Source organism: Pararge aegeria, chromosome 17 (assembly GCF_905163445.1).
Source record: "Pararge aegeria chromosome 17, ilParAegt1.1, whole genome shotgun sequence".
In the NCBI taxonomy this organism is placed as follows: Eukaryota; Metazoa; Arthropoda; class Insecta; order Lepidoptera; family Nymphalidae; genus Pararge; species Pararge aegeria.
In genome coordinates, this window is record NC_053196.1 from 9,245,648 (window position 1) to 9,389,826 (window position 144,179).

Here is a 144,179-nt window from a genome sequence, read left to right on the forward strand (position 1 = left end):
AACGAACAGAAGATAGAAATACCATACTCGAGGCCGGTTATGCACTTCGGGAGCCGTTCAATAGATATGGCGAGCTCACGAACTAGTTCCTCGCCTTATTAATGAATTACCCACTGATTTACGAGACGATATTAATTCTCGTAATATTAAGAAAAAATTGAAATCCTTCTTTTTAAGTCACTTATGATCATTTTTATACACAACATGATAAACTGGCAATTATGTTCTGTAGTTAACGTACCTAGACTTAATTCTCTGTTAGCATATATTACAAACCTGTGTGGTTTTCTAATGCTATAAGTATTTTTATGTAAACTTTTATGTAAATAAATAAATAATAATAAAATCATATATTTATTATAGTTATTCCGAATATATAAGACATACATAGCTTTGGCTTCGGACATATTCTATTAGAATATTATCACTCACATTGCACACTCTACTTTTAGGCGAATTAATTTATGCATCACATAATCGTCATAAAGAAAAAAATAAGGAACAAATAATAATGATACAGTCTAAGATAGCAACCGGCTAACCTGATAGAGGTACGGTAGTTATATTAAACCTATACCTACTCCTAATCGATTACTAAGCGACATCGTACCGGAACGCCAAATCGCTTAGCGGCAAGTTTTTGCCAGCATAGTGGTAAACACGGCCGATGCCTTCCACCTGACCAGACCAGATAAAATTCAGCAATTATAAATCAAATTCAAATTAAAATTCAAAAATGTTTTATTCAAGTAGACCTTATCACATGCACACATGAAGCGTTTATACATTTAACATGTTACACTAATGTTAGTGTTGGTGATAACTGCATTCGTTAACTTAAAACTAAAGCTAGGAGGGTTCCAAACGCGCCCTGGTCTAAGAAGAGCCCACAACAAACTTATCCAGGTTTTTTTTTGTTATCACTATCTCACAGTCTAGTTAATGTTAAGCCTTGAAGTTAGAGCTATTCATACCCAAGCTTTTTTATCATACATGTTATCCTTAATATTATAATAGGATTTCCCAAATCGCTCCTGTCGTGACGAGTTTGGAACGCCCCACTGGAATCCACAGTGCTAACCAGGGAGTTCGTCAAAAATTCGTCGTCTTTGTGGTGAACTTCACTTAAATTTCATGCTAAATAGTGACAGTCCATGCAGTAAACTGCTTTCTAAAAGCGGGCTTAAGCTGAGCTTAACTGAGCACAGATTATAAATTGGGAGCTCTGGTTTTTGATCGAAAACTGTGATAGGACCTGAAGCCTAGATTAACAACTTATATGACGTGATGTTTGAGTCTCTTGAAAGTAGTTTGAAAAAATGCTCCATTTAATTTACTTTATGTTATAAAATCAGCTTTTTAAAGCATTATTAGTTAACAATAATTAATTTTTGGTAGCAACAACACCGTAGTGAGAACGACTAGAATATTAAAATTTTGCATTAAAATTAATGGTGGGATTAAATTGAACGATTATATCAATTAATATTATTAATTGAATTTTGTCATATAATTAAACTACAAGGTGTTTATTACCGTATTCTGCAACAGTATTATTTTAAATGATAGTTTTATAAAACATACCTTGACGTCCCTATTAATGGTATTATAACTCAGATTAAGGTTTCTGACGACCTCTTTAGCGCAGCGGTGAACGCTGTTGCTTTATGTTGGAGGTCTCTGATCTGCTCCGGTAGTAGGATCAAAATTAAAAAAATTAAAAATTCATTTATTTCAAGTAGGCCCAACACAAGCACTTTTGAAACGTCAAGTCTGTTCGTTTGTAGTGACTCTACCACCGGTTCGGAAGGCAGATTCTACCGAGAAGAAGCCGGCAAGAAACTCATCAGTTGCTCTTTTCCAACATCAACAATTTACATTTTACATTTTAACATTTATTTTTCTATCTTGTGAGAGCTGAAAGTGGAGCCGGATGCTTCCAAGCAACCTTGTCATTAATCAATCAAATCATAAACAATCGTCTTACTAGAAACGGGCATAAATTAGTGTTTTGCTGACAAGACATGCTTAAAAGATACAATATCCATAGCAGAAGGCCTAATTAGTTTTCAAAGTAAATTACCACTTTATTTTGGCTCATGTCGGCTCCATAGAAATAATAGCTTTAAAACTGGTTGGTGAGTTCAAGGATTTAAGCAAAAGGGGTTGAGTTTGGGAGGTATAATTAAAAAAGTTTGACTTAAGCGGAAATTATTGCACCAACACGATAAGGGAGTGTGGTCGGTTTGGAATAAGTGGAGTTGATTGTGAATTCAAACTTTTTTGAGGACAACCTTTATGGACCTTTTTAACCTTTAGTCATTTGTATCGTATTGCATGTATTATGAACGTGCTCTTACATTAATATTTATAATAACTGCCTCGTTAGTCTAGGGATTAGCATGCTCGACTCATGCATTATCTATAATAACCAGGTACTGGGTTCTATCCCTGAATCGGGCCAATTAATAATACCTACTGGGTTCTTCTATCGAGTAATTCTTAGTTTAGAAGCTTTTGGAAATTGGCGGTGGTTCCCTGTGCCTCAGAGAGCACGTTAAGGTGTCGGTCTTGCACCAGATCACTTTCTGGACCTGTCAGAGCTGCCGTCCTTTCCCATTTGAACGCACAAGTGGCAGAGTTATTTCTTCTTATGAATAAAACATTCCCAAGGATGAAGGTGGCGGTAATCAAAAATATGCAAATGAAAAAACTTTATTAACGAGAATTGAATAGAATAGAATAGAATATGTTTATATACCATATATGTTTATAATACATCACAAACAGAATTACATACGGAGTAACTTATAATTTAAAACTTAATTATTAATAGATTAAGTCTATGATGTGTCGTGCCATTAACAAGATTCTGACTCAGCTTAATGCTCCGGATACTAATAACCCACAACGCTGGTATTCTGTCAGTACCTACCGAGTTGAGTATGAGATATGTGATTAGTACAGGACTTCTTCCTGTAAAAAATCACATATTAGAAAAGAAAAAAGAAAGTCAACAGTCAAAATTATTTTTTATTGGAGATGAAGGCAGCACGAAGAAGGGACGAACCTTGTAAAGAGAGTAAGAGAGATAGCTGTGACGTTCTAATCACGATGCAAGAGTATATCTATTTATTTATTTTGTTGTTTTATTTGTTATATATGCAAGAACTAAATTTGACACAGAGATAGTTTGTAAATTGGTTACAAATTTGACCGCAGGCTTAGTAAAAAATAGCAGAAGAAACGCAAGCAATGTCGAGAGTAACAGTAAGTGGTTTGTCCTGCTAAAGTTCTCTAGTGCCTTCTCAACACAAACCGTACCGGAAGCTGTTTGCCCGTGTCTAAGAAACAGATAAAAATAGAGATTTAGAAAATTTATACTCCAGTCTATGGTCAGCTATTAAAATACTTTTACCCTAAATACTACAAGTATTTAGGCATGTTTGTGGCAATAATCTGGAAACAAGGGTAAACGCATTCTCTGAGGCACGGGAGAGAACACTAATTATTTTCCAACTGAGAATTTTTTGACAGAAAAAACCCAACACCACACAATTACTAACCCAACCTGGGGATTGGAAACCAGAAACTTGCGATGTTTAGTGGAACATGCCAACTGCAAGACCAACGAGGTAACGAAAATAGTAACAGAATTTCCGCCGAACCGAGGTCTAGTTTTAAACATTCGGTCCCTTGTAAGTCGAAAAGACACTTTTCACGTGAAAAAGCACCTGAATATACGGTGGTTCGAAAATTTTGCACAGATTTAGTTATTAATTTTCGAACTCCGGGCTGATACAGAGATTTTTTGTCGAATCGAACCTGGAACGCGATCGTTAATTTAACATGAACAACCAACATTTCATAACCAACGATGTTGTAAACGTACCCCAAAAGACAATAACCTTCGTTCACGATAAAACAAATAATTCGGGGTCCCTACCTGTAACACTGTTGCACGAAGCATGCAATTCGCTCTTGGACAGCAATGCTCAATGGGATCTATACCATGACGGGTGGACAGCATTGTTCCGTGAATTGTTTTGATACATTGAGAATATTGAATGACCTTTATTTCAATGTTCGCAGAGTATAATTATAGTACACTATATTAATATCATGTATTTTATAATGTTTGATGTCATCTTTCATTCATTTCTATTAGTTATCCATAAATTATTTAGTTCTATCTAGTTAGTGTAATTGGCCCTGCCGTACTAACAAGATGTAAAATAAATAAATGATTACTACTAGAACAATTAAGCAACGATAATAGGAGAAGGGCGAGTACTTAGTACTTGCCGGTGAACCGTGATCGAGTTTTAAACATTTGCTGCCGTTTAAGTCGAAAAGACGCTATTCGCACGAAAAAGCACCTGAATACGCGGTGGTTTGAACATTTCGCACAGGGTTAAGTTAGCTATCTGACAAGGACGTGGAAAGCGGGGCGCTTGCCCGGGGCAGCCGGGCAGCGGTCTAGTACCGCGCCAGCCACCATAGAGTGAACATCGTGGTTACGATCTACGTGCTCATGAAAATTTTCCCGCTCAGTACAACGTCGCGTTTAAACGATCGCACCGCAATATTGGATATTTCTTACTTCCTTGTGCTGTGCTTGTGTTTATAAACTTTAAAGAATTATATTAAACGAATAATATAGGGTAAGTGTTTTTATTATTTATGTTTTTTTAAAATTAAAAACTTATGTATATTTACAATTGAATTACTCTGAATAAAAGTCGTTGATAGTTTAGTAACTAATTAAAAAAAGATAATTAGCAGCAAAGTTTCTGCGTTTAGGACCGTTTTGTTTTCCTTAAACTAATGTTCTGAATATAAACTTAGAATTTTACTTTAAGTGCATATACAAAATGTCTAACATGATTTTGTTTTAAATATTCTCGGACGATAATTATAATTTCTTTATAAAAGTTATAATAATAAGGCGGGAACGAGGGTTTTATATAAATTTCTACTACTATATTATTAAATACTAGTTATAAATAATTAACACGTTAGTGTTATATTTATATAAAAAATACAAACGAATTGAGAACGTCCTCCATTTTTTAAAGTGTTTTATAAATAAATAAGCATATTATGATATAAAATTCAGCGTTGTTCGGAACACGACTTTTCAACTATTATTTGGACGATTACGTTGCGAAAAACTCGCTGGACCAAGTCAGCCAGTTTAGTTTAAGAAGTTGTTTAAATTGTCTAACATTTTTCTATAGTTCACTAGACGTTTTCCTGAGTATGCCTAATTTCATTTGAATAAACGTTTTGTCTGTTTTATTTTTAAAAACGACTCTTCTCGAAAGCATTACTTTTTCTTCGGATATTCTTTCGTAGGTATTTTTAATATGATGAATGGGCGTGTTTCCGTAGTTCTTTTGTCTTTCCAAATTAATGATATTTAATGGAATATTTTAAGGAGTTCTTTATATGCAATTAACATCTCTTTATGGTGAGATACCTTGATGGTTTTGACCTTTATGTTATTTCTGTGTCTTTACTAATTTATAAAGCTGAAAACCTTTTTTGTAAGCTCTTATATCTGGAGTTTCAGTCGGATTTGAATAATCTTTTTAGCGTTTGAAATTGTGTCCTAAAAACAAGTTTGTTCAGTTGTCGCGTATAATACGTCACAGTGGGTTTAGCTATTAGATGAAATATCTATTTTCTCTTTTAAATCTATTTAAATATTTGTCCTAAGTGACTGACAGACAACCTACAGCCAAAAATGCTGAACGTAGCAATTTTAAATTTCGAAAGAAAATTCTTTGAGTAACTTAGAGCTGTACCTACTAACAAAGGATCTTATTAAATTCTAGACAGAAAAGTATAGTTTGTATGAAATTCTGTATTTTGGTTTTAGGATAAAAATTATGAAGTAAAATTTCAACCACGAACCTTTAAAGTAAATACCCCAAAAAAGTTATACCCATTTCGGTATTTTGAGTTCAATTTGCTTTGAGCTATTCCAGTAGCATTAATTCTGTAGATGCAGGGCATGGGAACCGCGGGAAAATTTCTCAATGTTGTGGAATAATAAAAAATGTATGCAAAAGAAATTACTAGTATCCACTAGTTGGCTGGGTAAGTGTACATTTATTGAGGCCATTTAATGCAGTTTGGTGAGGGCTGATAGGAAAATAGTTGTCATCACCCCTCCTCTTCCCGCGGTTATAGTACGATGCGACTAAGGGAATATAACGATGGGTCGATGATCACCGTAGCTACCGTCTACGGTGATCATCGACCCATCAGCCCAACGCGACGTGGTGATTATGTGCCAACCCTCCCGTTGGGGGGAGGCATTTAGTCCAGCATTGGACTGTCTTAATGTAAGTCGCATTTATCATTATCAACCCAATACTGGACCAATCCGATCTCTTCTTAGAATGAAATAGGCAGGCCGTTATAATAATAATAATATTTCTTTATTACGTAACTATGACCCATCTGCAATATTATAAAATAGAATAATTATAAACTAAACTAAATTAAAAAAAACTTACATGAGATAAAAAATATTAAATATACAATAAGTTACAAATTACAATTTGGGCCTCCAGGCAGCCCTACATGGAGTTTAATAGATAATTTGAGAATCGTATCTATTTATTAATGCTTTCAGAATGCCGTTACTGCTTACCCTCATTCTTTTCGTCCAGGATGCTATACGTTTTCTTCTGATGGCGAAAAAGTCATCACTATGAGCCCTCGCGAAAAATTCAGGAATTCTGCACGAGTTTTCCTCAAGGTGTTTTCCTTCACCGTTAATGCATTTATATATTTAAATGCTTGAAGTGAACGTATCTTCGAAAAGTTACAGGTGGGGTATCGACTTCGGCTCGGGGGGAGTCGAAGGGTAGCCGAAGTCCTAACCACGGTATGCTATCACCAATTCCACTTACAGTATTAAATGAATGTTAATAAGGGATTCAGAAGCACTTAAAAGCTAATTGAAGCGCGGATCAGAGTGAATAAATCCCAACTTTAATTGCTTAGCACTTAAAAGCTGTGCGAGCTGTTAAGTGTTAAAGCAACTTTATTACCCGACATATGTTATCGTAAACATAACCGCGTTATACCAGGCTTGACTTGACTGCTGGTTTTGTGGCAAGGTTTCAGCTGTTTTTGGACCGTGCAGAGGTTGGTTCGATAAATTATTTCATTATGTATAAACTATGTATTACTGACTCATTGATTCAGTAAATTATTTCATTATTTCATTCAAACAGTTTATTTTAGCGTCAGTAAACATCCCTGATGTTCTCTAAAAAATTAAAGCCGTGGTCAAAATATAATTTGTATTATTCGTAGGTCCAGTTTGTGCTACATTATTGACCATTATTTATTTATAAATATCGTCTGTCCCACTTTAGATTACACCTACATCCGCCGTAAGCAATAATCTCATTATTTTATTGTATCTACCTACAACGTTTGTGTCATCACTGTCATTTTCGCATTTCGCACTACGAGGTCGAGGTCAAATCTATGCGAACGCGAATAAATTATTTTTATGTCCTATTTCAACTATATTTATAAACGCTGATTTTTATTTTCGTCTGATAAAATTGAACCAGTTAGTTGGTCTAATAGTGATTAGACCAACTAACTGGTTCAATTTTATTGGTAAAAATAAATTAAATGCATACTTTGCTGGTACTATTCATTGGTAAAAATAAATTAAATGCATACTTTGGTTTATAAGAAATATCCTACATTGGGTGTGAGCGGCGCGGTACTGCGTTCACGGATTGTAGCAAATTAAGCTTAATCTTTAACCATGGAGGCTTATTATTTGTGACACAATGGACCAGAGCATTTTTTTTTTATGCCTAGGACAAGGCCATCTCTTCCTTTATTGAACGTTTGGACGTTAATCTTGAAACTACCAAGACACGTCCGCGGAGGATGGTAGGAAATAAACCATTCTTAGATCAGAAATAAACAAGGGTCTGTGAGTTCTTCGATTAGTTGTTTCCAAATTCTTAAATGCGGTAATTTATGCTTTTAATTTTTTTATCAGTGGTGTACACATTATTCAAAATAATTGAAGTTTACTAACTTGAATATTGCTTATAGTTACCGTGCTTATAGATACGGAGATGGATACGGATAATGGAGCCTTCTTTTGAGACTCATAATAAGCGCCTACTTTTTTTCTAGTATACAATAACACGATGACCCACCAGCAGGGCTAGCACGATAAAAATTATATCACCCGATTATATCCCCCGACAAGTGATATAATTAACGTCCCCATCTGCTAAATTACTGGCACATGGAATAGGAGAAGTTTACCCACGTTTATTAAGACACATATATTATTTGGATATTAATTCCTGGTGTGCGCCAGTGCTCTGAGAGTTGATAAAGCTATGTGAGAAGATACATTTGTATTCTTTCCCCAGGGATATAATTGTCTCTTGCTAGCCGTGGTGAAGTGGAAAACAATAGCCTAAACGGGGAAACACTTTACAAGGTGCAAAGAACATGTCCTGCAACGTGCCGCCCTGTGTTCACCAACCTAAGCCGTAGGTGATAAGTAGGTGTTAGTCATAACTACACCGGCACCCACGCCTTTCAGACGATTTCAGACCAGCAGTCGAAAGTCGTCAGAAATAAGCATGGCGATAGTATATTCCCCGGACGAAAAACGGTCTGTCACAAAAAATACTACTTACTTCACTTTACTTTTAGAATCTAAAGTTAGCACTGGTAACACGCACTGATAATTAGGTATATCAACGAGTATAGACTAAAATAAAATTTAGATTTAACAGATGATAAATTGTTATGTTAGTCCAGTCTGCAGATGAAAGGTTATCCAATAATAACGCCACACCATGAATCATCTGCGATGTAATTGCCTTTGTTTTAGTCTAGTGGTCAGTGTGTGATTTTGGATCGCGAGGTCCTAGATTCGATACTCGATGCCTATAATTATGCCTCGATAAATAGGATAATTAAGTAATAATAACAATAATAGGCTTTAGCTTAGTGCCGCAACATATAAACAATTATAAAAAGATGAGAAAAAAAAACAAATAAAGAATTAAAATGAACGTTGTGTCCTTGTGGTCAATGGGACACATCCTCAGCTCTATGTGCTGTTTACCTAATTCTATACTAATTAATACCTTAAGAGTTAAGTTGGATAAGCTACATTTGTTACAAAAGTGTGATGATCCATTTTAAAACTTAAAGGGCCCCTAAATTACATCAGCTTGAAGGCTAAATTTCAATTTCTTTATTTCACTACATACTAGCCCTTCTCTGCAACCTGGTTACCTGCTGGTAAGTTATGATGGAGTCTAAGATGGTAACGGCCTAACCTGTTACGGTTCCCGTTACGGTCCCTAATCGGTTTTTACACGACATCGTGCCGGAACGCTAAATCGCTCACGGCGAAAACCTCCCAGAGAAAATTCATAAATTATAAACTCTTAAATTACCTCTGGGGATATATAACGTCGAAAGGTCGAAGGTCGTCAAAAATATAATGTTTTGGTTGTCACTGCGTATTTTTTAAGAATATTTATACAGTTCTCTAATATTGGTATCAGGTTTTAAACGGTGTAACAGCTCTCGGTTTACTACCCTGGTTCCAAGAAGTCTGGCATAAATCTTAAACATCATGAATTAATTAACAGCTACGAGCTTACGAGCGTATTCTATGCAATCTTAAACTCTACGAACGAGGGTTGTTATAACAACAGAGTTGTTTAAAGGATATAACTTTGACTGCTATATGACTGTTTATTGTGTTGTCATCGTAGCGCATTAAAATAGACCGATTTGAATTCAGCTGCAAAGACATGGTTTAACACCTGATATTTATAAATATTTCAAACCATAGATTCATATATGTATATATATAAAAATATATACATATATATTTGTTACAACATATATGTATATATTTTTGATCATGAATTATGACTCCGAATCGTAGTCGCTAACTATGGGCCAAACCAAAGAAGAAGAATTATGCGCCCCTTATGAGACCCATAGCTGGAGAGAGTCATGCTCGTAGTATATCTACAAGATCAAATCAGAAGAAGATCCGTAGAAGAAGCAGACTGACCGAATAAGCTCAATGAGTCGCGAAGATAAAATAGCAATGAGTGGAGCATGTAGATCAAAGAACCAATGGACGTTGGGATCCCAAGGTGCTGGAATAACGACCCTGTAACGGTAAACGTAGCGTTGGTGGACCCACGACGATGTGGATAGATGGCATCAAACGAGTCGCAGGGAAACGCTGCATTTTCCGCCCAAGGCCGTACCATTTGGAACTTCCTACAAAACACCAACAGTCGACGTCAATTGATTGACATTATGATGATAATAATGATGAAATATTTTTCAAAATTAGGCTTATATTTTAAAACAATGAGGAAAGCTAATATCCATTTAAAAGTCAGGGAAAAAATCCCTAATGAATACGATAGATATAACAGACGGTTGACAAATAAACACCATGCCAACTACAGACCACACCGAATCGTACCGTTGCGATCATATTTTTATTACCACGTTAACATTCTACTTCATATTGCCGATTCTTTTCATTACACAATTATTATCTCATTATTTACACAATTATTTTGCTAAGCGTTGCGGTACGACGTCCGGTGTTAATGTACATGCCATACCCCTGACAGGTTAGCCCGTTACCGTCTTCACTTAATATTGTATGATATTGCATCAAGGGCTAACTTGTAGTGGAATAATTAAAAAAATATGTGTAAACCATTCGCTAATTTTTTTTTTTAGTACATCGTGGCGGAACGATCGAACGGCACGATTTTCCCTTCAGAATGAGAAGGGTTTTAGGCCACGGCGATGGCCCAGTGCAGATTGGTAGACTTTACAAGCCTTTAAGAACGTTATCAAGAACTCTGGCATGCAGGTTTCCTCACAATGTATTACGTTAAACCAAATAATATGCTTATTGCATACATTGAAAATCTTCATGCCTTAATTATTTAAGTTCATAAAACATTTGAATTTTTTCGTTCGTCGTTACACTGTGGATTCCAAATTTTTTATATGTTCACAGTTTGAAAAAAATTGTACCCTACCGGTAGGTACAGAACCCTAAAAACTCTCGATCCGACACGCTTTGACCGGTATTTTATTTACCTTTTAATTTTATTCAACTTTACATTACATTACACCACACTCAAATTATGTTACGTTTCATTAAAAACGTCCAAACAAGTGAAAAGTCCACAGCGAAAAATACCACGCGCGCCTGTAACTTTTCCCCGAGAGAAATAATAAATTACATTTACCCCTCAACCCATATAATTTCACATTTACGTGTCGCATCTATATCCCACTGTGTGCACAGCTGTTATACTTTTATCTGAATATACAATATTTTATGTATTAATATCTTAACCTTTTCGACTTACCCTGTATCAACGACATGCTGATATCAAATCAAATATTCTTCATTGAAATAGACTCACCAATCGTTTGAACATAGTATAAATAATTAGTTTGATAAATACATTCATTTAATTAAAACTAAAGCCAAGCGGGTTCCGAACGCGCTCTGTTTAAAAGATTCAAACGTTCAAAATTCAAAATTCATTTAATTCAAGAAGGCCTAATTTATAAGCACTTTTGAAACGTCAAGTCAGTTTGTTTGGTGTTACTCTACCACCGGTTCGGAAGGGAGATTCCACTGAAAACAGCCGGCAAGAAACTCAGCAGATTGCTCTTTTCCAACATAATTTTATAGTTTAACAATCTTTAGAATTTTTCTGTTTTGTGAGAGATGAGAGCGGAGTGGCCTGCTTCCAAGCAGCCTTGTCGTTAAGGAGTTCATCAATCGTGTAGTAACCGCGATTTGTTAAATGTGTTTTAATATATTGTTTAAACTTAGGTAAAGGTAGATCTGATATTACCTTCGGTATCATGTATGGTAGTAAGTCGACTGACTTTTTGACTTTTTTGAAAAGAAGAAATATACGATCTAAATAAATATTTCCTACTAACTTTCATTTTAAATTTTGCCTAGCTTGCCTTGAAACCGATTAATTAATAGCTACTCGCTTGAATTAATAGGTTTAAAATTTCAATCATTTCAATTCCCATATTTAAAAAGTAACTTTAAAAAGATCTATAATAAACTTTAATGCCAAGTTTCATTTTCTTTAATTAAGTCCTGTTCTATTAGAAGCATGATTTTTAAATAGAAAAGTCTTTGCATTCCGCTCTCGGTTTCAAGCCATAAGTATTTTTAGGGTTGCCAATATTTTGTTGCTCACTTTTACTACACAAATAGGTACCATGTTCCGTGTTTTCTTCCATTACAAGCTTTTAAAATTAAAATTTAACTTCCAACCTGTGGTAGTTAAAATATTATAATTATTAAAACATCTTTTTACACATTGTTTCGTGAAATGTTTCGTAAAATGGGTTTCTTTTTTTGGAAATTTGTGTTGCGATGGCGTCGTCCTTTAAAGATGTTCCATTGTTGAAGCGAGACTTGCGTAAAGTATGTGTTATATTTACCATACAGAGCAAATTAATTTTACGTCAGTATACCTATAAAGTGATTCATGGACTTCCGCAAAGCACCTGCTTCTATATATTTTAAACAATATAAGTTACTTGTTGAATACCACAGGAGTCTAATCTATAACTACTATAATATGTAGGTATACCACCTACATATTATAGTAGTTTAGGAGAGATTCATTATTTAACAATAGAACTAGATTGTAGTTTCTACTAGATAACTTGCTTCGCGGTCGAGTTTAGCGATTGTGTTATTGCACATTCGGATACGAGCTAACGACCATGTGCTATCCCGCCATAACCGCAATGAATTGAAGAGCATCGTAGTCCAAACGCCATGTGATATTGGCCATAAAAATAATTTGCCTTGAGTAAGCGAAACGAAATGAATCAAGTGTACACTCGTTACATCGAATAGTGTATTTATATTAACAGTTTGTTTTTTTCTTAAATATTAATTTTTGAAAGGTTTTATTGTTTGTTTACATATATAAAAATAGTTTAAAATTTTTATGATATATTTTAGTTTTACTATACGCTGCTAACCTCTACCTTCTTTAATAATTTTCCGCAAGGTTTAGTTTGTTAGGATTTCCTTACAATAAAAAATATCTACATATATATATCGCATACTTACAAAGCAAAAATGTTTGTTATTTAATGAAAATTTGACCCTACTAGCGCCCATAATTACATCAAAGCTTTTTTGCGGTTCAATAAAAAATAACAACATAGTGGAAAAAGAGAGACTCACACCCCTTAAATATAGCAAGAGTACGTATAAATGTAGTTCTCATTTTACCCTTTTTAAGCCGTCAGCTCATTATGTTCATACCAGTGGTTTATTTAATGAATAAGTTGGTGCATGGTTGATGCCTTTTAGCTTTCAACAATTACATATAAATCCGAGACGTACCTACTCGAGAATATTAAGGTTGCGCTTTCTAGGCGTTTATCAATACGCAATACTTTTAAGTCTGCTCTATTTACTGACCTAAATTCTAAGATAAATTTCACAGTGTTTATTCGCCCATATTTTATCATTCATCATTTTTGGCGCAGAGGTGATCGCTGTGGTTTCAAGTTAGAGGTACCGGTTTTGATTCCCAATTTGCAGTGGCAATTTGGGAATTTATAATTTGTGGGGCCACCCGCCTTCCAACTTTAATGGTCAAACTAGCGTCACTACTGCAACGCACCAACATCCAAAGCACGAGTATCCTCAGGAGACATTGTGAGACCGTAGTGCATGAGGACACATGTTACACTACACATACGGATATTTTGATAGCATAGATCATAATTGTTTTATTTATTTATTATTCCACTACATGTAAGGCCTTGTCTACAATCTACTGACGGCCCATTGGCGCAGTTTGCAGCGACCCTGCTTTCTGAGTCAAAGGCCGTGGGTTCGATTCCCACGACTGGAAAATGTTTGTGTGATGAACATGAATGTTTTTCAGTGTCAGGGTGTTTATCTATATATTATAAGTATTTTATGTATATTATTCATAAAAATATTCATCAGTCATCGTAATACCCATAACACAAGCTACGCTTAATTTGGGGCTAGATGGCGATGTGTGTATTGTCGTAGTATATTTATTTATTTATTTACAATGTCTGGTAAGATGATACAGTCTAAGGTGGTATCAGACTAACCTGTTAGTTTAGCAGTGAAACTAACCCCTAATCGATTCCTAAGCATCGTACTGGAACGCTAAATCGCTTGGCGGCACATCTTTTTCACGGCCAATGCCTCCCACCAGATTAGATCACTACCACTACGCCAGGTTGGCATCTCATTTGTCAATTGAAAATTAAGCTTAGCAGAAGTTATTTCAAGCTAAGCTTAAAATTTATTTAATTTGTTTAGAATTTCATAGAATTAATAATATAATAATCAAACTATTTTACTGTTATTTACATTATACTGTTGTACCAGAATTTGCTTTTCTTTCACACCGAGCGTCGCACTGGTATATTCCGTCTGAATAAAACGGAATGTTTTTATATAATTCCCAGTAATATAAGCTATCGGCCAGTGTACTCTTAAGTATCAGCCAGCGAGCTTTCATTGTGGGTAGAGATGAGTAACAAAACCGTCTTTTACAAAACATGAGTATTATAGTTTCACAAGGCGGATTTAAATAGAGGCTCTATTTAAATCTATCTCAATTTATTTTTAGAATTTTATTAAATATCGTGAACCCAAATTGAATCGATTTTAAACCTTTTTGGCGATCGCATCATCATCGTCATCATGGCACACTACAGAGCACGGGTCTCCTCCGACAATCTCCCCCTCCCGGTTTAGGCCGTAGTCCACCACGCTAGCCCAGTGCGGGTGGACTTCACACACCTCTGAGAACATTATGTAGAACTCCCAGGCATTTAGGTTTTCTCACGATGTTTTCCTTCACCGTATTAGTAAGTGATATTTTAATTACTCACATAACTTGAAAAGTTAGAGGTGCGAGGTGCGATTTGAACTCGGCCCCCCAAAAGTGAAGTCGTTCTCTTTCCCAATGCGTTATCACCGCTTCATTTTTCATTAGGGATTGCATAGTCACATTAATTTATACATCATACTAGTACACTACATCATAGTAGTATACTCGTATATAAACTTGCTATCTAACTGTTGTGTACTGAATACTGGTAGGGTTGTGATTGCAACTTAAATAATAAAAAAAAAAAAAAAAATTAAATCATTAATCTATACCTCGTCACATAAACTCTGGGTGGTTTGAGACGAGGTGAGTGACCTAGTTGTCGTAAATTGTTTTACTCTTATGTTGACCAATAAAAATAAAAATAAAATAAAAATATAGCTGAAGCGGTAATAATGGTTAGAGCTACGGCCTCCGATATATGACGGTGAAGGAAACAAGTTAGGAAACATATATGCCTGCGAGTATATAACGTTGTCAAAGGCGTGTGAAGTCAACCAAACCGCACTGGACCAGAATGGAGTACGGCCTTTAACCTTAAATTCTGAGAGGAGACCCTTGAACTGCAGGGCTGGCACAGGCAGGAGACCAAAATTATATCCCTTGAAAAGGGATATAATTAACGTGGCCACTTGCTAAAGCATGGGAACATGGAAGTTTACCCCCGTTTATTTTTTAAATTTATAATAAAACTGTAACTGTAAGATTTCTGTACATTTAAAATATTTTGACAATTTTGATCGGGGGATGCCTTATAATCGACAATGAGTCCAAAAAAAATTTTATCTAATTTTTATCTGTCTGTCTGTTTGTCTGTCTGTCCGTCTGTCTGTCCGGGCATCACGTGAAAACCAATCCGTGATTTCCGCAAAGTAACGCCTGCTTCTATCCAATATATAAATTATTTGGATATTTTTTCCACTTGTGCACCAGTGCTCTGAGAGAGAAGAACAATTTTTATCCTTTGCCCTGGGAGATAATTCCTGCTTATGCTAGCCGTGCTGTAATGGGTCGATAATCAGGGATTGATAATGATAATGACGACTATACTATTAGAAATACGTGCCCGTTAGCTTATTTTACTTTCACGCAGAGCGGAGCAACTAACCGACATGATTATGTATAAAATATTTGCATAGAGATTTGCATAGTTAAGAAGTTGGAAAATTACATATAATAAATAGAAACGGATTCTAAGCGCTCGAAGTAGCAGACTAGTATTTTATAGACTTGCGTGACTTGGAAATATAAGGTATGTTGTTTATTAGGTAAATAAAGGTGCATAATATTCCAATATCAGCCCTTCACATTCAATAGACTTCAGATGCTATCGTTTCGACAAACTTTCTTTATTTTATGTGGGTATTATGACTATGTGGAATCTTACTGTGGAAGCTTATGACGTATTATATAAGAATCTGGGTTTTCTGAGTTCTGGGCATCAAACTTGCCAGTTCGTGCATTTTAATGTGTTCTAATACCTATTTCAAATGAAAGGCTTGACTAGTAGAGTAATGCATATTATATAGAAAGTCGGGGTGTTTTTTTTTTTTTGAATCCGCCTTAAAACCGATGTAAAGTCTAAAGATGTCGAACCCTTGTCGAACGTCCTGTGCACACCACTGCACATAATATAATGAAAATTGGTGTCAAAAATTGGTTTGAAGTTTTGACAGATTGTACTGAGCGCATTCTGCTTGTCACAGATCTGATAAAACTGACAGAATACCGAATAGCTCCGGATGACACTGATACAGATAAGTTCGAACGAGTACGTACATATTTATTTATTTATTTATTTATTTATTAGTAATCCAACAGCGTTACAAACAATTTTTGTTAAGGGTTTATCTTATTAGTAAAATAAGGCCAAATACATACACACAACAGCATGAATGAGTGTGAGTGGGTGTGAGTGTGCATATAAAACTAGTTTAACAAAGTTTTTTTTTCACGGACGGGTCGAGGAACCTGATACGTCTGGATATGTTTTTTAGGACCTACCTGAGTAGTGGGAGGTCCCGGGTTCGATCCCCGGCGGGCGCAATGTGGGATTTCCTATATTTTCTCCGGCATGGTCTGGTGGGAGGCTCTTAGAAAGTGGCTAAGTACCACCCTAGCGATAAAGACGTGCCGTCAAGAGATTTACCGTTCCGTTACTAGATACCGTAGAAACCGAACACAGGAATGGCTTATAATTGAAGCGGTGATAGCGCAATGAATGGGTAGGAGCTCGACTCAACTTTTAGGGGGCTGAGTTCGAATTCTATCACGAACCTCTAACTTTTCTAAGTTATGTGCGTTTTAAGTAATCTAAATATCACTTGCTTCAACGGTGAAGGAAAACATCTTGAGGAAACTAGCATGCCTGAGAGTTATACATATTGTTCTGAAACGTGCGTGGAGTCCACAAATCTGCACTGGGCCAGCGTGTTGGACTAAGGCCTTAACCCCTTGTTATTGTGGGAGGAGACCCGTGCTCTATAGGTGGCCGGTAATGAGTTGATGTGATGATGATGATGATAAATTTATAGTGAAATAAAAAATTAAATATTAAGATAGCCGTTGCGGCTCAAATACGAAGATTTTTAATTAAAATTGCATGATAACAAGAAAAAGGTGGATGGCCTTATAGTTTTTAAAGTATATTGGCAAAGTTACAAAACCCCTTGTCATGTGAACTTAAATGCTAGGCGGCCTTTCGACCTATATTGGGAAACTTGGCATATAAAATTACTTGACCCATGAATCTGTTACGTGTAAGTACATTAACTGGTATTTCTACGGCCAACGCAGCTTCTTCATTTTAAAACATTTAAGCCTTATAATTTTGTAAGTCGTTAATAAAACATTTCACACAGGACTGAGTGAGGTAGATTGATATTGCTAAAATATTTTATGATAAATATAAATATGTATATACTTTTATACGGGTGAAACACGGTTTCAAAATTTCACGATATTTTTTTATGTAGCGCAAAGTTTAAATGTAGCTTCCAGGTACAGCCGATCCTCGTTCAAATCACGGACGCCACACAATGTAGCATAAACTGCTTCGTATAAAATATTTGTAGATAATATTTAGGGTACATGTCTCGACTGTATCTCGTACGCACAGCTCGCTCCCGCTACGGTGTAGCTCTTATATCATACTTAAATATAACTTTACTCCGATGCAATGTAAAGGGAAAATTTGGGCTTTGAAATCTACCATCTATCCAGTCACCGACTTGAGTCGTAGTCAACAAAACAGCGCTGTTGAAATGCAGTGTCAAAACTGCATTGCTGTTAAAAAGTGAAGTAGATTATTTGTTTGGATAAGTGAGCCTTTTGGATTAATCTCTGTATCTTCCATCGCTTTTTGTCCCTTTTTTATCTTCTGCTCTCATGTTTATTATGGCCAATCTCACCTGCAGGGCTAGCTCAAGCAGGAGACAAAAATTATATCCACAGGCAAGGGATGAAATTATGTGTCCACCTACTAAAGCACGGGAAGATAGAATAGGATAAGTTTACACCAGTTTATTACACATATATTATTTGGATATTATTTCCACTTGTGCGCCAGTAGGTACTCTGAGAGTTGATAAAGCGGTAGGAGAAGATACAATTCAAATAAAATGTTAAAATTCAAACATTGACATCTTCTGTAGAATTATTAAAAAAGCTTTCCAAGCTAATTTAAATAATCGTATTAATACCGAGTACTTAATCAATATTTATTAATAATTTTCTCTGATTAGTCATTTAGTCTTCTGAGTTAAATGTGTGTTCTCATTATTTCTTTTCTTTATATCAATCAATCAATTAGTTTTTCTATTCCTTTGTTTTTTTTTGTTTTTTTTCTTTTTTAGTAGCACTTTTTTGCATCAACTTGCTATGTCAGCTAATTTTAATTTTTGATTAGGTACTTCAGGTACCTACAGTTAATATTATCCGTCATAGTAAGTGTTGTATCTACATCGTATCGCCCTATTGCTCCTTACAATATTATGTGGATAGTGTTGTGGCTTACATATTAACCCCATTTTATTTCTTTATGTTAAATTTAAGAGCTTTTGTTGTAATATTAATTGTGTTCTATACCAAATAATAATGCGGTGGTTTCGAGGACGTTTTAGATTTTATTTAGTTTTTAAATAGTTTATTTTAGGTTATACTTATGTATTAATAAAAATTGTATTACCGAAATAAAATTAATTATATTAAACAATAAATAAAATAAAATAAAATTAAATTTTAACCTTTCCCCAGGGAAATAGTTTTCTCCTGCCCATGCTATCCTTGCCACCTGCAAGGATAGCATGGGCAGGAGAAATGATGATGCAGTCTAAGATTAACGGCTTTACGCCTTATATAGATAACTTATTAGGGATATGGCAGCACACCCCGTACATTAGCCACGGCCGAAAACTCCCACCATACCGAACAAAGAAAATTCTGAAATTATAAAACCCGGGATAAGACTACGGCAAACGCTTTTGCGCCGGACGGGTCGTCAAAAATAATCTCGAAAACACTCACTCCAGTTTGCGTACTTATTGTAGCTTTTATGTTAGAGGTACAGGCTGCTGGTCGAGGATAGGTCACTCTTACACGGTCAATTGGCTTCTAGCCAACTCACCGCATTCACAGAGACTCTGCGTCCTCATTACAAGCCCTTCAGGTAGGGACATCGATAATACCCATCTTAGATAACAAGACCTATTTTCAATAATGACATAGTTATCGTGATCTTGTAAATAACATACTTTTCATAGACCAGCAAGGAAACTTTGTTTTTTAATCCTACAACGAGTTATCTCATGACTGCAATCTTGGCGGGTCGTAAGTCATAATATAGTCTTAAGATAATAGCTGGATTAGAACAATAAGTACAACTGATCCATCTCAGTACCTGAACGCTAAATCGCTTGATCGTGAGGGTTTAGGGTAGGGTATTACTATACCCTACCGATAAGAGAAAATTCAGAAATTATAAGGCTCATTCTGCCTTAGCCGGAAATCGAGGTAACTAGCCGCGGTCGAAGACTCCCACCAGACCAGACCAAAGAAAATTCAGAAATTATAAGTTCTCATTTGCCTTAGCCGGAAACCGAATCCGGCTCTTCCCGCTTTAGATCGCGCTTATCTTGTATACAAATCACTATAAACGCATCCCGGAAACTAAATTACCAAGAGACCTTATTCTTTTCCTTAGGAAATTAGGATACATATATAATACTGTGGTTATGATATAAAAAAACAGTCTCTAGCCGGAGTCAAAATCGCAAACCGGGCTTCTACCACGGTAGGATAAATTTATTTTACCGGTTAAAAAAGTAAATTTCAAACATCTTTACGTGGACTTTATTATATTCTGAATAATTAACGATACTATGAACTATATACCGTATTATTACGGTATGTATTACTCGTAACGTTTCCTCGCAAAAAAATATAATGATACAAATGTATGAAATACAGACAGACGTATGGATAGTCCGAACGCTCAAGCCAAAATTTTAAAGGTTTCGATAATTCCCCTAAAAATATCAGCCTATTTTGTTAACTTTTAATACTGAAAGGTAGCTATAGTCACAAATTCAATAGGTTCAACAATTATGTTGGGGCGGCTGAATTCAATTTACGTAGTCAAGTGTGAACGGGAGATAAGGGTAAACCTTGTTGCATTCTTTATTTTCAACAAACCTGGTACCTGTAGTTTTCTTTATATTTATACTCACGTGATATATAGGTAAGTAAGTGAATTGTGGTCTGTTATTAAGGATATCTTTCTCGCCGTAATTGAACAATTTAGCGCTAGCGTAACGATGTAAACTACTTTAAACTAGAAAATGATTAGAGTTCCGTATACGAAGGGTGCCAATGGAGGCCGGAATTCCCCCAGGACCAATTCTCATATATATATTAATCAAACATGCTTATCCCTAGACCCTAACACTAACTAATCTTTCTCATTGTGGGAGGAGACTCGTACCCTGTGGTGGGCCGGTAATGGGTTGATATGATGATGAATCGTTCGATAACTATATCATTATTGAAATATTATCGTTCCCTGGCGCAACGGCGAGCGCTGTGAATTTAAGTAGGAGATCCCGGGTTCGTTTCATGGCCCGCCAAGAAATTTGGAAATTTATAAATTCAGAATTTTATCTGGTCTGGTCTGGTGGGAGGCTTTGGCCGTGGCTAGTAACCACCCTACCGACAAAGAGGTGCCACTAAGCGATTTTGTGTTCCGATGCGATGTCGCGTGGAAACCGATTAGTGGTATGACTACCGTACTCCCTGACAGGTAAGCCCAATACCATCTTAGATTGCATCACAAGGTGAAATTGCAGTCAAGGGCTAACTTGTAGTAAAATAAAAAAAAATACAGACTACAGAACTCATCATCATCATCACCACATCGACCCATTACTGGCCCAATACAGAGCACGGGTCTCCACAAACAATGAGAAGGGGTTAAGGGGTTCACCACGCTGGTGAAGAGCGGATTGGTGGACTTCACACACCTTTGAGAACATTGATGATGACATCGTGTTTTCCTTCACCGTTGAAGCAAGTGATATTTAATTTACTTAAAGCGCACATAACTTGGAAAAGTTAGAGTTGCGGGCTGGGATTCCAACTCGGGCCCCCGAAAGAACCGCAGAACTATATTTTCTTAATTCTGTGCAGCAGACAAACGAGGCAGTTCGGCATTAATAAGTACGTAGGAAACACTGACGCCAAAGACGAGTGTCCTACAACTTCAAGAATGTTGACAACTTTAAAAGTTATCAAATGAAGAAGCTTTCATAGTAATGTAAATGAAAAATATTTTATTTATAAAGATAAGAGATAGTAATATATCTAGGTATGTGTATGTTTACCTAAAAAGGTTTGATATATAGGGGTCTTTCCTTTAGGGGTAATATCATATGACTGACCTAACTCAGTCAGAAAGCGAATACCCCGGAAGCCGTTACCTACTGAAACTGGATACATATTTGATATTTACGATACTCCTAGCTTCTTTGGGTTCTATGCATATGTATTTTCTAAAGGTTTTTTTTAAATAACTGTACAATAACTGGCGGACCAAGATTATGGCCCACGCCCTTTAAAACGGAACACATCAATGTTGTTTGGTGACAGAAATAAGAATGGCGGGCGTAGGTACTTCGCTGGACGATGTCCGTCAACAAAATTCCTACTATTTCAAGCAATTGTGTGCAACAAGATGTGTGTATTGTCGTAGTATATTTATTTAATCCGCGTGGTGGCAGAAAAAAGCACAGTGGAAGTAAGTCTCCGGATGAGCTCTGTCACAAAAAACTCTACTTCTACTAGTAATGCTTTTTGGCGGCAGAAAGTATACACAGTGGAAGTACTAAAATGAGAGAGTCAAACGTAAAAATGAAAAATTTAGGATACAGGAGGCTGTATAAATCAGTAAGGCATAGAAATGGAAATAAATCATAAGAAGTGTCCGCGATAAACATTACCCTTTTATTGCCCCTCATTTTATATTCACTTCTTACGATCGAGACCCGACAGTTGAAATCAGACACACGTTGTGGATCACGTAGTGCCACGTCATAAATATTATCCGTTTGATGTAAAAAAAATTGATATGCAGAAGGGTCGGTATGTAAAACTTACAAGTACGAACAGTTCAGAATGAAATATATAAGGGTACTTCCCGAACCTGATAAATACGGAGGAATAAATATTTTAGGTTGAGTAAATATTTGAAAACCCTCTCAACTATCGCAAACGACACTTTTTTCCAGTCTGATATTAATTCCTATTCCCGTGGGAATGTTGGTGGCAACACTGTGAGTTTTTGTATATGGAAGCTGAATTTTTATTTATAAATATCATAAACAGATATCTTTGAATTTAAAAAAAACTCCCCTACTCCTCCTTTAACTCCTTAAGTATATTATCTGTATCTTTATTCAAGCTAGAAACCTCATATAAGATTAAGATACTCTAGTAGAAATACGTCCATTTTCTGCTTGTGACACTTTATCGTAGAATTAAACCAGCTTTTGTATTGCGACCTGAATCGTTCGTAGATTACAATATATTGTATTCACTCGTAGCTATTAATACTCGTGTATGAAATGGATTATTCAGCATTTAGTAGCGTATATCTGAGAATTAGAATATCCGATCCATGCTTAGTAAGTGTATTATCAAAGTCATATAGTACTCAGTTATATCCAGCTTACGTTTATTTGCTCAAACTGTTCGTTCCAAATATCGTCTGTAATTATTAAGATAATAATTACCTACTAAAATAACATTCGCGCTTTAGTAAGCGAGAGATACATTCTAACTATGGAGAGATAATTATTTGTGGTTACGTTTATGATAATTGTTTCTAAATTTGCTTAAGTTTAAGTTTTTAAGATAGTATATAATTGAAGGTAATACGAAATGTGTAAAGTTTATGCCTTCTTGCGACATTTTTAGTTGAAACTTCCTATTTAGGATTTCAACCGTTCTCCTTGTTATGTTTTAGGAATAATTAAAATCAAAAATTTAACTCATAGAATGTTTAACCACCTAGTAAATGTTATTGATGTAAAGTTAATTCTTTCTATCCTTTTATTACCCCGTTTAATTATAATCTATATATATAAAATTTAAAGTCCTGATTGACAGCTGTCAACTGTATCATTTCTGAACCTATGATAGTAACCTTTTTTTATTGGATATGGGTGAAATTGAATCATCAGTTTAGCTCGAATTTGATGAAGATCTGCGGAATGTCATTAAATACAGAGAACAGAACTCCTCAGCAAACAGCAGCACCCCACTGAGTTAAGACTCCACATTGCTTGGGCGTGACCGCTAACACTTGTAGGAATTTTCTTTGGTACCATTTCGCATAAAAATCAACTAAGATTTGAGAAGTATGATTTTGACTTCTAATCAAAGGATTACTATTCGTCTTTTGTTAAGAAGTTAGAATAAGCGTACGCTAAATTCTCCTTCAAACTCCCAAACTTCACCTCCCATACATTTACAAACTTAAGTTAACATTGCTTAGCGTCAGCTTTTTGGTGCTGCTTAGTTTTTTTAAGTTACCCATCTCTCGATCATTAGCAGAAAATTATGTAAGGAGGTGAAACGTAAACCCAACAGGTAACATGAAACCGTAATAGGAAACGTTGATTGCGAAAGTTTGTCCGTCTGTTTGTTTACTATCTCCGTTTGTGTCAAACTTCGCCGATCTAAAGAAATTGGGTACAAAGATAGGATAAGGGAATAGTATACTTTGTATCCTTAAAATGCACTGAGGTACAGTTTCCGGACAATTCCAGTTAATAAAGTGATATTTTTAAACTTCTTTGCATGAAAACGGATCTTGAGAACCTTTACGTAGATATAGCATCCTGGAGATAGACATTGCATAATTTTAAGCCCGGTTAAATCAACTGTTCCTTCGCGTTTCTGAAAAAACTTCAACAAACGCAGATGAAGGCGCGGGATAAATCTATTCTCGTATAGAATGATAGGATTATCGTTTCTTATTGATACCATTTGCAAGATGTTCATGAATATAGGACCTTACGAGAATAGTCCTTTTCATCAGCACGATCGTCACTTCAACCGATTGTCTACTGCTGGACATAGGTCTTTTGCAGGGAGTTCTAAAATCCATGATTAAATACCAGACGAATGTAAGTAATAAAAATCGGGCTTCAAGATATCAGTAAAGCACGAAGACAACATAACATTTGGTGTACTCGTATATTGTACAAACCAAACTCGTATAAGGCCACCAATCTGCACTTGGCCAGCGTGGTGGACTACGGCCTAAACCCTTCTCACTGCGGCAAGAGATCCGTTCGTGTAGTGGGCTCGTACTGGTGATATGATGATGATGATAATGATGCAAACAGTGGCGTGCACTTCATACATGTACAAAAGCACTGCATACCCAAATTATTTCATAAAACGCGTATTGGAGGGGAATTTTATGCATACCCTGTGCATGCCACTGTGTACAAACCAACTCACATGGATAGCTCATAAATAGGTATAGTGTGTTTGGGGTGTTTATGAGTTCTACTTTAGATTAAATGATCACGTTTATGCTTCATGCAGGATTGATTTCTTCTCAGCAGTTTTAGCTTATTGTCAATGATTTAGACTAACGAACTACGATACTAAACTTATAAACCTCCGCAACCTAATAACGTCCCGCTGTCGGGCACAGGCCTCGCCTCTCATTCGAGAGACCGTCACAAAGCATTGACCCACCAATCTGCTCCAATGCGGGTTGTTGGGCTATTACTAAACTATTTAAGAACGCACCACGACTTTAACCAAATAAACCTCTATACCTTTAAGTATGAAACAAAAATTATTTTGATTTCCAATATAATTTATGTTCTTTACAGAAGCTACACGCTTTAATTCGTTATTTCGAAACCTCTACTAACTAAACAATAACCTCATAAAAAACTCAGTTACATTACGGCACTAAAATTTTATGGCATCTCGAAATTGGAAAATAAAGACAAATTGAATGGGAGCACAGTTCCAGGACAGTTGGATACTTTTCCGATACTGTTAACATAAATCGTTCTTTTATTTCTTCTTGAAATCATTATGAGTACTTTGCACTTATTTTTAATCTCTTTTAGAAATATCATTATTGGACTCTACAGATATTTATTTATTAAAACCTCTTCATTGTATATGAATTGAAAAACTAAGAATACTCATAAAATATTACAGGCCAAAGACCAGATTTTCACCAAAAGTGATCTCTTCCAGGTTACCTAAACAAAAGAAATTTACATGAAAGGCGGGACATCGCAATTAGAACAAAATAATACATAAACTTACACTCTCAAGTACATTATATTATTAATAAATATTGAGAGGAAAAATATATACACTATCTAGATATCTTATTTTTAACCGACTTACAAAAACGGAGAAGGTTAGGTTCCTCTTTAGATGAATGTTTTAAAAAAAAAACAAAACAAAAAGATCTTTGTATATGTGAAAGTGAATGTGTGTGTGTGTGTGTGTATGTATGAGTATGATTGAATATTTAGGGTATATGTGTAAAACAAAATAAAAATATTTATATGAAGAACTAAAACATCGAAGCTTTAATGTTATACCAAAACTTCCAAAATTTTTACCGTGTTTACGTAAGATAAGGTTTACAACCAATTTGTTCCACTGGTTTTACATTTATCGCTAGTAAGCGAATATACAACGTATAACTGAATTACGAAATAATGTTATAGGTATTTCATAAAGAATCACTCAAATATTAAATCAAAAGAAGCATATTTATTTTTCCATACAAACGAATTCAAAACATTCTAAGTGTTTACTTATGACAACCCTATTGAAGATGAAAGAGCGACACGCGCATAGTTCCTACGCTACTACTACGCTACGCGACGCGTACTTAATAAAGTGACAGGAGACACATGATTTTAATTTAGCATGTGATGTTAGGGGTGTATGTTTTCTTTCATTAAAAACTATCGCAGTGGTTAATTCAAAAACTATTAGGTTTTCGGTTTTAAAGATAAGTCTCAGGGACAGTACATAATATACCTCTGAAGCATGCGAAGTATTATTTCGGTGTACATTGTGTACTTGTTGAGTTTAATTACTTTTTCAGTGAAATCAATCAATACATGCCAAATTAATAGGTTATTTTAAAATAAATACTGTGGAATATTTATTGTATATCATTAGAACAGTATTTTACGTACTGCAGTTCAAGTGCTTCCAGTTAAGCGTTCGCATTATAACATTTTCATTCTGTAAATCTCAACACTGCGACTATAAAAAATACGTCACTAGCCGCTGTGAGACATCTTTTCTCTTATTCAGTGCGCCATACATCTCATTCCATTGTGTATTATCTGGGGATGCCAACTATTTGTACTAACAGGATTAAAAAATATATTCACTGTCTCTTAAGGTAAGAAAAGAATACTGTAACTTTTAACCTACTGTTCATGCTAAACTTTTGCATTGATAATGGGTGCGGTGATGGCATAGTTGTTAGGATTAAGATATCTTTCGGGGGGAACGAGTTCAGTCCCAGGCATGCACCTCGAACTTTTTGGAGTGTTTTCAAAATGAATCGTCATCGACATCGCGAGGAAATCTGCGTTACTGGAGTCTTCAAGCAATGCAATTTCCACCAATTTGCATTTGGTGTGTACAAGCGTGGTGGGCATAGGCCTCAACCCTTCTCATTCACAGGCCAGTCAAAGGTTGATAATGATATGATTAACCGAGTTTATCATATAGTTTAAAATATATTTAACTATCATAGTTGCCAGACTGTGGGTCTTTTTAGAAAGCTCAGAGTCACACAGCGGGCGATGGAGAGAGCTATGTTAGGAGTATCTCTACGTGATCAAATCTGGAATGAGAAGATCCGTATGGAAACCAACGTTACGGCCATAGCTCAACGAGTCGCGAAGCTGAAGCTGAAGCAATGGGCTCGGCGTTTGGCTCGGAGAACCGAAGGACGTTGGGATCCCAAGCTGCTAGAAAAGCGACTTAGCGCCGCAGTGTTGGTAAACCCGAGATTGTGGATTCAAGCGGTACAAGATCATGGTATTTGGTATTTATAACTCCCTACAAAGGACCTATGTCCAGGGACGTCGAATGGTTGATATGTTGATGATCACAGTTAAATCGCATTAGCAGATTTTGTGTTCTAAAATTATATTAGATCGCTGGTAGAAACCACACGTCCCCCTAATAAACTATTCCTACGGGATGCTTCAAAAACATAAACAAACGCGGACGATATTAAGGGAAACAGCTAGTTATTACAATAGAAACGATAAAAAAGATCTCTCAAAAATAAAAGTTACGACACACCGGCCCTAAAATATTTTAAACTTACGTTAAAATTCTACCTAAAATAATATTTTATATGCGTAGAGCCTTGATTCAGAATGACAAACAGTTACGAAGTATTTAATTTAATGGCTACGACTGTTGTTGGAATGAGCCCATAAAAATATCTCAAAGAATAATAAAATGGACGTCTTTACTTAATGTCGCTAATCTGTTTAAATTTAATTTGTCGTAGCAGTTATCATCATCCCATCAACCCACTACCGGCCCACTACAGGTGAGGTTTCCAACCTAAATATAATGCATATTAAAATGTGAAACGTTGTCTGTTTCCTTATTTGTTTGTTTGTAAATTGTTCAAACACTTTTTCGATCTTTATGATATTCGGCACAAATATGGCTTGGAGATAGAGGAGGAGAAGACAGTTATCCCGGAATAGCAAAAGGGTGAGGTTTCCGAGGGATTGAAAAAAAAAACCTTGTCACCGTTACATCTAAACCAATTTTGATGGAATTTATCCCAGAGAGACAAACGATGGCTACACGATTTTTAAAAAATGTATACATAATCGCATGCAAGAGCAATATCATGAGTGGATAATCAATCGGATAAGAAAAATAAGATTCTTCTTTTTTTATCATTTTACTAGATCGACCAGCTAGTCGGTAATACAATTATTTACACTCGCAATTTTAAACTAGACATTAAAAGATAAGCTGGTTAGAACAGACCATAGAGTTGGAGAGCTCTACGTTCACGATAGCTTGAGTAGCCGCTTAAGGAAATGTTTCCCTGAACAGCCGTATGGAGAGCGCATTGAATGATCAGAGCTGGAACTCAAACCAATCACTTAAGCGGTCGTATCACACGTTAGGTTCTATGTAAAGTAGAAACTACGTAATACCCATCAACTGAAATGTGAGTCTAGAATAAAAAATATACATAAACTGACATTTATGTTTAATTGACGGCCGACTGGCGTAGTGAGCAGCGACCCTGATTTCCAGTCCAAAGCCGTGGGTTCGATTCCCACAACTGGAAAATGTTTGTGTGGTGATCATGAATGTTTTTCAGTGTGTTTATCTGTATATTATGAGTATTTATGTATTTTATTCATAAAAATATTCATCAGTCATCTTAGTGCCCATAACACAAGCTACGCTTAATTTGTGGTATCAACGCAGATCGACTCTATGCACTTAAACTAGGTATTAAGTCAACAGTATTGTTCTCAAAAATCAAACTATGAAGCGCAGTAAATAGACTACCTAGTTCATAACTTTGTTTTATTCAAACTTGCATTTAGTTCGATATTACATAACGCATTTCACTATAGTATTTACTTACTCAGTGAGTACGCTCGTCGCGCGTCATGAAACAAACTGGAGGGGCATGATACACGATATTACAATTTAATCGCTAATTACAGAACTCTACAATTCTTGTAAAACATAAACGTTGATAGAAAACTCAGCACAGCCTTGTACATGTTGCTGGTAACAAAGCCTTAGGAAGTAATAAAAATGCAGAGAGCTTTGTACTTGGTTATTGCCTGAAGCTTTTTCTATGTCTTGTTTTATTCAGCCATACCACACCCACACGCTTGAGTTTAATTGATTTTCTAACATATTATACATCTTAGAAGTAGACGTATTGCCTACTAAATCAATTTTATATATTTTTTTACTATTAGCTAATAACAGATAAAAAAATATATCCTAAAAGTATCTCAATCGAATTAAAACTGTCGTAACGTATAGTAGATATATTTATTATATTATGCTGCTGTGAAGGATCAATATTATTTTAATATGGATATTTTTAGCGCCAAGAAACACTTACTGGCACAAAATTAAAAAAAATAATATATATATATATATATATATATATATATATATATATTACCGGTAACGTAAATAAGTGCATTATTGCAGCCATCGATATCAATAATTATTCATTGTAATACAAACATAATATACACAAAACTGCAGCATGAAATGCTCATATATACCTAATGATTTCCTAACCATATTCGTAAAAACGTGATACGCGGTTATTTCATTTAAATAATGTTACAAAGAAAAATAAAGAAACTATAAAAGTAGAAATAATTATGATACAAAACCACTATTATTAGACAAAAATAATAAAATCTCTAAGAACATTAAAGCCACGAAAAATAAGACATCAGGACCACAAAGAAGGCGTCAAGCATTTTCTTTATTATTCTACGTGGTGAACTTTAATCGTAAATCACCATCTTATGCGTTATAAGTGTTTGTCATTGTGGCTCAAGGCTCAGCAATAAATAACATCCTTCTGCGAAACTTTGTTGATAATATATTTGATCGGCCGCTATGAATCCGTTATCTTTACGGGAAATGGGATTGCTGGCCTAGATAATACAGGCGGGGGCGTGGACAAGCTACATTATAATACGTTTTGCTCAGATACTAAATAAAATAAGGGAACCTACTCTAGATAGATTTCCTTGAAGGCGGCCGATACGACAGAAGCACGAATGTCGCTTTGGGTACTGAGGGCTCAGTAGGCAGTGTTATCATAAAATGACAATATATTTGAAGTTCCTTTTCTATCTAAATATAAGGGTTATAATTCGTCAATAATATTTAAAGAAATACTGCTTAATACGATGATAGTACGTTCTACTGATGCAAAATTTTTTATATTATGTTAAAATGAAAACTCTCAGTTTTCAAATAGACATATGATAGGCACATACTAGGCATACTCTATCGTAGGGCTATTTGAATACGGAGGGTTATTATTTTGACGCAATATAATATTGTGTCAAAATAAATGGTAGTAATTTCTTTTAACTATATTAAAACCCACGAGGATCTGACAACGTTTTCTGTGATGTAGCCCACACCAATATTAGCCGTTTTGTTTAGTTTGGTGGTTTAGTTATATATATATATATATATATATATATACTTATAGTCATTCTAAATAAGTGGGTACGTAGTGGTAATCGTGGGAAGGCAAAATTCATAAGAATGAATCGTCCCCGCAAGCGTCTGTCGCAGGGAATCTGGTAGCGTAGTGCGTACCCACATTTTTATACTTCGAGTTCAATAATTTCGCGACAGTCGCATTGCGTCAGTCGCTTGCGTCTGTAATACCGGCTGTTACCTAAAAAGTCTCACTTATGGACGGTTGTCATCGAGGTACTATAAAATTGCGATCATATCGTGGCTAAGATTGGATTTGTGCCAGACGCGGACATACTGTACCGCTGATACAAACATATATGCTATTATTAAACTGAAACCATTAAATATTATAAATACAATGATAGTTTGCTAAATTCAAGGTTATTAATATCTAAGTCGTGGTCTTATTAATGTCTCACTGCTGGGTACAGGAGCCTTCTCGTTTATTTATCTTCTTTTTATTTGTGAGAAAGTAATTGAAAATTTAGATGAAATTCCGTCTGCTGTGAATACAATCTAATCCTAATTCTTCAGATGGCTGACTGAGTTTAGTAGTGCTAATTTATCTTCGGAATAGAGTAGGAAAAGGACAGCATTACTTAATTCAATTTGCCATCTAAAGATTTTGGATTAGATTAATATTAAAGATGGAACACTGGCTCCTTAAGCATATGAAATGGAGAAAACCACCAATGACCCGATGAAAAGACGAAATTGAGTTGTACGGAGGAAAACTATGGTCATGCGCAGCTCATAACAAAAAAGAAGGGGAAGGCTTTTGCACAGTAGTGGGATGATATATAAAATTAATAGATGAGTAAACAAAAAAATAAAAATAATATTCTTGAATAAATAAAAAATATAATTAATTGTTTCGGGCTTTTAGCTCTAATAGAGCTTACATACACGCTTATCCAATATTTGTTGATTTTTACTATCCGAGATGGCAGGGGTGAAGGACACTGATTTCTAGAAATGGCTTCCTTGACAGTAAACCCCGGGAATTAAACACAGAACCGCGTAATCCTCACTCCAACATACTAACCATGAGACCAATGAGGAAGTTCAGTAGAATATTGATATAAATCAAGGTAAAGTTTGAAATCTTAATTAACATAATAAAGAAGTTTTACGCCAACCAAGTCGCGGGTAACCGTTAGGAATAACTAATGTTTGGTTACTTAAATCCTATTGTATCATGTAATTTCACACATGAGTTTCTCTAAAAAGCAAACACAAGCTGGAGGATAAATGAAGCATAAAGTGGCTATACCGGGGATCGTCAAGTTTGGGACCTAAATGTTGTAGTTTACGTAGCTAAAGGTGATTGCTTGATCAACAATATATTTTACGCGTTGTTTGCTCCAACCCTATCAGCTTTTTGCTTATGTGTATAAGCATATAACGAAAATGGGTAGTCCGTACGTTCTAGTTTACCTTTATCAAAATATAATGACAGCAGTTTGAATCGATTTCGTTTAACATTTATTGCAGAAAGTACTTTAAAATGTGAGACATGTTCGAGAACTTTTGCATTCACACGTATAATCAATGTTTAATATTACAAATAGGTTAAGTTTGTGAGGTTGTAGGGGGTAATATCTGTATCTACTGAACCGATTTGGAAATTAAACTACATTATATATGAGTGTCATAAGCTATATATTAATCCGAAACATTAAAAGACTTTTTCTTGGTAGTCGGATTTGCAAAGTCGGAAAAAAACGGGTGAACGACAACTCAACTCAGCGAGAGCATATCTAACTTCTAATATTAAGTCCCAAAAAGTAGTGTTTTTTATGAAAAAACAAAGATTATTAAGGGCTTAAACAACTATTTTCAATTAAAACATTAACAATTTATTCATGAGTTTTTATTTTCTCTTGTATTCGTTCACAGGCGAATTAAGAGCATAATTGTGTTACAAATGAACAAAAACTTCCGTGCAACACTCTGCTTTCATCTTGAGAGGAATTTCGAGAGAGTCAGCTTTTTACTTTTTATGTTTTTATGAGTCTTAACTTTGTTTCATTATTACTGAACTTAATTTTTCTTATTAAAAAAAATTGTAGTTATTTTTTACCGCACAAATGAGCTCCAAGTTTTTAATGGTTTTACCTTTCCCTTATTGCCACCTGGTTTTTGAAAACATATTTTTCTGTTACGAATGTTTTCATGTGAGAACTTCATGTCAATCCATCGAAATTTTTTCAGATTTTCGGACACAAACATAGGATATTCTAAAATATATATATTTATGTATATAAACATCGTGCCACCCGATATCCACAACATAAGAATGTTGTGCAAATGAGAAAAAAAGTCATTTAAGCTGTCATCTATACTTATAATAAAACTGTAACTGGAAGAATACTGTACATTTAATATATTTTGAAAATTTTGACCGGGGGATGCTTTATAATCGATACTGAGTCCAAAGCAGATTTTTAAAGAATTTTTGTCTGTTTGTCTGTCTGTCTGTCTGTCCGGGCATCACGTGAAAACTACTGATCGGATTGAAATAAAATTTGGTATAGTGATAGCTGATATCCCGGGTCAACATATAGGCTACTTTTTATCCCGATAAACAATAAGTTTATTTTTGTTGTGTCCATTGTTCTTTTTTACTATTTGTGGTGTACAAATAAAGTTTATAGATAAAAATTAAATAAAGTTTCCTCCGGGAAAATTTTTATCAATTTTACTTCATATCTCCGTTAAATTTGCACCGATTTTAATAATTCTTTTTTTATTTGATAGTGTGTACTACCAAGCATGTATTGTCTAATTTTAATGAAAATCTGAAGAATATTGTTGGAGATCAAGGACATAATTCTTCACAGATAACAGCAAGTCGCAAGGCATATGGGACAACGATGCATGCGTACCATCCTACTAATATGATTATTATGATACTAATACTATAAATGCGAAAGATTGTGAGGATAGATGCATGGATGGATGGATCTATGTATGGATATTTGTTACGCTTTAACGCCACAACGATTGAACCGATTTGGTTGAAATTGGGCAGTATAGTCCTAAAATATAGTCTGGAATAGCTCATAGGCTTCTTTTTATCCCCGAAAAGCAAAAAGCTTCTACAGGATAGCATCGCTGTTTTTTCCGCATTTGTCTTTCAAAATCCGTGCAACGGAGTTTTAGATTGACGTGGTTTTTCGGTATTATTTTTTTTTGGATTCGTAGTAATAATAATGGCTATATAACATCACGCTACGACCAATGGCTACTATCATTAATGAGAAATGTTGCAAAAACTGCAAAAAATATCCTTTTTGAGAGACTGATGCGTTTGCTAAAAAAATATAGAAAATGGAAGGCCAAGGTATTCAGATATTCACTTCAATACCCACAATGTTCAGGATGGCACTTAGATCTTTCATTAATTAACGGTATTATTGAAGCTAAATACCTAGTTTCTTATATTAAAGTATTCATTTTATAAAAGACATCATTAAAGCCCACCAACCTGCTTTAGAGCAGTGTTGTGGGTCTGTACTCTATAAACCTGACTTCCCAAGGAGTGAAATAAAACAACTGGACTGACTCTAATACTGTATATTAAGCTTCTCTATAATTCATATTACTTGTTACCTTCAAATGACTCTACTACCAGTTCGGAATGCTGTCTTCGGCAGAGAAGACCACTGGCAAGAAACTCTACCGTTGCTCTTTTATTCAATCAATTAAAACAACTTATAAACACAATTACAACATCATCATTACAACGTCATATGTAATAACGCTAGGCCCTTTGATACAAGACATATTTTAAGACAGGTCAAACATAACTACTATTATCACTTATAACATCAGGACTTTTGGAACAAGCCGCTTGTATAGAGCAACCTCTGCTACATAAACTGTCGGTATAAAGTTGATCTAGGGCTCCATATATGATACCTAAATAAACCAAGGGATGAGATATACTTATCTGATGCAACATCAGGTACAACCATAGTACCAACAACTTTTAACGACTCCATCTCCAGTACATACGACTTGTTTCGCCACAACAATATTTCGTTAAGTGTATCGTTTCCATTATAAATCATCTCAACCCAATTTGTAACGTTCTATCCACAATACTTTACTTCATCTCCTTCTTTCAATTCATTACTTTAAATCCGTCCTAACTTTTTCTTTCCCGCCAATCTAACTTGTCAAACTCGCGTCTCCCGCCATAGATCCTATACTTTTATTTGACAGTCTACTAAAGTCCATTATTCTATTTTCAATACATTATCAATGAGTATACAAACTATTATTTGTTGATATATTTAATATAATCATCGGGTTTATCATAGATAAAGTGCTGTAATTCCTTATTTCCTAACACGTTCGATGCGTGATTGTTACGCCAAACGGCGGACGTATGTAGTAAGTATATCGGAGTTAGCGAAATTGCTGTTTGTTTAAAGTTCTATAAAACAGTCCGCGACAACATACGACTATTTTTCTAAGTCGACTCATTCGCGGACGAAGTCGCGCGGGTCCGCTAGTTTATAAATATATTCTTTAATGGTTCGGGTTATACAAGTACAAAGATTTGCCGTTGGGTTATACGAAGACTATTGCCGTATACTAGGCTAAAAAAAATTGTATATTATTTTATAACAAATTACCAAATGAAATATTTAAGATGTCTGTCAACAATTCACAGTTTATATAAAACGTTAGCTTATAGAAAACCGTATTATAATATTAAGGATTACGTAAACGATAAAAAAGCTTGGGTGTGAATGGCTTTAACTTCATAGCTAAATATTTATTGACTGTGAGATGGTAATACAAAAAAAAATACCCTAACTAACTAACGGCTAACTTTTTTGTGGGCTCTTCTTAGACCAGGGCGCGTTGTAAATCTACGACGGTTCACAACGCGTCCTGGTTGTCTATGGCGCCTATAGTTTATGTCGTCGAACGAAATTATCACCATTGCACAATTATTATATTAACATATATGTAAGAACGCTTTATAAGTGCCTACTTGAACAAAGAACTATTATTATCTGGAACTATAAATCATATAGTTTATTGAATCTCTTCAACTTTGATTGAGGTAGCGTGGTGGTGTAAGCTTTATGTCATATCTCCCCTAAAGATTAGACAAACGGCGTACGGAGGTCTATATCCTGTTATAAAGCCTGTGAGAAGAAATAAAAAAGAAGCTGCTCTTAGTTTTATAGACCGTAGCGTATTTCGGATATTTCAAACGCGCCTAGGTTTTCTCTTAAGCATGGCAAACGCGTTTCGTCGTGACGTCCCCCCGTACCTCGGAGCGTGCGTGCGTTTGGTAATTATTACTAACTTGTGATAATAGTCGTTATAGCCCGCCAACCCACTTTGGAGCAGCGTGGTGGATGAATACTTCCAGCAATGGGACGCTAATAGGCTGGGTGTGTGAACTCTAAATTATTGGAGCGGTTACTTACACAAGGTGTGTTGCATTGAATAGCTACCGTATATTATGTTTAAGATAGGAAGACGTAATCTTAGAAATCCATGAAGAAGTTTTGAGATATAGATACTTATAAAATCTAGATTAATAAAAAGCGTTATAAATGTTTGTATCCAAAAACATTTATTACAAGAAAAAACATGTAGCAGGTTTATTTTCCTTTAATTTACTTCAATATGTTTTGATAACGTCTCGCTTATTTGGTATTCTAACGGTGCAAACTCATGTATGGATAGTACCAAAGGTATTCAAGTTACTAAACTAGTTACTGCAACTGACATATTTCACGTGCTGTCCATACCCGTAACAATAATAAAGTAACGAAATACAAATTGCAACACATTTTTGAATATACGTCGAGTACCCGAATACTTAACTTACTCATGGAAAGAAAAGTAGTTTAAAAATGTTTCGAGTTGTTTGCGAAAGTTGTTGATAAAGTCTTTATTGTGTTCGCACGGAATTTCATTTCCTACCATCTACTTGTTTGTAACCGTTGTTTGCCGAAATTGCTCTATAATCGTCGGAGAACTTAGCCGCGGGTTAGAATAAGATCCCTGTTAAGAGTGCCATCAAATGTAATGGACACTTACAACTTTAATTAGACTACTTCTGGGTTTCTAAGTGGTATTTGCAGAAAATATCATTAATTTATGTACTTTAGCACTGAAGCTGTGATAGCCTAGTGGTTAAAACATCGGATGCACTTTCGGGGGGCCGAGTTCAAATCCACCTCTAACTTTTTGAAGTTGTATATGTACGTTTCAAGCAATTAAAATATCACATACTAGAACGGTGAAGGAAAACATCGTGAGGAAACCTGTGTGAGTTCTCCGTAATGTTCTGAAAGGTCTCATACCCCTAACAGGAGGTTTTCTTTTAATTTTTATATTATAAATACTTATAGTGTCTAGCATAACCTAACCTAACATTTTAGCCCGATACAATCTTATAACTAACTACAAGTTCGCTACCAGTTAGTCAAGGACTAACTTGTAGCGAAATTTAAAAAAGAAGTAAGTCGCAAATAATCCATTTTCTTTAAGATTTCAGACCAACGTGGAAAAGCGTCGTGGTGGGGTGGTATAGATGTGAGAGCTACGTAATATTGGAAGCTAGCCGCAGCGTCATGGTTCTAATGTCAAAGTGACTTAAAAGTTTTAGATAAGCTTTACAGACTTTTTTGCTCAGGAGGTTTTATTTTTATATTTTAAATACATATTGTGCCGTGCGTCCGTGTCTTAATTGTCACCATTAATTATTTTAACAAACTATTGTCAACTGTATATCGTCTGTGAAGGTATAGAAATCTATTGTGGAATTGAGTAGATATATGTTTTTATAACATAATTACTAAGATTAATTTGGATGTACGCTTCATTTTAAACAATTTACATTGTTTACAGCCAGGTTAGCAGTTAGGTTAGGGTAGCTTGAAAGAACTTCGCTCCATTTTCATCTCTTGCAAGACAAAATAATAATTGTAAAAATGCTGATATTGAAATAGAGTAACTACTGAGTTTCTTGCTAGCCTCTTCTCGGTAGAATCTGCCTTCCGAACCGCTGGTAAAGTCACTACAAACAAATAGTTTCTAAAGTCTATTAGAAATTCATTAATTTTGAATTTAAATATATTTAAAAACTTAAATCTCACCCGGTGCTTTTTCGGGGATACTAAGTATCTTATGTCCCCGGGACGCAAGCTTTCGCGGTGCTAACTTCGAAGAACGTTAGTAGTGGGTAGAGATTGGCCAAACATTCGTAACAAACGATCACACCTTATCATACTTTGTAACATGAGCATGAATAGGAATGGATTGAACTCAAATAAAAAAAATCCTGTACATAATTTTCCACAAATATTAGTTTAATCAAACTACACTTTGTGGAAACTGTATCCGCAATGCGTATCCGCTGCGGACGTACGAGACATATCAATTCTGAGTATCAGGATTTCATTTCGTATATCTTGGATAGTGTGACTATAAAGAAACCACCCTTATGTAAAATAGGACACTTTTTATCACCGTTATTGGCTTTTAAGGCATCACCGAGAAAATCCTGTCATCGGATTTACTAAAAGCGCTTTTTGTGTAACCTTATTTTGATTTTTTTTCTGATGTACTTGTGTATTACGTTGGCTTTATCACGGGCTTTAGAAAGGAAAATTGGGGTTCGCGTCAACCTAAGGATTATTTAGCTAATATTATAAATGCGAAAGACTGTCTGTTTGTGTATTTGTTTGTTTTTGACCTGTATTCGGCTCAATTACGGCACTGATCTTGATGAAATTTGGCGCATATCGTGCATAATATGCCTGAATATGGACAAACAAGTTTTCCCGGGAAATTACTAGGATAACGTTCCTGAGGGTTTAAAAAAATCTTCCATACCCATACTTCACAGCTAAAATGATATTGCCAAACGGAGATTGGGCGTTTTTGTATGGTACTTTTAGACAAACTTAACATTTTTGTACATTGACCAAATTAACATAAGGATATTGTATATTTATAGTATCTACTTTAAAAAAACAACGCTTCACGAGAACCCTTGATTCTATATGAATAAAAAAAATTAACTTGAATTTGAATATCAATTTCTGAGCAAAGTGAATTAATTTTAAAAAGCAACATTTTATTGATGTTTTCGCACTGGAGTCTTGGCATGCAGATATTTATTAACTTAGGTATCTGATTTCTTTCAGAAAAACTATGGCAATGGTATATACTCAAAAACTATTAGCGTTTCGGTTTCACAGATAAGTCTCAGAGATTGTAAATAATGTAACTCTAAAGCCTCTGAAGTATTATTTCGGATTTAACTTACACTTTGTACATTAAAAAATAAAGTCTAATTACGTTACAGCTGTGGTAGTAAAATGCGTCTCCGGAACATAATAAATATAATAAAATAATTTACTTAAAAAAAAAAAACTACATTTTCTCTTCTTTTTTTATGAAATAATACGACTTAATAATTTCGTAGCACGCGTCTTTGCCCTTCTGGAGACTCACATAGAATATTTTTTTCTTGGGATTACGTACTGTATATGATGATTTTTTGGGAAACCGTAAAAAACTTGCTTATAATATTAGCTAGATGAATAAAAAAAATGAAGACTTCCTTCTTTGTACGTCACGTGTCGTGTCATTGGCTTTATTAGCTTTAGGGGCTCTTAAATGTAAGCGTGCTCTATTTTAACGTAGGTACTACCGAAAAGACCCGATCTCGACTTAGACCGTTCCTTTTCGGTTGTCGTAACTATTACCGTCGGTCTTATCGGCTTTGGAGACATAATTTGGGTACGCTGAAATTGAAGTTTGCTTTTGTACTACGAGTGCTCCCAACAAAACTGGTTTCCGTCTTAGTCGGAGGATATTTCCAAATGGATGTATTAGACAGAACGAGCCAATTACTTGCAGACCTTTGCCTAAAGTGCGTAACTAAAATTTGAATAGGGAAAATTGGCTTTTGTTCAATCGCAATTATCTATGTCAAGACGACAACGAAGTTAAATAGAGTTAAAAGCTTAAAAGTTAAATTAGAGGCTTCTACGTAAGCCTCTAATTTATTTAACTAAGTTACCCACCAACCACCAAAGGGCACGGGTCTCCCCCACAATGAGAAGGGTATAGGCCGTGGTCACCACGCTGACAAAATGCAGATTAGTGGACTCCACACGACTTTTAGAACATTTTTGAGAACTCTCAGGCATTTAGGTTTCCTCACGATGTTTTGACCGGCGAAGAAAGTGATCATTTTAATTTAAAACTCACATAACTTAAAAAAAACAGAGGTGCGTGCTGGGCGTGCTGGGATTCGAACTGGGCCCTATGAAAGAGACCCAAATCGAAATCCTAAGCTATTTTTAATATGTATTTTTTCCCCCAACAAGATAGCTCTTAACAAGGCTCACTTATGAGTCTTTGTGATAAGGCTCATAAGTGAGCCTTGATGCAGTCTAAGATGGTAACGAGCTTATCTGTTTGGGACATGGATATTATAAGCAATACTCCTTTCTAATCAACAACATACCGGAACGCTAAATCGCTTGATGTAGCAGTTCTGGGAGCTAGCCACGGCCTAAGAGCACCCACCAGACCAGATCAGAGAATATTCAGAAATTATTAATTCCCAAATCGCACTTGTGACGAATTCGGGACCTCACCACAGCGCCTGGGAGATCTTCAAAGTTTACTCAAAAAGATGCGAAACGCTGCGTAGACAAGTTTTTACTTTATTAAAACTCAGTGATCTTGCCAATAAGCTATGCCTCCAAGTACCCGAGTGTTTACCTTCATGCTTTGACTACTAATCCTGCAAATCGATATTTCATATTACTGGCGGTCCCACACATATACACCACGGTGTTTGTTTACACGGGCTTACATACCGTATAATTTATGTTTTCATGTCAATTTGATCAATCAAAATAATGTTAACAGGCCGCAGGCGTATTACTTGCCTTTGGTAACACAAGTATGATATTAAAATAAATATGAGTTTAAAATTATTTTGTTTGAGCGAAGGTTCTTTTATGTTATGGATTACTGGCTGTTGCCCGCGACTTTGTCCGCGTTTTTTATTGTTTTTAAAGCATCCCGTAGGAAAAGCTTATTTGTGAGATGTGTGGCATTCGATTAAGATGCAAGAACTGTTTTGTTTAGGTGTACTCCTTAAATTTCTTACTTTCATACTTCTAAATGAAATGTCCCATTTTAATGAGTATTTTACTGCTGTATAAATACTCTAGATGATAATACTATTTACCCTTGTTACATTTACTTTTGATAACCGCGTGTGTTGTGAATAGGAATTATTAGACTTTAATGAGAAACTAGCTGACCCGTGCAACTTCGTCTGCACCAAATCGATTGTTACCGGAAAACACGAATAAAATGACATTTTCTAAAAATGAATCCTAGCTAGATCGATTTATCGCCCCCGAAACCCCGTGCATACTTAATTTCATGAAAATCCTTGGAGCCAATTCCGAGATTCCAATTATATCTATATATATAAAAATGTTATGTTGGTTTGTGTACTCTTTAAAAACTCAAAAGTTTTGCCCCGATCGAGCTTAAATTTTAGCATAATATATAATACGCATCGAGGATTGTTTTTATTTATTTTTCTTAACCATTCAATCACAATGTGCCACAGCGAAGCGTGGCAGGGTACAGCTACTTACTATATATGTATTCTCTGGTAGTATATATATATATATATATATATATACAGGAATTGCTCGTTTAAAGATATAAAATTACAGTGAACGAAGCTCTAATGCGACCCACTTTTATTAACTATGGTTTTGCATACATTTAATGCACCTCCAGTGTTCTCGACATTTCCTCAAGATGCAACCCGAGGCCACTTTAACATTGAGGTCACAGCACTTATCTGTCTAATCGTCTTATCGCTATGCACTGATAATGGGGCTATTTAGTTAATTATTGATTGACAAATAACAGTAGCCACTCGTCTAGCTGCGTCGTGATGGAACTAAGTTCTACATACCTTTCTCCTAAGACACGGGAGGTCGATGCCCAGCTTGCCAAAGGACCCTAACTTTAAATCCTATGATTATACAAGTACTTAGAAATAAAACACGACTGCGTAAAATTTTACAAGTTTTTACAATTGAAAATGGCGCCACAAACTGAAATAAGAACATACAGAACCCTGATTCAGCCATTGTTGCGTGCATTGTGTCCAAAAATGGCGAAATCGCCTCGCGCACGTCTCGCTTCACACCCACGGAATGTTGCTAGCTGATAAAATTTTCTCATTTTCCTTATCTTATGGTAAACGTTTATAAAATTAGAGGTAAAATGATTATTGGTAACTGCTAAATGGAGTGAAGTTCCTAACCTGTTCGAGAAACATTACCAAAGTGGAGATGTTTTTGATGCTTAGTATTATATATAATATTAGTCGTGTACACGGTTTCTGTACGTTCTTAATTCTGTGCTTCCAACCTTATTAAATTTTTCTTTGAAGCCCGTGTCACTCCTGAATTGGTGTGAGTTCTAACGCTGCATGCATTCGAATTCGGGCATTTCTGGCAGTGTAAGAAAATCATTGTATAATAATCACGAATTGTCTTTCGAAATACGATCCACGATGGTTTACAGATAATTACATAGCCTACAACAAATGGAATGTTAGAAAGAAACCAATGACACACGTCACAAAAATCGAGAAACTATTAACATAATATATTACCCTCCCGTAGTGCGATAGAAATGAAACGATTCAGTAAATAGGCTATACATTCGGCTCCATTTTCCACCCAATCAATCTCAATCCATGACGTACTTAATCGATTTCTACCAACTGAGGCGAAAAATCTCGTAAAGAAATTAATTTCTTCATATTCAGCTTTTTTAATTCTAATCTGACTGCTGGTATTGCGCTCTCTTATGAGGGAGAGGTTAAGATCGTAGCCCACTTCGTGTTTCAATGGGAGTTAGCAAGTTTAACGTTTTTAACACAAGTTAGGCATGATAAAAAATAACTGACGACTAAGAGTGGCGTATGGGTGCATAGCGCCAATCCCCTTACAGGCATATGCCTCACAGTTATTGACCTGATTCGAAAATCAAACTTCTGATCGAACATTCTAATCTTGCTGACAATTTCTTCATAACAATAAACAATTCTCGAAATAACCTGTCCAGACATATGAGTGAGTTTTAAGTATGAACTAGACCTTCTTTTATCCGTATGGTATGATCTCATTCACAGCAAGCCTTCTCACGGGCAAGAAGACCTTCAATGTTCCGGGCACTCAGGCGGATGCACACTATTTCAACACCTACTATTTTTGACGCCGGACAACGCTTTGTACGAACTTTCAAATCACACAGATACTAATTTCCCTTATATATTCGACTAACTTGATGCTCCCTATTGATTTTACTAGAAGTATGCAATACAAAAATCACTGCCTGAAGACATATTTTATCATGTTATAATCGGGCTAATATTTACTATTAGTAACACCTTATATAATGTTTTCTGATCTAAAAAGTAACTTTCTTTGATTAATACTTTAAACTATTAAGCAAAGGAAGTTAGAGTGTTTTGGTCATATTATGAGAAGCAATAAATATGAACCACCATGCCGAAGAAGAACAAAAAGTCCAAAGTCCAGATAGCCTTAACTTTCTTTGCTTAATATTTAAAACGATTAAGCAAAGAAAGTAAGAGTGTATTGGTCATATTATGAGAAACAATAAATATGAACTACCTGGCCGAAGAAGAACAAAAAGTCCAAAGTCCAGATAGCCTTAATGGTTGCCAACCTCCGATAGGAGTCGGCACTGCAAGAAGAAGAAGATCTGAAATCTCCTGAAGATGCTATGGTATTTTTGCATAACGCCTGAATGGGCGTATTCTTTCGTTAAATTACCTACTACTACAAATTTGGTCTGATTGTCTCGAATTATAGGAAATTAAGTTAAATTTTATTGTACCATCTAAGAAACTATCTAGTAAGCAGACTAATGAGTAGGTAACTCATTAGTCAATGGCTGAGGCGTGCTGCTGAGAATCATATCCCTCTATTTTAGAAGTCCGTCTTTTTAGAAGAGTCAAAGGTGTGCACGGTTGTATTATCCTTTTCTCTAATGCCTACCCTTATCAAAAATCCTGTGTACGCCACTGGTGCTCTCAGTTCCTTCGTCTGGAAATTCGCTACTTTAGTTACATATAGAGATAAAACATATTCTTTGTAAAATTATATGAGTCATGTAAGGTGTGAAATGGGTTCATTCATTTAGATTACATTCACTGAATTTTAGCCGCAGTGCTCCGTTAAACGCGGAAACTTGTGCATATAATAATATAATGGTCGGTCAGAGGAAGTTTGTGTCTAAAATTTACTGTTCAATGTGACATGTTATTGCCGTTAGAGACTAGAGTTTAATGTTGAGTTCTGCAAAAACGATTTAATTTGCTGAAAAACGGATAGGCAAAGAAGCAGCCCTGAATCTCAAGACCTGGAATTATGAGGGATCATGGAATGAAAAAAGGTGTTAGAGGTTTTACATCTGTCAATCTATAGGTCCACTGAGGCTTTAAATTCTAAATTAATATAATTATTAAAGCAAATTCACAAATATTATTGTAATCTGCGGTCCTTTACCGCAAAAATAAACTGCATAATCCTGTGAATATTAAAAAATAAAAATGTAAATATACACTGTAAGATTTTAAGATTTACTCGTAAGTAAACTTAATGCCTGAGAGTTCGCCATAATGTTCTCAAAGGCGTGTGAAGTCTACATATCCGCACTTGGCCAGTTTAGTGAACAACGGCTTTAAACAAATTGTTATTCTGAGAGTAGACCTGTACACTGTCGTAGGTCGATAACGCTGATGAAATATCATTAAATCGCTTTTTTTAAGTATCATATATGGGTTTGATTCCTCCAGAAGAAATTACATTTCACAGCATTATCAATGGAAAAGTTGTTTTATACATACCAATATAGTTTAAAGGCATACCGGTTACAAACATTTTTCTAAACAATAGGAGATATTTGATCGATGTTTCTATTTAAATTGATTGCCGAGGACATAAAACATAAAATAGACGTACCTCCGATGGACGTTCGTTTTATTATTTTATACACGAAGTTGTCAGGGAATCATAGGGATGTGTTAATGCTACCTTTAAATTGTGTTGATGCTACGTGCAGCGTTAAAATTTAAAAGTTACCATTTATAGAGTAGTGCGTATTATCCTCTATATATCATGTATAAGTAAAATGACAAAAAACACTGTAAACAATGGCATCTTATCTTATCGGGGTATCTAATGCTAAGGCGTTGTAATGCATGATTTAATAATACATAGAAATAAATTTTTCATACTATTTAAACGAGCGAATATATCCCATCAACCAAACATACCTATTAATTGAATATGTATTGTTTTGTATTGTATGGTTTATGGGAAATACTATGAGGCGTAAATACCTATTAATGATCCATGGCTGGTCGTCACAGGTCCTCCAAAACCTGTGTTTTAAGTGTTGTAGAGCATAGACCCAACACGCTGCACCGATGCAGATCGACGGGCTGTAATACTTACTATCACATGTTAGGAATTCTAACCGGAAGTGATAGTTTGTCATGCTCTCCGAGTTATTGAGAATCGGACTGAGATTTCTTTTTCAACAGAAAACCTGGCTACATATATACCTGACCCGGGAATTGAAACTGAGAATACATGATCCGTGGATCAATATGCTTATAACCAACCAACGAACTGTATTTTAAAACCGATAACAGCTCGAATACAAATGATAGATTGGTAGATAAACTTTCAGAAACATTGTTGGACCGGCTATCAAATATTACTGAATTATCTATGCCATCAAACTGCCAATTCGCCAATCGAATCGTAGTTCAACGTTAATAATTGCTGATAAATTTCCGTTTAAAGTCATACCATATTGCACTAATTTCAAAACAGTGCTGCCAACCTAAATATTGCAACGGTGGGTACAACGTGGCACTTTAATCAATGCTGACAACTTCAAATAAAAAAATATGGTGCTTCATCTTTAATTATAGTGGTGCAATGACTTAAAAACCTAACATGAACTAGATCGCACACGAACATAATTATTTTTAAATAATTTTTCGACCTGTTATTGGCGAATTCGCTCTACCACTGCATTCGAAGAACAAACCTATGTAGGTACAATATTATATTAATAGAACTATTAAGAAAGTTTTGCTTTATCAAAGTGAAATATTTATCAAATCAAGTATTTAATCTCGAAAAAAAGAGTTTTGAATCCGAGACTTTCTTGGTAGACGGTTGCATCATTTCACCAGAAAGGCAACCAATACATCATCAGTATCTAAAGGCTTCAAATATAAACAGCACCCCTTTGTTTCGTTACGACATAAAATCCATGAATCTTTATCGCTTTTTATGTACATCACTATTCACGCACGATATTTTATTCAAAACCATTCAGGTGTTGCCTCCAGCTTAATTGAGTTGAAAATAAATGAAAGCCTGTACCCACGCCAATGTTTGTTTTTATGGTGAATGTATCATAATGTTAACGAAAATTCCATGTTATGAATAAATCATTTACTTGAAAAATCTTAACAACATCGACATAATGTACCGTCAAAGATATTAATTAATATTTGGTTTATCTCACTCACGATGATATTTAATGAGGTACCTAAGTAATTCATACTTTCGTATTTTGAACTATAGCTTAATGCTAGTAAGGATGCAAGTCCTGAATTTCCTGATTAGTTTGTCTAGATGTAATGAAAACGATAAATATGTATTATTTTTATTTTAGGCTATTTAAAAACAGATTAAAAATATTTCTCATATTATTTATAACCCTAACCCTGTATGGTATTTAGCCATACAGTAATGATCGATACTAATCATTATTACTTAACTAAAACTAAATATCAACCCTAACTCGAACTTCACAAGGTATGTTTTAAAACACACTCCTCTATATCGCCTAAGCAATAGTTTATTGTAATTTCGCAATTATTGGGTGGGCGGTCCCTTTTAGACAATATTTATATTGCCCATAATTGAGTGAAATTAAAAGTGATGTTTCAAGTCATTACGTATAATGATCGCCTCTGGTTTTTCATTAACTTAGATTTGAGTTCGAATGAAATTAGTTTTTATAAGTTCGGGTTAGAACGCCAAAACCCTGGCTGACCCTACTTACATAATAATTTTCTGAGAAAGTCGTCGAATCATCTGCTAAATTGAAGATTACAAAGCTTTACACCACCTTATCTGTTGACAATCATTGATATTTGATATTTTGACATCAGTGGAGCAAATTCTCAATTAATAGAAAATGCCAAAGTCTGCCTAAATCTTAAACGCGTGTCTCGAATATAGAAAAATATACATAGTCTTTCCCACTATCTCTAGTGGCAGCCTTGAAGCAGTAAAATGATAAGAAGGAAACATCCAAATTATTCATTATTAATAAAAAAATAAGTTCATGAAAACACAAGAAAAAATGTTATGCCATGTTATGCTATAAAAACTAGCAGAGGTTTACGACTAAGTAGCTTATATGGTCTCGTACCTTAGCCTTATAATAATAATATAATATAATATAATATAATTTATTTGTTTCATATATAAAAACAACCTTACCTGGGGGCAAATCTAAAAACAACAAAAATATTTGACTAATCCCGACTGCTATGTACAATGTACATCGTAATGCTTACTGGATACTTCAGGGCTGATTTATATGACGCATAAATGTGAATCATGGGTTATACGAGTTAAGCCCTTGAATGATAATTAATTACTTCTCTGGGGGAAAAGTCGCAGACATGAGTACCATTAATTTCAAAACTGGACCTTTGGGCCCTTGTTTCATTTCACTTTGAGGAAAAGGGTCTTTCCAGTATCTACACCATAAATAATTTTAAATTTATGTGACTCAATTGCTTGGCAATGTGAGTAATAAATAACTCATTCTAATTATATAAGTCTAAAACATATTTTATTTTCATAGCAATATAACTATAAAACTTACCTACTTAAAAATTCTTCTTCGTTTTTTTAATTTCTATGGTTGTTTGATACTCGAAGTTTTTCAAATTGATTTCTTAATAATGAATCCTACTATCCTTATTATATACAGAAGTGTGTTGTAAAATGTTAAAGTGTGGATGTTTGGATTTGCAAAAATGGCTGAACGGATTTGGATGATATTTGGCGCACATGTAGCCTTTGACATAGAACATAACATAGCCTGCCTTTTATCCCGATTCCTTAAAAAGAGGGAAAATTGAAAATAGTATACGAGCTAAGCCGCAGGCAAACAGCTTTGAAATTTGGTATGCATGTCACCTTTGCCATGGACTTTCTATATTGATCTTTGAAATAGTTCCCGTGTTAGGATTAAAAATGGTTAACGAGCGAAGCTTTAGACCCAATTCTGAAGTCCAAGCAGACGCAGTCGCGGGCAGAAGCTAGTAATACATTTTATTAATACGTGAACCTTGTTAAGTGTACCTATGTAAAAAAATCGTAACACTTGTCACATAATTCTGTCCAATTTAATAATGTTGTCTGTTCCAAATTTATTCAAAAAGCACTACCTTTATTTAAACATTTCTGGATTCATATCGATTGCGTACTGTTGCGGGAACTGTCCACTATCAGTTTCCCTGATCCTTAAGGGAGGATGGATCACTCAGAATAAGCTGATGTTATCTTGGTCTAACGAGTGCCGAATTTCCTCTTGCTGCGAAAAAAGGTAATCTTGTGAGCCATTAAACGCAGTCAGGCCAGACAGCGAGATAGAAAAACTGTGTCATTAGTAAAAGTAATTCTGTTTTTTGTAACGTTATTTATCATATTTTAAGGGGTTAAATAGTATTATCAGTTACGATTTAATTCCCTTCTAATAGCACAAATTCCGTCAGCAGTCATATTTCTATCTATCTACTTATTTCTGAAAGCGGTGATAAATAGCGATAATAAAAGCTTCGCGGGTAGGATTTCGACCTCACTTTCGGGGGGGCAAGCGTGTCTCCCAACACGCACCCCTAACGTTTCCCAGTTATGTGCGTTTTAAGGTAATTAAATATCACTTGCTTCAACGGTGACGGAAAACATCATGGGGGAAACCTGCACGCGTGAGTTCTCCATAATGTTCTTAAAGGTGTGTGGAGTCCCACAAACCACACTGGGCCAGCGTTATATACTACGGTCTTAACCTCTTCTCATGGTGGGAGGAGACCCGTGCCCTGTAGTTGGCCGTAATGGGTTAATATTATGTTGATGATGGTTAATTTCTTGCCATTTAGTTGGCATTCGCTACAAAAGTCAGATCTATTACTTTTTTTTTAAATTGATCCTCAATGCACCAATCTAAACACATAATATGTCGTTTTCAAATTGGGTCGGTTTTCTTCTTTAATACGATTATTTCTAAGGTTAAGTAAACGGTTATCCTAGTACCATGATATTAAAACCAATCAGCAAATTCCTACCATTTTTAGTACGTTTCAATAACATTCGTTGAGTTGTCAGAGTTAATGTTACAACCGAACAAAATTCGCATAAGTAGAAGTACTGAGAAAAAAACAGAGCAATATATAATGAAAATTAAGCTTAGTTTGCTATACTCCGCGAACAGCAGGAGAATCTGTATGGTGTAAGTTATAATTTCTTCGATACTTATACTCCACACCAAACACATCTTCGGCAATGTACCCTCTACGCGCGTTTTGCTCCGAAACCGGAGCATCTTCAGGAGATGTTGACTTTACAATGAATAATTGTTCAATTACAATACTTAAAGCATTATATGTTTTTTTTTAAGTTATCATTAAAACTATTTCATTTTTACGCGAAGAAGACGGAGGAGTGCCTGTCTCTAGAAAGTTTAGAGTTTAGATTTTCCACGCTTGTTTTTTGTTTGTTGATCACATTTAACCCGATCTGGATATCGAACTTAGGACTGCCTGATCTATATTAGAGCTCTTGACTACTCAATCAGATCAGATACATTTACTCTTGCATGACCAGTGGCTTGCACATGATAAATGCGGTTTAAGAAATGAAATAAAATGAAAACATGAAAACTTAAATCTATGAATGTTCAAAGCATTGCCTATCCGTCAACTTTTGTATGTTAGTTTTACTAGTAGTAGAGCTATTTGTGACAAAGCTCATCCGGGGAAATACTACCACAATGCTTATTTCTACCGCTAAGCAGCATTGTTGCAAAACTGTGTTCTGGTCTGAAGGACTTGGGTGCTGGTGTAATTAAAGGCACATAAGGCTAGGTAACACCTACGCCTCAGGTTGATGCATCCTCTGTTCTGTTGATAATTAATGGTATTCCAGATTTTAAACAAGATTTTCGGAGTTATCAACATTTCTTATATACAGTTCAAAGGGTACATACCACGATAATATGTTTGGATTTTTGTTTTTTGGTCACGACGGGACTGACCGTAGTGTCCTGTCCACGATCCATGCAACTGGGTCGAAAAATCGACAAATCCAAAAATATTATTGTGTATGTACCCGTTCAACTATATTTAAGAGATGGGACTCCTGCGCTGGTACGGACACGTTATCAGACGACCCGCAGACCAAATGGTACGAATAGCCCTGGACATACCGACGACGAAGCGTGGGTGAAGCGTGGCGAAGACCCCCCGCCACCTGGTTAACGACGGTCCAAAATTACCTGAAGCTAAATAACATTAACGCGGAAACCGCTAAAAACCGCCTTGAATGGAGGAAACGGACAAGGAGAGCCGACCACAGATGATGGAATGCAGACAGATGATGATCATTCAACTTAGCATCGGAGGCCATCTGCTAGGTCCGTCACTTATTATCTATTAAAAAAAAGGAGGATTTTCTCATTTTAAGCCATCTTTCTGTTTTATGCCACCCTGGTCAAAGACTCTGTGCACGCCATTGCTTGTATCTCAAGTGTCACTATATGTTTGATCATTGGCACTGATCCATATCCATCTAACTAAGCAACGTATGGTTGATTTTTGGCATGATGTACCTTTTAGCCTTTTTATTACACTACTAGAAAGCCCTTGAATGCAATCTCACCAGTTATGATGCAGTCTTAGATCGTAGAGGGCTAACCGGTTAGGGAGTGTGGCAAATATATTTAATCGGTTTTTAAGCTTTGTTGACAAGGTCGTAACTAGCCTTAGCCGAAGCCTCACCAGACCAGACCAGAAAAATTCTCCCTGCCGGAAATCAAACCCGGGACCACCCGCGGGTGGTACAGGAACTTTCGTAATTTTTTTCGTAATTCGTTTGACGGCCTAGTGGCGCAGTGCGTAGCGACCCTGCTTTCTGAGTCCAAGGTCGTGGGTTCGATTCCCACAACTGTAAAATGTTTGTGTGATGAACATGAATGTTTTTCAGTGTCTGGGTGTTTATCTGTATATTATAAGTATTTATGTGTATTTCATTCATAAAAAAAAAATATTCATCAGCTATCTTAGTACCCATTACACAAGCTACGCTTACTTTGGGGCTAGATGGCGTTGTGTGTATTGTCGTAGTATATTTATTTATTTATTTAATTTAACACCAAATAATGTCCTTTCTAAACCTCCAAGCAACGCAACCAAATGACTTGTTCATCGCGGGTGACACCGCGGGGCGCAGCTAGTATTCAACAAACCAACAAATCGTTAAAATAATAAGAAGAGAAGCCACGCTTTCAAGTATTTTTTTTTATACTTCAAAGAAAATTTAGCAACATTTTTCGTCACAAAATACGCGCTGAAATCATTTGAAGAGTTGTTGTAGGTTCCCATTATTGTTTTTCAATGAAGGAGATTTTTCATCCAATTATTATGATAAGTATCGAGTTCTTACGGTTCCCTGCTTCCCCGTAGAATATCTGATAAGCATACTTTTCAGAAGCGGTGATAGCCTAGTGGGTAAGGGTTAGAGAGAGACGGAGAGACTGAGTCGAGCCCCGGCACGCACCACTAACTTTTCAGAGTTATGTGCGTTTTTATTTTAAGAGATTTAAATATAAATCGAAAATCGAAAACATCGTGAGGAAACTGCATGCCTGAGAGTTCTTCATAAAGTTCTCAAGGGCGTGTGAAGTCTAATTGACCAGCTTGCTAGAACTACGGCCTAAACCTGAGAGAGGAGAGAGCCTCGTTCCCTGTTGTGATGATGATGATATTTTTGACTTTGAATAGGCGGTACACATAGCTCGGTTAACCGATTAAAGTTGGGGCTGAACCTGAAGGTGCTGGGATGGCGACACCGCACCGGCAAGCGCCACGTAGGCCGAATCCCAACGAGGTGAACAGACGATATCAAGAGTGTCACTGGGAGCCGCTGGACACAAGCGGTTCAGGGCCCGGGATTTTGGAACTCCCTACAAAAGACCTATCTATATGTCCATCAGTGGACATCGAAGATGTTGACGATGGTGGCAGTTGTATGGGATACTATGTTGATTCAATGAAAGTCATTAGGATGTGACGTACATTTATTTATTTATTTAATTTATTTATTTTACATCTTCTTAGCATGGAACCTTGCCATTTAGCCATGCCACCTTTTTCTTTTTTTTTTAAATATTGCGACAATACACACATCGCCATCTAGTCCCAAAGTAAGCGTAGCTTGTGTTATGGGTACTAAGACAACTGATGAATATTTTTATGAATAACATACATAAATACTTAAAATATACATATAAACACCCAGACACTGAAAAACATTCATGTCCATCACACAAATATTATCCAGTTGTGGGAATCGAACCCAGTGCCTTGGCCTCAGAAAGCAGGGTCGCTGGCCACTGCGCCAATCGGCCGTCGAAAACTTACACTAACTAGATAGAACTACAAAATTTAGGGATAACTAAAAGACAAATGAATGACATTAAACAATATAAAAGACATGATATTTAATAATATACAGTGTAAATATAGTATGGAAGTTCACATTGTAGTTACTCACTGGTTACTGTTACATACAAGGACAAGGGTAATACACAACATACATAATCACACTTCTTACACTCAGAGCTATATGACCCATCATCATCAAAGCTCTACAGCCCTGGGTGGGTCTTGGCTTGGTTAAGCATATTTCTACATTTCAGGAGGCGGTCAGTAGCTTCTTTCCACCTCCGAACACCCAAAACCCCCATATCCCTCTCAACTCCATCACTCCACCGACCCATAGGTCGTCCTCGGCCTCTACGCCCCTCCAATGTGCCCTCCATCAACCTCTTTGGAGCTCTCGTGCCTTCCATGCGTTGCATATGCCCTGCCCATTGCATTCTTAACAGTTTTAATGTTTTGACGACATTTGGTTCTTTGATACCGCTATATGACTGACTCCTAAATTATCGTTCGCACGCAGGCGAATCACACACAAAATCGCTGGTTCATCATTCTACGAATTCAGTCTCAACACAACATACAAACTGTTATACGTTTTCCTTTTTTTTATAGTTATAATTGATGGATTGATGGATGGATGTATATGGCCCACCTGATGGTAAGTGGAAAACCATCGTCTATAAACACCACCTGCAACGTGCCGTTCTGTGTCCATCAACCTGCTTCATGTACCTGTAATTATATCGGTAACTACGCCCTTCTTAGCGGCAGAAATAAACATGGTAGTAGTAGTACTTCCTCTACTACTACTAAAATATACGATGAATTCCAAACGATATATATATAGAGTATACCCCAATCCAAAGCAGTAGTTTCAGCGCTCGAAAAAAAAACTCCATTATTCTATTAATCTTTATTATTAATATATAGATATATATATGTAAATACTTGACATGTTCAAGTAAAATGAATCTTATTCGCATAGGGTTAAAGCTCAAATTTATCTAAAATCTTTAGCTAGGGTACTTTAAAGAACGTCTATAAAAAACAACAGAAGTACAGGATGTGCGACTCTAAAATGAGTGTCAATAGGTCCATTTTACTTTGACAATACAGTTTTATACCCTTAAACGGCTCCTCGATTGTAAGCGAGAAAATACTGTACTACACCTACAGAAAATAGAAGGTAAGAAAATGCACTAGTAATAATATCACGGATTGTGATACCATCTATACAAACTACAAAATTCGTTTATAAAAATTAATGCGATTCGTTGCGACGATGTAAAATAAATGAATGAATAAATACGGCTTATTGTGAACTGAAATAACAATGATTCGGATTTAATTAACTTGATTTCGCTTTATTGAATTACTATTGGATTTATTTTTGGATGACCGTAATTAAAGTAGGCTCAGTTTTAATTTAACATTAGCTTCCTTTATAATCAAATGAACAAGTACGTATATCAAACGTGTTATCGTTTAGAAAATTATTGCATGCTAATACGAACGCACACTTGGGGTTGGTTTACCTCACAAATAAATTGAATAGTTTGCCACTTGTATCTTTCGTATTGTGACATACATTTGCGAGTACGTGGACAGAAACAATTATTGGTCTCATCAACAAACTAAAGGTCGCTCAGCGTGTGAGCTGATAGATGTTTCTTCTCTGTGAGATTAAATCCGCAACTAGAAAATCTGTAGCAGTACAAGAATTACCGACGTGGCCCAAAGGATTAGCAGGCTGAAGTGGGCAGGCCAGTGCAGTAGATGTGTTCTGGAATGGACGTTTGTAGCAGTAACGTGGACTTTTACAGTTTGTCGTATCCACAAACTCAAAGGTTGGATATTTCCCTGTGAATCCTAAACGATTACGTCGTTGCGGATTTTGTCATAACAGAACCAAAGTCACGAGCATAGCCCAAAGAATTAGCAAGCTAAAGTGGCAGTTAGCAGATCATGTCTCTCAAAGAAACGGTAGCCATTCGCGTTACGTACGCGTTCTGGAATGGAGACTGTTTACCGATGAGCGCAGCGTAGGCATTGACCAATAATTGGCAGGATGTGTCATGGTAAGAAAGGTAGAGGATCACGTGCTAAGGAAAATGCCTATGTTCAGCAGCAGGTGCGGTCAGGCTGTTGGTTAATTGATAGATAAACTTTCAAAATATCCAGATAATAGCCAAAATCTAGCACCTCTACTGCCACATCAGTGGCAAGAAGCAGGTAACTTAGAAACTAAAAGAGAAATATAAAAAATCATATTTTAAACATGCACCTGAACGCTTGATTTATGTTTTTTATAATTCATAAGAAATTTCTCATAAATATATTTGAGTTTAATTATTTAGCTGTCCCAATAAATTCATCTAGGAGAACCTAAATAATTCTCTGTCTTCTTAAGTAAAATTACAGAGATGTAGCTAGCAAAAATACTTGGCGACACATCACACAAAATGTCTAAAGAGACAGGAATATATGAAGTTTACTCCCAGTTATTACGACTGCAGGATTTACTAACAGTCATTAATAAATGTTATGTACAGAATGTATGCTATAGATCTCATGTTTAATCCATCTGGACGCGACTTAATTTATTAAGAGCATTATTTAAAAGGACGACAACAAACACGCCCTAATGTCGAGCAACTGAAGCTGCCTCGTTTGTCTGGTTACCGTTTTTGAGTCCGGATCACGTAATGTTCGGTTCGATTCTTGGGTGAGGCTAATAATTGGAATTTAAGAACTTTACATCGAGTACTTCATAAATAAACTAAGGCTTGGGTAACATTTAGAACTCGACCCAAAAAAACAGAGGCCGATATTCCAATATAAAATAAAGATTGAAGACGAACATGCCTTCGTGCCACCCACAAATTGTGTCGCGCAAATGTATAAGTAGCGCGGCCTGCTTGGTATTGTTTCACATCCAACATTTTTTTTAGGCATTAGACGATTCGCCTGTCACTTCGCGCATCCAGTGGCCAGCATTTGTGCCCCATACATTAAATTTGAAAAATTTTCATCGTAAAATCAAAACATATATACTTCATTGATAAAATCTAAAATCAAAGTCACCATGGGTTCCAATTTACATTATATACCCGTGTTGAATTTATTCAACAGCTATTTATAGCTGTAGAAAAATCCACTTGAAATAAAATCAACAAATAAAAGAAATGTCATGACAATCTTCTGTATGAAATTAAGTATTTAATTCATTAACGAAAATCAAACTATTGTAATTGACGGTTCAATAAATCCACATTCATCATTCTACAGGATATTCGTACAATTTATGCAATTGCAATCGAATGTTTAAATGTTTCCGTGTGGAAAGGTTTTTCGAAAACATTGCCAAAAATACTTGATTTACTTAATTTAATAATGTAACTAACCAATGGCTAAACTCTAAAGGCTTGAATATAAAACGTTGTATAGCTGGTGATTAGAAGGGAAAAATATTGATGATACAAAAAATATGTACTTCATGATTAAAGTACTCATTATTACCTACCAAAAAGTCCATGAGGGAGTATATCCTCTTGACTTAACTATCATAGTTAAGTCGAAATAACAGCTATTGTGTTCTAAAATTTAATTAGATCGCCGGTAGAAACAAAAAAGGGGTTACATTAGTATCGCAATAAAATTTCAAATAAATGGTTTTATCATCAAGGGTATTTATATAGCAGTAAAATACTTTTAAGTTAATTCTAAACAATCAATGGAGAAGTTTTCGCGAGTTTAAATAATGTAATGACTACACTAACAAAACAGTTCTTTTCAGAAAAACACTAAATTGAAAAAATATATTTTTAAAAATACGACCGATTATTTTTACTACACGTGGATACACATCTTAAAATATCCTTTAAAAGAAAACCAAAAGATATATAATATTTTAACAAATTGACATTCTATTTTGGTTCTATTCACTCCGACATGACATGAGTTAAAACTCTTTTAGACTAATCATCATATCAACCAATTACCCACACGGGTACAAGGCACGGGTCTCCCATAATGTTTCGGGAATACAGATTTTCTCACAACGTTATTCTTCACCGTTGAAGCAATTAAATATCCTCATACAACTTTTATTTTTTATTTATTAGACTAATTAATATAAAGACTATAATAATCCAATCACCCAGTTTGTAGTGCCAGAGTAATACTCATACATACGAATAAGTTGAGTATTTCTTCATTCTCATTAAAATATACAAAATGCACATAACTAATAACTGCTGGATCTATTAAGTTAAATAACTAAAATTCTAAAATTCCAAAGCGTACTTTTAATAACCCGTAACGCTTAGTCGGAAATACTACGCGCATTAATGTGGATGCAAGTGTTCGGCAAACAATTTTATCAATTATGAATTTCCAATTTGGTTTATTCCGATAGAGATAGTTTTATTACTTTTTTGTTGCATAAAAGCATTTAATATAATGAATTGAATTATCAATATACATAATAATCAAAATAATCTTATGCTATTTTCGTATCTATGTAAAAGATTAAAATAATGACACTACTTTTAAACAATGCACTTATATAAATTTATGCTCTTTCGAATATTACAGAGTTGAAGCATATTAATAGTATTGAATATACTATCCGCTGACCGCAATTTCGTCCGCGTACATTTTCTGATGTCCATTAAAAACTTTTGTCCCCATACCTAAACATAATAGATCACACAGACGATTAAATAACTTGCATATGAATTGTATTAAATATTCTAGTTCTATAAGAAGAGCTATAAAATAGTAAAACTAAAAAATACCAGGGTAGATTATGCTCTTCTCAAACCAGGGAACGCGTAGCTTTAGTTTTAAACTTCCGCAATTATGGTATTACCAACCACGTATATGGCGCTGGTAATAGATAAATAAATATCTATGCAACAAAAGCCCTCTACAATTAAATAAAGTTTTTACTTTGAACTTGGTTTTGTTTATCCTAGCTTTATTTCAATACGTTATATATATATATATACGTTTTAACTTTTAATGTGTACTGTATTTTATAAGTATTTATGTATAATATATTATTCTAAAAATTATTCATCAGTCATCTTTCTACCCATAACACAAGCTACGCTTACCTTAGGGCTAGATGTGTGTATTGTCGTAGTATATTTTTTTATTTATATTTGAATCCACTACAAGTTAGCCCTTGCAATCTAACCTGGTGGTAAGTGCCGATGCAGCCTAAGATGGTAGGGGGCTAATCTTTTGGGGAGTGTGGTAGTGATATCCCTGATCGGTTTCTATCCAGCCAGCTAACTAGCCACGGCCGAAGCTTCCCACTAGACCATACCAGAGAAAATTCGAAATTATAAATGCCAGGACCTGCTGCTTAAATTCACAGCGCTCACCGTTACGTCAAGGGTGGTCGTCAAAAAATATTAAAAAAAAAATCTTTTGCAGTAGATTCTATTTTTGCACCAGACTTCTTTCTAAATAATATTGATCGTTTGCATCCGCTATGCAATGGCTATTCTATTAATTCTTATGAGGAATTGAACTGGAATTTAATTTCATAATTGAGAATTGCATTCACTGTGTGTAAAACTGAGTAGGTAAAACTAATGCAATTTCTAGTCTTGGTAGAAAGCACACTTCACTTGCATGCTAACTGCGCATTCAATTGTATTATCTGCTGGACGGTAGCAAGAACTTCGATATAGCTCGAGGCATATCTACCGACAGATAATCGATGTGGTATCTGGTTAAGATATCAGATAATAGAATTTTCTTATCTAGACTTGTCAGTAACTTAATCATGCTGTACTGCTTATAGTCTTTAAACGATTATCGATATCAAAAATAAAGATGTTCTCAAATCACGAACTGTTGATATTAAGGTTTCAGTTTCTCGCAAGAAATTATCAACTCAAGGAAAAGTTCTCAAGTCTGAAGAAAAGTAATCCTTATTATTCTCTCTTTATTTTTATTTTCTTATTAGTCAGCCAGTCTCTCATTGCCTTATTCCGTTAGTTTAGTTTAGTTTTAGCCTGGAAGAGATCACTTTTAGTGATAAGGCCATAATATATTTAAGTAAGTGTTTAATACAGTTTATGCTCTGCAATAAAGTTGTTTAAATAAAAATAAAATTGTGGTTCACGATGTTTCATACTGCGGCTCTTATAGGATTGTCAAGGTCCTCATTTCTTAAAGTTTTCTGCAAACATCTTCATTTTTCACACAATAGAAAACCTACACCGTTTTAAGACCAAGTAATTTGCTCCAACAAAGAATATTAAAATTTCTTTTCATTGAATATTTTCCAGAACAAAAGCATGAACTATCCGTAAGAAAATAAATAGGCCAGAGCATACCTAGTTTCTGCTTATCGTTTAACTACCTCGTTGATCGAGTGGTAAGCATGTTCGACTGCGGATATACCAAATACAATAAAATTTTAATGTATTGGCTTCTTCTGGGTTATGGTTGTGATAGGCGCAGAGGGCAGTGACCCTGCTTGGTCTGGCCTTACGCTGTGGCTAGTTACAGCCCTACCGAAGCGATTTAACATTCCAGTACGATGTTGCGTAGAAACCGATAATATAACTGCCATATCCGTAACAGGTAAAGCCGTTAACTCTAATTTCTTACCAGCAGATGAGATTGCTGTTGCTTGTAGTAGCCTAAAAAAAAGGGAATTATAGTTAGGTATCCTTTATATCACCGAACCAAGCGCCGCGAAGATTCGCATTCAGTAATTGTCATTCCATGAATACGTACGACCCGTTTGGCTCTCTATGGGTTCCGGTCGCACCATTGCCGTCATCACTAATAAGTAAGGAGAAGATTCTTTAGTTTTTCATCAAATATACTACTATATAAATTCCGCATATATTTTCTTTATAATAGGATTTTCTGTCTAATAGCACCTCTACGGTGGCTTCCTTCATTTCACTTTGAGGGCTTCCAGAAACACAGTGTTTTGTACAGTCCTTACCGTGGTTATAGTTGAGATGAGATTATTATTCTCTAAAAAATGGTGAAGCGGATAAAATCCGGATTGAATTATCAACTAGCAGATTCATCATGATTAAACTATTATTTAGGAAAACTGACATACGCATTTAAGTTGTACGGCTTGTACTAAGGTTATAAATATGTATAACGCCTATAACAATCATTAACAGTGTCATACATTGACCCCATAGGTTTAATTAGCAATCAGTTAAAATGATTGAAAGGTCGTGCATTTAATTTAAGGAGCAAAATAATTAATCCTTAGAACGTCTTAATTTGTATTAAATAATTCGAGGCATTAATTTTCCAGCGCCGGCAATTCTGAACGTGACAAGCCTTTCAGTTCTTTGATATGTAGGTATTTAAAATTAATTACTCTTTATTCACCCCGTAACTTAAGTAAATAGTGTATATTTCTATATCGATTTGAAAAGGTATGTGTGGTTTACATGCAACAGAGCAAACTCTTCTATTGCGCAGTTGAAGCAACGTTGACACAAGTTGTTAGCTGGGGCTGTCTAAGTACCTACTACCCACTTTCAACATCTTTCATGATTTTTATCATCAACATTCATTGGAAATGCGTATTATTATTAACACAAACTCATTAAACGTAATTGTTTTTTTTTCTTTTAATTTGTGTGAATGCAATCTAAGATGGTAACGGGTTAACCTGTTAGGAGGTGACATCTCGGAACACTTACGTGCTTGGCAGCACGTCTTTGATTCGGTTAGTATCCAACCTTGGCTGAGACCTCCCACTTGAAACCCTAGCAATCACCGCTGCGCCAGTGAGGTCAACATTTTATTAAAACAGACATCACATGCTGTTATGTATGTTTAAAGCCGTATTTCACCAACATCTTTTAGGAAGAGAAATGGCAATATGTCATGTGACCGATATTGAAGTCTATAATTCACGTCGGTAGCCCTGTTCGAGAATGGGACGTAAGGTAACATCATCGAACACGCATCGAGATTCAACGTTGTGTTTGGAAAGTTATATCTGTTTTTGAGCGGTTATTTTTTATTTACTACTAGCGGAACCGACTGAAGTCGTCTTGCCCAGGAAAGCAGCGCCACCTACCGGGTCCTGTCCATTTTTATTTTCAATTCATCTAGGAATCTATAGAAATACACACGCAATTTCATCAAAATCGGTCCAACTGTGTAAGGAACCCGGTGACAAACGTAACGTATTTAAGTATGTTACTGTCATTTTAAATATTATTCTTACCGTTTAAACCTTCCCTGGACTTCCACGAATATGTCAAGACCTAAATTAGCCAATAGGTCCAGCCATTCTCGAGTTTTAATGAGACTAACGAACAGCATTTCATTTTTATATATATGGATTTGGAATAAACGTCGAGTGATGCTATGACAATGCCAAAAACTTGTGTACAAGTAGTCGGTTCGATACATACTAGCTTATCAAAACCCTACTCCAAAATAGGAAGTAATAAGATCAACCCCTATTATACCCCATTCAATAAGGAAATGACACATCATATATTTGAGTCAGTATTACGAATAGGTTCTCATGTGGCAGATTTCTAGTATCATCGTGACTACGTTACTCTCGCACACTTCCAATCTAAATGGTAGCGTTATAAGATTAATTTTAACGCCCCAGTAGGTAACGACACCGAAATGTCTTTGCGTGCAGGTATCTTGTACCATTCATTTTGTACAGAAATATTGCCTTCCTTTTAAGCGTAGCGATTTGTGGCTACACGGTTTCTTTGTGATAACAGTAATGTAGCTATTCATCACTCTACTTGCGCGTTTGGAACCCTTGTAGCTTTAGTTTTAAATTAACGAATATGGTTATTGCCATCATCTTGCTATAGTGTATAAAAATTAAGTGTATACACATATTTGTTTATAAATATATTTATATAAAGATTTAGTACATTTTTAAATATGTTTACTGTCTCTGGCTGTCTTATATCTGTCGGCAATTCATTCTAAAAGTCTGTCTTTTTAATTTAATTATTTTTTCGTTCTTTTAATAGGTTACGAAATATAAGCCAAAAAGCCATCTCTATTCCCAACGGTAGCTCCCTATCAATCAAGACTTTTGATGGTAAAATAGTATTATGTACATAAAAATACTTATTTGACTAGACTATTCTTGTACCATTACCCTTTTAAATTACCATATATTATCAATACCTCAGGTTTCAAAGTTGGTTTCAGTCGAGATATAATTTTAAACTATAAAAAAGAACTAAATAATATAAATATAAAAATATAAAAGAAATATCGTGTTAAAATTTAAATTAAGTTAAGCAATTGTATGCAAACTGAAGTTCTTTCAGAATAATATACAAATGTGAAGAAATGTCTTTTTTATACTACGGCTTTCAATCTCCGGTATTAAGCTCAGAGAATAGATGACTAGAAAGAAATGTGGCACTGCGACCTCGTTTTAGAGGAGTTCTTAGTTGATGCTTATGCAAGCGGTACGTAATATCCGACAGTCTTGAGTCCCTCAATGGCGCTTGAGGTTTCAAGTGTTGCCATGTCTATCACGTTACCTTCCAAAATTGCCAATATCACAGATTGAACATTGATTATATTTAAAAAAAACGTATACGAGAGAATATGGCTGAGAATAGTCTAATATGCATTGTTAGCTCTTTTTTCTTCTGTAATGTGATCTCTTTATACCTGCGGTTTCCCCTTATATTTAAAAAGAAAAATCATTTTTTGTATTTGGAATGAATGGATACACTTTTTATTGCACATCACATAAAATATACAGGAAAAAATTTAAATAGACAATTTGGCGGCCTTATCGCTGTATACCGAGAGGTAAGTAATACATATACATGTATTGATAAATATACCTATAGATATATAAATATATCTAATAAGTCTAAGTGTTCATCTATGGGCATGGAATTCAAAATGCTGGCGCTATTGCTCCATTTCTCATATTCATAATTGTCTACCTTTTCATTTTCTTAAAATTATATATGTTCCCGATTAATTTTGTTATGTAAGTATCTAAATATAAAACCCTATATCAGCATTTTCTAAAACTCTACACCTGGGAGATGTAAAAGTAAACTAATTAATATACTTATGAGAGTTCCATTCACGATGTCCTACTTTAGCGTGCATAATACATAACCGTTCCGACGGACGTCCGTTCCATTCAGAATCCATCGGCACGCCACGCACAGGCGGTGCGAGTTTTGCTGTAAACAGTATGCAGCAATTACTGCTATTTAACTCTTAACGGTAGTTTTCAGTAGTAGTAAAACTTTTTGTGACAGAGTTCGCCCGGGGTACTATTGTAGCTAATTTCTGCCGCTAAGCAGCATTATTGCAACCAGTGCCGTGCACTTCATACATGCGCAAAAGCACAATTATAATAATAATAATCATTTATTTGCAAGAACGTTTGTAAAATAAACATTACAAACACATGATAAAACAAAAATGACAGTAAATAAATAAATGAATAACCAATTTGAAATAAATGATCCATAATTTATATTTAAAATGATATCGTTTATAATAAATATTCTTTTACATCATAATAACATTTTTCGAGAAACATTTTACTTAATTTATTCTTAAACATATTAAGATTCATGTTTTCGAAATCGGTTGGTAGTTTACTATATATTTTTACAGCCATACCGCAAGCAGGTTTCATATATGTACTATTGCATCGTTTTGCAGTACAGAGCTTGTTGGGATATCTGACGACTTTATACGTATAAAATTCACAATTTCTATTGAAATAATTTGGATATATTTTAAGAAATATACACATATCTCCTATATACATACAAGGCAGTGGTAGAATACCTAATTTCCTAAAAAGAGGTTTACAACTTTACTAAAATAGGTTTATAGCTCGTATAGGAGGAGGATTTTTTGCCATTTTCCTGCTTTATGCATGCCCTGGTAAGAAACTCAGTGCACGCCACTAAATGCAATACTGTATTCCGCTCTGTAGGGCGTAGTTGACGGTGTAATTACAAGTACATGAGACTTAACACCTACGTCTACTTATGGAAACAGGGCGGCATGTTACAGAACGTGCTCCTTGCAATCCCTGTCTTCTTCTCTTCTTCTTGCGGTGCCTTTCCGACTAGCGAAGGTTGGCAGTCAGTTTCGTAAATTCTTGTCTATCTTTCGCACAGCGAAATAATTCTGCTGCACTCGCGATTCCAGCCCACTCTCTGATGTTACGAAGCCAGGACTTTTTTCTGCGACCAACGCCTCTTCTTACTGCAACTTTTCCCATCATAATAAGTTGAAGGAGCACATATCTCTCGTGCCTTAGCACGGGCCCCAGATATGCAACTTTTCTGATCTTGATGGTGTGCAAAAGTTCACGCTGTTGGTTGACGCGTCGCAGAACTTCCTCATTGGATACTTTGAGAGTCCAACTAATGACTAACATACGTCTGAATGCATGCCCTGTAGTGTTTTTTTTATTCCTCTACAAGTTAGCCCTTGACTGAAATCTCACCTGACGTTAAGTGATGCAGTCTAAGATGGGAGCGGGCTAACCTGTTAGGGAGCATGGTAGTCATACCCCTACTCGGTATCTACGCGACATGACACCGGCAGGGTGATTACGTATCTCGCGACAGGGTTGCGACAGGTGTAAATCTTGCAATCAGGTGTAAATTGCTGTCGCGAGATACGTAATCACCCTGCGGAACACTAAATCGATTAGCGGCACGTCTTTGTTGGTAGGGTGGTAACTAGCCACGGCCCAAGCCACAACCATTGAAATATTCATTCATCAACTGGTAGAATGTACTGGAATCTATTTAATATTATAAAAATCTATGTATCTTCATTCTTGTGAATAAATTATTATTATTAAAAAAAAAAAACTATTAAAAGTTTATGAGAAAAAAAAACCACCCTCCGCTTGCGGGGCTTTTTAATGCCCAAGCAACCGGCGGTCAGGGCTCCAGAGTGAGGAACCTCCTCACAATACGCGCCGTTTCAAGGACTACTGCCTTCTGTATCCGACCCTGGATCTAACAACCAAGCGAAAGCTTCTTAAGATGTTGTTCGAAGCTTTAGCAAAGGATTTTTTTTGACGCATTTCTACTACTCTCATTATTTAATACCGTAAGTCGATCAAGCGGGATAAATCAAGAGGATCGAATAAACGATGCGTATAAGTTGTTGGACCAACAAAACCTTCTAGTTACCTTCACGTAGATTATATTTAGGTCCCAATATTGGTTCCAATGTTCAGCGATCCCTGAAACAGCTACATGAGTGGCAGTCCGACGTGACCTTTTATGAAAATTCCTTCTATTAGCAAAATAACATGTTATAATTTCTAAAAATACTGAGAGAGTGAAATTAAACGTATACTCATAACTCATATATCATATACGTTTATTGGAATAGATACTAAACCAATTGGAATAAATTTTCACTAGACCACAACAACAGATCAGCACAAGATATCACCGCCGTACAGCGTCTCTCACAGTCGCGATTTTTATGCACGTCCCATGATTGTATGGCACGCCGACAATCAAGCTAAGAAATCAACGTGATATGTCAAAGTTTTTTATCCAAAAAATACTTTATGAAGTCTCATATGATGCGATAACAGATAACACCTTTGTATCATGCAAAAATATTAGGCGGTAACTTAAGACGAGTACGTATTTCATAGTATACTTACTTTTATGAGATTCAGTTACCAGATTCAATTTACTCTACCGTTGCGTTATATGAACACACGTTAAATACTCGTATTATGCGGCTTTTCTGTGACTCTATAATTTGTTTATTTAAGTCAGTTATTTCATTTTCCGAGTAGATAACGTGAATTGAAAAGAAAAATATAAAAAAACCTATTTACTAGCTTATAAAGTTCGCCATTCTTTTCCAAACATTGAAAACAATTTTTGAATTTATCACTGATTTTCTTTATAAATAAAGAAATATATAACAAAGCTCTCTGGTCGCGACTCGCGATTAATAGAGAGATGCGGGTTCGATGCCACCCGCACTATATTTTTTTTTTTTATTTAAAAATAAATAATTTGTACTTTTCGTCGCAACGCTTTTTTCTTTGTATGTTATGGTCCTCACTTTCCTTAGTTATCCTTACTAATATTACAAATGTGAAAGTGTATTTGTTTGTCCTACTTTTACGACGTAACGTGGCAACCAATACACTTGATTTTAGGCACAAAGTTATTCGAAAGGAGGAAGAGTACCATACGCCTATATACTTTAAGTTCCAGATTATCGAAAAACCGTAATAAACACGTAGGAAGAATGCGGGCAACATCTAGTTAATAATAATAAATTATTTATTTTGAGAGTAACATTTTTATTTGATGTAATACTGTTGATAATATTTTTTTGTATATATGGGTGTACAATAAAGTATACTTGCTTTCCTTCTTTAAATAAATTACTGTACATTTGAATAGGGTAGGTATATTTACATGAATAATTCAGAACAAACACTAATCTGTATCTGCTACTGAATTAGAACCCCGCAGAGAAATCTTATTTTTTAAACTGAATAAAACAGACTACCCTCATCAACGGGAAGGGTTTCTACATTTTCTTTTCCTTCATAATAAATGAGTTTACTTTATTTATAATTCAAATATTGGATCTCGGTTGGCGTAAAACGAGAAGCTGTGAAGCTGTTTGAGTACACAGATATATTAGATCAAAAGAATGACAAGTTCAAATTAATCATCTTTACCATCCTTTTTAAACACATTACCGGCCAACTGTAGGACACGGGTCTCCAGTCAGAATGAGAAGGGTGTAAGACGTAGTACACCACACTGGCTTTGTGGGTTGGGTTGACCGAACGCAATGAAAAACTCTCATGCATGCAATTAAATAAAAGAAACACACATAAACCAAAATCTAGATATGCGAGCCCGGGATTGGAATTCCTAAAGAGAGGATGAAGCCCGAACCACTTATTCACGTTTTTGATACAGTAAGTTCCTACTAAAAAAATAGTGTTACGTAAAGCTTTTAAACTTAAAAGCTCTTTACTGGCTCGTTGATCAAGTGATTAGAGCAGCATTTGACCACGGATCTGTTTCTCTGTTAAGACATTCTGATTAAGTTTGAAACCCCGATGTTAGGAAATTGCGCCGTGCTTCGTGAGAGATCATAAAGATATAATTCCCAGTTATTATCACTACAAAGCATGTGATAATATTGTTAAAGCCTACCACCCTGCGTTGGAGCATTGCGATAGGCCATTGCTCTGGAACCCTGTCTCTTAATCGGCTGAAGATTATGCACATATTCACGCGGTTCAGGGAAGGTATAAAGAATAAATAAAAGACCTTTTAATATATAGGCTGAAGTTTAGTAATGTTGGTAGTTATATCTTCTGGTATATTTATCTTTTATTCTAGTAGCGAATCCATTTATTTTATTCTCTATTGAGTATTTTTAGCGCTGGCCAGCCAATTTGCTTTACCCGTGAGAAATAATAATAATTCCTTACGGAGTTTTACTTGAAGGCAGCTGGGCGTAACTCACACGGAATCTTAAATAACCATTCTATGTTCTTCCAGGATAGCACATAATAATTATAATATAGAAATGATAGCTCTCTCTCTCTGCCCATCTCTGAATTTGTCTCCGAAAGACACTTATTACAAAACATGAGTGGTATTTTTGGTGCCAATTTTGTTTGTGAATAAGTTATAAAATTTTTAAAACACTAACTTTTTTATAAATGCGATTTGTTTCGAAAATATTTTGTTACAATACAACTGTGTCACAGCCATGGACGGTAATGTCCTTGGCGGTGGAGGATGTTTAAAATAGTTTGAATTTGAGTTTAGAATGTCTAGAATATTAAAATTCAATTACTATAATTTAGATTGCGATAGATGGCGTCACTGGTACTTTGTCTCACGCTATCGATGTGTCATCCTTGTGTCATATAGTAATGAGAACCCGGCGTGCGTAAAAGTAAGTTCAAAAACAGATCACCTATATTTCAGTAAACATATATATTACTTTAGAAAGTGCAGTGCCATACATATTTGGGTAACCATGGTGCGTGGTAAAATATTTGGAACGTCATACAGAGAACCGACGAAGCAGTCTAGACAGAGCAATCGTGCGGTCAGTGAGGAAAGACCCTACTAAGTACGGAATGACCTCAGTAGTAAGGGATCTACACTGTTGTGAAGCTGTCTAGACGAAGTTGGCATTTAAATCATTTCAAAGGCCTCGAACTAAGGGTTCGCTTTTTTACTGTGCCTGTTTGAAAACACGTGTAGATAAAAAATGACATAACATGATTTCAGTTTCAGTTTCCCTTCTTTTAGAGGTCTGAAGTTTCTGTTTTCTGATGATAAATTCACAAAATGACAGAACCTCGAAATTCATCTTTTTTTTTTAAATCTCATAATATTTTAATGCTAATACGCCATTAAATAGGAATTCAAATTATCATTTAGGAATTTGTAATAATATTCGTGATTGAAGATGGCAAAAACAGCTGGGTGAATATGCAAATCCACCGAATACAACTAGACAACCTCGCTTTGTTCGGTAAAACTTGAAAACAGTCCACCGCATATAGAGTAGGTAGTTCAAGTAGACATTACAGCGACTTTTCCCCTCAGAAATAATTAATTTTATCACCCCTCGACCCGTGTTACACGATACCCATTTACGCATTACATCTCTACGCCGATTTATAATGCAGAGTGAGCCATTACAGAAATTAATTTGGCTGTACGGAATTTAAATTAAATAGGTTAAATAGGACTCGGAGCAAGGATTCCGTAAATTTTATGGGACAACGTATCTGATTTAAACTAACAACCCTTGCACTACGTTTAATAAATAAATAGCGAACACGGCATGTGCTTATTAGACTCTAGATCAATAGATAACATATTTTCCAAAAAAGCTGATTAATGGCGTGGCGACCTAAGAGCTGGTCCTTATGTAGCCCAAAGGTTAAGCATGGCATGAGACATTTTTCTCTCCCAGAAAAGGGCAAAATTTTATCTTCTCCCACAGCTTTATCTACTCTTCTAGTATTGGCGCACAAGTATAAATATACGTGTTATATACGGGGGTTAACTTCTCCTAAATTTTAGTAGTTGTTAGTTAATTGTACTTATTGAAAGTTTTATAGGCATACAAAATTTTCCAATGCTATTACAGTCCATTGCTGGACTAAAGGCCTCTTCCGAGAATATGGCTTGCCCATAATCACCACGGTGGCCAGACGGATTGGTGGTCGCAGTAGACAGTTGTAGTAGCACAGAGGACGCTGCTGCCCGCTCTTCGTACTATATATTCCCCAGTCGCCTCATACAACACCCGCAGAAGGGGAGGGACAAAATACTTATAAACACACAAGAGATTATGAAAATTAAGCTTAATTTGCTATACTCCCATTTGAATAATTGTTAAGTCACTTAACAATTATTCATTGTAAAGTCAACATCTCCTGAGGTGGCTCCGGTTTCGGAGCGAAACGTGTGTAGATACATTGTCGAAGATCTGTTTGGTGTGCAGTATAAGTATTGACGAAATTATAAATTACACCATTCAGATTCTCCTGCTTTTCGCGGAGTATAACAAATTAAGCTTAATTTTCATAAAATATCATGGTTTTCCGCAAGATAACGCCTGCTTCTATCCAATATACAAAGGATTCACAAAACTCAATTTTTTTTTTGATAAAAAATGATTATTTATCCTGCTATTTCCTGTTTATTATAGAGCTCTATCTTCCAACACCTTTAAAAAAATACTCCACAACATAAATATAACAAAAGTTTCAACAAAAGCAAAAGAAAATCAAACGCACAATTTTCCATCTTTAGAAATGAAAATTTTCAATACGCTACGGAATTATATTATCGCTCAGCTTTATTTATTAGGAAAATATTTTGAAATAAAATATATTTAGCAAATTTGTTTTTTGTTATTACACAATAGCAAAGGCAAATAAGAAAACGCCACGCCGGACGGATACTTAAAGATAATCGCAACTTCTTCCGCGTAAAATTGAAACAAAAAATATTGTTTAGCTCTCTTTATTTAGTTTTTTTTTATTTTGACTGCCGATTGGCTCAGCAGGCAGTGACCCTGTGTTCAGAGTCCAAACCGTTGGTTCGATTCCTACAGTTGGAAAATGTTTGTGTCATGAACATTAATGTTTTTCTGTGTCGGGGTTTTTATTTGTATATTATAAGTATTGATGCATATTATTCATAAACTAATCATTAATTATCTTAGCATCCATAACATAAAATAAGCTTACTTTGGGGTTAGATGGCGATGTGTGTATTGTCGTAATTTTTTATTTATCTATTTATAGGTACTACTGTAAAGACAAACATAAAGTATCAACACAACAAAAAGTACAATTTAAAATCAAATTTAACGCAGTATTTATTTAAATTATTTAAATGGACTAATAATAAATAAAACATAAAGTTATACGCATATCTATCAACGATTAACTATTATTAATGATAGGTATAGGCCATGTTCATATCTACCTACCTACCTACTACCTACTCTTGTAGTAAACCTCGCCTACTTCTTAAAAGTTTTTTTTTAATCTCTGCATAAAACATCTCTTCTTGTGATTCTAAGGCAAATCATTAAAAATATTGCTATTAGCATTTAAAACCCCTCTTTTCATATATGTACACATCAACATATAATACTACTGATACATTAGTTTTTAGTGAGTGGGCGACAGTTGAACTTTATAAAAATAGGCAAAAGCTGTACGAATTGTATGCTGAACGTCAATATAACACTGGTGATGAGTTTAGGGATTATGTTAAATTGTTTTCCAAGAATTTTAAACGCGCTTGCCACTTGGAAAAGAAAATAAATAAAAACATACATCCAAAATAAAAGTAAAAATAGCAGCAATGCAATTAAAACTACTTGGAACATAATAAATGAGGAGACGAGAACAGTAACACCACGAAATAATAACTAGAAACTTAATGTAGATAATAAAGCCTTAACAACAGATTTCGAGGTGGCTACTGCTTTTGAAACCTTCTTTACCAACATTCCCTTCTCCACAACAGAATCATTGAACTCTTCACCAGATATGGCTCTCTCTCTAATAAAGGAAAATGTGCCTGAGTGTAACCATTCTTATAAATTCAGGCATGTTAGTGGCTCTGACGTTATTAAAGCCTTTAAACTATTAATTAATTAATTTATTTATTTATTTTATTTTATTTTGTGAACAATAACATATCCTAACCACTAATGAATGAAACGATGATCACTGTAAAAGTATGAAACTGCGTAACAGTGATCACGCCCACCTCCAAAACTTAAAATTTACCACTGTTCACTTGATATTTATCAAAAAATCTAAATACATTCAAAAATATTAATTAAAATAAAATAAGATACAAAAAAAGGGATACATGCAACATGTTAAACTTGATTTCGAGTGTGTGTGTAAGAGTGTATGTATTTTGTGGTGTGTGTGTGTGTGTGTGTGTGTGTGTGTGTGTGTGTGTGTGTGTGTGTGTGTGTGCGCGTGTGTGCGAGCGTGCGTGTGTGTGAGAGAATCTAATCAATTGAACCTATTTCAAAATAATTAAAAGTTTTTCCGTCTCTTCATAAGATAGTGATTGAAGCCACTTTGAACATTTTAACTTACATGAGTGTCTTGGTAAAGGGTAGATATTAATTTCTTTGTTTAGTCTGTTGTACAGTAAGCAACTCAAAAATGGGTAATGGCGTCTTGCGACTGCAGTGCGGGTTGCCTCCATCCTACATACCATATATGATCTACGCTTCGTGTTTGCTAAGTTAGGGTCATAGCGCATCTCGGCATGTTTACGAAGAATCGCAGATAGGACAAATAGCTGCCTTACCGTCAACACTCCAGTGATTGAGTACAGCTCAGTGGTAGGAAAATATAAAGGTGTAATGCACATAACCTTAAGTACCAACCTTTGAGCTCTTTCCAGTCTCAGCATTACAGATATCCCAGAACCGCCCCAACAGGTAATGCAGTATGTAAGGATCGATTTTGCTAGAGAGTCGTAAATTGTTTTTAAGCAGTTGAAATCAACCACATTCCTCAGTCGCCGAAACACAAAGATAAGTTTCCTGAGCCGAGGAACAATAGAGTCAATATGTTGCTTCCAGGTCATAGAACCATCAATTGTTACACCTAAGTACTTGGTGCTCATACAGCGTTCAATTGGTTCACACTTGCAAAAAATATAATTATCATTAAAACAGGAGTGGGCTCGAATGGTGAAGGTGGGCGGTGCTTGGGATGGTGAAGAAGAAGCAAATGAAACGAATTTGGTTTTAGATACATTTAAATTAAGTAGATTCAGCTGAAGCCATCTCAAGATCGATTTTAATGAAGATTCGGAGAAATATTGGACTTCTTTCCAGTTTTTACCGTGAATGAGAAGTACTGTATCATCTGCATAAGTAATTATTTTACAATTTGGAAGTGGAAGCATACACAGCTCGTTTATATAAATAAGGAAAAGGGTAGGTCCGAGTACACTACCCTGAGGAACACCATAATTAATGGAAGTCTCATCACTCTGAAAGTTACCGATCTGAACATACTGAGTACGTTCAGTCAAATAGCTTTTAAATATATTAAGAGCGAAACCTCTAACACCAATTTGTTCAAGCTTAGTTAGCAATTTGGGGACAGAGACAGTGTCAAAGGCTTTTGAGATATCTAAGAAAATGGCAATGGACTTTAACTTATTATCAATGTTCTTAATAATGTTTTCCGATACCCTTAAAACTGCATCCTCGGTTGATTTGCCATTTCGGAATCCAAATAGATTTTCTGATAATAAATTATTTTGATTTATGTAACTAAGGAGCCTCTTATTAAGTATCTTCTCAAAGATTTTGGACAAGGTATTAAGAACAGAAATAGGCCTATAGTTTGATACACTACATTTGTCTCCACTTTTATAGATAGGGTGCACAGCTTTCTTAAAAACACGGGGGAAAATACCAAGATTTATGCAAAGATTAAAAAGATAATGTAGGATAGGGATAAGAACATGCGCACTAGCTTTTATGATAGAAGCAGGAATGCCATCCCAACCCTTGGCACATTTATTTTTAAGCTTGCGAATTGCGTCTTCTATTTCCCCGAATTCTACTTCAGGTAAAGCCATTGCATTAATCCCACCACGGCTGGGAGGAGAAATATCTGGGCCCCAAGTCTGCTATTACAATTGTGTGTCAGTGATCGATCAGTGACTTCATAATTGTCAATTTTGGCATATTTGGTAGTCTGCTAACACAATGGTGTCATTATGGTGTCATTATGATTTTCCGATGGAAAACCACTGACACTTCAATGAACATTTGCTAGCACAATGACAATTCAATGATCGCACGAATTGGTAGTCTGCTAATATTTTGACAGTTCTATTGATCATTGTGAGACCATTGAGACGCAATTCTGCAGTCATTGCCTTTTAGCAATATTATTGTTGATTACAATTAAATTGTGAAGTGTGAGATCATAATATTCAGATTAAGATGGAACATTTTTAAGTTGGCTAAGACTATTGATGTTCTTCAATACCATTTGATTAAGCGTAGCAGGCGCCGTCGAGCCCGCAGCTTGCTAAGAAACAATGTAGACTACTTTAGGATATTCCCGATGCGGAATTTATAAAAAAAGGAGTTGCTTGGGAAGCAGACTGTAATGAGTCAAGTGTGGGAGCTCGCTCCACTTAGGCATTCCCAAACCACGGTAAGAAAACAACTTTAATTTTCGTTGCTTTATTTATTTTGAAAAGGATGCTGAAGTGGAGTGATGGATGAAGGAAGAAATTATATTTTACCAGTTATATGCTGAGTACTTTACCAAGAAGAATGCTTTTTCAGCTTCTATGAAAAAAATTACTTCAGATATTATAGATGGGACACATGTGGCAATAATAAGGCCAAATGTTCATGAAAGGCAATATTATAACACTAAGGTATTCCATTCCCTAACTGTTATAATAGTAACTTTAATATTGAACTCATATTTTATATTATGTGATATATCTAGCCAATAATCTTCAATTTATTTAACAATCTGTGACGCAGATTTAAATATATTGTGCCTGCAACCCAGGCTCTGCTCTTAACTCCAATGTGTGGCAGAGTCACCCGCTCAGCCAACACTTAACTCCATTAAATGATAATGGGGCATGAGGTTTTTTTTAGGTATTACTTATTTTAGGTTTTTTTAATTAATTCCAATATAGATTTTTAATCGTCAAGGTTAATATTGGTTGGATTTTCAGGTGAGTTTTTCCTCTGTGGAAAACTATGATGACCACAACTTAAATACTATAGAGGGGAGATACACCACACTACTCTATGCATGAAACTTGTGACTGTATGCAATACAGTAGAGCGCTGTAAAAGTATATTGGAAGAATGTTTCAGGTAAAGTAAATAAAATGCTTTAGCATAGCATGTTAGGGTCTCCTAGATTGAAAACTGTAGTAATTCATGTACATAGTTTGATGGTCAAGTGTTTTATTACCAAATATCTTTTTCTGGTAATTGTTTAGAGCAAGTATGCATTATAATGCATACTTGCTCTAAACAATTGCACTGCTGGCAAGATTGCAAATGCATGTTGTGTTTGGCACAATATAAAAGCCACAACACAATTAAAGCAATTCTTCTGCAAGAGGCATTTAACTTTTGTGTGTTATTAAAATTATTTTTATAAATCTATGAGGAGACAAATAATACAAGTTAATAAAGATAAGACACTGAACAATGATTTTTATTTACAGTAATTTAGTTTACAAATGAATACATGTAAAAAATGAAGACTCTTCAGCTGGCTTCCAATAAAAGCAGGAGGATATAATTTCATTTTGAAATCCAAACCTTTAATTGTTACCCTTTTTATATTCATTCCAAGAATTATTTATTTTATCTGATGAAGTTCCTTATAGATAGAGGACAGAATTCTTCAACTGATAACAGCAAATCACTTTGTTCACGATTAGAGCAGAGTTGGAAAGCTCTATCACATAAGGACTTGGTTCACAGAGACTTCAACGAGTAAACCAGGGTCTGCTTGAAGGTTGGGCACTGTAGCAGGCTCTTGTCAAAAGACTGTGGACAAAGGCATATATTATGAGTATATGTGTTCCAAGGGTTAAACATAGTGTTTTGTCCTATTAATCTATTGTTTTTAATTATTCTACAACAATTTTTTACTCTGTTACAGGGATGCTGGTCACAATTTGTGCAATACCTTAAATGGGTCCACAAGTTAATAAAAGATAAAAAATTTAAAAGAAAATAGAATGGAATGAAAACCTCCTAGCTTTAGTTTTAAGTTAAAAAATGTAGTTAGCACCACCATGATAAGTACAAGTTCATTAGCACCTGTGATAAGCGTACATGAATAAAGAATTTAAGAATTTTATTAAATTTTTTATTACTCCCCATATTTGTGTTTTTTTTAATTAAATTACCAGAGATACTGTTGGAAACACACCAATTTGATACCTACTTAGACTTCATATCATGCTTAAACAGTACAAGATTGCATTACTTACTTTCGCTCTTCAGTGGGAATTTATTTATAAAATTTGAGCGTAGGTACGCAACCCAATGTCGCTTCGCCTGGCAACGTCCGTTATTGGTACAGCTGCAGTGTCCAGGCTGATCTGTCTAACTCTCCAAAAGCAGCGACGAAGTTTGCTCGATGAGGAGCATTTTGTTTGTTTTGATTATAATTTATATATTTTCACTAGCACAAAATAACGTCAATGAAATTTAATGTCAATTCGACAGTTACAGATTAAATATAATTATTTTTGACAAAATTTGGCACACAAAATATTTGTTTTTTGGGTTCCTTCGATTGTTTTACCAAATGTGATACAAAGTTCGTCTTTAGAACACAAATCAATAACATTTAAAAATATTTCTAATCAAAAATTCGCTTAATTGGACATTATTAATTAATGGTAGTTTTTTTAATTTTACTTCTCAAACACAGTTTGACCAAATGGCAACACTGATTCTCTTTCTACCACAATGCAATTATCATCCAATTACAATCCAATTGTAAGACCATTGTGAATTTAGTAGACTACCGACTTTGGGCACAATGATAATTGGATTGCAATGGAATGGTGTCATAATGACAAATCTTGTAAAATAGCAGACTTGGGGCCCTGTAGTCGGACCCTGAGGTAGTGGAGTAATATTTTCTGCAAGACTTTTACCCACACTGGAGAAAAAGTTGTTCACGGTAGCAACAGAATCATGTGGATCACTACATAATCTTAACAACTCCGAAGGGCTTGATTCTTTTTGTTTGAGGTTAGCCACCTTTTTGATTAGGTTCCAGGTTTTTCCTGGATCATTTCTGACCTTCTGAAACTCACCCTGTTCATATTCGCGTTTTAATTTTTTAAGAAGGTTATTGCAATAATTGCGGTAACGAATGAGGACAGCTTTGAGAATTAAATTATCGTGTTGTTTTTTGGATTTTCTATATAAATTATCTCTATGACGTATGCATCTCAGAAGACCAGGAGTAATCCAGGGTTTAATTATTCATTTTTTATTAGGGATGTTAAGAATTTGACTGTTGTTTTTTATTGCCTCTGAAATTGTTTTTATCAGGGTACTGGCCGCAATATTGGGGTCAGAAGAAGTTAAAATGGGAGAGAAATCTTCTTGTTCCAAACACCCGACAATGCCTCGGATATCTAATTTTAGGGATGTCTGATTAGACATTTGTGCTCTAACTTTCGTTTCACAATAAAAAAGGATAGGAGAGTGGTCTGTAATTAAAGAATCTAACACCAAAGTGGTGACTTGATAGGGAGATCTGTAAATGATATGGTCCAGGCAATTGTTAAGTCTAGTGGGAATATGGTGTGCGGGAAGCATACCGTGTGCAGCGAGCATGTTAAGGTAGTCTTCTGAGTGGGAATCGCAATTGTCGGGTATGATGTTAATATTTAAATCCCCAACGATTATTAGATTTCTATAGGAATTAAATAGCTGTAAGGCTTGGTCAAGACTGTTGATAAATGGTTGCAAATTTTTGTAAGATGGAGAACGATAGATTGATACCACTGCTAGCGAGTTGGAGAATTTTATAACAAGATTATTAGCGTCAATAATATCGGCGGATTCCACCTTATATGGAATCTCTGATCTAATGTATACAACAACTCCATCGTTTTGACTATTAAATTGTGATGCATGAGGTTTAAAACCATCCAATGGTGGAAGAAATGGGGATTTAGTAAGCCAGCATTCTGATAAAACGATAATATCAATACGATGCTTTATTCTGTGAAGTAAAACTAATAGGTTATTAAAATTGCAGTTTATACTTCGTATATTAACATGCATAACTTTGAATAGATAATTTATGTTATCTACGTGAAGTATTGTGTCTTCAGGGGGGCAAACTACAGATTTTGGCGACGACGATTGATCAATATCACTTACTATATTGGTTATGTCATCCATTAAATTGCGTTTTAGAAATAAACAGAGGAACTGCACTAAAGCTAACCATAAATGGAAGGTACGATAGAACCCTAACTGAGAAAGAAAGGTATACGTTGAAAACATTGGGAGTTGAAAGAGAGAAAAACTTGTGAGTGTGCGTAAATGTAAGTAAGAGTGTATAATAGTATAAGTGTGCGAAGTATGTGATGATACATAGGTACATAACAAAACTTATCCTGTACGCGAAAATTGCTAGTATACTAGAGAACAGCTCATGTAACCAAGCAGAAAAATGGTAATCTACTTCGAACGCAGCGATCTCGCAGTATTTTGTTGTGGATGTTTCGCAATCTAGTCACTTTTGTTTTTGTAATTTTGTTAGGTCAGATTCGCTTGAGATTCGAAACAGAGCACCACCCTCCCTCTTGCGCAAATAAATCTTGCCGTGCGACACCCAACAAAACCTAAAGTCATTTGTTTTCGCATAGTCTCTGGCTAAAAAGAAAACTCTCTTCATTTTTGATGTCAGATTTTCAGATATGAAAACAGGCTTAGCGGGTCCCGTGATTTTCAAATGTTCAGTGGATAGTCTATTTTGACCCTTGTTAAATTTTCGGACGGCAAACATATTTTTTTCCTTTAAAATCACACTGTTTAAATCGACTATAATAGTTTTATTTTCCGGGATCTTGGTCTTGATACGAAAGACGTCTTTAATTTCATATGGTTGTATTTCTAAATTAAGTGCTTTGCCGGTGTTAATAACCGTGTTTACAAGATGCTCTTTGGTTTCGGCGTTTTTTACGGGAACATTCCTTATCTCCAGACAAGCGGACCTGTAACTGTGCTCCGATTTTTCTAATGCCTCCTCCAATAATTTTATACATTTTTGGTCATCTTTACGACCTGATTCCAGCTTGTCGTATTTGGAAGCAAGTGAGTCATATTTTTCCGCCAAAAGGCTGACCGAAGAACGAAGATCCTCGACTGCAGAGCACAATTTATTGATTGTTTCGGATTGCTGGGCTTTTAATTCTTGGAACAATTGTCTCATTTCTGACATAAAATGTGTAATACCGCCGTCAGACGCTGAGCGCCTCCTTTTTGCGTTGCGAAAAGTTAATTTAGGGGTACTACAAACAGAGGCCTCGTGCTCACAAGCATAGTCCGCACTTAAATTCTGTTCGACGCTCAAGTTTGCTTCCGAAGATGGCGCATGAGGCGGTGGTGTTCGATTTAGCGGCATAGTGAATACGTAAACGCAGTGCGTAGTACCAGGCGCTCATAAATGTGTAAGTGTAAGCGCGATCAATTGGCGGGCCGGCAATGTTGAGAGCTCAGCGAAGTGGTCGAGAGATCGATAGTTTCATACAATCCAGCTTGCCGTCCAGTTTAAGTTGAGCTCACTCATAGATGCAGTAATTACAGTCTGTAGTAGTACATACCGTAACGGTTGTCTTGTTTGTTGGTGATTATAGTGTACCACTGCGAATAATATCTTCCATACACTTATGCTGTCCTAATTTTTAGCACTAATTATTCTATATAAATGGTTGGTTTAAAATTAAATGTTTAAAATTTAATGAACTTATTACGAATTAGAAAGTTAATAAAACACGTCTGCTTGGCACAGGAGTCCGGAGGGAAGGGATTTAATAAAAAAACAAATGATCTGTGGGGCATTTCCGTAAACGTTGTCAAATCATTAATTGATATTGTTGCACCCGATTTAGCCTTAATATTTAATAATTAGTAAAATAGTTCCATTGTTTAAATCGGGTAGTACTTCTGACCCCACTAACTTTGGACCAGTATCCGTACTACCCACTTTCAGTAAAATCTTTGAAAAACTCATTTTAAATCAATTACTTTACCATTTTCATAAGTATAATTTACTTCATATTAAGCAATTTGGTTTCACACGGGGTCGCTCAACAATCGACGCAGGTGTTGAGCTAATACAAAATTATGCATATTTGAAGCCTGGTCACGTGATGCACTTGGTGTGTTCTGTGACTTATCTAAGGTGATTGATTGTGTTCAACACGAAACGTTAGTTAGGAAACTACACCACTATGGAATTCAGGGTGTAGCTCTAGACTTAATGAGTAACTATCTACGCGATAGAATTCAGAAAGTCGCCGTGAATGGAAAACGGTCTAATGGATCAGTTGTGAAAATAGGTGTCCCACAGGGGTCTATATTAGGACCATTTCTGTTCCTTATTTACTTTAATGACCTTCCTTACCTTGCCAAGGACAAACACGGGATAGTTCTGTTTGCCGATGATACATCACTGACTTTTAAAATAAATTGACGTGAACTAGCTTTTGACTACGTAAACAACTCTCTCGCTAAAGTGGTACAGTGGTTTGAAGCTAATAATTTGGTTCTTAACGGAAAAAAAACCAAGTGTATAAAATTCACTTTACCTAATGTTAGACACGTGAAAACCACTGTACTACTTAATAATGAGGAACTGAAACTGGAGGATACGACAGTTTTTCTAGGAATAACGTTAGATTCTAAACTTCAATGGGGCCCTAATGTAAATAATTTATCGAACCGGCTTGGTTCTGCTGCCCATGCGGTAAAGAAGATGCGCCATATGACTGACGTAGAAATTGCTAGACTGGTATATTTTAGTTACTTTCACAGCATTATGTCATATGGAGTTTTACTTTGGGGTAATGCTGCTGATATTAGCACTATTTTCGTGCTGCAGAAGAGGACTGTTCGTTTGATGACCAAAATGGGTCCGAGAGAGTCATTGAGAGATAAATTTAAAGATTTTAAAATAATGACAGTGTATAGTCAGTACTTATTTGAAAATATAATGTACGTTCATAAAAACATTTCTAAATTTAAGAAAAAATGTGACTGCAATAATTTAAACATTAGAAGTAAGAGTTTATTCTTACTTACACGTACAGTGCAATATACTAGGTTACATAAAATTCATAATTCGTTTAAAGGAAATTGCATACAAATCTACAATAAAATACCAATTGACATCTTGGAGATATCTCTTAAAAAGTTCAAAGTTTGTATTAAACGTAAGCTTATAGAAAAGTCCTATTATAGTATAAAGGACTACGTAATCGATAAAAAAGCTTGGGTGTAAATTATTGCTCTAACCAGGTTGCTCTTCTAATAATTTAAAATGACTTTGTGAGATGGTGATAACAAAAAAAAACACCCGGTTAAGTTTGTTGTGGGCTTCTTCTTAGACCAACCAACCTTCTTCCCCTTCCGAGGGGAGGGTTTGCCAATAATCACCACGTTGAGCAGACGAATTCGCGATCGCAGTGTGGTATGTAGTAGCACAGAATACGCTACTACCCGTTCGTTCATATGCCCTTAGTAGCTATTTTTGTATATTTCACAAAATCTAGCGCTAAACAGCAAACAATAGAATGTGCATTTTACATTGATCTCGTATTACTTTCAAGCGGTAGCATCCGCCCAACGTTCGTATTGTGAGTCAGTTTCCACATCGCAGGAAACATCGCGCTTGCAAACCCGCCGCATATCATGAATGGAATGCAATTCTAAATGTAACAAGCCATTTCATTAACTCGAATGCTCATATTTCATGAGTAATTTTTATGTACGCTCCTTACAAACTTAAAAGGAGTATACACACTCTTGCGCTTTAATCTTCGTCTTGCGTCTTCATTTAGAAGGCCGAATGGCGTAGTGGGCAGCGACCCTGCTTCCTGAGTCCATGACCGTGGGTTCGATTCTCACAAATGGAACATGTTTATGTGATGAACATGAATGTTTTTCAGTGTCTGGGTGTTTAACGGTATATTATAAGTATTTATGTATATTTTTCATAAAAGTTTTCATCAGTCATCTTAGTACCCGTAACACAAGCTACGCTTACTTTAGGGCTAGATGGCGATGTGTGTATTGTTATGTATATTTATTTATGTTTATTATATTAATTTATTATGTAAAATCAGAAGGCATGTAAGCTGTTACCCCGTGTTTTTCGTTCCCGTTTATTACGGTTTTTAAAAATTCCGTGAGATCCATTTTTTGCTGGGATAAATAGCCTATGTTGCTCTCGGTCCTTTCAACTAACTATATTGCAAAAATCAAGTCGATTGGTTGCATGGTTAGGGTGTGAAGGAAGGAAAAACAAAGAAACACACTATCGCATTTATAATATTAGTAAACATTATTCCAGAATCAAAATCATTATTTTAGAGATTTCAAATTCAAAATTAATAAATTCAAAAATGTTTTATTCATGTAGACCTTATCACAGGCACTTACGAAGCGTTCATACATATAAAATGTTAGCACTAATTTTAGGTGATGGTTATAACTGCATTCGTTAACTTAAAACTAAAGCTAGGAGGGTTCCAAACGCTCCCTGGTCTAAGGAAAGCCCACAACAAACTTAGCCAAGTTTTTTTTTTTGTTATTACCATCTCACAGTCGAATTAATATACAGCTATGAAGTAGAGCAATTCATACCCAAAGACATCTCAAGGATTTCGTCACATTTAATATAGTAGAGCTTTTGGAGACGCAGATTGTCCAGGGAAGTACTACCGCAAGGCTATTTTCTCCCGCCAAGCTGCATTGATGCTGTATATGGTCTAAAGGGCTTTTTTTCAACGGCACCTTTCAGAAAGTATTTATTAAAGTTATACTTCTTATGGCGCGTTAGAGAAAAATGAGAGCAAATTTTTATGATGCGCGCGTACACCGTCACAAAAAATCGACACCCTGAAGTTAGCTATAAGGTTTGACAGTGTACACATTCAATTGCCAATGTCTGTCTCATTCCTGTTATTTAGTTGATTCAATTATACAAAAATCCCAAATTTTAATGTTGAGTTAATAAGACCTGGTGTCCAAAATGTAATTATGTTTATTATATCCATTTCTTTAATTATTTTTTTTTTTTTTTGTGATATTTAAATAAACTTTTTGCTTTTTTTTTTCAAAGATGCCGTTGACAAAAAAAGTGTTGCCCTGTTTATATGCTATGGTTTTCCACTTCCAAAAGCCATCAGCTTTGCCCGTCAATTATTACTATAAAAAACTGAGTCCATAAACTGTTAAATTCCTGCCAAGATCTTTACAATTGACGTTGACTCAACCATTGTACTTCAAAAGATTCCGTAATTAGTTTAATCTTTTTACAATCCTAAACCACCACTGCGCTAATTTTCCACTCTTAAATATTGCGTCAATCAATGTACGATCCTGCAAAAATACTCTAAATATTCGCTTTAGGTTATTTCTCTAATGGACTCTCTTTTATGCGAATTTAACATTTCCTTTTACGCCCCGGCGTCATTATGGTGCTATAAATAAATATCTCTTGAGGCTTAATGAAGTGGAAATTTTATTATTGAACTAAAATGCTGATTTGAATATTTTAATCCGCTCATATTTCATTCAAGATCCGCGCTCCCCAGCTGCTATCTATCATTGTGCATGACATTTTCTTTAGCTATGATACTACAATATTTAAATTTCGCTGATCCGACGTAATATGTTGACAATCTACGAAAAACTAGCATGAGCGTTTCGTGAATTTTGAATTTGAGTTTTTAGAATTTTACATTTAAGATGAACTGTATTTTAAGTAATTTTAACAGTTGTTTTTCCATATGACAAAAGTTATTGAAAAACAATTTTTCCTATTTCTTCAATTTCCTTTATGTATTTTCTTGAATAATATTTTTACACCTGTTTGTTCTCGCTAATAATCTCTTAATCCTGGTTGCTTGGCAGAGATCGCTACTAGGCCGCAATGTATTCTATTTATATCTTTGTGTTGTTTTTCTTCTATAGTCTCCTGAACTTATAATCATGAATTAATTATCAGTGTAAATCAATAGTAAAATTGTCTTATTCATAAAGTCCAAATCGCAAAACTTTCAGCTAAACTTTAAGTTTTTTTTAATAAATGGTTTAGTATTTGTACAATTTCGTAAAGCGCTCCTAAACTCGATTTGAATTTGACTGAGAAGTCATATCAAAAGTCAAAAGATCTACTGAAATAACAAGAAAACCTGTGTTCTTGTTACTTTACCATTAAAAGGGGTGCGAATAAGCGCCGAATAAAAAAAAGGCTTAAACGATATTCTCGTGTGACTTGTGTTTTCTTACGTGAGTTTCATACTACACTGTTCTGCTGAGTCGTCATACCGACTCTTGTAATCAACATATGGATGGATGCTCACTAACTACTAGAGGTATTTTGTGGAGATATCTAAATTCCTACTCTCTTGACGCTCTTTTGATCCATCGCTCGCTGAGTCTTATACGCCTTACCTTCATCATCATTAGGTGCCATCTTTATTTTGAAGTTTGGAGGTCAGCCGGTCGAAATTCGAACGATGATGTGCCATTATCTTCAATACCGAATAGGTATGCCGGGTCCACTCTCTTATATCGTCGAACAACTTCTTACTCGGTCTCCCAGATGCTCTTTTCTCGGTAATTTTCCCTAAAAGATCAACCTTGGAAACTCGAACAAGGATCCTCTCTGTAGGTGACCGAAAAACGCAACCTTCCTTTGTATGACGGTTGTAATTACCATTTCCATTGGTAACCAACGGTTTCCATTGGCCCTTCGTAATTTGAGATGAAGCTTGAGCGTTTGAGATGAATTGTCTCCATGATATTTTAAACAGTTAAATTTTTCGTAATGACCACATCGCAAACGCTTGCAACCGTCTACAACTTTCCTTCTTTAAAATCCATGTTTCGCATCCATATAAAATAATAGACAAGAAATAGCACTTGAGAACACGCTACCTCGTTGGGAATAAAATTTTAGGGTCACACAAAACTTTTGACATTTTGTAAAAAGCTGCTTTAGCTTGTCCAATTTTACATTTAATTATTTTTATTTGCCTTACCTTAAACTAGTACTACTTTATCTTTGCAGGTACAAGAAACAAAATGAAGTTCGAACATGCCCTCACCGGCTAAAGTAAAGTGAAATGAGGTGTTCCTTCTGAGATGCGTTAAGGTGGGAGACGGAAAATGCGGAAGAGGCGTGTGTGACGAAGTCGACTCGGATGCGTCGGGGCAGTGTGTACAGTGTGAGCGAAGGCGTGGAGCGGTGTACCTGCACTAGGTACGTACTTCATTATCCTTAGACTATTAGAGATAGTTCTTGTCTGGCCTGTTCTTGTCTGGAGGCTTTGGCCGTGGCTAGTGTTCCGGTCCGATGTCGCGTAGAAACCGATTAGGGGGTATGACTACCAAACTCCCTAATAGGTAAACCCGCTACCATCTTAGACTCCATCATCACTTACAGATTGCACAGATTGCAGTCAAGGGCTAGCCTGTAGTGTAATAAAAAAAAAAGACAACGATGATAGGTAGCGTGGTCAGTTGGTACTACAATGCGAGCTAGCGAGTTTTTACAATAATAACTAATTGTTACTGATTATACCCGAAAAATGACGACCTCCAATGCACACTCCTGATTAAGTGGTAAGTTAGACAGGGGCAATTTGGCAATATATTAATTCTAAATTTTCTCTGGTCTGGTGACAATGTTGCCAAGCGATTTAACGTTTCGTACCATGTCGTGTAGAAACAAATTAGGGTTTAATACACTTACCTTGGTGGTAAGTGTATTAAACCCTAATTTGTTTTCTGTGAAAAGAAAAATCGAGCTTGTTATATACTCTGAGGTACTGAGAGGAGGTAGTAAGTACTGGGAAAACTAATTTAAGTATTTTAAATGTTCTTAATACTACCGTATTCACCTTTGGAATAAACTATTATAAAGGATAGGTACTTTCTGAAGAAGTGAGATAGGTGAAAAGGACGTGTTTGAACTCAATTTGGATGAGTCGAGGCAGTATGTAAACTGTACACTTTTAACGAAGACGCGACTGCTCTCTTCAGAATTCACTATTCACTGTATTCGCTGAAGCTAACAACAAGTGTCCGTTTTGAAAAAAAAAAGCCCGGTGCAAAGTGGAACGAACGAAAGTAGCAAGCGGAATACAGACCTGGATGCATCGAGGTAATGCGAGAGATAGCGTGGGACGTAGTTGAATATATCAACGCAACGTTAAGATACACTACGAAGTGTTGTTATATCTGCGTTATGCTCATGTAGTGAAACACATTGTTTTTATATGAAAATATGAAACGGTGATGGCTCGACTTAACTGTCAGGGGACCATGTTCGAAACCCAACACGCACTTCTAATTTTTCTAAGTTATGTGCGTTTTAAGTAATTAAAATATCAGTTGCTTCAACGGTGAAGGAAGACATCGTGAGGAAACCTGCATGCCTGAAAGTCCTCCATAATGTTTTCAAAGGTGTGTGAAGTCCACCAATCCGCACTGGGCCAGCGTGGTGGACTAATACACCTATATTCAGCATAGGACTTCCATCGGTTGACTGGATGATGATGATAATGACATAAACTGAACCATTAGTATATTATACAACGTGTAACAGAATTACGAATGCATAAGTATATTTCATAAGAAGAACCTTATAAAGATATTAAATCAAAAGAAGCATATTTATTTTTAGTATTTACTAGAATGTTTTGAACTCGCTTGGAGTTCAAAACATTCTAGTAAATACTACTAATGACAACCTTGTTGAAGATAAAAGACCGACACGAGCACAATACCTTCGGTACGTAACGCGTACCTATAAAGAGACAGGAGACACATGATTGTAATTTTTCATGTGATGTTATGGCTTTATCTGATTTCTTTCAGTAAAAAATATGGTAGTGGTTTACTCAAAAACTATAAGGTTTTCGGTTTCACAGATAAGTATCAGAGACAGTACATAATGTACCTATATATAGACGATGAATATTTCAGTTTTATATATTTCGGTTTTCATTTACTAGTAGTATAGTACGTCTATAGGTATGTAATGTACTTTAAAGTGGTGAAGAGGAGTCTTCAAGATTGCTGTTTGTCATTAGGAAACAAGTGATTAATGTAGGTACAGCAAACCCATTATTTTTAGTCTCTCTTTAATTCCAAGTTTCATTCCTCGCTAAGAAAAATTCATTCAAATATACTCGTTATGTTCCGTACAGCAAAATGCCACAAGATTTGTAAAGGTAGGTAGAACAGAACGACTTTCTCACTCACAAAGTATTGTAAGAATCCTTATAAAAACAATTCTTCTAGCACTTCTTCAGATTGTAGAGCGAAAACTTTCGTTATTGCAGTTTAAATGTCCAATGTAATAATCCGTGAGCAACGTTGTTGAACATTGTTGAAAGTGGTTACGAGCTTTTAACGTTTTTATTTGAGAGACAGTAAAAACTAATACACATAAATATATACAAGGCAAGTTGGAAACGAGGATGGGGATTTGGATGGGTTTCACTTCACAGTATTTAGAGGATGTTAAGTTTTTTTTTAATATACATAGGTAGGAGAATTGTTACGAATAAAGTAGGTACAAAATACTGCGTTATTTCTCCTATCTGGTCGGATAGTGACTGCTGTATGCCTGCAACGCTTACGGTGTTACGTTGCATTCTGCATTTTCATAATAATGTAAAACTTATGATCCACAATTTTTCCTAAGATCAATATTTTTAGAAATATATCAACACAGATAACATTTATAAACAGATGTTATAAACAAAAGTAGTACAACTAACCACTGGTATTGTATAACCTTCTCCAGCTTTAAGATAGTTATCGCGAATGCAGCAGGAAATAGCCGGGTGCGTCTCACAAATGACCTCTCTGGCGCAGCGGTGAGCGCTGTGGTCTTTTATGTGGGAGGCCCCGGGCCCGGCCCGGCCCAGGGGCAATTTGGGAATTTTATAACTAGTTACCACGCTACCGACCAAGACGTGTCGCAGAGCGATTTCGCGTATGGTTTTAATATAATTAAATTTAAGGAATTTAACAAATAAAAAAGTTAGTGATTGAATAAAAAGTTATTATTAAGTTTAGTGTAAAAAACAGACTATAGGTATATAGTCGTATAGATAGGTAATAGTTTTTATTGCTGGTTGCCTTAAATGACTGTATGTTTTGCTTGTGAACAGGTAGCGCGGGTGCGGGCGCGGGTGCGGGTGCGAGAATGGCCACGGCGGGTTGATGGACGCGGGCTGGTGGTCGCCGTCACCGTCGGCCTCGCCGCCGCCGCCGCCCCGCGCCCCGCCGCCGCGTTGCCGCTGCCGACCACTCTCAAACAGCTACAACTGCTTGCCGCACTACGGTAAGACTCGTACAATAACTCTGACCGCTTCAAGCTAGTATAGCATAGCAACTAGCATAACCTCCTTTCATTCATAATTTAATGAGTATAGACATACTTAATGACTTCACACTCACGCGCAAGCACCTATACACTCTTCTCAATCGTTTAATATACTTTATTTGTTCGCTATGGAAGACTGAGGCTACATAGGTACTATGATGTTTACTAGGAATTTATGATTTAGAGAGAAATATGATTTAGATTTATTTGAGAAAATTTATGATTTATTGTGTAAGAAACGATATCAACGTTTTTTTCTATTTATCATTTACAACCAATTAGTGGCCACTTCTCCCAGGATGGGAAGCGTTCAAGCCGTACTCCATCAGACTTGCCTCATGCGGGTGGACTTCACATCTTTAAGTACATTATAAAGAACTCTTAGAGAAACGAAGCCGCAGTAGTCAATCTGCCTAATCACTATATCACCGCTTCATCATTTCGCTTCCTTTCATTACTATCTTTTAATTATCAGTAAATAGTAATGTATACTACACACAACATACTTTGAGGTATCTAAACAGAATATTTCATTGTGTCAGATGGATGGCCAGAAATCGAGGACGAATCAACAGGGGGTGCGTTGCGGGAGAGGGAGTTGCGATCCCTACACCGCACCGTGCCGGCTCTGCGTCGGCGGGAACTCGACACTCGCGCAATCAAACACCATTTCTACCCCGAGGGAGGATGGGGGTGAGTTTAGAAAAGTATTACGGCTTACGGGAAGCTTCATCTACCTAAACTCGCAACATTTTGCGTTAGAGCAAATGCACTTTTCTACGTTAAGCATACATTTATCCATTCGAATAAATAAAACTGTTGTGCCTGTGTTTTTTTACATTGATACAAATTAATTGCGTACCAAGATATATATCTTGGATATAGGATTATGGTATCAAGACATAACTTGCAAAAGTAGACCATGTCGCTTAATGTCATTTCCTTAAGGACTCTTTTCTTTATACTAAATAAACCTTTATATATCTTTAGAGACCGGAAGTTTGAATGATACGGATCATCATCACCATTATCATATAAACCCATTACCATCAGTCGCCTCCAACAGTGATAAGATTTTTAGGCCGAAGTCCACCACCCTGGCCCAGTGCGGATTGGTGGACTTCACACACGTTTGAGAACATGATGGAAAACTCTCAGGTTTCTTGGTTTCCGCACGATGTTTTCCTGCCCCATTGAAAGCGAGTGATATTTTTATTGCTCAAAACGCTCATAACTTATAAATGTTAGAGGAGCTGGGATTCGAACTCGGCCCCCAGAAAGTGCAGTCGAAGTTCTACCCATTGGGCTATAACAGCTTTAAAAAATATATACACATAGTATAACACAATATATCCTATTTAATTACCTCTCCGACAGTTCAAGTTTTCGTAATAATAGCTAGGCTCAAATTTTATGGTTATTTGCACTTTATAAAATATACCAACAGCCAGCCAGTAGATTTTTTTCGTCCGTCCGTCCGGAATTATTTTTGAAATGTCTAAACTAATTCAGATAGCTAGAAAAAATATTTGACAAAACTGTTTAATTTTTGTAATTTGCATGTCGATATATGCACACACCTACATACACACACACACACACACACACACTCACATAATATTTGTGTGCGTTGCTTGTAAAAGATCCAACACACTAACGCAACTGAATAAGATGTATTTCTTTAATTAACGGCAAGTTATTCATAAAGGAACTGCAAATAAAGTAGGAACCTACTGTAATTTTTAACGTACTAATATTAAAGTTGGAACATATTACCAGGAAGACGAGCACACGCAATGTTTAAATCAAAAGCATAATTTAGCGAGGCCGGAATAGCGTTAACAATATTATAAACAATTCCGTGAAACTACAGAGATGAGCCCGAGATTACCATAATATATTATGAAAAGCGAGTTTAAAATGCAAAAGCAGAACTTAATATAACATAATAGCTATCCACATATTCAGGACACCTATTTTACAACCTAGATAGTTTTAACTTCTTAAAATTAAATTAGTAGTAGTTTTTTTTTTCACGCTAAAGATATATGCCGTTAAGTTTGAAAATAATTTTGGTTATTATATGAGACCTCCGTCGCTCAGTGCTGTGAACCATGTGCATATAGGGGTCCTGGTATTATATCATAAGGTATGGGTTTAATATAACTGACATACATCTAACAGGTTAGCCCGCTAACATCATAAACTGTATCATCATTTACTACCAAGTCAAGGGCTAATTTGTAGTGGTATAAAACAAAATATTTTGGGCTTGGGCATTCCAAATTGAATGAGCCATCGCTCATATTTTAGGAGATTTATCAAGAATTAACGTTTTTGAACTTATTTACTAGCCTACTTTCGCGCATTGCAAATAGGTTCAACATACATTACATGAACATGCGGTCAAAAATCGCGCTATTAAATACATGTAAAAAGTTCCGCCTATAATTTACCAATATTAAAAAAAAATTGGTAATCACATCTCACACAGCATTTAATTTCAGCTGGATCGTCTGTGGAGCAGCATTTCTTGCGCACCTGTTATCCACAGGGCTACAGCTAGCCTATGGAGCATTACACGTCTACGCTCTCCGTCATCTGGGACCAGCTGCCGATCATGCCGGTAAGTTAACACCCGGGTTCTTGCTGCTTCCTTGCTAATAGAAGAAGAAGAAGAAGAAACTCTTTATTGCACGTATAACATACAGGAAAAGAACAGTAAGGAGTATACAGTACACAATGTAGACATGCAAAGGCGGCCTTATTGATGCAAACAATCTCTTACAGGCAACCTTTGTAGATAGGAGTTACAGCAAGAGAACGGCATAATAATAATAATAATAATACTAATAGCATCATCCCATCTTTTTAAATGTCTATAACAGACTGAACTGAAGGCCTCTCCCATCAGAAGGATCTGCCTATAATCACCACGTTAGCCGGACGGCAGACAGGTTGTAGTAGATTGACTGCTGCCCGTTAAATCTAATGAAAATGAAATGAAAATACACTTTATTGTACACCAAAACATAACAAAATAGATAATATGAATAAGAAACAACACAGCAATGGCAGAAATCAGAATTAAGGATGGCGGTAGTACTTCCCCGGACAAGTTCTGCCATAAAAAAATATCTTAGTATAATCGTGTAAGTCAAACGGCCATTCCATGAAATCTTTACTTCGAGAAATATGGTACACACCAGATCTTAATAACACGTTACGTAGTTAAATTAAATTCATATTTTTTACTCGATGACTATCCAATCCATTCCTACCAAATAAGGAGTCACAAAAATTCTAAAGAGCATGTAAAATTTGCTGATATAAATTTTGATAATGTAATTGATTGATTATTGAATAAATATATTTTTTCAACAAATATTACAAATATTACAACAAATTAATATAATATTATTAATATTATATTACATTATATTTATTATTATTGCTAGAAAGCCGTTATATACAACGTGTAAATGAAAAGTGAAATAATACTTCACAGGCTTTAGAAGTATATTATTTACTGTCTCTGAGACTTATCTGTGAAACCGAAAACCTAATAGTTGTTAAGCAAACCACTGCCATAGTTTTTACTAAAAGAAATCAGATTCAGCCCTAACATCACATGCAAAACTAAATCATAGCGTAGGTACTATGCAAGTGTCGGTCTTTTATCTTCAATAGGGTTGTCATAAGTAAAGCATACAATGTTTTGAATTAGTTTCTATTAACAAGTAAATATGATTCTGTTGATCTAATATTATTACAGATTGATTTATCTTCTATATTATTTGGTATTTCTGTTATGCGTTGTATATATTGATCCGCCCAATGCCTCATATGCTTCACAACTTATAAAGAAGATATGTCAGTTGATCGAATTTTACGTATCTAAAATTATTTATTTTTTAAATCTCAATAAAAACCTCTATATTATTGTTTACATAAGAAAATTATGTTATACGGGATAAATTGAGTTATTAGAACTATATTTAGCTCACTAATAAATCATACATCATAACTCTTAATAATTCACGAAGTTGACTGATGCTTCAACGAATATAGACTTACTTTAATAAGAGAAGATTCATCATCAATCACACACGAGAAAATACGAGTGGCCAAATGTTTTTCTCGTTTCTTTTTGCAAAATTCTTCTTAAGTTTATGGAGTACGTAAATCAAAAGTAGAAAGATTATTTTGTATAATTTTTTCCAGGTAACTTAATTCGACATTACAAATAAAAATAATTTAGATTTCTGATTTGAAGTTATACACGGATTTCGGGTGAAATTAACAGGGTTCTGCAATTAAACGACCCCTATAATTTTCTTCAGTCCCCATTGATAAAAGGTACACATGTTCTATACGACAATCTACTAATGCAAATTACTTATTTATGAAAAAAAATCTAACAGACTCATAAAAGCATTTTTAACTCAGACTTAAAAAGTTTATTCAAGTATGAATACCGAGGTAGATTAAAAACGAAACCATCAATCGAAAATTCGAAAAAAGCATAAATTTAAACATGTTCTTCGGTCTCTAATCTGCAGATAAAGTAATAGTCTAGGAAAAAGATATTGAAATTTGGTTAAACCTTTGTTCACCCCGAAACTGAATTGATTTATTAAATTAATTAAGATTCACAGTTGCTCGGAATATTAAGGAGTCAATATAAATTATAAGTTAGTCATTATTGCTGGAGACAGCTGGAGTTAATAATTGTGTCAATTTTGTGTTATCTACGAAATTGAAATGGCTCCGAACAAAGTCAAACTTGAACTCAGTATTGACCATGGCAATTTAAATTCGTGATATCGGTGGCAATCAATGACTTCGTAGTAATTGTTATTATTAAACTAATTCGAATGAAAATATTATATTATTTGACGCGACGGCTTAAAAGAAGGTTGCGTACAAAAAATTATATACTATTTTATATACTCTCTTTATTGATGGCAATCCTAGATAAAACGTAGGAAGGGTTTTCGAAGTCACCGATCTTGTGCCACTTGTACCAAGCAGCGAATTCCTAGCTCTCTGCACATAGCCATATAATTTTTGGGTATGCGAAATATCAGTACCGGATGACTAAGTAAGGTTCTCCTTTCTTAATCGGCCGGTAACCGGCCAACTGACACTCTCCCCTCTCCTCGATTATTTACATAGGTATAGATTTATCTGATACTTGTGACAAGTATCCAGTGACTAGCGTCTAATGGTGTTTAGAATAGGTAGTAAATACATAATAGGGTTTCGGGAGAAGCTTAGAAGCTTACTGGTATAAACAATGCAACAGGGTCCCGCAGTTAAACCATAAGTTACCCCTATACTTTGGTTCCGTTCCTTACGTATTCCTCCTACATGAACTAGTACAGTGCGGACATCTTCAAATCAAAGATGTATTAAAAATATTTGACTGCGCCACATGTTCCCCAGCGCCAGCGCTATAATATAAATCGCGCCTTATTTTGTAATGATATATTTCAAGTTATATACTGAGCGAATGACCAACTTAATGAATATCCTTAATCCGTATTATCCCTCCCTTAATCTCTTTCATACACAATAATCCAACGTTTAGGTCTGAGCACATTAGCGAATGTGGAATAATAAACGATCTTATCCCTTGACAAAGCATAATAATGTTATTAACCAAACCGTCTTATCTCCATTATGTTACTGAAATAATTCCTGTCTAAAACCGGATTTACGTTGCGGAACTATTGAGCTTCTTCTACCTTTATCCACTATGCCAAAGGGAGGGTATTATGAGTTTGACATTTTGTCATGCCACTCAAACAGAACAATTTGTAGCTGGTTCTTAATAATGTTCAATTATCACTCTAATCAACTTTTTTGACATCTGTAGTAAAATCTGTAATCCTCGAGGAGTAGCAAAATCAAATATTCCCTTTCCTGCTTCTTTCCATGTAGATAAATAAATAAATAATAATAAATAAATGTACTACGACAATACACACATCGCCATTTAGCCCCAAAGTAAGCGTAGCTTGTGTTATGGGTAATAAGATGTCTGATCAATATTATTATGAATAATATACATAAATACTTAGAATATACATATAAACACCCAGACACTGAAAAACATTCATGCTCATCACACAAACATTTTCCAGTAGTGGGAATCGAACCCACGGCCTTGGACTCAGAAAGCAGAGTCGCTGCAAACTGCGCCAATCGGTCGATCTAATATCTATTAGAATTCCACAAAAAAGCATTTAGTAAAAACTGCGGTATTCTCCAACGTAAATTTCGGAGAGCGTAGTCAGTAAAGCTCTCGATTTAGTTCCACCCTTATCTCACCTACTGCACCGTAACGTAATATTTATCCCACGAACACGTTCCAAGTGCTTTGTTTCCGCTGCATTGACTTGGGATGAGTTTCCGTTTTTCCAGTAACTGTAATCAGTATGAGTACCTTTAAAGAGTGAATAGAAATTATCCAGGGAAGCGCGCTCTTCGGACATCAGCATCACTAAGGAAAAGTCGCTATTACAATTAAACGAGCTCACATGATACCTTTTTTTCTTCGGTGCAATAATATTGAGGGCAGGTGCATCCTATATTGAGGGCGACTTGCGAGCGACTCGGGGTTAACGAATAGGCACTTAGCAGTAGTATAGCTTTTTGTGGCAGAGCTTTACCGCCATGCTTATTAATCTCAATAATGCCGCTAGCTCAAAGCTGTGTTCCGGTCTCAGGTTCGTGCTTGCCGTTGTTATTACAAGGACATGCAGCTTAACACTTACGCCTTATTTTGATGAACAGAGAGCGGCAATTTGAAGGACATGTTTCCTGCGTTGCTCCTTCAATTGTTACTATAAAGTTCGATCAGATATTTAAGAACTTTATTAGGTTTTTTATGAAGTAAAGTAATTTCCAACATCGCCTAGAAATACTTTAGATATAAAGTTGGCCGTCACAGCGCGCTGGCAGATATCAAACATCAATACACAAGGGAGTTGAGAGTATAAGGCGCATGACGGCATAACAGAGCGTCACGCCGTTCGTCGTTTGTACTTTGAGGACGCGCTGATAGTGTCAAGGCATAAATCATAATAACTACCTTAGTTCCTCGTAAAACTCGCTAGCCATCATCATGTGAATGCCTCTAATACTTGTTTAGTATGGGCCGGTGCGATCTGCGTGGGAGTATCTCGGGCTGCAGGAGCATTGGTTGCTGGACGTCGCAAATCTCCACGTATGGCTGCTCTCATCGGAGGTCTACTCTTACCTCTCGCTTGCCTCTTCACATCGTTTGCTACGCAACTACATCAAACTCTATTAAGCTACGGTAAGATTACTTGTCATTAGCTTGTGCTTAAAAAACTCCGTAATAACAAACGACGTGCATACGAATTTACTTAGTAAACCATAATATTGTGAAATGCTATTACTATGATTTATTTTTTTAAATTAATATAAGAATATATAAATAATGCAATCAAAAAGCCAGAAATATCACGTGATATCGCCAGACTGTATCAATAAACTTTAAAGGTCGCTTAAGAATGAAAAGAAGTGTAGTTTATTTTTCAACTTAATTTTAAAGAATTTTATATATAGCCGATAGCGGTGATAGCGGTTTATCATTGTAAAATGTAGGTACGCAATATTATGCAAAAGCTACAAATCAATATGTTTTCACTTATACATACACGTTATACAATAAGACGATAGAGGAGACAAGAACAAGAGGCTGAAGAGATTCTAAGACATATGTTACTTGTAAGGGAGACTATTCAAAGCTGGCTTTAGCTGAGTGATATTTATTATATTTTGTCAGGTGTGGTTCTGGGAGTGGGTTGTGGTTTGGTGCGTGAAGCAGCTGGATTGGTGCTGGGAACATACTTCAGGAGACGTCGTCAGTTCGTGGAACTAGTAGCACATGCTGGAGGAGGTGTTGGCATAGCACTTTTTAGTGTAGCTTATAAAGAAGCTGTAGGGTAAGAACATTGCTAGCTTCTTCTTTTTCTTTCCCTTATCCCACCACATCGGGGTATCGGCGGGACTGGCTCAGTACCACACGTCTCATTCATACTTGAACCTACCTGGCTGATTTTGGAATCCCCTTTTAATCACTAAGTCAGTTATAACAAATGTACCTTATATTGAACCTTAACATATCGTCATTAATTGCCCAACCGTGTTAGTAAAATTGTGAATATCCTCAATAGTACGCCGTTTCTTGTATTGCAGGAGGACTAGACCTACATTTTCTAAAAAAACATAATGTATATAAACTAACAGTCGGACATTAAAAGAACGGGTTTTCAGAACCATTTTGTTATTTCATAAAGAATGCACCTATTAAAAAATTCTCGGTAGTTTTTTTTTGTAAAATTGCTCTTCATGGGACTAGCAACGTGATTACAATTTTACGTTAACAAACTTATCGAATCCAAGTACCCATACTTTGATTCGTTAAGTTTGTTAACGTAAAATTGTAATATACTGTAAAAAAAAATCATTTTTTTAAGTGTAACATTTTGAGCATTCATTTCATTAGGTACCTACTTAGATTCAATTTTTGAAAATATCAATAGACAGTTTTCTACAATAATAATTATCTTCTTAAGGATATCGAATCAAATAACTGTACTCTTTGTAAATAACGGTATAATTCTTCGCAGAAAACTGGGGTGGAGACTGGGATTGCAAGCAGTGACAGGCGTGTTAGTGTTAGCATTTTTTCTCAGCGCTGTTTACCGAAGCGCTTCCCTCTATCATCCGCAGCGTCGCGCCATTTTACATCTCAAGAACCAACGAAAAAAGGTAGTATTCACTTAACAAAGAAAGATATAGGATAAGTTCTTGATATGAATTATATTGTTATTATTATATTTTTCCATTACTATTTTAGTGCTCAGCTTACCTCTAAAGCAGTATAAAATACAGCATAAAAGTGATGGATAAGGATGTTTACAGAATTTACTTTTAATCTACTCTTTTTAATGGAAATGTCTTTGATATAAATGCCCAAGATCGTTTTAATAAAATGCTTTGATTTTAAATACATATTTACGCTCATAGCAAGTAAAGTTAAATTAAAAAGCCAGTAAAAATATATAATTTAATGTATATTATGAAGCATTGATTTACAAATTCACAATTACTTCAAAAAGAATAAAGATGACTTGTGTAGTGTACAGGTCAAATGAATCTCACCATAAAGCGTTTCGTTTGCAAAATAGGACACGTAGTTTTGTCGTATGTGGTTTAGAATTCTTAAGTTTTGCAGATTATTAAAAGCTTCATGTTTATTCCAGGTAAAAGAAAAGAAAAACCTGAAATCTTCCTCGTTTATTGATTTAACTCCACTAAACTCGCGGTCAGCGAAAGTATTGTTGCTAGCCGCTGGCCTAGCGGCATTCGGACTTTATACTCCTGTATTTTTTCTGGTGAGTGACAGATCGCAGCTTTAAAAATACACGTCGGTTAACGAAGGTATAATAATGCAGCGTTTTGTCACGCTCACGCTGACATTTGAAACGTGATGTCAGTTATAGAGCAACATAATATAACACTAGATAACTTTTCCAACGTAATGCAACGTATATTTGGTAGGAATTAAAATTAGTCGAAGTCAAAGTCAAATATTTCTTTATTTAAATAGGCACATATATGGCACTTTTGATGCGTACATTACATGTAAAATATAGCATAGAAGTGAGTTGTTGAGTTGTTGAGAGTGGCGATAACTAAATTCGTCAACTTAAAACTAAAGCTACGAGGTTTCCAAACGCGCCCTAGTCTAAGAAGAAGCCCACAACAAACTTAGCCAGTTGTTTTTTTTTGTTATCACCATCTCTAATTGTCACTTAAAGCTATTAAAGAAGCAACCTGGTTAGACCAATAATTTACACCCTAGCATTTTTATCGTTAACGTTGTCCTTCATTATATAATAGGACTTTTCTATAAGCTTACATTTAACACAAATTTTGAACTTTTTGTCAGTGTGTTTGTGCATTTGTGAAGTGCAGTACAGAAGTCCCGTCTGTATGACAAATGGTATATTTGAATTAAGAAAGCAATTATGACTTTGAATTCGTTCGACTTAAGAAATATTATTCTGTCTACAATATAACATAACATATAACGATCTATTTTTATTGGACATTATTTATTTTATCACTTAGAAATTGCGCAATGATATCAAATTATTTACAGGCCTTGCAAGGTTTCCAGGAAGGATTGGAAGAGAGTGCTTTAGTTTTGTTACAAACATTCCTTGGATTTGCTGCTGTGCTCGGTTGCGCCGGCTTTGGGCTCGTGCTAGTTCGACCGTCCGCACAATGCCTTGTATCCAAGCAGTATTTATGCCAAACAGCTATGCTAGGTATAGGTAAGGATATGTCATATATATAATTTTTATAATTGTTTTTATCAATCCGTAGCCTATAACAATCAATTACTGGACCAAAGACCTCTCTGAGCGGAAGGGATTGCCCAAAATCACTACGCTGCAGACGGGTTGGTGATCGCATTGGATGGTATCAGTAGCACTGTTATATTCCTTAAGTCGATTCGTATGACACCCGCGATAAAAGGAGTGGTGGTGACAACTGTATTTTGATATATCTGTGTGCCCCCAATTTTTGGAAGATCGTTTTAAAGTTTACTAATAGCCCAACTAGGTCGTATCCTTAATTTCATAAGTTTTTTCATACCCTAAATAACTCGTAATACCCATATCTTTGATTTTCCAAAACACAATTCACAGAAACCGCAATCCGATTACGGAACGCTTTTCGCCAGAATTTGCGGCATACATTGATTTAATATGTTACTACCTACTGGCGACTATAAGTCAGAAAACGTATTCAAATATTAACATTATACCTAGTATGTTTTTTTTAAAATTTATTTAGCCGCTGTTACCTGCGACAATTTGCTTATTGTATATTATTGTTATAAATCTCCGAAGAACCGTTTTTTCACGGGATAGAAACCATCCTATATCTAGATAAAACGAACCTTTTGCCCATTTCCAGGATTTAAGCAATATGTTAATGTATTTACGAGTATACAAGTATTTTTATTTGTGTATTTATAGTGTGTTTTGTTTAACTACTTTATTTTTGCCCACTTTTTGGGTGTGCACAATACGGCAAAAACTGATAGAAAATCAATTTTACCTTTGTACCTTCTAAAAAATTATTCTCATAAACAATAACTGAATTATTACAGTAACATAAAAGTGTAAAACGGAAATCTAAACTACTAAACTATCTAAAAATCTCTACTCTGCACAGTTAGTGTTAAAACAAGTCATATTTATGTCGGAAACAAACAGCTTGTAAATGTGAGGGAAAGCTAAGCACTCTTTAAAAATCACAGCCTAAGACTCTTGGGCAGTGTTAACAGTCTATGACATTCCTCAAATGACGTTTTTATTGCGTACATTTTTCATTTCATTTTTATTCTATGGCGTTGTTACATATGAGTTTGTATTTTAAAGCTTAAACGCAATGTTTGTGTTAACAGGAATTTCCATGCTCGCCCTTAGCAGCGTCGAAGGCTATCATGGTTACGTGCTTTTTGCTTGGATGTACGGCTTATGCTTGGGAGGATTCTTGTACTCAATGAAAATGTTGACGATGGAACGAGTTCGTGGGAGACATTTCACAAAAGTTTGGAGTAAGTGGTATTTTGTAGGTTATACAAAAGAATATAGCACCGTCATCATTATAAACGCATCACTTGCCCATTAAATGCACGAGTCTCCTCTCAGAATGAGAAGGGTTTAGGCCGTAGTCCACCACTGGACAAGTGCGGACCGGTTTACTTTACACGCCTTTGAGTATAAGGAACTCTCGGGGAAAATATCATTAGGACACATGCGTGGTAATCTCGAGATGTTTACCTTCACCGTTAATGCAAGTTATATTCAATTGTTTTAATAAAACACCCACATAATATCAAAAAGATAAAGATGCGTGCTGGGGATTAAACTCGGTCACCTCAAAAAGGGAAACTGAAATCCTGCCACCGCTTTTTAAAGAATATATAAATTATAACAGTTTTCTTCCAAAAAACTCATTGACTTGATTTCGTAGCACTACGTTTCCCTTTCGCGCTTACTGCGTATTTCCAAAATAAAATTTATGGTATGTCTGGGAATCTTTGGGGCTGCTGAATTGATTTTGAAATTACTTTTACAAACATGATTGTACAGGGAGTTACATAGATTTCGTTCTATTCCGAAAATCCGCTCAGGAGCAGTGGAAAAGAAGAAGAAGCACTTTATTGCACGCATAACATAAAGTAAAAGAAACGGTAATAATTTACATTAAACACAATGTAGACATGCACAACGCCCTTATTGCTGCAAGCAATCTCTTACAGGCAACCTTTGTAGACAGGACGAGAACGGCATGGTGCCAAGAGTGTTCTAATAAATACATGTATACCAAAATGTATAGATACAAAAGCATACATCATTTAATTTAAAAAAGCCGAGGTTGGAAGATTGTGTAAAAAATCTTATCGTAGGTTCGTTTTAGAGTCTCTGCATTTTTTATACTAAAAGTTTTTATAATGTTCACCTCTGAAGAGGGAAAATGGTGATTGGAAGATTTTATAACAGTCCTATAATATGTTTACAGTCAGATAGAATACCTCGTAGAGGAAAATCGGGAAAGAGATGTTGGGTAACCAGTATAGTGTTACAATAAATTATGTTTCAACAGGTTTCGTGCAAGGAGCCGAGGCCATACCTGTAATGGTCGGTGTGCCCATGACAGGTTACATTAATCAACAAGCGCCTAGAGCAGGCTTCTATTTCTCAACAGCTGCCACTTTAGCCGGTGCGTTAATGTTGTTCTTTGTGGGATTTTCGAAACGGGACCCTGAACCGCCGCCACCGATACCCGCACCGACCATATCGGAAGCTTGCCTGTGTGTGACACCACCACCGCGTTGTGAGCCGGCCTGGTGTGCGTGCAGTGCGGGTGGGGCAACTGCCTACTGCGCTTGGCCTGGCCCCAGGTGTAGCGCGCGGTTACCCAAGTCGCTCTCATATGCGGCTCCCTTAGACCGCAGCTGTTGCTCAGCCGCTCATTACCCTGAGTGTTGCCGCCGTGCCGCACTGCTGAGACCTTCGCGGAGTGTTCCAGAAGGTTTAGCGCGGCAGGGCACCTTCACTCGCTCAGCTTCCTGCAAAGCTCCGTGCCATCGCCGTGAACATCACCTCATAGAGCAAATTACGACATCCGTGTAATTCCAATTCATCTTTTTACCAAAATAAAATGACTTTTGAATGATGCTCTTAAAAGTTATCAGTGAATTTTGTACTTAATGAGTACAATTTTGTAAAATAATTAATGTAAATATTCTTATTCGTAGAGGTTATTTGTATTTAAGTCAATGTGATAGATTAATTGGTGAAGCAATAACTACTGGCACCATAAAGATCATCACTCATCACAACTTCACCGCTCTGTAACCGCAACTGCCTGCTTCGAATACATCCCTTCACTAGCCCCAAGCAAGATATCGGCTTGCTGCCCCCAGGGCTACATCTAATTTGATTCGATTCGATCTTCGATTTGCATGGAGGCTGTGAGAACCCGCCTGACAGCGCGCAGGTTACGCGTTGTCGCGGAAACGAGATGCTCCCTTGTAGCGAACGTTCTGAAGTAGTAGTGTATAGTAGCAGCACGCGCGCTTGGAGCGAGCCGTCAAAACACGTCTGTAGAAAAAATAGCCCCCGATTTAAAACCCTAACTTGATTCAAACGTTGTTTGCTTTGGTGAAGCGGTGATGTTTTAATGAGTGATAACCTTAAACCTTAATTCTAGTATAGTAAATCCCCCTCTATAATAAACGTTGCGAAGGATGCAATGTTTTATCTTCTTCTTTCAAATGTACAATTATTAATGACAGAAAAAGATAAATCATAGTATAGCTAATCGCGTTTATTGGAAAAAGTGTATAAGTGTATGACTGGCACATAATATTGCATTTGGTTATTTGTCGATACCGACGGTAATATATTATGTTAAGTACCTACTTCAAATATTCTGAAAAAAATTATATACTTATCGTGTTTTTTTTTAAAAAAACAACATTGGTTCATTTATTGGTAAAAAAAACTAATTTTATATTATTTAATAATAATAATAAAAATTAAAATTTATTTCAGTCCATTCCTTTCCGGTATAAACACAAAAATTATATGTATGTATAAAATATTAAAAATACTAAAGTATGTTTGTTAAAAGAAATGATATTAAAATAGAGTTTCGTAAATGACTATTAGACCATTTTTCCTATTCGTCAAATAAATGTGGGACCTCCGAAAACGTAGTTAAAAAATTTGATATTATATAAAATTCTAATTAAAATAAATCCTTTGTGTACCTATATCCTGTTCAACTTCTTAAAAAAATAAGAAAAACTCTTTAATTAACCATCTTTCTTAATAGGATAAGACAAGAGGAAATAAATCAACCTTTTAATAAATACATAAAAATGGTTACTTAAAGTACAATCAATAGGAATAAAGTAAATTTATTACTTGTTTGATGTTTTTGATTTTGTTATTGTTACGAAATATATTTCATTTATATAATTAGATAACGAGACGTTTTTCACGTTACAAATGTTCGTTGTTTTTGTGCTGAATGCCAGTTAATGAATTGAAGAAATAAAATGAGTAAGATCACGTTTGTGTATTATTTAACTAATTTTTAGAAACCTGATGACTTTGTAAAGAGTGATATAAATATTAACTAACTCTGCCTCACAGACTTACCCCTGTTTATTAAAATAAACCTAGAACCTGAAAATGTGGGAACACATTAAAATAGGGAAAATACCTCAAAGAAAAAAATTCAAATCGGGTTTGCTTTCACACTATTGGCGTAAAAGAAAACGCCTTCTACAGACTTTGCCGGGAACTATGTAAATTTAATACAGTTGAAAAATTTGTTGATTAAACTTGCAAATCTCTAAACAGTCTGATGTTTTTTTCGTTATCATTGGGTCGTTATATAATAATTATATTTTAGGTATATTATTGTGTAGTATAGTGGATAAATGATTCTGTGGGAAAAAAATCTTATCGTCAACGGACGAATTCTCAGAGAACCGCTGAAACCGAATAATAATCTACACTAATATTATGAAGCTCAAGAGTTTGTTTGTTTGTTTGGTTTATATATTTATTTATTTATTAGCTTTTCAAGGGAAACAAACACATAAAAGTAATGCCGTATTTTTGTATCACAGAAACCAATGAAGTTTCCACAACTTGGTTATACATATAATACGATAACATTAACCACAATTGCTTAGGAATAAGTACCTAGCAAGCAATTATTATACAAAAAAAGAAAAAAATAATAATTTAATAGTTTAATAGACTAGTCTGAGACTAGTGCGTCAAACCGAACTGAAAAATCTTATTGTGTCCGATAGTTCATTTATTAAGAAAAGCCTTATGCGAAGTATATAACATCATGCTACAACCAATAGGAGCGGAGTATCTAATAAAAATGTTGCAAAAACAGGAAAATAATTCATTTTTAAAGCTTCCGTTGCGTTCCCGGCGTAAAGGATTAAAGTTACGTAAAAATCGTGTATGATGGAATTCATCCCCTTTCAAATCCTAAAATAAATCTGTGACGGCATATATCTATTATTTAAGGTTACTCAATATGGCCTTTTTGAATGTAGGAAATGAAATCTTTTCTGAAATAATGCATTATTTGCGTAGGGGTTAACATGATATTTATCCATATCAAAATAAATACGTTATTAATCTTGATTTAAAAAAAAAGAAACAAACGCAAACGGATTCACCGGCAACAGCTAGTAGTAGTAGTAGGCTAAAGCAAATCATGCGGACAGCAATGCTCAATGGGATTTATTCCATGTCGGGTGGACAGCATTGTTCCGTGACCTTTGCTTCAATGTTCGCAGAGTATCACTATAGTACACTATATTAATATAATGTCTTTTATAATGTTTAATGTCATCTGTCATTCTTTCGTATTACAGTTATCCATAAATTATGTAGTTCTATCTAGTTCGTTTAAGTGCCCCTGCCGTACTAACAAGATGTGAAATAAATAAATTTATATAGCAAACTAGCCTTTGCCGACCCGTTGAACCGTTTGTTTTCCTGGGATAAAAACAGCCTCCGTGCTCTCTGTACTTTAAACTAATTCTAGGCCAATACTCTAGATTCTCGATTCTCGATTGGTTGCTTAATAACGGCGTAAAGTAAGGAAAAACAAACAAACAAAAAATTTACGTTACGCATTAATAATATTAGTATGGATTACGAGTTTAGTTTAGTTGACTCTTATATAAAGGAAAGGGGCTGTGTATTTTTCTAAGGCAATATTCATGGGCACGTTTAACGGGATAGTACAGGAACCGAAATGTCACTGTTTATGTGCTCTACATAGATTTAGTAGGACATATGCTCTGGTTCCACGAAGGAACAAGGAAGTAGCGAGGAAATTCCGGCCATAAAACTAAGAGCTAGGCTGCGACCACAGCTATTATTTCCAACTCAACTGGGCCTTTTTACGTCTGGATAAGGTTCAAATTTCACCGTTGATCTGCCGAAATCTTAAATTGCAAAGTAATTTTTGACATCCGCAGTATTTTGGTCCGAACCCAACTTCAAGAAAGATATTATCACACAGCTAACGGGCAGTACGCCCTGAGAGTTAGTGAAATGTATCTTTTTATCTTATTCAATCTAACTATCAGGCAACGTCGGCTTCATCTCTAAATAATTAACGAAGGGATTGTTTTTTTTCTGTCGTTTACGTTGATATGTGGTGAAACTTATTAAATAGTTTTTTTTCTATTTAAAATAAAAATTTGTTCTGGACTGCAAATTATCCTGGTGATGCAGTCTAAGATGGTAGCGGGCTAACCTGTAAGGAAGTATGGCAGTTATATTTAACCCATACCTCTAGGCTCTATTAGGTTTCTACCAAACATCGTAGCGGCACAGCGGCACGTCTTTGTCGGCAGTGTGGTAACTAGTCACGGCCGGAGCCTCCCACCCGACCAGGGTAGAGAAAATTTGGAAATATCAAATTCCCAAATTGCATCTGCTTGGTCCCCGGGATCTCCAACTTAAAACCAAAGCGCTAAACGCTGCGCCAAGGAGGTCGTCAAAATATTAATGAAATATTAAATAGTTACCACTGTTTAGTCTGTTTAACAGCAAAGCACGTGGTATTAATCGATTAAGGGGTAGTTTTAAATGCAGATTTCATTTAATTATTTTTGAAGTTATACTTCTTTTGGCGCGTTGGGGAAAAATTATGAGAGTTAATTTTTAGGATGCGCGCGCACACCGACACCAAAAAACTTACACCCTGAAGTTAGCTTTAAGGTTTGACAGTGTAGACTTTTAAATGTCAAAGCCTGCGGGCTCAGTCCGGTGATTTAATTGATTCAATTGTACAAAAATCTCAAATTTTAATGTTGAGTGAAACTTGGTAGCCCGATAATGAGTTAATTAGTTATCCAAATTTAATTATGTTTATTATGTAGTTTCTTTATGTAGTTTCGCATTCTTTGGGTGATTACTCCTTGTTTCATTAATTAATTAATTACAAAATGATGACCCGCAGAGCCTTAGCGCGCCAGGAGCAATCCAAATTACAATTGGCCCTGAAAGAATTAAAGGCAAGCAAGGAGCTATGCACCCAATTGAATAATGAAAGAGACGAAAACGAAAAGGAATTATTAGAAGTCCTTGGGAATAATAATAGACTAAAATTAGAACTATCGGATTTGCACATAAAGTATGTAGACATTGTAGAAGAGCGGGATAGACTTCAGTTATTAGTAAATAGGTTTGATGAGTGCCGTGCTGAGTATGAGGAGGCTCTGAGCCAGATTACTACCCTGCAGCGGGAGCTAAGTGATGCCCACCACCAGATCACCGAACTGGAAGATGCAGCCCATAACACAACAGCAATACACACTCAAAGCCTATATGAAGAATTAGTTGATAGGGCCCCACAGTTGGTTACTGCTGCTGCTGACATGTCTACTGCTAATACCAACTTCTCTAATTTATTGATAGTCAAATCAGATACAGTAGTCAATCCCTGCAGCAGTAGGAAACTAAAAAAGTATATCAAAGTTAACCGATATATTAAAAAAACACAGAAACTGTTAAAAGTACATAAAAATTCTGTTAAATCTCTGAAACCAAAGAAAGAACGTTTAGAATTATTGAATGAAATTAAAATGTATAGTTCACAGTTAGAAAGTAATAGATTAAGTTATGAATCTGACACACAAATCCTAGAAGCACAAATAGCCAGATTACAGACTTCTTTACGTACACTGGCAGTAAAGTTTGATATGTATCAAAGGCAAATGATATCTGAGTACACACAGACTTCAGATGAATGGCATAAGACAGAACAACCCAGTGGTAAATTAACTTCACTATCTACCCATAGTTTTGATAGTATAGGCAGTCATCCCCAGTTTGTGTCATCAGTGTCATCACCCTCTAATGTGAGAAAGGTGTGTGTCAGGTTAAGTAACTCAAAATCACAAAACATAAATATTAATAATAATTCCTTTATTGAAGCAAATGCTCATAGTAGCAGTTCAATAAAAACAATTATGTACAGCGATGAAATTGGATGTAACATGGGCTTATATCTTAACTCTCAGTTGAATGGACACACAGTTTTGAACTACTGTTTACCCAACTCAAATTTAAAAGCTATTGTAGCTGCAATTTGTAGAAATAGGAATATGTTTGACTGTAAAACTAATTTAATTATCATAATGGGAAATAGAGGGAATGTTAACAAACCTGAGCTGATTAAACTTATTGATTCTTTAAATACATTAAATGTAAATAGTATTGTATTATACACATTTCCTTATTTTCATAACTTGCCACACCAAGAAAATACTATTAGGTATAATTTAAATATGACTTTGTACAATTTATGTACATATAATAAGAAATTTCATGTTATAGACTTTAGCAAATGTGCTAATCCTACTTATAATTTGTACCGAGATAGATATTACCTATCACACTATTTTAAACAACAGATAGCTGTTTCGCTATCGTATTTTTTTACCATAACAGCCAAGAACTTGGCTAAACCAGCTGCTTTTATTGAGCAGTGTAATAGTTTTCACATGAAAACCTTGGAAATTATTCCAAGTCATTTTAGTTTAAACTAGTTAAGGAGACAACAGAGGCTTTCTCTTGCTTAGAAAAGCAGACAACTGAGTCTCCCTCAGGCATATATGAAAAAAATTATAGTAAGGGGTCGCACAATGTACTATTAAACCAAAAATATAATAAAAAATCTAATTCTAATTATATCAACTTGGTTCACCAAAATATTCAATGTATTAGAGGAAAAGACTTAGAGATTGAATTATTTTTAAATGATTTTAACATTAGCATTTTATGTATAACTGAGCACTGGTTGAAGACCCATGAATATTTGTTTAATTTTGGTAACCACCAGGTTGGTAGTTCGTTCACCAGGGTTACAGCGATTCATGGAGGCTCTTTAATTTAATTAAATAAAAATTTAAAATTTAAAAACAGAAACGATATTGTTAGCCTTTCTGTTGAACGGACACTATTGTCCGTTCAACTCTAGCTAGACTCTAACTAGAGCAATTTATAATTGTTACTGTTTATAGGCCACCCTTGTCAAACTTTGAACTTTTTGAAAAGGTAATGGATGAAGTGTTATTTAAAATATCAAAGTGTAATAAAAAGTTAATAATATGCGGAGATTTTAATGTAAACATTTTAGAAAATAACTCTTTAAGTATCAAGTTATTGAATTTATTTAAAACTTACAATCTATCAAATATGTTCATGGAGCCCACAATAATAACTGCTACTAGCGCCACCTGTTTGGATAACATCTTTACAAATATAATTCCTATAAGCAAAAATATTATTAGTAAATTAGACTCTGATCATTGTGGTCAAATTATTCAATTTGAAAATGTGAAGAAAAATGTTTCTAAACGTAAAATAACCTTTGTTCCTGTAACATCCAACCGCATAGAGAAAATGAGATATAGCCTAGTAAATGACCTCCCATTCCTACCCTCAGGGGCGACTCCAAATGCAATGTACAGCTCCTTTTTCAATACCTTTAATAGACTATTTCATTCGATATTTACTAGTAAGTCGGTTGTGATTACTGATACATTAAATTTTAGTGAGTGGGCGACAGTTGAACTTCATAAAAATAGGCAAAAGCTGTACGAATTGTATGCTGAACGTCAATTTAACACTGGTGATAAGTTTGGGGATTATGTTAAATTGTTTTCCAAGAATTTTAAACGCGCTTGCCACTTAGAAAAGACGCGATACATCAAAAATAAAATTAAAAATAGCAGCAATGCAATCAAAACTACTTGGAACATAATTAATGAGGAGACGGGAAGAGTAACACCACCAAATATTAATTTTAAACTTAATGTAGATAATAAAGCCTTAACAACAGATTTCGAGGTGGCTACTGCTTTTGAAACCTTCTTTACCAACATTCCCGTCTCCACAACAGAATCATTAAACTCTTCACCAGATATGGCTCTCTCTCTATTAAAGGAAAATGTGCCTGAGTGTAACCATTATTTTAAATTCACGCATGTTAGTGGCTCTGACGTTATTAAAGCCTTTAAATTATTAATTAATAAAAAAACAAATGATCTGTGGGGCATTTCCGTAAACGTTGTCAAATCATTAATTGATATTGTTGCACCCGATTTAGCCTTAATATTTAATAATTGTATAGATTGTGGTGTGTTTCCTGACTTAATGAAACTTAGTAAAATAGTTCCATTGTTTAAATCGGGTAGTACTTCTGACCCCACTAACTTTAGACCAGTATCCGTACTACCCACTTTCAGTAAAATCTTTGAAAAACTCATTTTAAATCAATTACTTTACCATTTTCATAAGTACAATTTACTTCATATTAAGCAATTTGGTTTCACACGGGGTCGCTCAACAATCGACGCAGGTGTTGAGCTAATACAAAACATATTTGAAGCCTGGGAGGAGTCACGTGATGCACTTGGTGTGTTCTGTGACTTATCTAAGGCGTTTGATTGTGTTCAACACGAAACGTTAGTTAGGAAACTACACCACTATGGAATTCAGGGTGTAGCTCTAGACTTAATGAGTAACTATCTACGCGATAGAATTCAGAAAGTCGACGTGAATGGAAAACGGTCTAATGGATCAGTTATGAAAATAGGTGTCCCACAGGGGTCTATATTAGGACCATTTCTGTTCCTTATTTACATTAATGACCTTCCTTACCTTGCCAAGGATAAACACGGGATAGTTCTGTTTGCCGATGATACATCACTGACTTTTAAAATAAATCGACGTGAACTAGCTTTTGACGACGTAAACAACTCTCTCGCTAAAGTGGTACAGTGGTTTGAAGCTAATAATTTGGTTCTTAACGGAAAAAAAACCAAGTGTATAAAATTCACTTTACCTAATGTTAAACACGTGAAAACCACTGTACTACTTAATAATGAGGAACTGAAACTGGAGGATACGACAGTTTTTCTAGGAATAACGTTAGATTCTAAACTTCAATGGGGCCCTCATGTAAATAATTTATCGAACAGGCTTAGTTCTGCTGCCTATGCGGTAAAGAAGATACGCCATATGACCGACGTAGAAACTGCTAGACTGGTATATTTTAGTTACTTTCACAGCATTATGTCATATGGAATTTTACTTTGGGGTAATGCTGCTGATATTAGCACTATTTTCGTGCTGCAGAAGAGGGCTGTTCGTTCTATCTACAAAATGGGTCCGAGAGAGTCATTGAGAGATAAATTTAAAGATTTTAAAATAATGACAGTGTATAGTCAGTACATATTTGAAAATTTAATGTACGTCCATAAAAACATTTCTAAATTTAAGAAAAAATGTGACTGCAATAATTTAAACATTAGAAGTAAGAATAAACTTACAGTGCAATATACTAGGTTACATAAAATTCATAATTCGTTTAAAGGAAATTGCATACAATTCTACAATAAACTACCAATTGACATCTTGGAGATGTCTCTTAATAAGTTCAAAGTTTGTATTAAACGTAAGCTTATAGAAAAGTCCTATTATAGTATAAAGGACTACGCAAAGTCAAAGTCAAAAATATCTTTATTCAAGTAGGCCGACAGGTGGCACTTTTGATGCGTACATAAGAATTACACGGTAGTGAGATGATGGCGATAACCACATTCGTAAACTTAAAACTAAAGCTACGAGAGTTCCAAACGCGTCCCGGTCTAAGAAGAAGCCCACAACAAACTTAGCCGGGTGTTTTTTTTTTTTTTTTGTTATCGCCATCTCACAATGTAATTTTAAATTATTAGAAGAGCAACCTGGTTAGAGCAATAATTTACACCCAAGCTTTTTTACGTAGTCCTTTATACTATAATAGGGCTTTTCTACAAGCTTGCGTTTAATAAAACTTTGAACTTTTTATGAGACATCTCCAAGATGTCAATTGGTAGTTTATACACATCACAACCATAGCTAGTCCGTAGTAGTTGTTTTAGTAGTAGTAGAACTTTTTGTGCCAAAGCTCGTCTGAGGAAGTACTATCGCCATACTTATTTCTTCCGCTAAGCAGCAGCAGCTGCGTTCCGGTCTGAAGGGCGTGGTTGCCGGTGTAATTACATGGACATGAGGCTTAACACCTGCGCTTTAAATTGATGTTCACAGGGCGATATGTTGCAGGCAGTGGCGTGCATAGAGGGTATGCACAGGGTATGCAGATTTTTTTATATTTTGCTCTAATAAAATTTTTTATATTTTGTCTATGGTTTTTAAATAAATAATGTGCAAAAAACGGAACGTAGGTGGCGGGGGTAACAAACCGTCATTCTGACAACCGCGGCGATTCAAATTGGAGACATTCACCGCACCCGACAGCAGCCGCATCGTTTTAAATTTCGCCAACCGCTACACACGTTCCGCCAGCCAAGTCACATAAAGAAATCCTGTGTTTTCACTTGCCCTGACCCCTACAACTACGACAATATACACACCGCCATCTAGCCTCAAAGTAAGCGTAGCTGGTGTTATGGGTACTTAAATAGCTGATGAATATTTTTATGAAAACACATTACACATAAATTCTTATAATAGACGGATAAACACCCAGAAACTAAAAAACATTCATGTTCATCAAACAAACATTTTCCACTAACTGATATAAAATGAAGAAAATCTCGAGTAAGAGTTATGAAATACTTAAGGATAGGCATTGTATGAGTTATAAAAAGCCTTCCCTAAAGTATATATAACTTGTACTGGAGACTTTCTTCATTTTAAATTATCTGCATACCCTGTGCATACCTTCTATGCACGCCACTGGTTGCAGGCATGCTCCTTGCATGCCCTGTGAAGTGTTGCTCTTTTTATAGACCATGATGATGAGCCTTCTATTTACTATAAAAGGAAAGTCCACAGCTGGACATAGGTATTTTAGGGATTCCTACTCACTACGGTTGGCGCCGCTTGTATGCAGAGACTCTCCACGACTCGACTTTATGTTGTCTGTGCGCCTGGTGGGTGTATGCCAACACGGCGCTATTCAGTGCGGGGTCGCAACTCCAACACCTTTGGACCCCAAACGTCGATTCATTGAGCTATATCGGTAACTCGGGTTCTTTTACCGGTATCTTCATTTTTGAGTTTGTCACGTAGAGATACCCCATAGACACATTGCCCACTGAGTGACTCTGAGCCCAATTGTACGTTTTGTATTAGCTACATTGTAACACATGCTACATTGTATTAGCATTTTTGTTATTTTCTTAAATTATTAAATAAATATAGGTACTACGACAATGCACACATCGCCATCTAGTCCCAAAGTAAGCGTAGCTTGTGTTATGGGTACTAAGACGACAGTTGAATATTTTTATGAATAATATACATTAATAAGTATAATATACAGATAAACACCCAGACACTGAAAAACATTCATGTTCATCAGACAAACATATTCCAGTTGTGAGAATCGAACCCACGGCCTTGGACTCAGAAAGCAGGGTGGCTGCCCACTGCGCCACTCGGCCGTCATGCGCCACTCGCTCGTTCTTGATGGTGTAGTAGAAGTTTAGAAACTATCAAATGGCTGAAAGGAGTGCAGCTATTTCTCAACTCGAAGAGTTTATAATGTTATTAAGGAAAATTATTATAAGCTTTGAAAATCTTCTCTAGTAAAAAAAGCGTGGTATCATTTCCTGTCCCTTACTTACCATACAAATTGTTTCCATCAAGCAAGGCATGTCACTCCACCGCTTCTTTGACAAAATTTCCATAAATCCATACTCCGTTCCCGAATTTCTCTATTATGTATGCTAAGTCTCCTGCCCCATCGGTGAGCCAGAAAATTGAATTAAATGTATTAACGTCCTTATATCTTCTTTATAAAATAATTAAAATTCAAGCTTGGATTTTAGAATTTCTGAATTTTCTCTGGTTTGGTTTTCGAACGTGGCTAGTTACCATCATGACAAAGACGTACCATCAAACGATTTATCGTTCGATCGTACGATGCTGCGTAAAACTTGAAAGTGGTGTAGACTTAATAAAGCTGCTCTGATAATAATAAATATAAATATACTACGACCATACAAAAATCGCCATCCAACCTCAAAGTAAGCATAGCTTGTGTTAAAGGTATTAAGATGACTGATGAATATTTTAATGAATAATAATATAAATAAATACTACTACTATTAATAATATACTTATAATATATATTTAAACACTCAGACACTGAAAACTCATTTCATCACACAAACATTTTCCAGTTGTGGGAATCCAACTCACGGCCTTGGACTCAGAAAGCAGGGTCGCTACTGAATGCGCCAATCGGCCGTCAAATAACAACAAAGCAAGTTCCACACTCTGGAGCCTTGACCGCCGGTTGCTTTGGCATTCAAAAGTGTAAAAGTTGATGTTTTTTTCTATAAATTTTTCAATAGTGTTGTATTTATTTATGTAAAGAAATTGTAAAGAACGTAAAAAAAAATTATAATAAATTATTTGTTTTAAATTTACGCATGCAACTTCACTTCGAAGACTTCGAGGTACGTGCCGGGGATAGAACTCCGTCCCCCGCAAGGGAGACCGAGGCTTTTACTACAAGGCTACCATCACTTCGTAACACTTATATAGAACTAAAACATTCTGTTCCGGTTAGAAGACGAAAGTACCATACCGTTCAATAAAAAACTTTGCGTCAAACTTATATAGGTTATAGAACTATATCATTTCATAAAATCTTAAGGATAATAATTAATGAGCATGAAACTTGGCAAACAGTCTTAATTCCAGTTTTTTCGTCGCTCATTTAGATTCTTATAACAAAACTTTTGACGAAATGTAGTAATTTATATTCAAAGTAGGTATAAGAAATTAAATATTAAAATTCACCCAGCATTTCTAATTGCGGACAAAACTAACTTTTTAATTTAAAAAGGTCGTTCGCAATGGTTTCCACTCCGGGAAGTGCAAAAATAAAAAAAAAATGTTAACAGGCTCCAGTGACACCAGCTTTTAAAGAGCTTGTGCAAATTGAGAGTGGTTTAAATTACCTACTGTGTTGAGTGAAATTTTAGAAGGAACAATTAATAAGCTGCTGTACACTGTATTTTTATAACGTTGAACATCAACAGCTCCTGTGATTTATATGATTTACAGTAACTCATTCAAAACAGATCGTGACGAAATTTAGCATCGTATAAGTTTACATCGTGCACGTAGGTAGGCCTAAGTAACACACCAACATTACTTTATAGACTGAGAAAATAAACGATTCCGACGGAAAACTGACACAAACGCGGTCGTAATATAAACAGCAACTTTTTTTTCCTCGTTCAATAGAGACCTAATTCATCTCTCCAATGTCCACTATTTGTTGGTGAAAATGAAATAAGAAGTATCTTATATCGAGTGTCAGCGAAGCGGTTCCTCGTTCCAAGCGCCAATTCATCTGTCCTATGTCTACTATTCATTGGTAAAAATTTAAATAGTTTTGTGTTTAAGAAGAATCCTACATAAAGTGTCAGAGGGGCGCGGTTTACTATATCAGTCGTAAAAAACATTAATGGTTGCGTTTAGTTTTCCATTTTTTATGCTGAATGAAAAATGATAGGTAAATGATTGAGTGAACATAGATGCCTAAAAGCAAACGAACAATAAAGTAATAAAGGCTTAAACTGTAGCCAGTATAATATCACTAGCTGTTGGCCGCGAAATCGCTGCATATTTTTTTTTATATTAGTTTATAATTTATGTTTAATTTATAGTAGTTAATCATGCAGGAACCTTTAATTTTATCAGGATAAAAGTATCCTAACCGCTACCCGTTATGATCTTAGATAACTTTCCTCAGCGGCTGTTTGGAAAAGATTTCTGTAGCAATAAGACTGCCTTTGCATACTAATGTTCGTATAAATTAATTATTATATCTTATTTGTGTTGTTTCTGACGAATTTGTGTGCACTAAAGTGTTCATCTTTAATCCATCCATCTATTCTATGTCCGTTTCCAGAAAGCAAGGTATCTAGATTTCTGTAAAATTTCGTAATGTTCAGTGCAGTCACGCAGTGGTGGAGCTGAGTATACATGGTACACACTTCCGCATTTATTATATTAGATATAGGATAGGTAGATAAAGATAATAAAGTCTAATATATACGATTGGGTAGGTACTAACCTGTTGTAGGTATAGGATTAACTAACCGCCACGGACTGTTCAGAAGCAAGTTTCCCCATAGAAGATTAGGTAGTACCGACCAAAATGGATCGAAACCCTGTTTCAAGATTACACAGCTTGCATCTTAGTTGCACAATCACTTGATTGTATTATGGTAGGTATAGACTGCTGACCGGACTCCGATATTGCCCGAGGGTTATCTGGTACGTAAACTCTGCAAATCTGGTTAGGTCAGTAAGTAACTTAGACAGCAGACTTCTTAAAATTGTTCTACAGGTAACGGTAAATAATATTCCCTCTCTGCAGACTCGTATAAAAAAATATGTACATGCTTTATAAGTTATACTTCTTTGGCGTAACTAAATAAAAATCTTTACAAAAATGTTATCGTTTGCAAAGTAAACGACCCTAACAGTAGAAAAAAGGTATAATATACATTGAAAGTGTTATTAAAACGCATTATCAATAGTGTTGCCCAAATGCAAGAACAAGACGAGACTTAGCCAGTCTTGGTCTTGGTCTTGCGCCAATACACCTGGTCTTGGTCTTGGTTTTGGTCTTGCGCTCCCAGTCTTGGTCTTGGTCTTGGTCTTGCAGCAAGAGTCTTGCAAGTCTTGCAATTACCTATTAGTCTATTACTATTTATTAAAGTTTACTTTAAATCTTAGAAAAACGTATTAGAATTGGAACATTGTGAGCTTGAATTAACATAGCCATAGTAAAGATCAAGCAGATTAATAAATAACTGAAGATTTGATAAGAAATTCGAAAAATCAACTGACCTATATGTCGTTTTCCATGGAAGTAACTGTTTCTTAATAAACATTTATGATTTATAAGCTTACATTTGCTAAAACATGTAAAAAAACAAATTAATTACAATAACTTGACTGTATTTTAAAGAACAATACTTATCTGTCTAGAAAGAGATTGAACCCTCAACTTATAAGAAATTTAATAAAAGAGTTTTACGATTCATCATTTATTTGAATAAAAAATAAAATACAACACAAATCAACAGCTTTATCATTAGGTTATGATACTTTATATCAATTCTTTTGACCAAGAATTAATACAAAGTAACCATCTGGCTGACTCATCACTTAACCTATTTCTATGTTTTCTAATTACTAATGATGCTTTAGAAAATAACCTCTCAGCAGGTACTGAAGTTGCAGGTATTGAGAGAAAATCACGGGCCATTTTCGATAAAATCGGATACTCTGTCTCATGCGTCCTCCACCAATCTAAAATGTCTTCCGAGCTGGCAGTTCTTGGTTTTCTCAGGTACTCCTCCAACTCGTCTATCACTAAGCCTTGAAGACAAGATCCAGATGACGTCGAGGGACATTCATAGAGTTTATCAAAGTCTATTACGTCTTCATCTTCATCACATACTTTATTGTCTTTTTCTGGTAATTCCAGAGATTTGTTCAGTGAGTGTAGACTTTTATATTCTTCATAAAGTTCATTGAACTTGCGCAGACTTTCTGTTTTAAGTTGCTTCCCCCACATTGTCAGGTCAAAAGTCTGAGCCTTATGCCTTGGGTCTAAAATTAAAGAAGTACAATAAATCCAGTTGCTCTTCTTGTAATGTTTAAGCATTTTGTCTCGAGCTGCTTGGAAAGCTAGAATGAGCCTTTCATCCACTTCAGATCGATTAGGTTTCTCATCTAACTGTTTTACCATGGATTCAATTTTATCTAGCAAGAGATTAAATGATACAATGACTAGCGGTAACGTAACATATTTGTCTCCACCAAGTTTTGTACTTAAAAGTTTAAAGTTTATTAGAAATTTATGTAATTTTTCGAGTACCTGCCATTCATTAGCTGTGATTTGAAAATCATTCAATTCGGTGACAGAACTGCACAATATGTCAATGCCCGCTCTCACTTTTAAACCAAATCCAATCATATCATGTGTGGAATTCCATCTCGTTGGACAGTCAAGAATGGCATTTAGATTTGATGGCACGCCAGCTGCTTCACAAGCAGACTGAAACTTCTTCTTCACTATCTCACTTCTTTTTATTTTACTGGAAATACTGCGTAACTTTGTTACAGATGTACGCGAGTCAGCAATATTTGGTGCAGATTCTTCATCTTCCTCATCCTCAGTTTCGTCTGCATAGTCTTCGTACTGCTGATCTTGCGCGTTAGTGTCAGACTCACAGTGTAATGCTAAGGTCTTTAATAAATCTTGTACACCAAGGTTTAAAATGTGAGCAAAGCACCGGAAATGTTGATTGTCTGAATCAAAGTGTGGCGGCAGCTGTTTGCCCAGTTCATACATAAATTTGGTATTTGCAGTTGCGTTGTCGACCGTGATACCTTGTATTTTATCAATTATGCCATATTCCAATAAACATTTATGGAAAATCGTTGCAATATCTTCCCCAGTATGTCGACCGCGTGATGGTATAAAATCAAGAACTACAGATCGATACTTCCATTCGTTGTCTATATAATGAATAGTAACCCCGTAGTAACTCCTACCAGCAATTGACGTCCACCCATCAATGGTAAACGACATTTTAGATGATAATGGTTGAAGTCGTTCCTTGAGATTCAATTGGAGCTCTTCAAATCGCTCTTTGACTTTCCTTCTAAGTGTAGACCTTTTAGGAAACACCATATTAGGGCAAATACGTCGAAAATATACTTGTGTAGCTTCGTCATCGAAAAATGAGAAGGGAAGATATTTTTTCACCACCCAATCAACTGTAGCTGTCGTGATGTTGTCACTGCTGTTTTCCGACTGAAACAAAACAATAAATCTTGTGTTATTATTTAAAACATACTAGGTTTGAGCGTATAAGAGGAGGAGGTTTGTTGTTGTTAAATCGAGAAAATCGTTAAATTGATATTTGTTATATTAAGGTTGCACTGTACTGTAATTTACCAAAATAAAGTACTTAGTTGTTACTGGCCGATTAAATGAAAATATGGGTGTTTATAAAAAATATTTAAGACGATAATTACATACTTAATATGTCGCACCCCTAGATGAAAACACCACTAACTCAAAAATACTTACGTAAGTTAATGGCGTTTTTGCAAGTATCGCATGAATAGCTACGCGGAGTTAAAATTCTTTTAACTGTTAAAAAAATATTCTTACCTGTCCACTTCTTCCAGCGGTTACTAAAAAGCTTGTGATATCTCCACTTAATTTTGGTTTAACAGGAAGAAATATTTCTGATTCCTTTTTGTGGAAAGACATTAGATGTTTCCTTAAGCCTGAAGTGTTTCTGTTTTTCATTTTTATTTCAATCTTTTTATGTTGGCACAATTTACACAAGGCAGTTTGGGATGCATGAATTATTTCGAAAAACTCCTCAAATTTGCTTTTGGGTCTTTTAGATCTGTGACTCAAACTCTCGTTACTCGGACTAGAATAATTTGAATCTTCGTCACTCATATTAAATTGTACACGTGATACGTTTTTAGAAAACAACGAGAATTAGTAAAAACAATTATTAAGTTAGAATCGAAGCACAGCTCAATTGGAAATGACTGGAATTAAAATAACTCCTTCATTTATAGTACGTTTCCTTGCTTTTTACCGCGCCGCCTCGCCACGTGCCGGCTCTATGAAAAGGATGCCGCCGCAAATCGAACGATGCCGCGTGCGGCGTACAAACACACACTAAGAGCCCTCGCCCACGGCGACTTTTTGTAGCGATGCTGTCGCGCATTTACTAAACGCACGCCAGCATCACTACTAACGCGTGTTAGTCGCATTTGCAACGCGCTACTGCATCGCGACTGTATCGATGCAAACGCGCGACCGTGTCGGACGACATCGGGGGAAGAACGGAGGGAGGGCGGTGCGTGAATGGAGAACCGAGCATCAGTGCAACACAGACAGGTCGAGAGTGCTGTTGTCCGTCACATGCGTAAAATGGAGTCGTTCGACACTGAATCATTTATTATGGCAATTCAGAACCGTCCTGTAATATGGGACTCGCGTCTTCCTGAGTATTCGAATAAGATTGCAAAAAGAAAGGCATGGGAAGAGATAAATGAAATATTTGATTCAGAATTTGGAGAAAAAACAAATAAAGAAAAGAATGCTTGTGGTAAGTTATTTAACTTTATTAAATTTTATCATTATAAATGTAGATGAGTGGTGAGAATTAATGAGATATAGATGTTCCAGAATAAGTGAATTAAGTTACGTTTACAGCCCTTTCTAGTTACTTATAGCTATTTTAGGTGAAATTATTTCAAATTTTTGAATCTTGCCACGGTACAGAACCTACACCGGTGAAATAGTCAGTATATATGTTTCGGATTGCAGTACCACTTAGTTCTGATCTTCGTCTTCCAATTAAAAGTAAATTATCACTGGCAGGTGGATCTTGGAATCCGACTATACTCAAAGTGTGATCAAACTTGTACCCATCTCGCTTACGTATAAAATTGTGCAATACGCAACACGCTTTAACAATATTCGTAGCAAAATCTACATTAACGTTTATGGGCCGGTTGAAAATTTTAAATTTGTTACTCAATATACCAAACGTACATTCAATATAACGCCTTGCGCGCGTCAAACGGTAATTATATATTCTCTTCTTTCGTGGTAAATGTTTACCAGCGTATGGTCTTTGCAAGTGTTGTGATAAAGCAAATCCTTCGTCGCCAATAAACGAAAACGGTATAGGTATTCCATTGTTAGATATAGGTCTTGGTTGAGGTAAATTATAATTTCCTTGTCGTAACTTTTTTACCCATTCGCTGCTGTCATGTATTGTTGAATCTGAGCTCTTTCCATAACATCCGACATCTATATCTATGAAATTGTAATTAGCGTCACATATTGCTAACAAAACGATGGAAAAAAAATGTTTGTAATTGTAATATTCTGAGCCGGTATGACATGGTTTTATAATTCTTATATGTTTTCCATCTATTGCTCCAATTAAGTTAGGAAAATTAGCATGTTTCATAAATCCTTCAGCGGTTTCTAAATGTAATTCTTCTGTTGGCTCTGGCATGGAGATGTCTTTTACTTTTTTCCATATTACTTCCACAGTTTCCTTTACAATCGTACGTGCAGTAGTATGTCCACATTTAAAGTCCAAATGAAGATCTGTGAAATTACATCCAGTTGCTAAGTACCTGTAAAAAAAGGAAAAAAGAAAATAAAGTAATAAAAAATACATACCTACAAATATATAAATCACGCCTGTAAACCTGTAATCCTTGTCGGGGTAGGCAATTTAAGGGTGATATTCATTTTAACTCTCCGAGTCAAGATGATCCGAGCTAAATAGGGATGCCAAGGTCGTAAGGTTCTAGCTCCATTTGCATTAATTTTTCAATTGCATAACAATAATAAATTTGTATATCTTTTTTCAGCTATTGAACTCCAGAAAAAATGGAAAAGTTTAAAAGATTGCTTTAACAGAGAACGGCTGAAAGAAAAAAATTGTCCCAGTGGGTCCGGGGCTAAACCCAGAAAACAATATGTTTACTATAAATTATTGTCATTTTTACAACCTTTGACCGAAATCAGACCACCAAGTCGACCTACAGTTACTGAGGAAAACGACTCCGAAGGCTGTTTGGAATCTTTTGTTATTCCAAAATCAAAGAAGCTTAAAACAAGTGATGGCGTTGATGATGCACAAAACAAATTATACGAAATTCTAACTGAGAAATTGAACAAAGCCACGCCCGCCATTCAACATCCAGATCAACATTTTTTACTTTCACTTTTTCCACATTTTAATTCCATAAAAGAAGAATATAAACTCGATGCGAAAGCTGAAATGATAAATTTGCTTCGCAAATATAACAATATGGCACAAACGTCTGCATACACCAGTCACTATGGATATCAGTCTGGATACCAAAGCTACGACACAACTCCTGCTCGTACAAGCAATGAAAGTAGTGTGTCGCAACTAATAAATAGCTACCACTCGGCGCCAACGCCTGCTGGTGCCAATGTCAATACTGCAGGTAGTTCATTGCAACATAATGATAATGATAATGAATATAATTACAGTAATGATGATTCTACACAAGATTCTATTATCACAAACCTATATTCGCCGTAAAGTAAAAAGTAAGAAATTAAAACCTTAATTAAGTTTAAGTATGATTAATATTGAATTATAATAATTATTTTTTTAAGTTGTGATTAAAAATGTGCAAAAACTATTAAAAGATAATTAACATAAAATTTGGTTTTTCTTACCTTAAAGTTATTGTTAGTCGTTCTTCAGCTGATATACATTGTCTCATCACTGTATTTCTGCGTGTCAACTCTGGTTTTACAATGGAAAGCAATTCACAAAACGTCGAATATGACATTCTATAACAACTTCTGAATTTGAGATCATAGGATTTTAGTATTTTAAACGTTGTTACATGATGTCCACTGAGTAATCTCTCTTTATTAAATGGGTGCATCCAATATTGACGCTGCTTTCGTTGCCTGCGCTTCGGCTGCTTACGTAAAAGCAGCACCAAAGACAACGTGACTAATGTTGCCTCAACGGAGTCCATCTTGCAACTGTAGCGATCGCAGGTATTTTTGTGCTGTTACTGAATCGCGTTTGCATCGAGACAGAAGCGCGACAGTATCGCGTTTGCTTCGCGACTGAATCTAAGACCGTGGGCGAGGGCACACAGCTAGCGACCGTTTCGCGACTGTATCGATGCGGACACGCGACAGCATCGCTACTGTATCGCTACAAAAAGTCGCCGTGGGCGATGGCCCTAAATATTACCTACTTGTACAGACGCGACCCGTGAATAAAATATATGTAAAGAATTAGTGCCAATCACTATTCTTTACATATAAGTGAATGTTTTGGCGTGCATCTATACTAATATTATAAAGCTGAAGAGTTCGTTTGTATGTTTGATGACAGAAGTTTTAAAATAAATAAATAAATCCTGAACGTCACTATACCTCCAAAGTTACTATTCCTCGTGGACGAAGTCGCGGGCACAGCTAGTAAATACTTACTCTCATCATCTCTCTCAGAGATATTCGAACACTTTTTTGCTATTTTTTCTTGTAAAAACTTAAGAAATATAATGACCAAATGTACAATAATAGTACCTAAGTAATTAGTTTAAAACCATATAAGTAATCAATATTATAATTACTTACTAGAATGAATTATTATGACATCTACTACCTATCCTCACCATTTTATCCTAATCATAATACTACTTGCGTGATCAGTATAATGTATTCATTTTCATTCTAAGCACTCTGAAACTTATTTATTCTTTGGAACACCTGTAGGTACTCTTAAAATTCGAAATTATTTTGCATGAATAGTGTCAAATGTTATGATTTCGGCGCGGCGGCAACGATTGTTTTAGATTTCAAAAGAAGCCGCCGGCGCGTGTATCATAACCATGTACTTCCGAAAAGCGGCAAATTTCTTTGAGAAGTAAGTACAAAACCTTTGATGCCGCATTATCAAAGTGCCGATGGTTAAAACATAACTATGCATGCACTCAGTTTGATTTTAATAGATATTTTTTTATTCGCTATGTTTATGGTATTAGTCGTAATGCGCATAGGTCCAGTTTTTCATATTCTTCTATATAGTTTTTTGCGTCTCATAGAATTCCTAAGCGTACCTACCTACCTATACACCGAACTGTTACACCTAACTACTCCGTGAAATAGCGCTAAGTCCTAGCTGCAAGACGCAAGAGTCTTGCAGGCTATGTCTTGTTCTTGCTCAAGTCTTGCACGGTCAGTCTTGGTCTTGGTCTTGCTAAAAATACGCGGTCTTGTTCTTGGTCTTGGTCTTGCAAAAACGCAAGAACAAGACCAAGACTGCAAGACCAAGACTGAATTTGGGCAACACTAATTATCAAGTTACACTCAACATTAAAATTTGAGATTTCTGTAACTCTAACCGCTACCCTTTATGATCTTAGATAACTTTCCTCAGCGGCTGTTTGGAAAAGATTTCTGTAGCAATAAGACTGCCTTTGCATACTAATGTTTGTATAAATTAATTATTACATCTTATTTGTGTTGTTTCTGACGAATTTGTGTGCACTAAAGTGTTCATCTTTAATCCATCCATCTATTCTATGTCCGTTTCCAGAAAGCAAGGTATCTAGATTTCTGTAAAATTTCGTAATGTTCAGTGCAGTCACGCAGTGGTGGAGCTGAGTATACATGGTACACACTTCCGCATTTATTATATTAGATATAGGATAGGTAGATAAAGATAATAAAGTCTAATATATACGATTGGGTAGGTACTAACCTGTTGTAGGTATAGGATTAACTAACCGCCACGGACTGTTCAGAAGCAAGTTTCCCCATAGAAGATTAGGTAGTACCGACCAAAATGGATCGAAACCCTGTTTCAAGATTACACAGCTTGCATCTTAGTTGCACAATCACTTGATTGTATTATGGTAGGTATAGACTGCTGACCGGACTCCGATATTGGTACGTAAACTCTGCAAATCTGGTTAGGTCAGTAAGTAACTTAGACAGCAGACTTCTTAAAATTGTTCTACAGGTAACGGTAAATAATATTCCCTCTCTGCAGACTCGTATAAAAAAATATGTACATGCTTTATAAGTTATACTTCTTTGGCGTAACTAAATAAAAATCTTTACAAAAATGTTATCGTTTGCAAAGTAAACGACCCTAACAGTAGAAAAAAGGTATAATATACATTGAAAGTTTTATTAAAACGCATTATCAAGTTACACTCAACATTAAAATTTGAGATTTTTGTACAATTTAATCAATTAAATCCGGAATGAGCCCGAAGACTTTGACAATTGAAAGTGTACACCGTCAAACCTGTTTTTGAAAAACTAAAATGTCGACTATCTAACTTCAGGTTGTCGGTTTTTTCGATGACGATGACGATGTATTCCCCTCTCTAGGGGAATACATCGTCACAAAAAACTACTAGGTTTAGTAACTATCTAGTGAAAATCGTGTAAACATGTGAGCGCGTATTAGAAGTACAACTTCAAAAACTAAATAACAATAAAGATTGTCCATTTGCAACTATAGGTAATTACTGTTTATTTTACTCGACAGAAAAAACTATAACTACCCAAGTTTCCCCTGCCGAGGAGATATGCAAAGACCTTCCACTTTTAAATCCACATCGCTACAGCTATTTTTTTATAAAAATGCCTCCGCCGTACGGCTAGTGGCCATGTTTCACTCCAATACCAACCGAAGCGTCCTCTATAATGCAATCTCTACAGAGCACAATTGCAAAACGAAGTGAACAAGGTACAAGTTTAAGATGTTTTTTTTTGTTAATTTTTATTTTTGTTTTAATTAATTGTTATTTTTGCAAGCGTTGATTTATTTAGTTTGGACGTATTAACGTAATCACCCATAACTATTATTTTTATTTAAGATTTATTACAAATTATAATGTTGATGTAAGAGGTTCGAAGGTTAACCAACTTTCGGGAAAATACAATAAAGAACTTTGAAGTTCTACTTAGTCCAACTAAATGGCGTTAACTTTGGTCTAAACTTTGAAATTAAAATCGAGTCCGCCATTTCTTAACCTCAAAAATATTTATGACTGTATTTTTTTATTAATGAATAAAAACTTTTAAAATTTTAGATACAATACTATTAAAACTGCATACCGCATATAAAAATTCTAATTCGAAATTCCTTAAAAAAATAGTAGAGAAATATAATATTTGTGTCTGTCTTTTTGTTTGTTCGTTCATCAAAAAAATCCCATTAGCCCGCATTAGAGAATCGTGGTGAGTGTATGTTCTAAAACCGTCAATCCTATTCCTATATAGATGTGGCCTGTGGACACAATGGATTTTAATGGTTGCTTGGAAGCATCCGGCTCCGCATTCATCTCTCACAAGATAGAAAAATGAATTTTAAAATGTAAATTGTTGATATTGGAAAAGAGCAACTGCTGATTTTCTTGCCGGCTTCTTCTCGGTAGAATCTGCCTTCCGAACCGGTACACACAGACATACTTGACGTTTCAAAAGTGCTTATATTAGGCCTACTTGAAATAAATAAATTTTGAATTTTGAATTTTTGAATTCTTAATAATAAATAGTGAATGATGATGATGAATTACAAAAGAGAATCTGAAGTGTATTTTTCAGAAGCACTCGCAATAATTATGATGACAAGTGTCGAGTTGTTATAAATTCGACGATACAAAACCGTGAATACAGCAAACGTTGAAAGCAAAAAATAATGGCTCTTGGCGAGACCCAAGCGGGATGGCTTCACTAAAATGGATCACAGTTAATGGAAATACAAATAGGAGACAAAAGGGACGATTTGAATAGAGCGAAGCTACGTCCGAGGGCTTAATGTGAATGACAACCGTCTCTATTCCGAGGCTCATAAATTTACCAATTTATAATGAGAAAATTGTTTAATTTTTCGTGTCTTTACTTACCGCGGCTTCACAAGTTAACAATCATTGGTAACATTATTAGTTGGAAATATTACTAGGTATCTAGGGAGTTTTTGAACATTCAGTTTTTTCGGGTCCCGTTGGTAGAGATTCGAGATAAATTTATTGATACTGTATTATAATAATGTTTTTTTTTTCAGTCACACATTGACTTTTTTAGCCTCCCACGCTCTTCATTGAAAACACAATATTTTAGCCTAACAAGTAAATACTTGATACCCGCACATTTTCTAGTTGGTTGTTTTGTGTTATTTGTTAAGATCGAGATTCGTGACATACAGATGTGACCCAGCTATTTTTTTTGGATAATTCGGTGACCAAGCAAATGGACCACTTGATGGCAATTTTAAGGTTGACTGAAAGAGATCGCTGCTTAGCGTTAAGGCCGCCTTTTATAGCATACTTTTTAAGATTATTTTTTTTTATAAATTAATAAATAAATATACTACGACAATACACACATCGCCATCTAGCCAAAGTAAGCGTAGCTTGTGTTATGGGTACTAAGATGACTGATGAATATTTTTATGAATAATATACATAAATACTCAGAATATATAAACACCCATACACTGAAAAACTTTCATGCTTATCACACAAACATTTTCCAGCAGTGGGAATCGATCCCACGACCATGGACTCAGAAAGCAGGGTCGCTGCAAACTGCGCCAATCGGCCGTCATGAATTTTATTCTTTTCCTGCCCATGTCTTTTTCTTTTTGTGGTGTACAAGTAAACTGTATAAATTTAATAAAATAAGTTGCATAAGGCATGCAAGGAATACGCACTACAGAGTGCCACCCTGTGTTTATCAACCTGAGGCGTAAGTGTCAGCTTCATGTGCCTAAAATTACACAGACAACCTCATTCGAGATCCGATTCCTTCAGACCGAAATACAGAAATGCCTTAGAATCAGACATAAGCATTCTGTAGTACTTCTCCAGACGAGCTCTAAGATAGCTCAGTCCGTTCAATCAGCTCGATTGAGTGACAACTCAATCGTCAATTTCACTTTACGAGGTTAAGTGAAATTGACGTTTGATTGATTGACAATTGATTTTTACAAAAATTGCTCGGACCAAAAATAATTTGATTTTGATTTTATTCCCGTCCTGGGATGTTGATCTTGACCGGTGTCGTGTCCCGGTACTTTGAGATTGTTAAGACTTCCCGAACCCAAACCCATATGATGGGAATAACCTTGCACTAACATTGCATTTGTTTCAAGACTGCAAGCAAAAAATTAACAATTAAGATAAAAAAAACAGCAAAATACAATAAAAAACTTCAGTGTTTTTTTTTGTAAATTGAAGTCAACATGTTCCGATTTGCTGAAAATGTCGCAGATGCGCTAGGTCGAGTTCCTGTTATTTCGAAAACACAGCTGTGGTGTTTACGTATGCGTTGTGTAACATATGCTAACAAGAGCGAATACAGATTGATTGTATGCTCTTCCTAATTAAAAGTGTCACTTATGCACAACAAAACAATTTCCCATTGGTAGCAAGTGTGTTTTTTTTATTCGTGAAATATAATTACATCTATCTCCTATACCTATAAAACTCTACTCAATTATACTTACGAAACAGTGCTATATTAGTAAGAAAATATTCTTATTTTGATTTTTTTCTTATGGAAGCTATAAAACTGACGTCGAGTAGAGTAGAGTTTTCCTTACAGCCCTGGAAGGTAAACTCTACTAAAGAAGGATTATGGTAGTGAAAGTTTGTACAAAGGGCCCTCTTCTGCATTTAAATTAATCAAATAATAGACTTTTTTCACCTATTTTAAAAATTCAACCGTTATGATAAAATCTAAAATACTGACATATCATATTGTTATTGATTAGATATCATATTGACATATCATATTATTATTTATTATGTACCAATAACATCGCTATAAGTACAATAAATAAAACTCCTGCCCGCCGATTCAAAAGTATTATTTAATATTACAGCCTACTCCAAACAATCATCATCATCATCACATCAACCGATAGACGTCCACTGCTGGACATAGGTAGGTCTTTTGTAGGGAGTTCCAAGCTCCACGGTTCTGAGCCGCTTAGATCCAGCTACCTGCGACGCGCTTAATATCGTCTGGGGCCGACCAACGCTGCGCTTACCAGTACGGGGCTGCCACTCCAGCACCTTGGGACCCCAACGTCCATCCTTTCTCCAAACTATGTGCCCGGCCCATTGCCGCGATTCGTTGAGCTATGTCGGTAACTCTGGTTCTTCTACGAATCTCCACATTTCTGATTCGATCGCGTAGAGATACTCCGCATAGCTCTCTCCATCGCCCGCTGAGTGATCTGAGCCTTCTTATGAGGCCCATAGTTAACGACCATGTTTCAGAGCCATAGGTCATCACTGTTGGAAGACTTTCGTCTTCAGGCACTGAGGGATTTTTGACGAAAAGATGTCACGAAGTTTTCCGAACGCTGCCCATCCGAGTTGGATTCGGCGGTTCACCTCCTTCTCGAAATTGGACCTACCTAACTGGATCGTGTGTCCTAGGTATACGTATTCGTCAAAAATTTCTAATGCAGTGTTCTCAACGATTACTGGTTGAAGCGGAACATGAGCAATAGACATAAACTTCGTCTTGCTCATGTTCATTCGAAGGCTAACCTGTTGAGAAGCTCTGCTGAGGCCATTGAACATCGTATTTAGGTCTCCCAGAGTCTTTGCCATTATGACTACATCGCTTCGCTACAGTGCTTTAGTTCTGGTAAACAAACCATGCCATATCGTGTAAAAACATATTTACTAGTGTTATGATCGTACAGTAGTTTATTTTGTCATTTGAACGTAGAAGTATTTTTTGTTTCTTTTGTTCAGTTTTAGTTTGTTTAGTTTAATTTACTAACCCCGATTCAAAAACGACAGGATGTTATAAGTTTGACGTGTCTGTGTGCGTCTGTCTGTCTGTAACATCGTATTTCCTGAACGGATGCACCGATTTTGATTTAGTTATTTTTGTTTAAAAGGTGAAATAGTCGAGAGTGTTCTTAGCTATGTTTGATGAAAATCTGTCCAAAATGGCCGCCGCCATAAAAAGGCGGATTACATATTTAATATGGATTAATAACCCCCTAAGGACTTTACTAGTGGAATACTATTATTTTTTCTTTCTTTTGTTCACTTTTAATTTGTTTAATTTAATTTATTAGCCCCCGAAGAAAAAACGACGGAGTGTTATAAGTTATACGTGTTTGTAGGTGTGTGTACTCGTGTGAGTGCATTTGCGGGATTTATTTTAGATTTTAATTTAGTTTTTTTATGTTTGAAAGGTGAATTAGTCGGGAGATTTCTATGAGATTCAGCTATGTTTGAAGAAAATCTGTCCGCCACAAATTGGCGGCTTACTTATTTATTTCACAACTCCCTAAGGGCTTGACTTGTACAATACTGTACACTATATTGAAACAGAATGAGGAATATTCCCTGTCCATCTAATTAATTTGCAAAAGTGTATAGCGGTGACAGGAGATTTTTCAATTTTAGATGTTCATTATTTTCTCCGCACTGACTAAACTAAAATAAATAATACATTATTTGTATCTAGACTAGGTACCGAACCGCCCCTAAAGTAGTAAAAATAAAAAGGTAGGTACCAAAGAAGCGAAAAGATGAGCAAGGGGAAAAACAAGGTAATACGAGTAACCGAGAAACTATGTGAGTACTGCTAAGTGGATACATCTACTACGACATAATAAATTATCTGTATTCCCACTTTGTATCAGCAGGAACTAATCAAATACCAATTCGACTTCATTTCAATAATTAATGAGCAGTGTTGCTTTGCGCAATTTGGTTCCAGCTATACGAGAGCATAAATTGTTCATGTTTCTGTAATATTACGAAGTGCACGGAAAGTGTAAACGTGAATTAATGCCATTCGTTTGCTGTCTCTAATTGAGGAACATACTAGATATAGGTAGACGTATGCCGCACAAAAACAGTCTTGTTATAGTGCCATTTGTTTGATACTCGTATTTCGGGAAGAAATTAGTTCTGTAATAATACTTTTGTGTTTCGTACGGAGTGCGTGCAAAATAAGATTAATATAATAATTAATACATGCGTGAGAGAGGCCCGTTTAATATGCGTGAACCACATCTTAGTGGAAATAACATAAAAAATACACCAATCCGAATGAATAATGATTGGCCAAACTTTCTAAACACATCTTGATTGTTGCTATGAAGAACCTCGAAACATGATTACTTCACACTTAATATTATAAATGTGAAAGTTTTTAAGGATGGATGGATAGACGTTTGTTACTCTTTCACGCAAAAACTACTGTACCAATTTGGCTCAATTATAGAACGGAGATAGATTAAACCCTGGATTAACACATAGGCATCAATATACCGATATAAATATATATAAATACAGTAAAGAACTGCAATGCTCTATTGTTCTAACAATGAAGGTAAACATCGTGAGGATACCTGCATGCCTGAGAGTTCTCCATAATGTTCTCAAAGGCGTGTATAGTATACCAATCAGCACCTGGCCATCGTGGTAAATTACGGCCTAAGCCTAAGAGGAGACCAGTGCCTGAAGTGCTAGTATTGAGTTAATTGTGATGATATCTTTGTATAACCTAATGTCACTTACTCTAAACTTTTGTAAAATGTCTCCCACGAACTCGTTCCATCGTTTACATTTCCATCGATTGTTAAGATCCTCCCAGGCATAATCCGTGGGCACATAAGCATGAAAAGCGTAGGCTCCTAATGGTTTGATAATGATAATGACATATACATTATATTGTTTTTTTTTTTCGAAATCTTTATTGCACATACACATTTTATACAAAGTAAACACAAATATAGAAGAAATTTAGAATATAAAATAGAGCTTGCAAAGGCGGTCTTATCACTAAAGCGATCGCTTCCACACAACCTTTGACGTTAGGAAAAACGAAGGAACGGGTTGGTGCAGCAATTTTTTTTTTTATTTTTTTTTAGTCTCACGTGAATAAATATTGGTTTTCGATGTTTTTTATTTTTAGAAAAAAAATGTTTAGAATATTAAAAGGTCGCTTTTGATGTATAAAAATATACCGTAACGAGAAAATAAAAAACGATTTTTTATAATTAATGAAATTTAAAAAAACTTCCGAGCGACCTTTTAAAAAAATTTTTTTGAGCTATCCTTTGGAGACATAAAACATCAAAAACGGATATTTTTTCACCCTAATATGTATATAAATACAAAATAATTAAAATAAACTACTTCTAAAACTACACACATATTATCCATAATCTTAATATATATAAATCTCCTGTCACGATGTTTGTCCGCGATGGACTCCTAAACTACTAAACCGATTTTAAATTAAATTGGCACACCGTGAGCAGTCTGGTCCAACTTAAGAGATAGGATATCTGTAATTATAGTCGCAATTTTATTTTATTGCAAATTTTTTGTCTATAAATAATATGGTATTATATATACTACTATACTCCTTTAAGGCTTAGCGATACTGAATACTTTAAAAGCAAAATCAAACGCAGACGAAGTCGCGGGCAACAGCTAGTATATTATATATTACATTACATTATCATACATTAGCAGGCTGCAAATAATAATAATATATAGATCCAATGTATTTGTCACCATCAAACGATTAAGAATTTAATACAGTAATTACGCGGTTAAATTACCCTTTGGCCTTTTGTCCACCATGTAGCAATCAGTCTGCTACATAGACAATAATTAAACGTGACATACAACAGTGTCAATGGAAGTTAATTGACCTTCTATACTAATGCTATAAATGTGTGTCACCTATATTCGACTCTACTGACAGATAGTTTACATCCTTGAGACGGGTATTTGAGATAGGGTAATTTTAATCCCGGGATTTAAGCTGGAAATCATTTTCACTTAAAATAAGATTAACTACATCCCTGACACGGACATAGGACATATACTTTTTACATCTAATAATAAAGGGTTTACTCAGGATTTTGAGAAGCCGAAACAAACGTCGCGAGCAACAGCTAGAAGTTAATATAGCCTATATTGGCTGACTTTACACCCGCGGAATGAGTCTAGCTTTCTTTAACTTACCTCATATTACCCATTTTATGTTGAACATTTAGAAGATTAGAGGTAAAATAATAACTGTTTTCCAGTAAGCCAGTTTGAGAAATACTACTAAAGTGGTTTTTGATGCTTCAATATGAGTCGTGTATGTGTTTTCTGTATGTTCTTAAATGCGTCAGGCACTTTCTTTTTACAACATGGGGAGGTCGTCCAAAAGAATGAAGACGGCATGTCTTCGTTGCCTAGTACTAGTTCTTCTTCTTATTCTTCTTCTCTTCTTCTGTTTGCAACTCAGGTTCGTTTTGCTTGTGCTGTCAACCGTTCGGTTGCATTCTATTGTGACGCCGCGCCGCTGCCTAAATCTCCCAGCAAGTATTAGTTGCCGCCAGAAAGAGAGCAGTTACCGCTACTTATTAAATAGCAACATCCATTCTCCATTTTTTCCTCAAAATGCTACTACAATAAAGCCATATCCATCATCCACGTAAAGACTGCTTACAAAAAATAATTTACTCCATTTGATATATTAACCAAATAATATAAAACAAAAGACACAAAGAAATATTTCATAGTAATAACGTATAGCGTTGTATATTAATATATATTTATTAATATATATTTATATATAATAAAAGATAATCTTTCTTTATCTTTTGTTATAGTCATTAATTGATTGATCATGCAAATGGTCCAATTCGCATGGCATGCAGAGAACAGATCCCAAGAACCTGAGGACCTATACCTAGACGGTAAAAAAATATATCCTATCAAGATTGTAGTAGTTTAAGATTTATGTGCCTGTAATTACACCGGCAACCAGGCCCTTCTGACCAGAACACATCAATGCTTGATGGCAAAAATAGGCACGCCGATTGCCGGTAGTACTTCCTCGAACGAGCTTTGTCACACAAAGTTCTACTACTACCAAAAATTCTAAAAGTGTTTTTTTTTCTTGCTCTAATAGTTAACATGTCGTGTATTCGAAACAATACAGGAGTTATGTTCTCTCTACATGGTAAGTAGACGAAAATGTAAAACAAATTAATATGCCTTATGTGTCTTCCAATGCCTCACATATACATTTCAGACACATGAACTGATTTTCCAGCAAAAAAGGCCATGTTTTAAGTTCAATTTAACTTATTAAATATTTATAGATAACCATTAGTTTCCCACCTCTTACATTTTGAAAATGTCATACCTCAACATTTTGAACATCTTTTCGAAAAAATTGGCTTATATGTCACACTTAGGGTTTGTCTTGGGTGTGAATTATTGCTCTAACCAGGTTGCTCTTTTAATAATTTTAAATGACATTGTGAGATGGTGATAACAAAAAAAAAACACCCGCTAAGTATATTGTGGGCTTCTTCTTAGACCAGGACGCGTTTGGAACCCTCGTAGCTTTAGTTTTAAGTTTACGAATGTGGTTATCGCCATCATCTCACTACCATGTAATTCTTAAGTGCCACCTATGGCCCGGCCCTACTTGAATAAAGATATTTTTGACTTTGACACGATAATAGAGAATCATAGAACTTGCTTTTGTCCATGGTTGTTGGACGGAAGGAGCGGATAATTGGAAATGTAAGTATTTTGCAACGCGAAAACCTCCGAGCTAGGTTTAACTATTTGATAGGTATAAATACCGAACATATCCTAACATTAATATTTATGTTCTAGCTCGCTAAACTTAGTTAAAGTAAGGGGGCTTCATTCCAACTTCCTATAAAAATTGAGCTAAATTTCTTTTCCTACTCCGCGAAAAGCAGGAGAATCTGTACGGTGCAATTTACAACTTCTTCAATCTTTATAGGTACTCCACACAGATCTTACGCAATGTACTCTCAAATAAAATTGAATTCCGCAAGGTAACGCCTGCTTCTATCCAATATGCTAGCTTCCGTCTTAATCTAGCTAACGTTAGTAAGACTTTCTGAAAGTGACAGTATCTAATGGTCAATATTATCGTTACATGTTCTATTTTCTTACCCAATAGAACAGTCCCAAGTAAACAATCCGTGGAACACAAAAAAATCCGAGGGAAGCTTACGAGATAGAATATTTTCTTGGGTAGCATAATGACGCGACCACGACGTCGTTTAATACGGAAATTAATGTACCTACGCTTTACCTAACCCGTGATGTTGTAAGTAAATTACCTGGGTAGCTATTTAGATTAAACTGGGAGCTGTTTTGAAGATCTATAACATTTAAAACATTGAGGCAATGAATCATCACCCATCTTTTCTCTAAACTTAACTATTTTGATCTTACAAAAACACACAGTCTCAGTTTTAGTTATTTGTATTACCTATTTGAAAATGATAAACATATTAGGTCATTCGTATAAATGTTAGTTTTATTTATGGATATCTTTGGATATGTTTATTGATTTACAATCATTAAAATCATCATATCAACCCTAGCCCACTAAATGGCACTGGTCTCCACAAAGAATGAGAAGGGCTTAGGCCACCACGTTGGTCCAGTGCGGATTGGTGGGCTTCACACGCCATTGAGAAAATTATGCAGAACTCTCAGGCGTGCAAGTTTGTTCACGATCTTTTCCTTCACCGTTGAATCAATGTTATATTTTAATTACTTAAAACGTATTTAACTTACAAAAGTTTAGGTGCGTGCTGGGGTCGAATTCGGATCCCCAAAAGTGAAGTCGAAGTCCTAACTACTGGGCTATCACCGCTTCACCTATTAATTCGCGATTTAATAAAGATATTCTTTATTAATTTCTTACTTGAACACATCATAACAATAACAGAAAAACATACAAAATACACACAAAAACGGGCACCTCGCTTGGTAGCGATGTCCGCCGACAACGTTCGAATTAGGAAAATAAGAGGACAATAAAATGCACGTGCTGTATTATTAATCTATACGAAAGGAAGCGGTAATACCCGGTGGGTAGGACTTCGACGTCACTTTCGGTGGGGCGAGTTCCACGCACGCACCTCTAACTTTTTAAGTTATGTGCGTTTTAATCAATTAAGCGGTGAAGGAAAACGTCGTGAGGAAACCTGCATACCTAAGAATTCTCCATAATATTCTCAAGAGTGTTTGAAATCCGCTACTCCGCATTTTTGCAGCGCGGTGGACAACGGCCTTAGCCCCTTCTCATTGGACAAGACCCGTCCCCTGTAGTGGGCCGGTAATGGGTTGATATGATGATGATGATGAAAGTATATAATAGTTGTAGTAGAGCTTTTTTCTGACAAAGCTCTTAACGCTTGTTTTAGCCGCCAAATAGAATTGCTGGGTTCGGCTGGTGCTGGCATCATGAGACTTAACACCTAGGGCCCCAAGGATTGTTGGGCACATGGTGGCATTATGTAGGTCCTTGTATGCGAATTATGCTCTGTTTAAAGGCCATGGTTTCCCACTCACCATAAGGTGCCATGCGCTTGGTCCCCCAATTATTAATTGCTATACAAAAAAATATGTGTAAAAAATATGTGTGAATATCTACACACCTGTTACACGTTAAAGGAAATGGAAGGATTTGACTAGTACATGCCAAACAGATATGCCTACTATGCTTCTTTTTGAATGAACATAGAAAACTTTTACCTAGGAAAAATATTTTTGTCCCATGAGAGACGGAAATTCTCGGACGAAAAACTGGTCATTGATATTGAGTACCTACATATAATATTCTCTTGATGTAAAGATACACATTTACAAAGGGCCCCCAGGGAATAACACTGGAGATTGATCGGTAAATAATTCAAAACAATAACTCAAGCTCAACTGAAGTGACAACTTCTTGCCAAAACAATTTCCGGCGACAGCCTTCAACAAGTGTAACGTTATATATTTGCCTTAACCACTCTTTAGGTTCTAACTATTCAAAGCGCAACCCAAACAACCATCAGTCATCCTCCAGAATGCTGTGCTACCCAAATCAACTTATCTATAGCTATAACAAATAAATACAATTAAATTATCTGACTGCAGCTATTCCAAATAAAATGAAATTTCCGTTAAGGGTCCGTGGTCCCGACGATTTCACCTATTGGTAGGACCACGGTATACCACTATATGGTCTAGGGGCGAATGAAAACATCGCTATATGTCTAATTTTTATAATGAGTTATTTTATATCTGTTTGTCCAGGCTAAACTTTAAACGGCCGCAGGAATTTTTAAACAGGAAAGCTTCCATATGTCTAAATTGCTGACCCACACAACTTCGTCTGCACCAAGAAAAAAACCTAGAAACTAATTGCAGCGCTACCTACCAGGTGGACCTGTTTTATTTCCAAACTATTTTATTCGCGGCCGTACGTGTTATTCTATACCCGTCGCAACTTCTAAGCGATAGGTTCAATTTGAATATTTTAAAACTGAATTTGCAGGTATATAATCAAACTTAATATTTATATTACTTTATTTCTTTCGCATTTATAATATTAGTATTTAGTAGGATAATACGCATGCATTCGATCGTTGTCCCATATGCCTCGCGACTTGCTGTGTTATCTGTGAAGAGTTATGTCCTATATCTCCAACAATATTTATCAGATCTTCATCAAAGTTAGACAGAACATGCTTGATAGTATACACTTTCAAATAAAAAAAGAATAATAAAAATTGGTCTAAATTTAACGGAGCTATGAAGTATAATTGATAAAAAAAAATATCCCATTTCCCGGAGGAAACTTATTGTTTTTTGGGATAAAAAGTATCCTATATGTTGACCGGGTATATCAGCTACCACTATACTAAATTTTATTTAAATCCGTTCAGTAGTTTTCACGTGATGCCCGCACAGACAGACAGACAGATGTACAGAAATCTTCCAGTTAAAGTTTTATTATAAGTACAAATAACGAAGAAATTAAAAGATACAGGGCGCCACTTTGTCCTGGAGTAATCATGTAAAAAATAAAAGCACTATCATAATCATCACAATCAAATCACAGCAAATCAATATTTTACATTCTATCTAAAGGTCGTTCCCTTCATGTTAATGTTAACGTGAGCGAATTCATTTAGTATACTATAGTTGTAGATGTTGGCCAAATTCTTAACTTGCGTTGATCACGGTTTTTAACAAATCCCGTGGGTTTTCCTCAGATAAAAAGTATCCTATGTTACTCCCCTAACTTCCAACTAACTCTACGAGTATGTCAAAAAACAATTTTATTGGTTGCTTAGAGTGTATAAGAATAACGAACAAACAAACACACTAAAAATAATAATGATTGACTCTTATTGTAGACCAAAGAAAAAGTAGTTCCAGAGATTGGATAGAAGCAGGCGTTACTTTGCGGAAATCCATGATATATTATGAAAATTAAGCTTAATTTGCTATAGTCCGCATAAAGCAGGAGAATCTGTATGGTGTAATTTATAATTTCTTTAATCCTTATACTCCACACCAAACAAATCTTCAGCAATGTACCCTCTACGCACGTTACGCTCCGAAACCGGAGCATTTTCAGGAAATGTTGACTTTACAATGAATAATTGTTAAGGTCCAGAGATATAAACATAATGGAGCAAGAAGGTACAATTTAGCGGCCTTATTGCAACATAGAGATTTCTTTTAGGCAACCAAAGGCGTTAAAGGAGATGAATGAATGAATGATGAATGATACCCGGTAGGCAGTGAGATAACATATTAACATTAAATAATTATAATAATGGTACAATAATAATAATGTTATAATAATAAAATGCTGCGATCAACAGTATCTAAGGAAACCCTACCTTTTATCAGATTCCTTAAAACATAATATTTCTCTAGAATCCGTAGTCAACAATATGAATCACTTTAACGCGTTTCGTGTTTACTTTTTTGCCTCAAGGATACACGAATAAATTATATTTACCAAACTTTGTAAATATTATTCAGAAATTCGCCTTACATTCTTTTATTTTCGAGGATAATGGGTTTACTAGATACGAAGCGACAATCAGCTAACCATACCTACCCAAAACAACTTATATCTCTATCTTTATTTCTATATCTACACTAAGTAATATTTATCTATACCTACTTATAACAAAACTGTTACTGCAAGATTTCTGTTCATTTAATATATTTAGAATTTTTTTACTAGGGGATGCGTTATAATCGATATTGAGTCCGAAACATATTTTTATTTAATTTTTGTCTGTCTGTCCGGGCATCACGTAAAAACTACTGATCGTATTTAAATAGAATTCGGTATAGTTGTAGCTGATATCCCGGGTCAGCATATAGGATACTTTTTATCCCGATAAACAATAACTTTCCTCCGGGAAATGGAATGAAAATTTTTATCAATTTTACTTCATAGATTTTAATAAAAATTTTTTATTTGGAAGTGTATACCTACTACCAAACATGTATTGTCTTATTTTAATAAGGATCTGATAAATATTTTGGAGATAAAGGACATAACTCTTCACAAATAAGAGCAAGTCGCAAGGCATATGGGACAACGATCGAATGCATGCGTACCATTCAGCGATGTATTTATGTATATATGTATGTATGTATGTATGTATCAACTAAAATAATGACAAGTTACTAACGCAGTATATACTACGTTAAATCATAGTAGGTATATAGCTAGCCACGATGATGTTAGCATCAGATATATTCTAGGTTTTCGATTAACTCATACGCAGACGAAGTCGCGAGGGTCCGCTAGTACTATAATAAGAGTGTATTAAATAATCATAACAAAAGACTTCCAACCAGCGACGACGACGACGAAAGTGTTTAGTCCGGTAACCCATGTGCACTTTAAAAATAAAAAAGGAATTAAGTATGTCAAAGGATTTACCAACACTATATCTTGCGCTAAAATTCATAGTTGATGTAACAGCTTTCTCTCGTACAAAGTCTAAAGTATGAAAAGAACCATATAAAATGGAAATTCTTTCTGCATTGCCGCATATTGCTGTTAAAAGTTTTGTAAGGATAATAAAACCTTAAACTGCTGTACCTGCAAAGCTGTTGAAAGGAATTTCTCACAGTAATTCGTGATTTTTCTGTTACTGTAAAGATATTTCTTTACTGGCATGACTGCAAAACTCTACCGTATGTGTGCTTGCAATGAAACATATTTTTAAAAATAAGAGGTACAAATATTACAAAGCAAAAGATTCATGATAAATAAAAGAAATCTTTGAGTTGGATTTGTTTGCTAGTCCACATAAATAACCAAAAACGAAAAAGTAACTCGATACCCGCGACAAGTAAAGATAAATACGGGAGGCTCAACAGTAAATTTATTGTCCGTGAGGGAATCGGGATAAAAACTCTCAAGCCACGTCTTCGACTTTCGGTTTTTGCACACACAATAATATTGACCATACATTAGAGATTGTAAATTACAATTATTTTCATACCACTATTATCATCTTATAACAGTCCACCGCTGGACTAAAATGCCTCAAACGGGAAGGTTGGCCCCTCACTACGCTAGGCAGATGGTTTGGTCACAGAGGGTTCTGCTGTCCTGGTCGTTATATTTCCTTAATCAGCTCGTACGGCTCCCACGGAAAGAGGAGGGGGTGGTTATTGCTCTATTCTGATCTGCCGTCCCCACACGGCATACTACTTATATTATCTACTATATAAATGCATGTGTTTGTTTCTTAAAAAACCTGGAAGCTCCAACTTGCTACTAATTGTTTCATTACATCGTTAATAGACTAAAGAAGAAGTAAAAAAGAACTTTATTTATTATTTTCAGTGATTTTAGTGAAATTCTTCGTTTTTCCAAATTCAAAGGTTGCCTATTAAGCGATAAGGCCGCCTTTTATATTCTACTTCCTTCTTTATATTTCTGTTTTTATTATAATTTGAATATGTTAATGTTGAGGTAAACAAATAAAGAGTTTTATAATAAATTCCTTGAAGTAAAATATTACGAGTTACCTGAAAGATATTTTCAGTAATTAAGATTAGGACTTTGTCTAATTTTACCAAAATTGTTATCTCAACGTATCGAACGGATAGATCGTCGGGGGTAAACGGTTAATACCTTTTTACACGCTCGGATTAAGCTTTTGACTTAAATAGCCTCTCTTTATACGTGGAACCAAATACATTTTTGGACAAAAGAAGTCGTAATTTGTAAAAGGTTCACCTTTATTCCTTTCGAAAATGGCTTGATTTATTGAATTAATTACGCAAGATTCAGGGTCCGCGCCGAATATTAAGAGCTCGGTATTGATTGTAAGCTGTTTGTGTAGTCAAAGAGAGAAGCGGAGCGGATAGCAATTCTGTCATGTTTACTTTGCCCCCGAAATTTAAAATGTTTGTTAAAGGCGTAATCTACACTGGCGAAAGGACAGCTGCGATAAAAGTAAGCATTATTTTCAATATTGACGACGGCCGATTGGCGCAGTGGGCAGTGACCCTGCTTTCTGAGTTAAAGGCCGTGGGTTCGATTCTCACAACTGGAAATTGTTTCTGTGTTGAACATGGATGTTTTTCAGTGTCTGGGTGTTTATATGTATATTATATGTATTTATGTATATTATTCATAAAATATTTATCAGTAATCTTAGTACCCATAACACAAGCTACGCTTACTTTGGGACTAGATGGCGGTGTGTGTATTGTCGTAGTAAATTTATTTTGTTATTATTTATTTATACTTATGCTGCCTTAAACGTGCAGTCTTTAACTTTTACCACAATAATGCGATGAACGTGAGGGAAATATTTAGTAACATAAAAAACACGCAAATATGCGTGTTCAAAATCAATTTAATATTATACTATTAGTTTATTCGCAATTGGCACGCTGAAATCACTTCTTTGACTCACCTCACTCTCTTCACAGTTTTTGAACTCGCTTTTTTCTATTGTGAGTGTCGTCTTTTCTACAAACGTAGAATAAGGCGAAAGATAAAATATAAAAAAAAAAATCTTGTTATGCCAAAGAAGTATAACTTCTAACGCGTGAACATAAGTACACGCACGTTTTTTTTACAGGTTATATCAGATATCAGAAATTTAAATTACACATACGAAGTTAGAGGCATCTGCTATTTTATTTGGGATTAATATTTTAAACTTAACGGTGATGATACTTTTATGAAATAGTTATAGGTAACTTTTATAATTCAAACGTTTTCCGCACCAGTTTAAAACACACCTTAATATATTCTCAGACAACAGAAGACGTTGGTTACTAATTAATATTGACGGCACCGATGAAAATTTAAACATGTAAGGAATAACAAAAGATGATATCATTTGGGAGTTGCGACTTTTTATTAGGGTTCCGTAGCCAAAGCTTGAATCGGCACCCTATGACTGAGGCCGACAGAGGCCGCTGTCCGTCGTTCGTCAGTCTGCCACCAAGTTGTTTGAAATTTTCGATGCCTATATTGAGTGGTTTGTTATCAAACGAGGCTAAGAACCTTCAGACTAATTCACCTTTCATAAAAAAAAAGTATTTTTATTTTAAATAATACCTACGCCAAGATTAAAATATTATGTTAGAATGTTACATTTATCGCAATTCATACCGAATTGCAATGGGTGTAAAACCACCAACTTTTACCGAAAGGCACAATCGAGTTTAAACGAAACGTTTTACTTCTTACGATATCAAATTATACTTGAAATTGAAACTACTTCAATACGACGTAACAATAAAGTTTTATTTCGAGAGCTGTCGATATATTCCGAGAGGGCGCAGACAATTCTAAAGGGGTCTTTGATAAAAGCTTCTATTGCGTTATGTGGCAAACTAGACAGCCAGAGAAAACTGCTAGATAGTCTGTGGCTTGTGAGCGATTTAGCAATTGGATCGTTATAATATATTCACTTGTCTAGCACGAACCAGTGTCCTGTGAAGTTAAACCTTATCTGAAAATAAATAAATAAAATAAAAAAGAGTGTGTGTACTTATCTACACGCGTTAAAAGTTATATTTTTTTGGCGGATACAAAAAAATAACTAAAATGCAGTGGTGATAAACGATAAAAATTACAATTAATAAAAAAGATTTGATAACCGTAATAATATTTATTTATTCACACTGTCTGTACTGTTACGAAACACGTGTTCTAAATATAAAAATACTAGAATATACAACATATAACTTATAAAAAACAATTTGAATGTTTCACATCTGCCAAGTCAAATTATATTAACTACGAGTAAATACTAAAATTATACTTTTTTGTTGAGCACAAGTTACTAGTAAGAGTATAAATAAATATACTACGACAATACACACATCGCCATCTAGCGCCAAAATAAGCGTAGCTTGTGTTATCGGTAAGATGACTAATGTTTTTTTTTTTAATTTGACATAGATGCTTATAGTATACCTAAAAACTGGGTGTTTACACTGAAACTGGACTCAGAAAGCAGGGTCGCTTCCCACTTTAATATTTTTTATTTAGATTAGAATTTTTTTACAGTAAAATATAACTTCAACCATTGACAGCCTCACTTTCAACTTTCCTAAAATCATTGTTTTTAGCAAGGCGAACATTTACAAGCAATTTTTATTGACGTGACAACGTCTTATAAATTGGTTTGCCGGGTGACACTTCAAGAAACTGCGTTACGCTCCGCTCACGTTATGCGCTCACAATGAGAGCGAGTGAGGGGCACGCGCCCGCCTAAGAGCGAGAGAGACAGACATAAAAAGTGAAAGGCACGCGTCGCTTTGTAGTAAACGCTGTTTCATTGTACGCAAATGTATTGCAAGTTATTGTATGTATATTTGTATATAAATACGTATGTATGTGTAAAGTTAAAATAAAATTTTGTTAATATGAAATTCAGTGCGAGATTCTTTGTATAAATTGATGTTTTAAATATAATTCTTTGTATAAATAAATGTTTTAAATTGTTACTATTATTTCATCCTTATTCCTACTATACGAATGAATATTCACATTAAAATTATTTTACCACTCAAAGTCGTTGTCACGTAAAACTTTCGCCCGTATACCGACTTTACAGGCAACCAATTTTTTTTTATTTGTATTTAAAGAGGTATTATCATAATTTCTAATAACCGAGGCAATTATCAAACCGGCGAATTCTGGTATTTTGCTCGTTCTTTCTTTAATTAAATCTACATTCGTTATAAATATTACAATCACTTTTTTTGAATTTTTTTCTTACAACGCTCTATTACGTACGACTCTGTCGATATTTTTTACAAGCCAAAGCTTTTATATCGCTATTCTCGTAGTGCCTCAAGATGAATTGATTTCCTGCTAATGTACAATTCACTTTACAACGTAATATACATATTATATTTCGTGAAATTCCTTTCACGTTCGTTCATACTCCATTGTTCACGATGTTAAGTGATGTTAGGGATATTGTTACAAGTTGTACAAATTGCTCCTTATATCGAATACCGTCTTCATTTTATTTTGTATCTAACAGTATTCAAAATAGGAATTTAACAATCAAGCCCGTTTTAATTTATGTACAATTTTTTCAGGAATGGTAGCGCATAACTTTATATTCATTAAAATCAACACTATTATAATTAATGCTCCGCCGCATAGCACATACATTTGATAAGAGTGGCTCTACTATTCTATAAAAAAATTATGTGGACCAATCACGAACCCCACAGTTCCAATGCGGGTTGACTTATTACCTTTTTTTTGTGTAAGTCATACTTGAACTTTCTATAATCAAATATATTTTTAGAAAGCACTTTGCATAAGCATTTAACACTTCCAAGGATTCGTAGTAAAGAAGTATGTTTATCTTTGTAACAAAAACAATCTATTACCTATGATGTTATGATTATTGCGTCAATATGCTGAAAACGTTCCAGCAGGCAATTTGAACTCTCTATGGTACCGGAGATATTGGTCAAATCAAATGCTCCCGCTGGGAAATGAATATACAACTTGGGTAAGAGTATAATATAAAATATAGTTCTGTTAAGTCTCGGAATGGAGAATAGTAGGTACGTTACTTAAAATAATTTCTTCGTAAAAAATAAGCTCCGCTATAATCTGCTCACAGATTACATGACATTAGGTATAACCACAGAATTAGGAACATACAGAAGCCGTGTACACTACATATATCGAAGCATCAAAAACCACACGAGTGTTTCTCGAACAGGAGGTTAGTCACTTCGTTTATTTAGAACTTTACAGTAATTAATTTACCATTAATGTTGTACACATTAACCATACAATGGGGAAAATGGCAATTATTTTTTTTTAATTATTTTTATTAGTGTTTTACATTTGAAAGTTGGAGGAATTAACAATTTTTATAGAGAAAAAAAAGTATATAAAAATCAAATCAATCAATATTACATAACAAAATTAAACAAGAAACTGGTTATATTATTCTTAGTAGACGCTATGGAACGCTCACAGGACGACAATCAGTCTTCGTTAAAGGCTCACTCTTTCACAGGAACCTGGAGATACATTCATCAAGACAAAGCTGTCTGTTCCCATGCCTGTACCGTGACAAATGGCATAAGCTTTCTTCACTACTTGCAAGAACTTACCTTGAACTTTTTGCGAGTAAAGCGTAACATTACTCAAACCGGAATTTTACGTACAATAGAACGGAGAATATATAAGTGCTTACTCGTTGAGTTTAAGGTTTTATTTATCACAAGAATGAACTCAATAAGTGCTTTCTGGATAACCGGAATGTTTCGGGTAAGAAAATGCCCACAAGCAATAAAGCCAAGTTTTTTTTTTTTGTTTTTTTCTTTTTCATTTAAAATTTCTTTTATTCAAGATTTCAAGAGGCAAGCATTCCAAAGCTTAACAGCCTGTGATTATAGTTAAAACAAAATGCAAGTGAGATTTAATTGCTTTAATTTAAAACGCACATCCTACGGGACATCCTAGCATAGGAATACCTATTACTTACTTAAAATGATGCACCAACAACGGATCAATTCTTTGTAAAACCTTTTTATGAATAAATAATTTTTTCATTTATTTTTTTACATGACTCCGAAAAGTAAGAGCTGCGTGCCGGGGATCGAACTCGGTCCACCTGAAGCTGAAGCCTTACCAACTAAGCTACCACCGCTTATCAAGATATAAGATATCGTTGGCTGTTTAAGGAAAAAAAATCTCAATTCCATCTAACATTAAATGCACCCATACAATCTATTCGTAATTTTCATACGTATGCTTTAACTCATAAATCATTTACCGTAGCTACAGTCTACTTCGTAAGACCTTTATTACAATTTTGCGTACAACGAGAAAGATAACAGCCTTTGAAAACGTACACGTAGCACGTAATTATTTTTAAATTAAGGCCCAGTTTAGCAATTAATTACATTCTCATAACAAATGTTGATCCCCTAAATTACTTCCCTCAAATAAAATTAATTACACTCGTTCGTTTGTAGCTTTTCTTCCAACTTTTAACCACAAACATTAACCCGATTTTTCTATT

At 35.4% G+C, this 144,179-nt stretch overlaps 4 protein-coding genes across 4 annotated transcripts; 2 read left to right on the forward strand and 2 right to left on the reverse strand.

The window, feature by feature from the left end:
- Positions 1–4,503: 4,503 nt before the first annotated feature.
- On the forward strand, positions 4,504–101,519 carry LOC120631176 (monocarboxylate transporter 4-like). Its single transcript, XM_039900638.1, has 12 exons — positions 4,504–4,664; positions 84,149–84,340; positions 87,264–87,436; positions 88,021–88,171; positions 89,986–90,104; positions 94,638–94,805; positions 95,298–95,457; positions 96,145–96,286; positions 96,781–96,912; positions 97,683–97,857; positions 99,000–99,152; positions 100,205–101,519. Exons 3-12 carry the CDS (start codon positions 87,316–87,318, stop codon positions 100,732–100,734), a joined length of 1,851 nt encoding a protein of 616 aa, XP_039756572.1. The 5' UTR covers positions 4,504–4,664; positions 84,149–84,340; positions 87,264–87,315; the 3' UTR covers positions 100,735–101,519.
- On the reverse strand, positions 77,582–78,472 carry LOC120631259. Its single transcript, XM_039900744.1, has one exon. The coding sequence runs from the start codon at positions 78,470–78,472 to the stop codon at positions 77,582–77,584; it is 891 nt and encodes a 296-aa protein (XP_039756678.1).
- Positions 101,520–117,923: 16,404 nt separating the features above from the next.
- On the forward strand, positions 117,924–120,966 carry LOC120631067. The gene is made up of 2 exons (XM_039900483.1): positions 117,924–118,349; positions 119,635–120,966. The coding sequence occupies exons 1-2, from the start codon at positions 118,106–118,108 to the stop codon at positions 120,336–120,338; spliced, it is 948 nt and encodes a 315-aa protein (XP_039756417.1). The 5' UTR covers positions 117,924–118,105; the 3' UTR covers positions 120,339–120,966.
- Positions 118,345–120,816, reverse strand: LOC120631066 (protein ALP1-like). Its single transcript, XM_039900482.1, has 2 exons — positions 120,479–120,816; positions 118,345–119,394 (listed from the first exon to the last, which is right to left on the reverse strand). Exons 1-2 carry the CDS (start codon positions 120,787–120,789, stop codon positions 118,497–118,499), a joined length of 1,209 nt encoding a protein of 402 aa, XP_039756416.1. The 5' UTR covers positions 120,790–120,816; the 3' UTR covers positions 118,345–118,496.
- Positions 120,967–144,179: the final 23,213 nt, after the last annotated feature.

Excerpts from the sequence above, each read along its gene's own strand:
- LOC120631259 (XM_039900744.1), bottom strand. The coding sequence starts at position 78,472 with ATGCCGCTAAATCGAACACCACCGCCTCATGCGCCATCTTCGGAAGCA.
- LOC120631176 (XM_039900638.1), top strand. The coding sequence starts at position 87,316 with ATGGACGCGGGCTGGTGGTCGCCGTCACCGTCGGCCTCGCCGCCGCCG. Across the intron at positions 90,105-94,637 it reads ACCAGCTGCCGATCATGCCG|TATGGGCCGGTGCGATCTGC; the intron begins GTAAGTTAACAC and ends ATACTTGTTTAG. Across the intron at positions 95,458-96,144 it reads GCTTATAAAGAAGCTGTAGG|AAAACTGGGGTGGAGACTGG; the intron begins GTAAGAACATTG and ends AATTCTTCGCAG.
- LOC120631067 (XM_039900483.1), top strand. The coding sequence starts at position 118,106 with ATGGAGAACCGAGCATCAGTGCAACACAGACAGGTCGAGAGTGCTGTT. Across the intron at positions 118,350-119,634 it reads TAAAGAAAAGAATGCTTGTG|CTATTGAACTCCAGAAAAAA; the intron begins GTAAGTTATTTA and ends ATCTTTTTTCAG.
- LOC120631066 (XM_039900482.1), bottom strand. The coding sequence starts at position 120,789 with ATGGACTCCGTTGAGGCAACATTAGTCACGTTGTCTTTGGTGCTGCTT. Across the intron at positions 119,395-120,478 it reads CGACTAACAATAACTTTAAG|GTACTTAGCAACTGGATGTA; the intron begins GTAAGAAAAACC and ends CTTTTTTTACAG.